General features: G+C 40.8%; 2 protein-coding genes across 6 annotated transcripts in view; both read right to left on the bottom strand.

The window, feature by feature from the left end:
* Positions 1-9,070: 9,070 nt before the first annotated feature.
* Positions 9,071-88,387, bottom strand: tle2b (TLE family member 2, transcriptional corepressor b). 4 transcript variants are annotated; one of them, XM_041039887.1, is made up of 22 exons: positions 88,362-88,376; positions 87,624-87,714; positions 82,577-83,299; positions 73,250-73,347; positions 71,247-71,310; positions 55,426-55,470; positions 37,320-37,382; positions 34,876-34,950; positions 32,749-32,929; positions 31,297-31,313; positions 28,497-28,637; positions 26,984-27,037; positions 23,047-23,214; positions 22,469-22,619; positions 21,677-21,846; positions 20,816-20,892; positions 19,444-19,693; positions 17,856-18,103; positions 17,168-17,315; positions 16,114-16,264; positions 15,847-15,923; positions 9,071-12,411 (listed from the first exon to the last, which is right to left on the bottom strand). In XM_041039887.1, the coding sequence occupies exons 3-22, from the start codon at positions 82,598-82,600 to the stop codon at positions 12,304-12,306; spliced, it is 2,310 nt and encodes a 769-aa protein (XP_040895821.1). In that variant the 5' UTR covers positions 82,601-83,299; positions 87,624-87,714; positions 88,362-88,376; the 3' UTR covers positions 9,071-12,303. The 4 variants fall into 4 exon arrangements, with proteins under 4 accessions (XP_040895821.1, XP_040895823.1, XP_040895822.1 ...); XM_041039889.1 differs by lacking the exon at positions 82,577-83,299 and having other exon boundaries at positions 88,362-88,387; XM_041039888.1 differs by lacking the exons at positions 87,624-87,714; positions 88,362-88,376 and having other exon boundaries at positions 32,749-32,926; positions 82,577-83,480.
* A 24,833-nt stretch (positions 88,388-113,220) lies between these two features.
* The window catches only part of tle5 (TLE family member 5, transcriptional modulator), a 41,295-nt gene continuing 13,269 nt past the window's right edge, over positions 113,221-141,246 (bottom strand). The window contains exons 2-7 of one of the 2 annotated variants that reach the window (XM_041040797.1): positions 137,261-137,349; positions 132,710-132,773; positions 127,731-127,775; positions 120,694-120,756; positions 119,779-119,853; positions 113,221-117,572 (exon numbers count right to left, since the gene is read on the bottom strand). In XM_041040797.1, coding sequence (XP_040896731.1) covers positions 117,348-117,572; positions 119,779-119,853; positions 120,694-120,756; positions 127,731-127,775; positions 132,710-132,773; positions 137,261-137,349 — 561 coding nt within the window. In that variant the 3' untranslated portion in view covers positions 113,221-117,347. Of the gene's footprint in view, positions 117,576-119,778; positions 119,854-120,693; positions 120,757-127,730; positions 127,776-132,709; positions 132,774-137,260; positions 137,350-141,246 lie in introns of both variants that reach the window. The other variant, XM_041040796.1, reaches the window with a different exon arrangement.

The raw sequence follows: 141,246 nt of genomic DNA on the forward strand, positions 1-141,246 counted from the left end.
TACTATACTATGACGTTTTTTATGACATTTTGAGGTCGAAAAAAATTTTGACTTTTTTCGTCCGATTTTGACGCCTTACTATACTATGACGTTTTTTATGACATTTTGAGGTCGAAAAAATTTTTGACTTTTTTTGCCCGAAAAAAACGCCTTACTATACTATGACGTTTTTTATGACATTTTGAGGTCGAAAAAAATTTTGACTTTTTTTGTCCGATTTTGACGCCTTACTATACTATGACGTTTTTTATGACATTTTGAGGTCGAAAAAAATTTTGACTTTTTTCGTCCGATTTTGACGCCTTACTATACTATGACGTTTTTTATGACATTTTGAGGTCGAAAAAATTTTTGACTTTTTTTGCCCGAAAAAAACGCCTTACTATACTATGACGTTTTTTATGACATTTTGAGGTAAAAAATTTTTTTGACTTTTTTTGTCCGAAAAAAACGCCTTACTATACTATGACGTTTTTTATGACATTTTGAGGTCGAAAAAATTTTTGACTTTTTTTGCCCGAAATGACGTTTTTTATGACATTTTGAGGTCGAAAAAAATTTTGCCTTTTTTCGTCCGATTTTGACGCCTTACTATACTATGATGTTTTTTATGACATTTTGAGGTCGAAAAAATTTTTGACTTTTTTTGCCCGAAAAAAACGCCTTACTATACTATGACGTTTTTTATGACTTTTGGAGGTCGAAAAAAATTTTTGACTTTTTTTGTCCGATTTTGACGCCTTACTATACTATGACGTTTTTTGTGACATTTTGAGGTCGAAAAAAATTTTGACTTTTTTTGTCCGATTTTGACGCCTTACTATACTATGACGTTTTTTATGACTTTTGGAGGTCGAAAAAATTTTTTGACTTTTTTTGTCCGATTTTGACGCCTTACTATACTATGACGTTTTTTATGACTTTTTGAGGTCCAAAAAATTTTTGACTTTTTTTGTCCGATTTTGACGCCTTACTATACTATGATGTTTTTTATGACATTTTGAGGTAAAAAAAATTTTTGACTTTTTTTGTCCGATTTTGTCGCCTTACTATACTATGACGTTTTTTATGACATTTTGAGGTCGAAAAAAATTTTGACTTTTTTTGCCCGAAAAAAACGCCTTACTATACTATGACGTTTTTTATGACATTTTGAGGTCGAAAAAAATTTTGACTTTTTTTGTCCGATTTTGACGCCTTACTATACTATGACTTTTTTTATGACATTTTGAGGTCGAAAAAAATTTTGACTTTTTTCGTCCGATTTTGACGCCTTACTATACTATGATGTTTTTTATGACATTTTGAGGTCGAAAAAATTTTTGACTTTTTTTGCCCGAAAAAAACGCCTTACTATACTATGACGTTTTTTATGACTTTTGGAGGTCGAAAAAATTTTTTGACTTTTTTTGTCCGATTTTGACGCCTTACTATACTATGACGTTTTTTGACATTTTGAGGTCGAAAAAAATTTTGACTTTTTTTGTCCGATTTTGACGCCTTACTATACTATGACGTTTTTTATGACTTTTGGAGGTCGAAAAAACTTTTTGACTTTTTTTGTCCGATTTTGACGCCTTACTATACTATGACGTTTTTTATGACTTTTTGAGGTCCAAAAAATTTTTGACTTTTTTTGTCCGATTTTGACGCCTTACTATACTATGATGTTTTTTATGACATTTTGAGGTAAAAAAAATTTTTGACTTTTTTTGTCCGATTTTGTCGCCTTACTATACTATGACGTTTTTTATGACATTTTGAGGTCGAAAAAAATTTTGACTTTTTTTGCCCGAAAAAAACGCCTTACTATACTATGACGTTTTTTATGACATTTTGAGGTCGAAAAAAATTTTGACTTTTTTTGTCCGATTTTGACGCCTTACTATACTATGACGTTTTTTATGACATTTTGAGGTCGAAAAATTTTTTGACTTTTTTTGTCCGATTTTGACGCCTTACTATACTATGACGTTTTTTATGACATTTTGAGGTAAAAAAAATTTTTGACTTTTTTTGTCCGATTTTGACACCTTACTATACTATGACGTTTTTTATGACATTTTGAGGTTGAAAAAAATTTTGACTTTTTTTGCCTGAAAAAAACGCCTTACTATACTATGACATTTTTTATGACATTCTGAGGTAAAAATTTTTTTTGACTTTTTTTGTCTGAAAAAAACGCCTTACTATACTATGACCTTTTTTATGACTTTTGGAGGTCGAAAATTTTTTTGACTTTTTTTGTCCGATTTTGACGCCTTACTATACTATGACGTTTTTTATGACATTTTGAGGTAAAAAATTTTTTTGACTTTTTTTGTCCGATTTTGACGCCTTACTATACTATGACGTTTTTTATGACATTTTGAGGTAAAAAAAAATTTGACTTTTTTTGTCCGATTTTGACGCCTTACTATACTATGACGTTTTTTGACATTTTGAGGTCGAAAAAAATTTTGACTTTTTTTGCCCGAAAAAAACGCCTTACTATACTATGACGTTTTTTATGACTTTTGGAGGTCCAAAAAATTTTTGACTTTTTTTGTCCGATTTTGACGCCTTACTATACTATGACGTTTTTTGTGACATTTTGAGGTCGAAAAAAATGTTGACTTTTTTTGCCCGAAAAAAACACCATACTATACTATGACGTTTTTTATGACATTTTGAGGTCGAAAAAAATTTTGACTTTTTTTGTCCGATTTTGACGCCTTATGATACTATGACGTTTTTTATGACATTTTGAGGTAAAAAATTTTTTTGACTTTTTTTGTCCGATTTTGACGCCTTACTATACTATGACGTTTTTTATGACTTTTGGAGGTCGAAAAAAATTTTGACTTTTTTTGCCCGAAAAAAACACCATACTATACTATGACGTTTTTTATGACATTTTGAGGTCGAAAAATTTTTTTGACTTTTTTTGTCCGATTTTGACGCCTTACTATACTATGACGTTTTTTGTGACATTTTGAGGTCGAAAAAAATGTTGACTTTTTTTGCCCGAAAAAAACACCATACTATACTATGACGTTTTTTATGACATTTTGAGGTCGAAAAAAATTTTGACTTTTTTTGTCCGATTTTGACGCCTTACTATACTATGACGTTTTTTATGACATTTTGAGGTCGAAAAAATTTTTGACTTTTTTTGCCCGAAAAAAACGCCTTACTATACTATGACGTTTTTTATGACTTTTGGAGGTCGAAAAAAATTTTTGACTTTTTTTGTCCGATTTTGACGCCTTACTATACTATGACGTTTTTTGACATTTTGAGGTCGAAAAAAATTTTGACTTTTTTTGCCCGAAATGACGTTTTTTATGACATTTTGAGGTCGAAAAAAATTTTGACTTTTTTTGTCCGATTTTGACGCCTTACTATACTATGACGTTTTTACTGACTTTTGGAGGTCGAAAAAAATTTTTGACTTTTTTTGTCCGATTTTGACGCCTTACTATACTATGACGTTTTTACTGACTTTTGGAGGTCGAAAAAAATTTTGACTTTTTTTGCCCGAAAAAAACACCATACTATACTATGACGTTTTTTATGACATTTTGAGGTCGAAAAAAATTTTGACTTTTTTTGTCCGATTTTGACGCCTTACTATACTATGACGTTTTTTATGACTTTTGGAGGTCGAAAAATTTTTTTGACTTTTTTTGTCCGATTTTGTCGCCTTACTATACTATGACGTTTTTTATGACATTTTGAGGTCAAAAAAATTTTTGACTTTTTTTGTCCGATTTTGACGCCTTACTATACTATGACGTTTTTTATGACATTTTGAGGTCGAAAAAATTTTTGACTTTTTTTGCCCGAAAAAAGCACCATACTATACTATGACGTTTTTTATGACATTTTGAGGTCGAAAAAATTTTTGACTTTTTTTGCCCGAAAAAAACGCCTTACTATACTATGACGTTTTTTATGACATTTTGAGGTCGAAAAAATTTTTTGACTTTTTTTTGTCCGATTTTGACGCCTTACTATACTATGACGTTTTTTATGACTTTTGGAGGTCCAAAAAAATTTTGACTTTTTTTGCCCGAAAAAAACGCCTTATTATACTATGACGTTTTTTATGACATTTTGAGGTAAAAAATTTTTTGACTTTTTTTGTCCGATTTTGTCGCCTTACTATACTATGACGTTTTTTATGACATTTTGAGGTCGAAAAAAATTTTGACTTTTTTCGTCCGATTTTGACGCCTTACTATACTATGATGTTTTTTATGACATTTTGAGGTCGAAAAAATTTTTGACTTTTTTTGCCCGAAAAAAACGCCTTACTATACTATGACGTTTTTTATGACATTTTGAGGTCGAAAAAATTTTTTGACTTTTTTTGTCCGATTTTGACGCCTTACTATACTATGACGTTTTTTATGACTTTTGGAGGTCGAAAAAATTTTTTGACTTTTTTTGTCCGATTTTGACGCCTTACTATACTATGACGTTTTTTATGACTTTTGGAGGTCGAAAAAATTTTTTGACTTTTTTTGCCCGAAAAAAACGCCTTACTATACTATGACGTTTTTTATGACATTTTGAGGTCGAAAAAATTATTGACTTTTTTTGCCCGAAATGACGTTTTTTATGACATTTTGAGGTCGAAAAAATTTTTGACTTTTTTTGTCCGATTTTGACGCCTTACTATACTATGACGTTTTTACTGACTTTTGGAGGTCGAAAAAAATTTTTGACTTTTTTTTGTCCGATTTTGACGCCTTACTATACTATGACGTTTTTTATGACTTTTGGAGGTCCAAAAAATTTTTGACTTTTTTTGTCCGATTTTGACGCCTTACTATACTATGACGTTTTTTATGACATTTTGAGGTAAAAAAAATTTTTGACTTTTTTTGTCCGATTTTGACGCCTTACTATACTATGACGTTTTTTATGACATTTTGAGGTAAAAAAAATTTTTGACTTTTTTTGTCCGATTTTGACGCCTTACTATACTATGACGTTTTTTATGACATTTTGAGGTCGAAATTTTTTTTTGACTTTTTTTGTCAGATTTTGACGCCTTACTATACTATGACGTTTTTTATGACTTTTGGAGGTCGAAAAAATTTTTGACTTTTTTTGTCCGATTTTGACGCCTTACTATACTATGACGTTTTTTTATGACATTTTGAGGTCGAAAAAAATTTTGACTTTTTTTGTCCGAAAAAAACGCCTTACTATACTATGACGTTTTTTATGACATTTTGAGGTCGAAAAAAATTTTGACTTTTTTTGCCCGAAAAAAACGCCTTACTATACTATGACGTTTTTTATGACATTTTGAGGTCGAAAAAAATTTTTACTTTTTTTGTCCGATTTTGACGCCTTACTATACTATGACGTTTTTTATGACATTTTGAGGTAAAAAATTTTTTTGACTTTTTTTGCCCGAAAAAAACGCCTTACTATACTATGACGTTTTTTATGACATTTTGAGGTAAAAATTTTTTTGACTTTTTTTGCCTGAAAAAAACGCCTTACTATACTATGACGTTTTTTATGACATTTTGAGGTGGAAAAAAATTTTGACTTTTTTTGTCCGATTTTGACGCCTTACTATACTATGACGTTTTTTATGACATTTTGAGGTAAAAAATTTTTTTGACTTTTTTTGCCCGAAAAAAACGCTTTACTATACTATGACGTTTTTTATGACATTTTGAGGTCGAAAAAAATTTTGACTTTTTTTGTCCGATTTTGACGCCTTACTATACTATGACGTTTTTTATGACATTTTGAGGTAAAAAATTTTTTTGACTTTTTTTGCCCGAAAAAAACGCCTTACTATACTATGACGTTTTTTATGACATTTTGAGGTAAAAATTTTTTTGACTTTTTTTGCCTGAAAAAAACGCCTTACTATACTATGACGTTTTTTATGACATTTTGAGGTGGAAAAAAATTTTGACTTTTTTTGTCCGATTTTGACGCCTTACTATACTATGACGTTTTTTATGACATTTTGAGGTAAAAAATTTTTTTGACTTTTTTTGCCCGAAAAAAACGCTTTACTATACTATGACGTTTTTTATGACATTTTGAGGTCGAAAAAAATTTTGACTTTTTTTGTCCGATTTTGACGCCTTACTATACTATGACGTTTTTTATGACTTTTGGAGGTGGAAAATTTTTTTGACTTTTTTTGTCCGATTTTGACGCCTTACTATACTATGACGTTTTTTATGACATTTTGAGGTAAAAAAATTTTTTGACTTTTTTTGTCCAATTTCGACGCCTTACTATACTATGACGTTTTTTATGACATTTTGAGGTCGAAAAAAATTTTGACTTTTTTTGTCCGATTTTGACGCTTTACTATATTATGACGTTTTTTATGACTTTTGGAGGTCGAAAAAAATTTTGACTTTTTTTGTCCAATTTTGACGCCTTACTATACTATGACGTTTTTTATGACTTTTGGAGGTCGAAAAAATTTTTGACTTTTTTTGTCCGATTTTGACGCCTTACTATACTATGACGTTTTTTTATGACATTTTGAGGTCGAAAAAAATTTTGACTTTTTTTGTCCGAAAAAAACGCCTTACTATACTATGACGTTTTTTATGACATTTTGAGGTCGAAAAAAATTTTGACTTTTTTTGCCCGAAAAAAACGCCTTACTATACTATGACGTTTTTTATGACATTTTGAGGTCGAAAAAAATTTTTACTTTTTTTGTCCGATTTTGACGCCTTACTATACTATGACGTTTTTTATGACATTTTGAGGTAAAAAATTTTTTTGACTTTTTTTGCCCGAAAAAAACGCCTTACTATACTATGACGTTTTTTATGACATTTTGAGGTAAAAATTTTTTTGACTTTTTTTGCCTGAAAAAAACGCCTTACTATACTATGACGTTTTTTATGACATTTTGAGGTGGAAAAAAATTTTGACTTTTTTTGTCCGATTTTGACGCCTTACTATACTATGACGTTTTTTATGACATTTTGAGGTAAAAAATTTTTTTGACTTTTTTTGCCCGAAAAAAACGCTTTACTATACTATGACGTTTTTTATGACATTTTGAGGTCGAAAAAAATTTTGACTTTTTTTGTCCGATTTTGACGCCTTACTATACTATGACGTTTTTTATGACATTTTGAGGTAAAAAATTTTTTTGACTTTTTTTGCCCGAAAAAAACGCCTTACTATACTATGACGTTTTTTATGACATTTTGAGGTAAAAATTTTTTTGACTTTTTTTGCCTGAAAAAAACGCCTTACTATACTATGACGTTTTTTATGACATTTTGAGGTGGAAAAAAATTTTGACTTTTTTTGTCCGATTTTGACGCCTTACTATACTATGACGTTTTTTATGACATTTTGAGGTAAAAAATTTTTTTGACTTTTTTTGCCCGAAAAAAACGCTTTACTATACTATGACGTTTTTTATGACATTTTGAGGTCGAAAAAAATTTTGACTTTTTTTGTCCGATTTTGACGCCTTACTATACTATGACGTTTTTTATGACTTTTGGAGGTGGAAAATTTTTTTGACTTTTTTTGTCCGATTTTGACGCCTTACTATACTATGACGTTTTTTATGACATTTTGAGGTAAAAAAATTTTTTGACTTTTTTTGTCCAATTTCGACGCCTTACTATACTATGACGTTTTTTATGACATTTTGAGGTCGAAAAAAATTTTGACTTTTTTTGTCCGATTTTGACGCTTTACTATATTATGACGTTTTTTATGACTTTTGGAGGTCGAAAAAAATTTTGACTTTTTTTGTCCAATTTTGACGCCTTACTATACTATGACGTTTTTTTATGACATTTTGAGGTCGAAAAAAATTTTGACTTTTTTTGGCCGATTTTGACGCCTTACTATGCTATGGCGTTTTTTATGACATTTTGAGGTCAAAAAAAATGTTGACTTTTTTTGGCCGATTTTGACGCCTTACTATACTATGATGTTTTTTTATGACTTTTTGAGGTCAAAAAAACTTCCAGCTTTTTCCTTTAAAACAAATTTTAAACAAACAATTCTCAGGTGCCGTTGCAGGTTGTTTGTGGAGCCGGCTTTATATGAAATTCTTTTCTTCCAGACTCTACACTCTTCCTTTGTATTATCATTATAATTAAAATGGTTCCAGATTTTGCTTCTTTTCCTGGTGTCACTCATTTTCTTAATTATACCTTTCTAATGCGTCGCTGTTACACTCGCTACTGCGTAACTACCGCCCCTCCCCCCTCTACTCAGCGCAAACACAGGCCGCAAACAAATATTGACCAATCACGTGCAGCTTGAAGAAAAAAGAGAAAATGAAAAAAAAAAAAAAAAACTAAACAGCTCCTAATCAGGAGCCGGCTCGCGTCGTTCAAAGACCCGGCTCCAAGAGCCGTTTCATTCGTGACCGACACATCACTAGTTAACAGTTAATGCATGAAAACTGTCTTCTTTGTTGTAACGTGGGGAAACGGTACATAAGGGCACACAACAATTTAGTGCAGCCATTGGTGAGCGGTTGCGCTACTTGTCTGTAGTTTTCTGAACCAATACATTACAGCACAAACCAAAAGAAATACTCAAACAAGTATTTGGTAGGCCCGCCTCTGACAATCTCATACTACTCCTAACTTAGGGATAGGTTATGCTTTCTCTGCGCCACATTGAATCATTTCTTCTGGTTGAGAAAAGTTAGCGCTTTTTTCAGGGTGCCATGTTTTTTTGTTTTGTTCATATGAACCTCAACTAAAAAGCATCAAACGCTGAAAAAAACAACTGATAATTCTAAAATATCTACAGGTCAACTGACCTAAATGTTAGCTACATAGCTACTGCTATGTAAATAAAATATCTCTCTGTTAATGTAACTCGATCGCTGTTGTCTCTCACTCGCTGTCTTCCGCTGTCACTGTTAGATCACCAGAAGTTTTACTGGAAGTACTGGCCCACACGCTCAAGTTCTAATGTCGGCGGTCGCCATACTGTGCAAGGAGCGAATAGTTGTTATATTTGAGCCTAAACCAAAGTGGTGGCCAAACCGATGTCACCATACCATTAGCATGACCAAAAAGATCGATGCAGGAGACACCTGAAAGGATGAACAGAAGTTTGGTTTATTTATCACACATAGTATTTCTTGTACAGCACATGGGAAATGCATCAGGAGGGAAGACACAGTGCATTAAAAAAAAAGTTCCTTGGCTTTTTAAAAGAGAAACTAAACATGAGCTTGTAAAACAAAAACGGAGGGAAAAAAGTTTTTATATTGTTGAAACATACAAAGCACAGGCAGGGGAGAGGCATTACTGACAGTTAAAGAAGAGTATCAAATACAATGTCCCCAGATATTCACGCTATACCACCAAATGCATAGCCATTATACAGCATCATTCTGAGTAGTATACAAGCTTGTGTATGAGAATATCATTTAGGTTTGCCTGTGGCTGACAGGCAGAAAGGGAAAGAGACAGGCAAAGGCATTAAACTGTACAGATGATCTCTGACTCCTCGCTGGTACAGTAGCCATTGTAGAAGTCCCTCATAATTCTATCCTGCATTAGCACTGCAGCGAGAAACATGGACACATCTTGACTTTTTAAAGCTGAACTTAACTGCATACTGTAATGTAAGATTCATCCTTCTGTAAAACTATGAAAGTGAGACCATTAATTGTACCTATGGAATAAAATCTGATTTATCTCGTTCTCTCAGCATGAGTGGAGTTTCAGTTCAGCAAGCATGCAGTATAAGGTGGGACCTCTTTGATGGCTAAATCTGTATCGTCATGTTGCAGCCGATGCCTGCTGTACATTGACAACAGACTCAACAGAAATGTAGAATAATTACACAATAAGGACAGAAAACAGACTCAAGTACGTTCACTACCACTTTTGTAAAAGGGGAATAAAACAAAAACAACAAACAGTAGACAGAGGAACTTTTCTCCCAAATGGAGGTTCTGATTTTTTTCTCATCACATGGGTTTGCTGATGTTGTATGCCCTCTGCCTGTCACCACCACCAAGGATAAAAATAGAAAAAAATTTTTTTTTTTTGTATGTCTCCATGTGTGAGTGCATCCCTCTCTGTTTGCTTTCCCAAACCCGGAACGCAGTCATAGGCAACCCCAATACATAAACATATCATAAGACGAGCAATCACTATTCATAAAAAATACTGAAATAAATGAGTAATAAAAGAAAAGCTTGAAATGTGCCTTTTTTTTTTAAGTCTACACACTGGTGATGCATGTTCTACAAAAGCAGAGAGCTCTGATATACAGTTTGCCTGCCAGTTTGGAGTATGATACAGGGAGAAATGAAAAGAATCAGGTTTAGAGAAAAGGGTTTTGGGAAATATGTGTATTCACTTTCGTGCCTAGAATTAGTGTGATGAGAAGATACCACCCACATACCTGTATGCTAAACATGAAGCTCGCCAGCAGCTGGTTCACTAAGCTTAGCATGCAGATTGAAAACAGCTAAACTGGCTCCATCTGAAAGTGAAAAAAAAAGAAAATCCACCAACCAGCACCTCTAAAGCACACAGATTAAAATGTTATATTTTGTTGGTTGAATGACCCCACAAAAAGTAAACCCTAAAAAAGGCAAATCACAGTTTTACGGGGGGACTGTTTCTTGGTTAGAACCAGTAACTTTGTGGAGTCTCCTACGGTTGCCAGGCAACTGGTCCCAACCAAAATATGATTGGTTAATTTTACACTTAGGCATTTGTATGGAATAAACAAACAACCTATAATGTTGTGAGCTCAGATGAGCTGATAGGTGGAATTTATTACATTCATTTACCACTAGGCTAGCTCTTTCCCAGTCCTTATGCTAAACTAAATAAGCAGGCTGCTGGTGTTGCCTTTAGTCTTAGCATACACACATGTGAGTGGTATCAATCTTTTCATCTAAATCTCAGTAAGAAAGTGAATAAACATATTTCACAAAATGTGAAACTTTTCCTTTAAGGTGTTTAGCATCTCAATTAATAGCAATCAATAGCTTATCAAAGAAGATTTAGCCAGAACACTTTGAACACTAACGCATCAGCAGGCAGGCAGAGATGGCTCCGATAAACATGTAATCTCATCTGGTTTGTAAATGAAAACAGCAACTAGTTGCATAAAATTTGACAGGAATAGGATTAGTCGCTGCTTAGTTGGCTGCTGATGATAGCGTAATCGGGTGGTGTTAATTTGCCCTCTTGTCTGCCTTACAGTGAAGTTGCCATGCTGCTACTTCATCTAGCTGACAGTGCCTTTAATGAGAGTGAGTGCAGCGCCCGGTGTCAGGAGAACAATCCAGAGGAATTAGAGGGAACAGCTTGCCTGATGTTCTCTGTTTGTGTCTCTCGGCCCTGGGAGAATCCCATTGACTCCGCTGCTCATTAGATGCTGCCTTTGTCAGACCAAAATAAAATAGATATTAAGCAGTAAGATGGGGAGAGAGGCGATGAATGTTTAATTGGGTGCTCTGTGTGTTGTGTGTGTATTTCTTTCTTCCTACGATTACCTCAAGGGGGTGTATCCAAGTGTGTGTGTGTGTATTCTGGCTCAATGACGTGCACCTTGTATGTGTGTGAGCAGGTCTCCGTTTCATGTCAGTGTATGTGGATATCTGAAGCGCCCCCTCCCTCCATCTCAGAGCGTCATCGTTCCCTAGCTCCTGACACCTCTCGCTGGGGAGAGTGAGCTGCGGCGTCAGCCTCATTAAGGCTTCCACTGTCTGGCTAATGAATCGATTGTGTGGTATCAGTGCTCCTGGCTGGCGCTCCCACAGCGCTGCTCCGCGCCTCCTCTGGGGGCCTCCCTTCCACTGAGCTCTTAATCAGGAAACAGCCCTAATTACCCTGCCTCCCTCCTCCTCCTCCTTCTTCTCCTCTACCTCCTCTTCCTCCCTTTCATTTCTCTTCCTTCTCTTGCTCACACTCCTCCTTCTCGTCTTTCCCCTCCCGACTTTATCTTTATGCTCCACCGCCCTTTTCCTTTGTCCTTCTTATCTTGCTGTTTCTTTTCTGCCTCTCTCTCTCTCTCTATGCTATCATGCCTCATCCTTGGGCTAAAAGTGGAAGGCGGAGGAGGGGAAGGGGCATTTGGGAGCTTCCACAGTAGCTTATATCACAGCAAAAAGGGGGAGAGGGGTGATGTATTAGGGGTGAGGGTCAGGAGGACTCAAGAGGACTGAGACGGAGGTGCTGCTGCTGCTGCTGATGTAATGAGGACTGGGAGCAACTGGCAGGGCAACTGGATGTGCCTCCACCACCCCCCAAAATCCACCCCAATGTCTCCGTCCTGTCCCTTGCCATCTCGTCCCGGCCCTCAGTACACCACCTCATACACCGTGGCCTTCTTGTCCCCGGAGCCCGTCACTATGTACTTGTCGTCTGGGGAGACATCACAGCTCAGCACAGACGAGGACTCCTTGGACTGGGAGAAGGAGAGGGACATGGGCACAGACCCAGGAGAGCGAGGGAGACAGAGATATGTGATGATAGATGGATGGAGACAGATGGAGAGAAACAAACACAAAGAGAGAGACATTAGAAAAGATATGACTCATCACTTAATACTCAATCATACAAGACATATTTGCATTTCAAAACAGTTGGCAATTATTTCCAAAGAGACAACTCCACAGCTCAAGGATGCTGACTCATTCGTCTGCCTCAACGTGAGACACACTGCTCTCATTCTCTTTTTTCCTCTCTCTCTTTCTCTGGAGAGATGCAGCCTCATTAACTGCAGGTTTAAGCATCACTAGCATCACAGGTCTGATGGTCTGCATGAACTGGCAAAATGCTCAATCCTTCCTTTTTTCCTGGGTCTGAAAGTCAGACCTGGGCACCTAGCTTTAGATGATCTAAAGCGCCCTCTACTCCCCCTCCGCCTCCTCCTCCTCCTCCCCCACCTCTCCCTCTCACTGCTCCATCATCATTTATCTTCCTTTCTTCCCAGACTCTCCTCCTCCTCCTCCTCCTCTTAGGCTCTGCTTTCACTGTCCCCCTCTCATGTCAACTCCTCCTCCTCCTCCTTCTCTCTAAACTCCTCTCCCCTTCCCTCCCTCCTCCTGTGCTACAGGCACAGCAGGGCTGTCAATCATCAAGCCACTGGTGAGAGGCCATTTCACACCGGATCCCTCATACTACACCAAGATAGCAGGAGGGGGAGATGGGGGTGTTCAGGAGGGAGGGATGCAATGACAAGTCAAAAGATGAGTTTGGAAGGAAGGAAAGTAAAGCTTCAGAGACAGAGATGGAGAGGGAATAAGAGATAAAACAGAAACAGAGAAGAAAACTTGTCCTGAAACTCAGAGACTTAACACCCTCTAGCATTATGGTGTTTATGATGTGATTTCTTTTTTGTGTGTCTATGATATTTGCACTGTTTGCTTTGCTGAAAAAAAAAACTGTGCTTTTGTTTCAATTTTCAAGTTCTTCAATTCTCATTTTCCAATATATCTCAGTGTCAGACACTGAATGCCTGTCGCCGTTTTGCTAAAGTTTGGTGGACTCTGTAAACACCTGATGTATTTTTACAAATATTTTATAAATATTTGGTAGAACCACACCATCAAGACCAGTTAACACAAAAAAACTAATGTAACCAAATTATACACAACCAAATACTACTGGGGAGAAATTATTTATTTGTCCCTTAAAGGCACCTATACAATAACACCCTGTTTGGCAACAATAGCCAACAAAAGGATGAGGAAAACCTTGATGAAGTACAGATTTTGTGAACACAGCCTAGCTGTTGAAACAGGCAGATGAAGTCAAAACCTTTGTCTGGAGGCTTTCAAGACAGAGTTTCTATTCCTCATAACCAGCAATACATTATCAAAAAAGCTCTTCAGAATATGCACCTGTATGCCACAACCACAGGAAACTTATCAGACTACTTCTTTATTCTACTTTTTTATTTTCTGTCAATCTACAACAGTGTGCTCATATTGATTTACTATTACGTAGGACTAAGTAATAATTATTATTTAATTCTATTTAATTATTAATTAATCAATTAATCAAAAAATACCATTTTCAAACACCCAACAGATATAAACAAATTTCTTATTTTGTCTAACCAACATTCCAAAACCTAAAGACTTGTTTACTATCACATAAGACCAAAAAAGGAAGAAACTGAAATTTAAGATCTGGTGTTTTTGCTTGAATAATGACCAACAGGCAGAAGACAGAAGACACAGAAATGGCCAAAACAGAAACATGACCTCAGTTATTTGTTTTAGTTATTTGGTCCTATGTTGCACCTATACAACAGAAGCTGACAAAAAAAAAGTGGAAACGGCCTGATAATCGGCAAACGAGAGTAAACTTAATACATTTTGGAAATCAGAAACAGCTCTCTTGGCTGCTGAATATGTATCTGCATGACTCAACTGAAGAGAAAACCCATGAGAGAAACTCTGTTCTCCTTTGTCCTCGTGTTTTCTGTTCATCTATATATGTCTATATTATTTTGACTATTTAAGATATTTGTCATCTTGTGACTTTAATTGTTTCTTCTTATTAAAATACATTATATTGTATTCAGTAATATAAAACACCCATGCCAATAAAGCTTATTTGATAAAAATGACAAAGAAAAAGAGAAAGAGAGCAGCATGCTATGGACCAGTTAAAGGGTTGGAGAGAAGAAGACAAGAGAAGAACAAAGTGAAAGGGTAGTCTAAAAAAAAGGATTACAAAATATGAAAGGTCAGAAAGAGAGGACAGGGGAAAACATAAAGGCAAGGACAGAGAAAAAAGCAAGGGTAGAGGTACAGAAAGATTAGTATAGAAAGATAAAAATGAGTAAGTAGAGAGAGGCAGGGAGGACAACAATAAACAGAGGCAAGAAGAGAGAGAAAGATAAAATGAGAGTAGATGGAACAAGAGAGGAGCAGGGGGTTACAGAGAGGCAAGGAGACAGAAACTGGAAAGGACAGTGGCAAACCAGAAAAGAGGAAGAAGAAAGAGAGCAGCTCTGTATAACACAGTGACAGGAGGGAGCTGTTTGGCAGGACACACGTTCAGCATTTGGATAACAAAGCAGATAGCCAGCATTCTTCTTTTGGTCCACGGGGACAGACAGGAGCCGCCAACCCTGCTGCCCACTGTATCTTACAGAAGTATGACAGCCACACTGCCTCACACACGCACACACAGAACACTCATCTTAAATGCTCATCTTACACTCATCTTCATCTCCCCTCACTAGTTTCATTCACACCCAAACAAACTGGCTCAGCTAAAAATACTGCATCCCTGCATATTCATGTTTCAGCAGTTGCTCAAATGAAGCAATTGAACACGATGGAATTATTACATTTGTTCTGTTTTGTGTGCGTGTGTGTATCTGGCAGCCTGCACTCTGATAAACCTCCATAAGTCACCTTGGATCAACAAATCTGGAGTTCAGAAACCCCTCATCTTTTTCTATCTTTTGCCTTGAGGGGTCTGGGTGTATGTGTTTGTGTACTTGTACATCTATCTTTGTGAGGACCAAAAAGACAGACCTCACAGAGTGAGGACATTTTGGGAAAGTGAGGACATTTTGGTCGGTCCTCACAATTTTAAAGGGCTGTCTGAAGGTTAACCGGACCTACTTGGTTTTAGGGCTCAGATTAAAATTGGGTTTAGGTTAGGGTTTGGTATTCAGTTTTGATGGTTAAGGTTAGGGTAAAGGGCAAGGGAATGCATTATGTCAATGAATGTCCTCACAAATACAGATGTACAACGTGTGTGTGTGGTGTGTAGAGGAAGATAGGCTCTTCCTCTACACACCACACACACTCTATAAGATATATATGTATATATATATATATATATATATACACACACACACACACTTTTCTCTCACCTGAAAAATACTAGCTCCATATGGCGTCCTCCATGCATTCAACAGATTGTCTTTCCCTGTGCTCACAAACCACTTGCCTGAAATAACAGACACACAACACCACAGGTTAAACAAAGGAAAAGGGGAGAAGCAGGCACAATACGCTGCACATCAACTGCATAACAATAGCGTGAAGAGTACCGATAAGTGTGTGTCAATAATAGCAAGTATGTCAGAAACGTTTAGGAACCAGTCCAAGTTGGTCTGTGTGTGTTTGTGCTTCCATACCGCAGTAGGCAAACTTGAGTGAGAGAACGCAGCTCTCGTGGAGGTGCAGCTGGTACTTGTCGGGTTTGGAGACGTGCAGGACTTCCACGTTACTGCTCTCCATTCCCACAGCCAGCCACTCGCCTGTCGGACAGTAGCCCAGAGAGAAGATCTGGAGACGGAAAGGGAAGGAAGAAGGGAATCAAAGTAGGGAGGAAGAAGGTAGAAAGTGAAATGAGAGAAGAAAAAAAACACAGGAGTAGGAGGAATGGTGGACAGAACATAAAGAAGCAGGGGTGTGGAAATGAAAACAAAGGTGGAGTGAGAGATGATGTGAGGAAATGGGGGATGAGGGAGGAAAGAAGATAAGGGCGATGAAAGAAGGAGAACAATGGACAGACATAGGGAGGATAGATGAAGGAATTAAGTAGGAATGATGGAATGTAAGATAAGGAAAAGATAGATATAAAAGATGAAATATGGTAAAAAAAAAAAGGGAGTAAGGAAAGAGTGGAATGACATAATAGAGGTAAATATAGAGTGAATTAATAAACAGAGACATTGGGAAAGAACGAGAGAGAACAGCAAGAGAGAGAGGAGAGAGAGAGAGGGAAAGTGGTAGATGGAAAGAGACGGCAAGCGAGAGAGAAAGTCATTACACGGTGGATCGAAACTCATCTGACAACAGTGGTCAACTCCATAGCTCTGTTGTGACAGTGAAGAGTGAATGAGAGACAGTGTGTGTGTGTATATGTGTGTGCCTGTAAATCTATAAAGTGAAATCATGCTGGTGTTTGTATATGTCTTTCTGCTGGTGTGTACTAGTGCCAATACCTGCAAGGTGAAGTCATGGCAACTGTGTTTGTACATGAGCGCAAGTTTACTTGTGAGGTGAACCCTGTCTCAGATTTTGTGTGTATGTGTTGTGAGTCGATGATCCTGTAATGTGCTGAGCCTGCATGTACCTTTAAAAAAAACAAACTAAATTCATATCTGCATGTGTTTATGTGTATATATAGTGTTAGATGTTGATGTGTTGATGTACGTCGGACAGTGCGTGCACTGCTGTGTGTACCTGAGAGGTGAAGTCATGTTGCTGGAGTTGGCGTCCCTCTCGGAGGTCCCAACAGCGGACTGTGTTGTCCAGCCCTCCCGTCCACAGCTTGGTGCCATCGTTGGAGATGTCGATGCAGCTCGCTCCATCTGTGTGGCCCTGGAACTGTCTGCAGGGAGGAGACACATGACAGATTCAGAGATAAACGCACACACCTGCACACAGACTCACTGTGTGTTTCCTTACACACTTGGAGATGTCAGACCAAATATATTTTAATCTTTCCCTCCCTGTGGCCCCTATTGCCCTCACCCCACCAACATCTAAGTCTTTTTTCCCCAACCTTCTGCCTTACCATAGTCTTCCCTCCACTTCTCTTTCTTTCTTTTAGTCCTACCTTGCTGCCAAAATCTGGCTCTTTTATCCCATCCATATCCCCTATGGCAAGCTCAGCCACCCCCTCTTGTTACCTAACCGAGGGGCTAGCTATGGAGGCCCGAGACTCCAAAGACTCCCCCCCGCCTCTTTCTTCTTCCATATTTTACTGCCTTTCCTCTATTTTCATCTCTTTCTGAAGTGTTTCCACATTCTCTAGCCTTTCTTCCGCTCTGTGGTCTCTCCCGAAAACAATCTATTTGTGTAGGGAGGATGCCAAATTTTTATGTTCTTTTTCTCCTTCCACTGTCCTCTCCTCTCTGTCCTCTCCTACCTGACCAGCGTCTGGTTGTGAAGGTCCCAGACGACGATGTTGCCGTCGCTGCAGCAGGAGAAGCAGACCTTGTTGTCAGGGGAGATGGCCAGAGCGTAGCAGGCGGGAGCAGACGATGTCAGCTCCGCCTTGATGCGAGGAGTGGGTGTGGCCAAATCCCAGATTGACAGCGTGCTGGCCTCTCCGCCCACGATCAAGGTTCGCCCGTCAGGGAGAATTTTACAGGAGCGGATGTAGTTATCCCTGTTCTGATTGAACAAGATAAGAGAGCCAGTTAGATTATAGCTGTTGTAAGTGTATTAAGGAAAAAAAACTGTATGAGGCTTCATGGGACAGATGATAGTATAATAGCTGGGTTTCAGTCACATGATCATGATGACGCACGTAGGCGGAGTGATTTCACACGGATGGCAGGAAGTTACATGTCAAAGCCAATGGAGGAAATATTAGCAGAGTGCGTATTGTACGGGTTTAGATCGAGACGGAGGTACACATAATTAATCAAACAATATGTTGGACATGACCCGTACCACATGAAGATGAGCGAGATTTCAACGGACGTTAAAGATTTGCCGACAATCGAGGCTGCTGAGATCACCAATTATCTCATACTTCAGATCTCTTATTATACAAAACAGGAAATGAAAGCCTACAAAAGCCTTGAGGCATATAACTTTTTAGTTAGCGAGTGGGTCCATGACCTTGTTACCAAACGGCTCCAAGGCGATTATCGTTTGGTCTTCGCCAGGGTGAGTGTTTATTCTTATACTTATGTATAGCTAGCAGCTAGCAATAGTGGCTATAATGTCATCAAACACATCTTACAGGGATACAAGGGGGTTTATTTGTCAATTACATAGAAATACTAATGTATGACATGACAGCGAAATAGCATTTGGACTACTGAGTCAACGTCCCCTAAAACGCTAGGGCAGCCTAAAAAGTCCCAATGAAGTCCATATTAGACTACCGGCAACTTCATAATTATTACTATGTAAATGAGCATTAAGCAACAACCTAATGATATAAACACAGCCACAAAAACCAAGTTAGCTAGCTAACATACCTTTGACAAAGTGGTCACTGCAGACACGGGCATTAGCAGACTGCTCCTCCCGACCGCAGACGTAGGTTTAAGATCCACCTTTTACGGCGTTGTTCTGTAAGTTTTTTATATTTCTCACCTTTGTGGGTGACTACTTTTGGTACCCTATAATAAGCTGTTTTCTTTTTCTCTATTGGGACTATTTGAGCACCGGTAAACTACACAAAACATAGGCATTTTCCACACGGTAGATTCTCAGTGTGTCAGTCAGCTAACGGCTGAAACACTTCCTGCCCTCCATCTGAATTTGGCGGCCTCACGCCGTTGTGTCGTGACATCACGTGAAACCCACCTATTGGGGACATTCCGGAAATTAATGTGATGAGATTGTTGATGATGCTGATGTTGTTATCAGAATTGAGGAGGAAAGACGTCACATTCAATAAAACCAAATGAGTTTAGTAAATATACTGTAGATACACGTTTGTTTGCCTGATATGTGAATGTCTGTCAGTGCTCCAATCTCTATTTTTCCTTCCTCACCAGGCAGTCCAGCTGGGCCATGGGGCTCTTGCTCCCCGGCTGGCTGATGTCCCACACCTTGACGCAGCCCTTTCCTCCAGTGTAGACGTGGCGCGTGGAGGTGCTGATGGTGACCGCACACACCACCTCTCCATGGCTCAGGGTGTGAATCTGACGGGCGTGGCGAGGAATTCCTGGGCCCAGCAGGGCGTCAGGGGGAAAGGGCACGGGCTGCATCTGGCCGTCTGCGCTGACATGGAACGAGTAGGCGCTGGAGAGAAGAGAGGTAGAAGGGAATAATAAAAATAAAAAAATAAAAAAATAAATCAATACTTCAGAACTATAGAGCCAAAGAAAAATAAATAACAAAAATAATAATAAATAATAAAAATAAAGACAGAAGTTTGACTAGTGGGTATTGTAAAGAGAGAATGAAGAACCGGAAAATGGGCTAAAGGCAAGTAGGACAAGAAATGAATCAATAAATATGTGAGTGAAGACCTACAGGTAAACACAAATAGCGCAGAAACAACCACACATGTCAAGTGTGCAAGTTGTGAAGTCTGGCATCACCATAACGGCCTTGAAACTTCAGCAATATTTGCCTGAATTCTCGTTATTACTTGGCTCACTGTAGCTGCGGGCAAAAATGCATAATGGCAGATTGTATTACAGGGCAGAGTCAGTGTGGCATTGCTAATGGCTGATCAATACTGTAGCGGTTGGAAGCCAAGGCTGTTTTATGATTTCAAATTAGCACTGTGAGAATGAATTGCTACTCTGCAACAAATGACAAAAACAACACTATTCTTCAGTCAGCAAAGGCCAGAGAATATGAGCAAGCGTGTTGGAGTATGTGCTCTGAACACTATCTACAGTATTCAGGGCTTTCATGTGTTAGACAGAGTTAATGTGGAACACTAAAAAGTCCTGAGTATATAAAAAAACAAAAAACACTAATTTGGATTCCTATCCAATCCAAAGATTTTTGAATTATCACTGAGATAGCTTTGACAAAAGTATGTGCAATCATTTGTATCTAACTATTTTCTTAGACTGGCATGATTATCCTGTACAGCTGTCACATATTTCTTTTTTAATCATTATTAAGATAAAAGATGATAAAATGTTTAACTGCCCTGTGTAACAGGGGAATATACTGCAAGCACCCACACTAGGTATATCCACAGTAATGGTAGTAAGAGGCTATTTAAAGATCCATCTACCAAAGATACATGTAGATATCCAATTTTCATTTCAGAACTGAATATGGACAGTGAGAAAATGGGTGCTTTACTTGGTATTTAAAGAATAGCAGGTCCCGCAAGCCCCCAGTAATAGAAAGTAGAACTTAATCTGTGTATATGTATGTGTTATATTGGTAAAAACTCACGGCTTTCCACCAGAGGAGCCAGGCAGAGAGGAGGGCAGCCCTGATGCTCTCAGGTGAGACCGAGAGTCATAAGCCACCTGGTGGTAACAAAAGAGTGGACAAACAATCAGCAGCTTGACAAGGACTAAGTAAAGCTAATTGCCATCAAAAACATTCTACTTCAAAGCAGGATTAAAACAGTGGAGTGAGCAAAATAAAGCAAAAGTCTGTAGTGTAGCGCAGGGTAGCTGTGCTGAAGTGTGCGAGTGTGTTGACACTGATATGTGATGTTGTGAGCATAGTGCCTTTCCCTAGACTGATGACAGGGTGGTGAACAGGCCACTGCGGAGAACATCCTGCCTTAAGGTTGAGTTATGTGGAAGTCTTGTGGGAGTTTACGTGCTGAGGCTACATACTGTAGCTACATTAACAGTCCCACTACAGCTGACAGGCACATCAACAAAACATGTAACTACATGTTGGAGCTATGTAGGCCACAGGTGAACATGAATACTGTGATTGGACTATTGGGGCTACTTTGCATTTGCATACATATTTCTGATGGTGGATGTGTGTACTGACACCAAAGAGCACGCAGAGGAAAAGGCTAGTAGTACTAGTTGTGCAGGCTAGCATTCTGTGGTCCAGATTAGCCATTTCAATTTCAAAACTTTCCTCTCTATGACTGTCACTCCTTATCAAAGTGAATCAGAGAATGTAAACACGATAACTTTGAGTGTATAATGAATGAACAACACTACCTGATAACACAGAACACATTCATCTAGTTTTGAGGCTGTGCTATGACAGTCAGAAGGTTAGTCCTGATACTGAACTATAAATCAAACCTTGACAGAGAAGAATAATTTGGCCTTCACTCACCATGGGGCTTCGGGAGTAGGCGCTGGCCGCTGCGCTGATTTGTGGGGAGAGAGTTAGAGCCCCACCAAAACCTCCTGGGCTGGCCAGCTCCCCATTCAGTCCTGCGTGGGACACCACGCCAAAATGAGCCGGGTATGACCCGGGGGGCACAGACATGGGACTGCGGAGAGCTGGGAAGGGAGGGAAAGAGGCAGGAGGGATTGAAGGATGGAAAGAAAGAGGGGGAACGATACATAGTACACAAGCACAAACACAGTCACAGGGGCCTGAGAACAATGGATAACTTTTTCTTTTATTAGACTCTATTTGTTTATACATGATCAAAGTGTCAGAACAGGGAGCTGTCAAGTACAACAATGGTCTTCAGCAGATAGAAGAGGAGATGGCAGTTAAGAGCCTTGCTCAAGAGTACAATATTAGGGGTGAGTTAGGGGGACCCCACTTTTTTCTTATGGTTTCAAATACATGAGGAAATGGAAAAACTGAGGGTCAGGAGGATATGTGGGATGAGGGGCAGAGGCCAACTGGGTGCAAATCCAACCAAAATCATGACAGTCTAATTCAAGGAGCTATTTGGCATAACTGTGCAGGTATCCTTTAGTGTAAAGTTATTTGTACTCTGGTCTGGAAGCAAAATTAGAAAGTAAATTTCAAGTAATGAGTAATATGACTGCTTTTTTTACTGCATGATGAGAAATCGTATTACAATTTTAGATAAATACTTTATCATTACTAATACAACATTCACGTTCTACTCTTAAAATTTCATCTAACTTGTGTAAACAGTCTCACCAAGGGGGTCTGCACTGGTTGGTGCTTTGCTGACCAGACGAAGGCAGGAGGTGCTGGGACCAGGAGCTCCTGGTCCTCCAGGGGTAAGGGCCTCACGGTGGGACGGGGACGGGGTGCCAGACTTAGACAGTGGAGACTGGGACTTATCCATCTGTGGAGAAGTCAAATAAGAAATATGACAAATCTAACATGTGGCTAATAGGTAATGATGCTCAAGCCTTCCCTTATTATATGAACCTCCAGAATCCCAGGTGGCCGCATTTTAACCAGTCTCATTGAAAAGAGAAAAAAAATATTGTTTACAGCATTGGTGCAGCTTTTGCAACAAATTTAAATGTTTTTATTCCCAGTTAAACATCATAAGCGATGGCATAATATCTAACAGGAATGGGGTTCCTATAGACAACCTAAGTGCATGAAATGGAAAAGAATTAAAACTTTAACAACAAAAAAGTCTAAAACTCTTCAGTCTTATATAAGATACTGAAAATAACAATATGTTAGCATAAAGGAAAATCAGGTACACATTCCCAGTCAGCAAGATGTTCTGCAGTTCCCTAAATTGCTATCTATCTTACCTGTGCAGGATCCTTGGCCTTGCCTGGGGTGGGACTGTGGGGGTTAGGGGTAGAAGGGGCCTCTCCTGTGCTTGAGGAGCCCGGGAGCTCTTTCCTTAGGGTAGGAGCCCGGTCTAACCCGTTGCCGTGGGGGGAGTGAGGAGGGCTGCCTGCAGGAGAGTTGGGCTCCTGAATGACAAAGACAGATGAACAAATGATTTAAAGTTCTACCCAGAGAGGAAAATAGTAGTAATTTTTATCTTTTCAGCCTCTGAAGGTCACACAATGCTTCAACTATTTTGTTGCTCTATTTGAGTCTTGGCCCTCAGGGCGCTGAATTCAGGGCCAAGCACATTTTACAGGTTTTCATCACTTTGATGTTTTTTCTCTATAAAGAAGCGATCCTCGTCCTTAAAGATGCATTCTGCAGCTTTTTTAGCGATATTTTTGATAATCAGCCATTTTACCTTTGTGTTTTTGCACTGCACCACACATTTCCAGTAGATTACTTTGTCAAATGAACACCATATTACTACTGTTTTCCTTGCAATCAATGCAACAAAAGATGAAATGACTGTTGCGATAACTTTCTGGAGTTGGAAAGTCTTTCCTGATAATATTACAACATGCAGTGTTGTAATATTATCAGTCATTGTCAGTGTTGCTGACGGATAAACCTTCACAGTTACTTCTCTATAATTCCAACTAAACTTCCTGGATTGTATTTGATCGTCTCACCGGTCCCTGAAACACCACACACCGACCAATGAAGGGCTGTTTTCTATCTTTTTTTCTGTATTTTTTTCTTTTATATTCTATTTTAAGCTAAAAAAAAAAAAAAAAAAAAACTGCCGTAGCTCCTGCGAGAAGCACAGACACATTGCTTCCTGTCTGCCAGCATGTATAAAAGCTTCCATAAGCTAGGCAAAGTTTGTTGGGTAAAAGCAGTTGGATGAAGAGTTTCAAAATACACTTACTTACAGGAAAATGCCGCAGATTCTTACTTAATGGATACAACATAACCTCTAGTGTCACAGTCTGTATTGTGATTTGTGAAAGGACTCATGGCTCAGATTTCAGGGAATATTACATGAAACAGCAGACTGTCACTGTTGCTGGTACAGTAGTGTATGGACCTGGAGATAATGTTGCTGTTACAGCCGCTTTCATCACTGGAGCCACAGCTTCCACTGTTGAGCCAGCGCTGCCTCCCCCAGAACGGAGTGCTGGAGTAAGCACTTCTCACTGGGTCACAGCGATCAGCACAGACATTTTAGTGCTTATATATACATACACACACACACACACACACACACACACACACACACACACACACACACACACACACACACACACACACACACACACACACACAACACAAACACAAACACACAAGAACATCCACTCACCCACACACGCAAAGAGAAACGCAGACATACACACACACAGGTTTGCAAGTGCATGTGCATTCCATTTCAAACACACATACACATGTGCACGCACACACACAAACCTCATTCACCAGAGAACTTCCCTCCCCTATTTCTGCCATTACCCACATTTGTCACATATTTTTCCTTTTCTGCTTTTGTACCAGTTTCCAAATCACACAAGAGACCGGTTCCGCTTTTGTGTGCAATATCAAAATACAGAAGGCTTAGATAAAACATATTTTGGTACACTGCGTGAAGTATTTAAAGAACTAAAATATTCCAGGGGCATAAACGGCTTTGCATATATTAAATGAAGCAGACTGCAGTTATCTAATGAGAGAAGGGAGGAGAAAAGGAGGAGGTGGAGTGGGGTGAGAGGAGTCGGAAAGAAGGGGTGAAAGGAAACAAACTGGCAGAGAGATGGAAGAACAGAGGCTTCAAGAGGTTCAAGAGAGAACAAAAATGTACACAGATGAGGCAGATGAGAAGAGACAGGTGAAGACCAAGTATTTGTGAGTGTGTGTGTGTGTGTGTTTGGACAGACACAGTTCACAAGAAGAGAACACAAACAGTGGCGCCTGATAATGAGCTTACACAGGAGCTCTTCCTATTTACAAGGAAACTGCTGCAGAAAGCTGAACTAGCTACATACCTGCTGACTCGTTTCACATCTCACAAATCCCCACAAACTACACACATACATGCACACGCACACACACACGCATACGCACATACACACACCAAGGTTATTATAGGTGGATGATATTAAAATAAGCAAGATAAACAAAAACTAAAACACAATGTGGTGTGTGTGTGTGTTTGTGCATGAGAGCAGAGATGAAATGATTACTCAATTATTTCATTTATAGACTGTGAGAAAATTAGGCTAATCTGCAACTATTATGATAATCAAGCATTTGCTTAAGCATTTTTTCAAGCAAAATGCCGAAGTTTCAGCTTCTCAAATATGAAATGTGTTTCTTTGTCTTTGATGTAAAAAAAAAAACACTTGGTAAATTCATCATTAATGCAAATAACTGTTAATTTCATTTTGTACATATAAACTAAAAGAGGAATCACGGCCTTCAAACTACCTAACATAAATAAATAATCAAGCATCAAATTATGATATATTCTATTATGTCTTCTAGTACAGTAAGACCATGCCTACTGCCAATTACATGTACTTGTAGCTTTCTCTAAAACACAGCCAGGTGAATAGTGAGGCATTTTCTTTAACTACAGCTGTTTTGTCGTTTTACCCATATTACCCATTTGTCTCTGTTGTTGTTTTTTTTTTTTTTGCTTTCATACCAGTTTCCAAATCCCACAAGAGACCAGTCCTGCCTTTGTGTGCAATGTCAAACTACTGAGTAAAAAAAAAAAAGAGCAAAAATATACCAAAAAGAGAGCCAATCTCTTCCAAAAAAATACCAAGGACACTAAAATGAAATATATTTGTGAAAAAAAAAATCAAACTAAATTCAATTAAAAACTTAAAACATTTGCACAGACAATGTAAAATTGAACTATCGACAGCCAGGGTTATGCAGAAGACACAGGGTGGTTCCAAGCTGTGCCAAGCACATCTATAGTTATTCCCGCAAGCAGCGCTGGTCCTCCCAATGTTGGATTCATGCTTTATTCATGTGGGGCTGCAGCATGGTGTCAGAGAGCTTCTGTTGGATAAAGGCTGCTTGTAACTTGTGGCTTTGTGAGGAAATCAAAGAATTTTTTGTAACAAGATGTACAGCTCTTGCACAAGCACGTAGCTGTGAGGAGATGTGGGGTGGAGAGAGAGTGAAGTGTGAGTTCTGTGAGTGAATTAGATATTTTCCATAGTGGAAATGGAAAATTGTTAGTAAACATTGGTAGCGAAGGTGGAATATTTTGAAGAGGTCAGAAAAAAAATATTTTTGTGATGAGGAATTTTTTTTCTGTGAGTTGTATGACACAAACTCTGCCATTAATCAACGATTAGACAGAAAGCAACTTTCTCTGTTGCTCCACTTTACTGACTGATCATGGGAAACCAGGATTATAACAAAATCTGGCTTAACTTTTACTAATAACAAACCATTTGTGGTTTTTATTTCAAGTGGTGTAGATTGACAGCTTTGCTTGATTAGAAATTGAAGAAAACAACCCCTGGCAGTTAAAAAATATACATGTTTAATTTTCATCTTTAAGGCAAATTTTTGTCATCCACAGTGAATTGTCAGTCATGACCAGACATCCATGTTATTCTTTAAATACTTCAAAGATGAAGATGTTCACCTAATACACCTTAGCGGCATATGCTAAGGTGTTAACAAGTTGCTTATTCACACATTGGCAGATATGGAGCAACACTGGCTCCAATTTGGAGTCATGTTTCTGATAATTCTCTGTGGGTTCATCACAATGAGCGTCTCCTTCCACATACATGTATTCATGTGATCCATTCTTAATATAAATTTATCGATTATAGCCACTTTAAGCATGAGGATGTCAAAGATCATTTAAATTATAGACAGGCAGGTTACCTCATTGGAGACATCCACCACAAGATTGTCTTCACTCTTGTCTCCATCACTGTCCTGAGGAGCGAATAAGACATAAGAAGGGTAAAATCTCAGTATTCATTATGATAAGGTAGCTGTTTTTCCTCCGTCACCCATACAGATGTATAGTCTACTGTATGTGTACATAAAGAACTTTAATAATAAAGGTGGAAACACAGACAGACACACAAGTACACACAGGTCGATATATCAATATCACTGGCTACTCTTTGCTTCCTTCCACTGTCTGTCCGCCATGCAACATTTAACACAGATATACTGTATACCATATGCAGGATTCTTACCAACCATCTCCCTCATACAGAAACTATTTCGATCTGTGTCTCTCTTGTTCACACGCACACACAAACACTTAGATACACACAGACACACACGGTTGCTCTTTCTTCATCCATGACACATTTTTTCTCTTCGTCTAGCCATCTCTCCGTATCTCCCTCTTTCTCTCTCTCCTTTTTTTTTTTTCTGGGGTGAGAACGATGGCACTTAGTCACCATGGCAACAGCGCTTTGATGTGATCATGGCCTGATATTCCTATTGACATCAGTGTGGAGTGACATCAGTACCTAATTATACAGAGCCAAAACAGGGCTATGTCTACAGCCTATTCCTAGAACAAAAATACAGAAACAGACAGCGAGGGAGACATAGTGAGAGAGGAATGTTAAGGGGAGAGAGAAAAAGGTATAAAAAGAGGAAGAGGAAGACATTTAGAACTGGGAAATGGACTAAAAATGAAAAGAAAACAGGGAGAAGACAGAGAGTGAGAGGGAGAAGTAGAGAAACTGAGAGACGGTGATAAAGAGACAGAGAGAGATATAGAAGAGCTAAAGGCAAACGGAGAGAAATGGGAGCTGTAATGTGGCTCGACAGACAGAAAAAGAGGAAAAAAACATTCAGAAAGGGGAAAGTATCTGTGCTTGTTCTTGCTGTGAACTAATGGGAAGATTTGGACTGTTGTTGTTGATGCCAAACTGATTTAGCTGGAGGCCGTCTTGCACAGACAGACTCCCAGTGTCAATCAATCCTCCAGACTGCAAACACAAAGCCATCTAATTCATTACAGCTATCTGCCTTGGCCGTCTCTCTTCTGGCATTACATTGCCTCTGGCTCCCTGCTCTTCTCCATTGGACCCATCCAAACCAAACAAGACTCTAATTGGCCACAGGTCCCTGACCCTCGTGTGGCCTATAATGTCACAGGCGATCTCACATGTACACAAGCACACACACGACCACATAGACACAAATGCACTATGTGACATCTTTAGTGTGTATATATGAATTTCTGTGAGCTGTCTTGTAAAAAGAATGCATGCATGTTTAAATTATTCTTAGTTATTCATTCATCATCTTTATGCTTATTTTTCTTTTGGTGTCATATACACGCTGCTGCATCTGCTCAGTTTTCTGACAGGAATCCTTTAAGGCTCAGCTTATCTCATCTTATTAGGACAAGGGCACAAACACATACATAGGAGTGTGGTGGCAGAGGATCTTTGTCATCACAGCGCCTCCTCTTGGCCTCGGCTCCTCCCTGCGAGGAGGAATAGCCTCCTGATGGGCCCTGGCGCTCCTCAGCGGGTTGACTGTCTGTTGATGACACTGACTTACTCTGGAGAAAGACAGGGACACAAATAAAAGTATGAACACACAATTCTCAAGCTATTGCAGCAAACACAGGAGACAAAAGTTTGGGATCTGAGTTTTACACAGAAATGTAAAAACAAATCATTAAACCCATGTTTTTATAATCCCAGCATTTCACTAACACATAAAACACACCCACTTCTGTCACTGCACAAGTCACGATGTGAAGAAACACACATACACAATCCCTCTGTAGAGAAGGAAAACGACACTGGACACAATCACATACATTTAACAAAAAGTCCCATAAAAACACACATGATAATACACACATACACACACACCAGCTTACGGTAAATATAGCAGACGTAAGCACAGGTTAAGACGTAGCCATAGAAGCACACAGGACAGCCTATAAAGTTAATTAGTGCGCTTCCCTCGACACACTGGTCCTCATGTAAAATATGACTCTCATTATTAGGCAATAAAGCTGTGCAGGCATGTTTACAGTACACCCTGGCCTGGTGCTCAGGACTCACAAAAGCCGATCAAAGCACTGTGTTGTTTTTGTGGTGGGGCCAGAGGTTTGGCAAGGGCCACTTGTCATTCTCTGTCCCCATGTGGGGAGAACAAGAACAGTGAGGGTTTAACACACCAATGAGTCACACAGGAAGGAGCCCACGGGGCCGAAAGGAAGGAGTGCTGGACAGAGGAGAGGAGAAGCCACACAATGGACCTCAGTGCAGCTCAACAAACTTCCCTCTCTTCTTTCTTCTTCTTCTCCTCCTCCTCCTCCTCCCCCTCCGCCTTCTTCTCGCTTCTCCTGACTTCCTCTCGCTGTCCCTTTCTTCCCCTCCATTTAAAATTCCAACATGTTTTAATGGTGCAGGCCTCTCTGACAAATGCCAATTGATATGCATCTCTCCCTTGCCTTCTCTCCCTCCCCTCCCAAACATCATAATGCTTGGCTAAGTTCAGCGCAAACCTCAACTCATGAGAAAACTATTTTCCTGGTGCTTAACAATCAGCATTGTGTTTGGCAATTAAATTATGCTAAGGGTTTCAGTGCGGATAGAGAAAGAGGGAGGGAAAGTAAATTCAGTAGCGCCTTTAAATCATTTTCATTTCACAATAAAAGCCACAACAAACCCTTGCTGGTATTTTCTTTAACAACCTTTCCCTCCCTATTTTTCTTGTTTTTTTTTTCTTCTTTAGTCTCCCTCTTCCTCCTTTTCCAATTTCACTCTCCATCTCTCTCTCTAACTCCCTCCTCCTCTCCCTTGCTCTCTCTCTGTCTCTGTTATTAACAGTTACACTGATGAAGGCCATCTGTACATTGCAGCCAGTACAGTAAGAAAGTGTTCACATGGCTTCCATAAAGCAGAGCAATCTGCAGTCAGAGAGAATAGGACAAGCCATAGACGTCCACTGAATTTCAATCAGCCTACTTGCACTGCAATAATTCTACCAGCGATTATTGGGGACTTTTAACTACAGTTTCAACTGTAGGCAGGATGAACATGTGTATACATTTCATGTTTCACTGCATGTTGCATTTACTCCATCTCAGGATGGATTTGTTTGTTTTTTTTAATCCCTCAATTATCGCAACCTGAGACACAATGCTCTCACATCTCACCTTTACACTTAATTAAAGCACTGCTTAATCTGCACTTCAAACAGTCCGGTTGGTATTATTGCACACTAAGTCAATCTTTTCAGCAGAAAGAACATAAGTGTGTTCTAATCTGAAAAGCCACACAGAGCAGTATTATAGCAAAATGCTGTCAAATAATTATCAAAATAAAGACAATAAAAAGAAAAACTGTTATTATGTCTTCCTGCTTCATCTTATTTCCCTTTTTATTGGCCCTAAGAGTGCACAGAAGGAGTTTTTAATAGGAAATAGTTTTGGAAAGATTTGTAAGTGCATACGAAGATTGTGAAAGCGTGTTCTTCTAGGGGTCAGGTATTTTTTGGTCTTTGAAGCTGCAGCACTAAAACAATATAAAGCTAAACACTGAAACATCACACTACATACTACAGGCTACAAGGTCAGTCACTCACAGACTATGCAGACTGTTCATTCATTCATGATACTACAGGTTCTGGTGGGATTGTCAAAATTGGTTTTTAGTGGCCTTATCTGGAAATATTTGGTGGCTCTTTTACCTCAAATATTTCAGAACTTCTGCCTTTGGTTATATTTTATACAAATAATCTATATTTCTCATTTTGAGCAAGTTTGAGTTGCTTTTTTTTCACAGACACTAACTGGAGTGTTTTGGGCAGCATTTGGCATTAACTGGGTTTTAATCCTTTCATTTGTTCTCTAAGTCTCGTAGATTACGAGAACATTTGTGTTGCTGATAAACAAACACTTGCTTGATCATCCATTCACTGTACTTTCTTCCAGATAACAGCGAAATGCTGTGAGCTCAGATGTTAGTGTGATGTAGAAAACCTTGGGAAGGTTGATAGTGCTGAGCAGCTATTGTGCTGGTGTTGAGCTGTGCTACTCCTGGCTGAGCTCCAGCAATACACAACCTTTTTTTAGAGGCCACTTTACGGTGTGTCTCCATTTCCTTGAGTTTATCATTGTCACACACACACACACACACACAGAATGAAATGTGGGTGTACACAACACTTATATCAATGCACACACATACACAACTACTCACCCTGCTGGGTGCTCCCTCTGGGATGGGGCAGAGAAAGGGAAGGAAAGAGAACAGGGAAGAGAAAAAAGACAGAGCAAGAGAGAGGAGAAAGGGGAAAAGAAAGAAAGTTTGACGTCAGTCCTGATAATAATAACAGTCCCCCCGTCACCCAAGGTTAGGCTGAACTATGACTGCTCTTCTCTAATAAAGATACAGACCCGCTATTGTGCTTGATTCCAGTCTCTTCTCCCCTCTCTATCTTTCTCTCTCTCTGTTCTCCAACCAGACAAAGCTTGCTGTCTTCCCCTGCTGCCTCTTTCAGCGCTGACTATCTTTTCACTCATTCCTCATCTCGTATGTAGGAACAGAAACACACACAGCTACAGACATGCATAAGCTCTCACACAGATGCTTAACACGCCAATATGAACACATTGATCTCTCTGTCTCTTTCCCTTTCTACTCTCACTCATTCCTTCTTTTTTTTTTCTTTCTAGCTCTCAGTTTATTCATGAGAAAGTTTCTCTTGGCTCAATGCCTGAAACAGAGCGCAAAGATAAGATACTCTATCGGGGTGAATGAAAGTTCATTGGGAGAAAGCATTTCGCCTGCATTTGCACAAGCACCATGAATACGTCCGTCCATATTATGACAGCAACCAAAGGAAGGAAGTTCAAATTCAGTCTAAAAGGTGAGTTGCTGTACAAATTACACAAAAGCTGCCTGTCACAAGTGATGTGTAGTGTTACTCTGATTTATCTGGTCTAAAATGATAAACTTTTTTTTTCTTATGTAGCTGTTGTTTCTGTTATTGCTGCTTTGCGCCCATTCTAGGATGAAAGAATTACATTGAAATAAACACACAAATGCACACATGTAAATGCAGAAATACAAACATTTTATGAAGGAAAAAGAATTACTGAATGCGTGATATATACAATGGTTTCATTATGGGTGATTTCCCAGAGTTTGTTACTCTACCTCACTTGTATTGAAACTTGCTAAACATCTTCTCAGAATGTTCAGTGGTGAAATTGATTTTCAATACTTGTGGACTGACGTGAAACAAAACACTGAGTTTCACTGCAGAACAACTCTCTCTCTCTGTCTCTCTCTCTATATCTATATATAGGAGCAGCTAAATATATATATAAATCTACGATTCTCCAATAACTTTCTGTGAACTTTGTGTTGCCTTTAAACCATGGCTCAACTGTCTTGTAGTTAATGACAGCAGGCTGCCAGTGACTGTAAGATCAGAAAAGTTGTTCTAGAGTCATAGTTTTCAGTCTTTTAACACATGTATTTGTTTTAATTAATTTGATTTTATTGGTAGGCTTGAGAGATTAAATGTTAGAGTTTCTCATCCTGTTCCTCATACTGATTTTGGCTCTTGTAGACTACCATGCCAGAACATTAAATCCTGTTTTTTAGGAATAAAATGAAGGATTAAAAGACTACAGAGTCCTTTACCTCGAAGATGTTCAGGATCGAGGTGGTTGCGCTCATCTTTGGACGCAAGGTGGGCTGAGACCCCCAGAGCTCCAGTCAGTGCCAGAAGCCCTGAGCCCCCTGCGCCCAGCGACAAGCCTGATGGGTGTGGTGTCAGGGGGATGCCAGGGGCATGGTGAGACAGGTGCTGGAGCTGCTGCTGCTGTGGCCACAGGGAAAGGAGGGAGCGGGGAGGGAGGGGTCAGGAGAGGGGGGCCATACAAAGAGGGTGGGTGGTTAGAAAAGAAATTTTAAAAGAGAGAGGGATGGAAAATGAGCAGAAGAAAGTGACAAAGAACAAAGCGGAACAGAGAAGGAAAAAGTTAATGGGAGTGGGGGTTGTGCTTGAAAAAGTGGAGGGGAGAGAGACAAGAGGAACAGAGAAGGTGAATATAATGAAATCCACATGGAGAGCTCAACAGTGAGAGATAGAGATAGATAGGATGTGAAAGAGATTAATGGATTAAAGAGGTGAGAGAGATGGACACCAAGGACAAGAAAGAGGAAAGGGAAAGAAGGGAAGAAGAAAATTTAATGTTCAGGATACACAGGGGAAGTAACAGGGGTGGGGATGGAAACCAAAAAGTAAGCGAAAGAAGCAGAGTGAGGGGATTTATTATGAAGTTAAGGCAGGAGGAGAAGAGAGAGAAAGAAGCCAAGTGAAAGCACAGAGAGTGTGAAAGAGAGGGATGAAAATGTTTGAGTTAGAGAGTAAATGATGGGGAGAGAGAAAATAAGGAGAGAGGGTAAATGAGTGCAGGAAGAGGGAAAGAAAGTGTGCAGCATAGACAGCAAAAGATAAGATATAGCAAAAACAATAGGAGCAAAGAAATGAGGACAGGGCCAAAGAAAGTGGTAGAAAATGATAAAAGATTGCAAACGGAGGGGTGAGAAAATCCAGACAGAAAATGAACACAGAGGAGAAAAAGGCAGAGAAACAGGAAAAAGAGAAAGATGAGGATAGAGAGAGCGGAGAGCAAAGAAGTAGCTACAGATAACGAAAGGCTATTATCCTGAGGGGAGCATTATGATGTGTTTTCGTGTGTTGTTTTGTCAAGCTGGTGTGTAAGACACACACACACAAACACACATATATGCACACAGACGCCTTAGTGACAGCAGTGTTTGTAGTGCTGGGAGGAACAAAGGGCTTTAAGTAGACAGTAATGTGATCAGGGCTCTGACAAGCTCTGGAAAGCCCCATCTACTACAGCACTCAGGAGCATCACGGCATCTGTATGTGTGTACATTTAAAGACATACGTGCAGACAAGCATGTATATAATATTGAGGTGGTCATGCACGATCAAATATGAGTGCATAGTAGGCATAATTTGAGTGTGTAAAATTGAGTCAGAGCAACACTATAGTTTATGTATATATTGAGCAAAACCTACTATATTTAAGATTTACCCATGTTATTCAGAAAGCTGGAATGGCGTCTCCAAACTGTTGATATAGTTCACTATATTCATAGTTACTTATGTTAACTACCAGTAGCCAGGAGCTTTATAAAATGTCAGTTATTTTACTTGCAGCAGTGATTCATTACATTTTGGCATGTTCAGTTACAGCCTCCAAAATTACAGGACACAACATCAAGGCGCTGTCGCTACAACATTTTCATGTGGCTTTATACAAACAGGAACATATCACACACACTCTGGATGAGATGCTTCTGAATATCTGATTCTAACAGGTTGGCTCACTCGGTGAACATAAATACTTAAAATGTGGATACATAAAAAAAATGATCCTTCAAAGACCAATTTTAATTCGGTAAAGAACTCTTTGAAATTGTCCATTAGCCATGTTAATTCAAAGCACACTATCAAAGGTACTAAAAAATACCTGCCTGACTGAATTTTGAGTTAGCACGATCAACATCACCATCTGGGGCGCAAACAGCAAACACTTCGTATGATGTTTACATTAATGTCTCACCTATTTGATAATCATTTTTTCTAATCTACATATTTATAGACCAGTGAAATAATGTAATCATCTGTCTCTCTTTCATGTCAGACTGGTCAGTACATGCTTATTTAATGTGTGTGTTTGTGTAGGTGTGTGCATGTTTGTGTTGCCATGACAAATAGAGGTCACTCACCCCGATAATGGCATTGAGTTCTGCCATGGTGACCTGCTTGGCTCTCTCCACTGCTTGGACCACTTGTTGCTGGTGCTACACACACACACACACACGCGCGCACGCACGCACACACACACACACACACACACACACACACACACGCACACACACACACGCACACACACACACGCACACACACAGACAAACAGCACATAAACATTCATTGTCACAGAAAGAAAGTCAGAAGAAAGGCAGGTTACACTGTGTAATTATCCATGTTATTGTATGTAGTGTAAACATAATGTATATTAGTACATAAACATAATGTATAATAGTATATTGCATCTACAGTTAGTAATTACACAGCAGGAACTTTTACACAAACTAGACTTGGAAAAAAGTGTTAAAACAACCAGACTCAGCTTGTACAGTGTCTGGATTGGGCAACCACACACACACACAATGCAAACACTGACATAAAAGTCACACAAGCAGAAACACACATACTCAACAGCATGTATAGCCAGACAAGTACACAGATGTGTGTACAGTCACACACACACACACACACACACAAATGCTCAATGCCAAACTAAGTAAAATCTCTGTTCTGTTTACGCAAAATCCCAATGTAAGCAGTCACACAAATGTAAATATGCATGAGTGCAACAGCGCTCACACACACTCACACACTCAGACTCACACACACACACACACACACACACACACACACACACACACACACACACACACACACACACACACACACACACACACACACACACACACACACACAGTCAATATTGATCAAACTGACAGAGCTCTGACCTTCCTGTCTCCAGGGAGCACACTCGTCAGTGCACACTCACATTCACAGACATAAAGAAGTGTGACTGCAGACTTGTACTCTAATCTACACATTCACACATACTACAGTCGCTGCACATATACATGTGCACACATGCTCAGTGGAATAATATAAGTAATATACCAAGGGTATACCCAAGTCTTTAATCTGTTTTCTCGTCATGGCCACAGCGCGAGCAACAGTCCCATCAGTATATTTAACTTCAATAATCCTGCTCTTCTTACTTACTTAGGTTGTACTAAGCAGATATAAATTAAAATATAGCTTTAAGTAGCAGTTAGTGGAAGCCAAGCCCACTTGCAGAAATGTTGATAATGTGTTGAATGATAAGAGGGCACAAAGCAATTTTTAAGGCTATATTTAATTTAAAGATAATGGGATCTAGGTGTTCTGAAAACAATATATTACTCTCAAAGTCTGGGAGCCCTTCTTTATGAAATCCTATATAGTAGAGCCTTAATAAGTACTTCTTTATTGTTTCTAGCAACATTGATAACTGTGTACTTTTTGACCTCATACAGATAATTTGTAACACAAATAAGCACATATGAAGAACCACATGAAGAGAGCTCACAACAGGAGACATAAAACTGTTAACGCCACAAAGATCAGATGATCCTCTCATAGCAGGAAAGGTGATTTGATTATAATGCAGTAATGTAAATTGTACTTGCCACATTAGTAAACTGTGATGAGAATGTTTATGACCGAAACATATACACATTTCACGGCCATGACATGTTGTTGCGTGAGAGTTTTTATTAATCTGACTGCACAAGACGCAAGTAATAATTTCATTCTGACACCTTTCTGCTCTTACTTTCATTGTGTGACAAATTTTGCCAACATTACCCAAGCAAGATAATTAAAAACAAATGCAGCTGAGCTCTATTTAGCTTCTTCTGCAGATTTCACTTTACTGGTTTCGCACATGTGCAATATTTAACTGAGTTTATGTGTTTGTTTTCATTTATCTATTTAAAATTAGCCAGATGCTGTTTAATAAAAATACAGTTCCTGAAATGGGGGGGCTTGAAAGGCTATCAATAGATTTGTTGATTGATTTGCTTTTCAAACAAAGGGGGGCGGGGGGGAGTGGACTTATTACAGCAGCTCCCAATAATTGGGATGAAATGCCCACAGAAGCAATTGACGAGAAAATACTGAAAGCTAATGAGCTGTGCTGTCATTAATGTACAGAATCCTATAAAATTCAAAAGATTTGTATCAATTAACAAGTCATTATGGTAAATCAGAACTAGTGCATGTTTGATATCAAAAGTTTAACACCACATATTGCAGCCTTAAAGCTGACCATGAAGAGGAATTAACTGAACACTTTTAACCACAGTAGCAATATTTGTTAGAATAATATTGTTTGGTTGTTACATTGCAACACCGTAAGCTGGCAAATGTGTCTGCTTCTGTGCACTTTAACATGCGGTGCTATATTTGATATATCCGGATCTAGTAATTACTCTGAATGCAAAGAAATTGTGATTTAAGCCTGATGTGTGAATAGTCCTCTGCTGAGCTTGTGTGTGTGCCTATTTTGTGTATATGTGTAAGTGTGTGTGGCAGCGGTGACACTTACCTCTTGAGAGAGGAAAGGGATGATCTGAGCACAGATGGCACTGAGACGCTTGACAATCTCCGCCTGTGATGGAAAGAGAGAGAAACGACAGGGAGAGACAGAAGGAGAGAGAAAGGGATATATGATTGTGTCGCATACTGTAAGGTAATAAGTACACAGTGAACACAGAGCATATGATGCACCTTTACAGCACATTAAGCCTTCGCTGCATTAAAACACCTTCTTAATGAGCGAGGAGATCTGTCAGTGACAACTCTGTGAGACTGAGAGAAGAAAAGATGCGGGGGAATGTGGGAGTGAACAGCAGCAGAGGAAGGAAGGATGGAGGCGGCATTAGAGCTCCAGTCATCATCTGGTCTTTTAGCACCACCACACTCTCATTTAGCTCGGGCCTCACACTCTCTCACCTCTTCAGTCTTCCTCTGTCGCTCTCAAACACACACAAACATATGAGCAAACAAACACACATTCATTAGAAGCATAAAACCTCAGAGAATTTCTCTCAGGCTCTCCACCTGTCACAGTCAGCTATCCAGTGCCATTACATTTGTTCATTTCCTAAAACTCATTAAAATCTGTAAAAACGCTTTATCTTGGACTGAGAATGGAGAATAACATCTTGCTCTCAGGTTACTTACCCCCACCCCTACCTATCCACATACTCGCACACACTCACATATATTCACACAACATGCACATGTGGCAAATCTAGTAACCATCCACAGAGTACAGCTGCCTGAACACAAAATACAAGAACACACGAACACATAAAGACATAAGCATACACTCTCTCTCTCTGTCCCTGTCTCTCTCTCTCACTCTCTCTCTCTTACACACACACACACACACACACACACACACACACACACACACACACACACACACACACACACACGTACACACATTTACACACTGAACCTCTGCGGTGTGTCTAATTCTATCTGTCTGAGTGCCCTCAGCCTCATTTTGTTCTCTTCTTCACTCAGCCGTTCTCTCTTTTTCTACAACAGCTCTCACACTGAGCCATTATTACCCTATTCATCCTCTTCCTCCCATCCCTCCCCCTCTCACTCATCTCCCTCCCCTCCCTTGTTCCCTTTGTCTTGTTTTCTCCCATCATTCTATTTTTCTATATTATTTTCTGTCTCTCTTTTAATTTATCCCCCTTCTTTTCCCTCAGCAGCCCCTTTTCTTCCTCTAACATCAGTCATTTTGTTCTGTTTTTTTCTCTGTTACTTTGCTGTCAAACATTACCATGGACACACTCGTGTTTCTTTCAGTGTTTCCTCCCTCCACCTGTCTTGCTTACTCCTTTTGTCTCTCTCTGTATCCCTCTATCCTCACTAACACATGTTTCTGGCACTTGAAGATACTGAAGACGATGAGAGAAAGACAGCAAAAGGGGGCGATGGAGGGCAATACAATGACTGACAGGGCTGTATGCACCATCATACCAAGGATTACACGCGTGTGCACATATACATACACACACACACACACACACACACACACACACACACACACACACACACACACACACACACACACACACACACACACACACACACACACACAGCCAGCCTGTCAGTTATAGCCAGTCTCATCATAACTTCACAAACTAGCTATGACCGGACACACAGTTCTGTTCAAGGACAGACACAGTGTCATCACATCGTACATGTGTCAGTCTATGCCTGTGCGTGTTTGGCGGTTGTGGCTAATACCCTGCAGTGTATTTGTGATATGCGTACACACGCGTCTGTAAGTGTATGCTGACCACAGAGAGGAAAGTGAGAGCCTGAGAGAGGAACATGGCAGAAAAGAATATGCCTTTTTTTTTTTATAATTGGAGATACATTATTGTGCCTGCAATGTACTGTTATCATTATGAAGCTTTCACTTGAAGTTTATACCATGTGAACCCGTGGCAATCATCTTCCTGTATTCAACTAATATCTCTTACTTGAAACCTCTATTAGTCTGCTTGACTATACCCTATGCTGCTCCAATCTGTCCTACTACATTACAGCTGGAAATAAAATGAGGCACAAGGCACTCATATGGTTGGCAGCCTGCATACAATCCATACTGTCATTCTTGGCATTCTTGCTAACAATGGGGCATGGAGCTGGCTGTGTTGGCTTTGTTCACAGGTAGCCTCAACAGCCTGCCTTCAAAAATAGATCTGTTTTTCTGTTTAAATTAACCAGAGTTTCAAGTTTTGGAAATGGGAAACGTTTCCTTATCTGCCAAACAAGTCACAATCTGGTAACAATTTAATCAGCAAACTCCCCAACCCAGATAGAGGCTTTCAGGATCAACTGACTTGCTGTACATAAACAGAAACTTATGAAATGGTTCAACATGGAAAAAAGAAGGTTCACAATCAATAACCACAAACCTACAATGCAAAATTTCTGATTCCAAGGACAAATGGTAAAACTTTGTACATACAGGGTATACAGACGCTTTACCTTTAATTCACTTTAATATACTGTATTATCTATTTTGAATCAAATGTCCTCCCTTCAGTTTAATCAGAGATTAAACTGAACAGCTACACCAGACTGGCTTCTACTCCACAACTGGTTGTCCTCATGCCATAGATCAATTCAGATGACCTGGCTCGGTTTTGGCTGGGTGAAAAATAATCAGTCACAACCGATGCTGAGACCATGAGTCAGAAGTGACCTGAACACAGTGTATCTATTAAGCTGCTTTCATTTGCCATTTCTAAGGAGTTTGATTTCAAGCTATACAAACAAAATTGAATAGAAGATGAAACAAACAGTATAAAGAGAAGAGACCTTGCACTCAAAAACGTGGATGCACTTTGAGCAACAGTCAGAGCACAAAATGCTTTCACTGAAAAAGGAATAGCTCCATTCTGTGTTACAACAGAGGAAAAATCAGCCATTTTACAGTCTTGACAGCTACAATAAGATCCAAAGAGAAAATTATTTTACTCCACAAAGTGTTGAAGTGATAAATTGGAATTGATTAATGGATCTCTAATTGACAAATTATAATTCTGATATTTATTTATTGATTAAATAATTAAACAATCATTTTAGCCACACACAGAAACCAGAAAAAAGAAAAAAAAAAGTTTGCGAGTTACATCTTAAGAAAGGTTAGGATTAGCTTCCACTTCTGTTTCCTTTTTTGGCTGCCAATTATACCGTGTAGGAAGGCACAATGGAAACCTGTGACGGGCTCCATGCAATCTACCTGAAGCTGCAAAGTTGGGTGTTAACTCTCAGTCTGTTTAGCACAATTAGCAACCCCCTAACATCATAGAGATTCCTGTGATCTACTGTTATTAACAGAAATATCAATTGATGTAAGTTGAACCATAGAAACAACAATCGTGTTAGATTTTTAAGGTATGCTTTATATTATGCTTCATAAATAATAATAATAATGTTATTGTTTTGTCAAGTTCTGCAATGCAGCAACATCCCACCAACTCCATGTTCTGGCTGTGAGGCAGTGGATGGTGTTATGAGTGCAAGATGCCAATCAGTCGATGGGTTTTACAATAGAGTGAAAGTGAGCTGGGCTAAAGCGATCTGAGCCGGGCCAGGTGTCAGAGACAACAGCACAGTCTCGTTCCACAGCCCTGCCAAAGTACAGCCACCAAGGAGTATTGGCAAAGACTGGCCGGATGAAGGGATGAACGGATGGAGGGATGAATGGATGGGTAGATTAAAAGGAAAAAGGGGGGGGTTGGTCAATAAACACTTGAGGGCAGATACGCTGCCAACTGGCATAAGGACAGTGTGAGGCAGAGAAAGAGAGAGGCTTTACGTGAAACAGAGATAAAATGTAGGCGAGACAGGAAGAAGAACACAACAGCTTTTTACACAGAAGAGCGAAAATTCCCAAAATTATTCTCCAAAACACAGACAAATAGATGGAGGAAGGAAAATTTTGAGAGGACAAAATGAAGAAGACAAGGAAGAAGGAGGAATAAACTGCAGGACAAGGACAGCCTGTTCCTGAGGCTGTCAGATCCTGAGGAACACACACATACAAGCACACACACACATACACACATGCACATACATGTGCATGCACACACACTCACACACTGACAGCATGCTCTGCATTGTCATCTCATTAGATCATTGACAGGATGATAATCTCAACCAGAACAACGTTTATATGATCATATTGCCTTGTTGCTGCATAATGACACAACCTGAGCTGCGGATCAGATTCACACATAAACTGTCTCTCAGCATGACACACATATCCACCATCTAAAAAGCCAATACCTATACCAATACAATACAAGACAATGTTTACATATTTTCTGTTTACTGAGTATCTTGGATGGCCGAGTCAAATAAAATCTACCTAAAAATTCCTTTAAAAAAAAGCTGAAATAAATACTGAAAACTCCAAAAAAAAAAAAGTCCACATGCTGATACCAGCACTTACAAATAACAAAGCAAACTGTATTTATTCATTTCAAGCAATTAGAGACAAGAAGCAACAGAGAACAGGAAGGAGGACGGACGATAACTAAGACTGTGTGGATCCCTTTGAGGTTTTTTTAATGAGTATGTTAGCAAGGAACATGGAATAACATTTTATATAACAATAAACACAGTCTAAAATAATGTCCCTATGCATTTATTAACAATTTAATGCATCTATAGTTAGAATATTTCCATTAAAAGCTTTGTACTGTTGACAGCGATTCCAACAAGTAACAAGAAGCACAGGAGACAGCTAGTGTGTGAACGAGTAATGAGAATACAGCCGGTGTGTGTGTGTGTGTGTGTGTGTTTGTGTGTGAGCATGGTGTGTGTGTTCCCAAACAGACAAGTAAATGGATATAAAAGCACTGGGTAATATCAAGGCAAAACACAAGAGCCGTATTTGAATTGCAGGGAACTAAACAAAGAAAGTGGCTTAAATACAGGGAGTTGCAGAAGGTTGTAGTCAGTGCTGAAAAAATAGGTACTGGATTTTCTGTGCCCAGGGTAATCTATGACTTTTACTATTTCTACAATTACTAGCCAGCCATGAATGATGCAATGTCATAAAAAATAAAACTAAAAAAAAACTCTGACAAAGTTTATTATTATGAAAATTTTAACATACAAAGTAAAGGTCATATGTGGTGTCACTGCAATAACATTTTCCTTGAGCAGCAGCACCCATGGCTACACCAACACTCTGATCAGTGGACCAGAATGAAGCGCAGAGACAAGAGTTGTGCATAATTCTCTATTTTTCTTGAATGGAAAAGACTCACACTTCCTTTGCAACTGCTTTTGCTACTGCACTCTCTCTCTCCACCCACATGCTTAACCCACAGCACAAATGCAACACGTTTCCTGCCTGTTGTGTGAAGGCCGGGGTGCATTAGAAAGGAAAATACAAACACTGGCTCACAGACTGATGGTGTAGAAGATACCCTGCGCATGGAATTTTTCCTCAAATAATGATCTATCATCTGATTGTTCTGACAAAGATTGTTTTAGAGGAAAGGGGGTCTTAATGCCCCCCAGCTGTTTTCTTTCAAATGCTTGGAATGACAAGGCGTCCTGCGCTGTGCAACTGCAGCCTGTTGGCAAGCTTGTTAGAGGTAAAAAGTGACATATGGAAGCTGATACAATGCAGACCAGGAACACAGACAAACTGAAAACGTGGGATGAATTGACAGAAAACAAGCTCACGTTTTCCTTGTACACGTTTCACTCCTGACACTAAAGTGAACTTGAACTGGAACAATGGGGAAACCACTTCCCTCTGAAAGATCAGCTTTGTATTTGGTCTCCCAGCATGACGACAAGCAACAGTGACCGCGTTCATCTTGCCAATAAAGCTTGGTGAATTTGAATGTGATGAGCGTGGGTTGAGATTGGCACGGGAGGAGGGAGACGGTGCCCAGTGTGCTCGGGCACTGCCAGCTGCGCCAGCCTCCGAGTCCCACTATGGCTGAGCGAGCCAGCTTTACGGGGGAGCTCTGTGGTGTGTGTATGTGTGCGTGTGTGTCAGTGTGAGTGTGAGTGATACCCCTCTACTCACTTTAATTGCTCTCAACAAAAATCTTTCGCCATCCTCCTATTTTGTTCCTAGGCCTAGCACCTCTCACTTGCTTGTTACTGCAGTAGTCGCTGGTTTGAATCCTTGAACGTAGGTTTGGAAAATGAATGAGCAACGGTTGAGCCAAGTATTTAACCTCCAAATGCAGAGGACTCCAGCTGTGTCAGACAACTTCAAAGTGAATGCATGCCACAGCGAGAATCTGATGCATGAAGTTAATGGAAAAAAGGATGCATGCCCAGTCAATTTTACCTTGACAGAAAAAGGTTATACAAAATAATTTTGTGGTGACAAGAGTGTTGCAGCTGCGGGTTTGTATGATTTCTTTTCTCACATAAAGTAGCGCACATGCTATGAAGTGATTCTGGACATCGCCATACTGTAGAGTGCCTCACAGTCTTTGTACTTACTGTGCATGGCTGCAGAATTCCCTCATTTAGAGGGTGTGTACAGATCACACACACACACGCACACACAAAATCCTGGAGTTTATCTCTGTCCCCTGCTTTCTAATTGGGCTGGTCTCCCCTCTGTGAACAGTTTAAGTTAAATATTTGTAGCCGATGACGTACTAATCACCCACTGATTGGGGTTGCAGGCTCGGAGCTGTTCAATGAAAACCGCCACTCCTGCTTCCTCTCTCTCAACACTCCACACCTCCAACCCCCAACCTTCTCCTCTCCTCTTTCCTCTCTCCCTCCATGCAATCAGCCTCCTTCTTTCTAAATTCTGTTGGCTCATTTTTCCACTTCCACAGTATCTCTCTCTCTCTCTCTCTCTCTCTCCCTCTCTGTCCTTTCGCTCTGTTTTCCCTCAGTGCACTTGGCCTTGCTCTTTTGCTCTCTCTCTGCCCTCCTTCTCATTCTCTCTCATTTCTTTCTCCTTCTTGCTCTATCTCTCTGCCCTGCTTCTCTCCCAGAGTCTCCCTCCACCCTCCCTCTCTTTTCTTTTCTTGCTCAGTCTTGTTTTTTCCTCTCTCCGCCCTCTCTCTCTCTCCTCTGGGCAGCATGCCAGCACCTCTTCCCTGGCGCTGAGCCAACTCCTCTCCTCCTCTTCGCCTCCTCCTCCCCTCCCTCCCGCCCTCTATCCCCCTTGCCTCTGATTGATGGCCCCTCTATTCTGGAAGGAGAGGAAGGGAAACAGAGAAAGAGAGAGGGAGAGAGAGAGAGAGAGAGAGAGAGAGGAAAGGGGAGCAGCAAAGCACACAGGAGGACCGAACGCACACTCACACACACAAAAACACTAAAAGGCACACACACTCACACACACAAATGCAACAAGGGCACACAGAAAACCAATGCAAACAGAGCAGAGGAGAGCACACACACAATGAGCTGTGTGCAGAGCAAGCAGAGCCTCCCAGCGTGAGACCAACAAGCACACACACACACACACGCACACTTCCTCAGACACATACACGCATATAAAGACACAGATTCAACCTTCAGTGCAGAACCAATACAAGATAGGCAGCGGACCAGACAGCAGAAACATTTAGAATGAAAAATACAGACAGACAGCTCACTTCTACTTCTCCAACACACACACACACACACACACTGGTGGATATTCAGTACAGTCATAGACATGTTCTAATAATGAGTTTACACAAACGCATGTATAAGCCAGTATGCAAGGACACAGATGCATGGTCCATAAACATGCCCCTTCAATATACAAATACACATGCCCTCTTAAAAAATACACATACACACAGGGAATCTTGCTAGAGCATGTGACTGTGAGACACAAAAATCTGTGCCTCACAGTTGGGGTTGCAGTTGTACAACCAACTAGATCTCGATCTCTCTCTTTCTCCCTCTCTCTTTCTCTCTGGCTATATTATACACTAAGCTATTAGTCATATTCACACTGTGCCAGCTCACCAGCTTGCATTGACAGACTGCATACGGCTTTAAACTCATGTCGTCCGCAATGCAATCAGACACAAAGTAGCCAGAGTAGCAAAGCCGACTGCACTGTACGCATGCATGCAAAAGCAAAGATGAGCACGTCGCACACAAACACCCACATACACAGACTAATGAATCTTGTTATTACACATCTCATTGTTTTTGTGTGTGAGAGGTGCTGGAGCATGCGCACACTATTGCACAGGACAACACAGTTTGCCATATTTGTTTTAATGTCACAGACAGTACTTGAATTAGACTGCACATTGAGTTTCTAGAGCATCTGATTTTTGCCCACATTGGTACTCATATTTCTTTTGTACCTCTAAGTCCTGGTGAATGCAGGTACAGTACGCACAACTCTCTGAGTAAAAACATAACCAAGTCAAAAGATCCTTGTTGGAAATAGAATAGAATAGGAATAGAATAGCCTTTATTGTCATTGAACAATGTCCATGAAATTACAGTGGCACTTCCTCTAAGGTGCTTGTGTGTAATAAATATAAAAAAGAAAAGAAAAAAAATATAAAGATAAAAATAGTAGAAAAATCAAAGAAGGTGTCTCTGAGTATATACATATGTACAAGAAGAATGGCAGCATGACCTTTGGATCAGACCTTTGACTGATACAAAGATTCAGAACGCCAAGAGGAAAGAGAAGACTCCAACTCTGAGGAACTCACATAGACTACGAAGATATCTTTGAATCACTGAATTGTTCCCTGTTGCTAACCTCAGTTGCTTGCTGCAGTGCAAATCATACCAAGGGCACAGGCGGTACAATCTGCTATAACACTGAGCAGCCACTCTTTATGGTTACCCACTATATTTCAAAATGAGATTTCATTTGCCTTCACTGTCGGAAACATGACCTACGCATCATGGCCTTGCCTACAGTGGCAATCATTATTATGATAACTAAGACCAAGAGATGAGAAATTTTCAACAGGTCTTACAAGCTTTTATCCTTTAACCATTAATTGTGTAAGTGGACTTTAATATATTTAATTATTTCAAAAATAGTTACTTGCACATATGCTCCTCATGAATTTATGTGTATCTTCATACAGGGATAGATTTCACATGGGGATGTACAACACACATACCTGCATATGTTATCTAAGAGAAAAACCACACGCTGCACAGCTGTTTGTTCCGAGTAATGGAACCTTATTTGTTCCAATTCAGGTACTGGTCACAGAACATGGTAGCACACGCAGCTGCTTTCACATCCATGTGCGTGCACACACACACACACAGGAACAGATAAGCCAATACAGTCTGTGTAGCTACTCAGAGCTCCTCTGCCAGAGTGACGAAGCTATTACGCTAAAAGGCTAGCTCCCTGGGAATTTAATCACTAGTTTTCTCATCTCATTTTTCTTTCTCTTTTTCACTGTTTTTCTTTCTCTCAACTCATTTTCGATTATTCCTAAAGGGTTATATCACACTCTATCCTGCTCTCTCTCTCTATGCCTCGTTATTCACAAATGAGCTCTGTTACACGTGTATGCACAGGCGTACACACATGGCACGAAGAGAGGAAGCGAGAGGAGGAAAGAGAGGGAGAGACATCAAAGCTGCACTCACAAACACACAGCACAGATGCTGCATGACCAAAGAGGGACTGCATACACCACTGATCAGAAGGAGTGCAAACATATACCATAAACACACACAAAGTCATTTCCAAAGTCTGTTCTAGTTGACCCACATATGCAGGCTCACCCTAATCCAGCCATTTAAACGAAACCGTTATATATATATTGAAAAAAAACCCAAAAAAACTCAAACCACAACCATGGGATTAAGGACTGACTGGGTGGTGGAAATGACAGAGAGAAAAAACATATGAGACAGAGGGGATGGAAAGAGTGAGACTGAGAAAGAAAAAGGGAGAGAAGCCCAATCCTATTATGAATCAAAGCGTTGAGTTGAAAATGAAGGCATCTCCCGCTCGCGCTCTCTGCTTCTGCCTCTGCTTCTCTTTCTCATTCTTGTTAACTCTCTCCCCTCTCCCAAATGAGATGAGGATTCAGGTCACAACTTCAGCCAAATATACCAACATATACACACTCACACACACCGCACACATGTGCACAAACACATGCATAAAAAGGCTAGACAGCTCGGGCTAATTAGGCGGGAGGATAAGCTCATGCACACACAGACACACACACACACACTTTTTTATGCAACGCAAACAGATAAACATTCTCTCATGTGATCTCGCTCTCCTGCTTGTACTCTGTCTTAATTTTCCTCAGTCCCTGTTCCTGTTTTATTCATTTTCTCAGTTTATTTCTTCGCTCTGTTCATTCTTTCCCATCTTTTTGTTTGAGGTTTGCTTTTATTTGTATGACTGCTAAGAAATGCCAAAATGCCAACATTGTTTGCAATATAACTACACTAAACAAAAAGAGCGCAAAAGAAAGAGTTCTCTTTTCTGCCACACAAAAACACACAGACACACACATACTCCTACACCATCGGCCTCATATGTGTGGTGGTGAAATGAAAGGAGGGAGCAGGAAGGAAGGACAGCCAGCTGCTTCATCTGTCCTCAGGAGTCCACAGGGGAAACAGTCTGGCTGCCGAGCATCCTGACTATCAAACATAGCTTCCTATAATATCCTGCCTAGCCTGTGAACCGCACAGTCTTTCCATCCAGCATTCCGATACAATATGTGAAGGCTATATACTAAGACTGACTCTTATAATATCCCATCTACAGTGTGTTAACCTGACATTCTCAGCTGTAGTAGTGTTTTTTGTATCATCATCATCAACGATATCCAGACCGGTATTAATTTCAGTGAAGTCTCATCCTCAACTTTAGCAAGCTAGCCTTTTTGAAGCTGACAAAAGAAACTCTGGTTTAAGTATGAACCATGGCTACCAAGCACTCTGCTTTATAATGTGTATTATCTAAGTCCTATGTTGGTGTTTTATGTTTGGCTTTACAAAATCCCAGCTGGTAATTTTCCGGCTTTTATGCTGTTATTATCCTAAATGGCTTAAAAATTAGTAACCAACAAGAGTTTCTATGTGCTACACTAAGGAAACTGGACTTGTTTGAGATTCTTGAAGACATTTCACCTCTCATCCGAAAGGCTCAGTTCAGTTCTGAACTGAAGAAGCAGTTGCCTTCGTATAGCACTTAGAAATACCATGACCTGGATGACCGAGAATCTTCACAGACAGAAGAGGCAAGAGGTTCACTATCCAGCTCAAGGACATGCTGACACACACTGTCACCTTTCAGTAATGGGATGCTCTCTTTCACCACTGGGCTTTTCTGCCTGTTAAATTATTATGGAGGATTTTTTTTTTTTTAAATGTCATTGAAAGGCACAAGAATTTCAACTCTGGGCCGTTTACACGCTAAACAAATTATTAACACTTTTCAGATGAAACTTTATTCTTTTATGAAATTTTATTTCTGATTAATAAAAAGAGCAAAAGAATAAAATTAGAACTTTTCCTTGCTCACAACAAGGGTGTGGAATATTTGTCGAAGCATTGATTCCATAATGAAGCTTAAAGACAATTAGTCAGTAGTTTTAAGATACATAAATGTGAGGCCTTACTATTTAGAACCTGGGTTAGAGTTCTGATATTTTTTGATTTGCTCTTTTATTTTTTTCCTGTTTCTTCTCTCATTTACTCTGGTTATTTCATCAGTCAGTTGTAATGGGACAGTGAGCACTTCTATATCTGTTAATTTGATTTTAATGATACTTTTACATTTCAAGCACTCCCATATTAGCGTTTGTTGCAAATATGTTTAAAAACTGTTGTACTTTTTTTTACATCCTTGAACTGGACATTGGGTTCTTGTTGCCACTGTGTATAGTATTTTCTTGAGTTTAACTGAAAGGTAAAATAAAAGTATTTAAAACAAATATACACTCTGCATATATAAATACATGGGTCCTAACCACATAGTGGCCTAGCATCTTGTACCATGAACTCAACTGTGACCCATCTTTCAACTACAGGGGCGTTTCCAGGTTCCTGTTGCTGTATCAGGCTACTAAAATGCAAACAAATGTGCAACAATCCTATCATCATAGCAGCTTCTTAACATCAAATTTTCCTGCAAAGCTAAATTGATGTCACAGCTCAATTTGTAACCTTATGTAAAAAGCACATCTTGTTTGAAGGATTTTAACCTTTGAGTCCACAGTATTTCAATCAGCCAACCACGCAGGCTTGACTCAGACAGCCTGCCACTTGGTTCCTTGGGATATCGATTTCTAAATAAATCAGGGCGACATTTATACACGTCTAAAAGCGGTAATCATTGTACACGCATAATCATACTGAATTAACAACACAGAGCCATCCAAATTGGAGTCAAAGACAGGATTTTCCTGTTTCCAGTGATAAGATTGTGGAATGACTGTTGTGGAGGAGAGTAACTGTATGATGCAACATGTGTTTTTCATGCACCGCTGTTTCCTTTCCATGTAAAATTAAGACACCAATGTGTGGTGGTTGTTTCTGATAGGAAGGTGGCATGTTTTATATACAGTGTAAGGATGAAGCCTTACAGTTATCTGTCAGGTCCCAACCCAGTCACTGAGAAACCCTTACCTAGGCAGTTATTGAAATGCAGCCACAGTAACTTCCCTGCTGGCCCCCAGGGGTCTACTGGGGACATTATCCCAGCAGAGAAATAATGGACCCTACTGCTGAATACACCCATTACCTCTGAAACTGTGAGGATGTACAGTATATGCACACATGCAAAAAGACACATTTCACTACAAGATAGAAAAAAGAAATATGTTACCATTTACAACTCCAAGGTTATTTCAGTTTTCTAGACCAGAAAATAGTGTGCATCATACCCGTACATACAAAACATAGGCAAACACTGCATAACATCATTCAGTGTCACTGTAAATGATGCAGTCCTTGAAGAAAGCAAGGCATTTCTCTCTTCCAAACAGCATTAGCTAGCTATGATCAACTGCCATTATAAAGTTATATGAGTGAACAAATATATTGGTATTTTGTAATAAAAAATGATAGGTCTGCTGTATGCACAGCTAACGGTATGTAACACTTTCCTCAACTATTAAAGCCTCTGAACACCCACACAAGAGTTTTAAATTACTCAGGCTGATTAGACCTCTAGTCAGGCTGAAGCAGGGTGGATCTATGCTTTATATTACGTGGTCCCAAAAAACATTATGTGCCCGTAAGGCTGATGTCGGAGTAAGTTGTCCCACACTAACAGGTTGAACAAAAAAAGCCAACATATTTGAACAGCTGCACAAATTCTTGTCACTAAAACTGTCAAGACAAATAATCAGGTTTCAATAGCCATCATCACAGCAAGCTTATTCAGACCATTTCTAATCTTTATCAACAAACTACAACAAACTCTGTTAGGGTCTGTTTGAGTATTCTCAGATCTATTCAGATCTATTCTGACTATCTCCATGTCCTTTTTTTTGTCAAGTTTCCTATTTTTTTCTTCAGAATTACCGTTTAGCTGCTGTTGAGTACTGCTGCGCTTGTCTTCTTACCAGCAAGCAGTTGTGGGCTCTGTGCCTTGCTTAATGGGCCTTTGAAGTTGAATTGCTGATGGAAGGAAAATCATATCTCTTCCGGCCTTACATATTTTTTTTAATTTTTCTTCCATATTTTCCCAGGCTGCACTCTAGTCAAAAAGTTTTTGGGCTGCCGCTGTGTCTTAGTGGACATAAGTCTTACAAAGCTTCTATTCTTCTTCACCTCCTGCCATTGTCCCATTATTCAACTGGCTACAATCAGCCATCAGTACAAATCAGCTTCAATCAATTCACCACACACCTTACAACAAAGCATACAGAACATCATCATATCTGCAAGCTGCCCTCTGCCAACCACTGCAGACCAGCAGTATATGTCTGAAACACAAAGTCACTGAATATACATGTTGTACCTCTGCACATAGTGGGGGATACAGGCAATAACTACCCAGGGCCCCAGAAGTGCTATATCAATGAATATAGAACAACCACAGAGAGCAATGTAAAGTCCTTACAGCTTCCCTCGCTCCTCCTGGGGATACAGGCAGTATATATATGATATTATATGATAATGGAAGTGAACCAAGTGAGATAATGTGGCATGTGCATGCATGTGTGTGTGTGTCTTTCAATGCATTCATACAGCTTAGAGAAGGAGGGGGAGAGATGTTATCTTTCTTCTGCTCTCATATAGTTCAGATACAATCATCTGAAACGGAGAAAGAAAGGCAGGAGGGAGAGAAGAAGGGAGAGAAATGGAAAGGAAATGAAGGAGATCAAGTGTGTGAAATTTAAAGAGTGAAAGAGAGAGGGAAAGAGAGAGCGAAAGAAAAACGCAGAAGAGGCTCAAAGGAAGGGTAGGAAGGTCTGAGATGACTGTTACGGCTCAATTAATGCCGGGACATGAGATGGCCCAGCCACTGATAATGACAGAGCGTGCGTTAGAGAAAGAGACGGAGAGGGGAGAAAGGCAATAGCAGTGATCTCGACAGGATGTTAGGAGGAAGCTGGAGGGGGGAGAAAGAGGAGGAGGAGGAGAAGGAGGAGGAGAGGAAATAAGAGCAGATACTGTTAAATCTATTCATGATTCATTATTTCTCACTGCGACTCAAAGCTCTCCTCCCTCCCTTGATGTCTCTCTCCCACTCTCTCTATCCCCCTCTTTCTCAGGCTGCCCTCCCCGTTCTTTCTCTCCTTTTCCCTCCATTGCTTTTCTTTTCTTGGCTCTCATTTTCATCTCCATTTCTTTTTCCCCCTCATCTGTTCTCTGAGGTCTTTATCTGTCTCTTCTGAGGCTCCATCCTTCCTGTTTACCCTCTTTTCTTTCATCCGTTCAATTAATCTCTATCCTCTCTTTTCCTCTCATCCCTGCTTTCACACTTTTTCCAACCTCTCCCCACCATCTCAGGTTTTTTTTTGATCTCTTAACTGCCTTTTTTTTTCTATCGTGGTCCTTTTTTTCTTGCGGCCTCTCATATCTTCAGAGTCCTTGTTTTTCTGAATGATCTTTCTCTCTTACTTCAAACTACCTCGCGTACTTCTCCATCTTCTCTGCCTTTGTAACATCCTCTTTTCTACAACCTCTCTTTTCGTGCTTTATTCTTGTCCACTCTTTTTCTCTCAAATTCCTTATGCCATCTATTTTTTCTATCCCTTTTTGATATCCTTTTTTATACCAGCTCCTTCATTTTATATTCTATCACACACTCTCCCTACCTTCTTCTTTTTATTCTATTTCTGTCAATTTCCGCTTCTCTGTTTCCTTTTCGATCTGTGATACTGTAAGTTCTCTTTTACTATCTACCTCATATGTCTCTCTCACTGACTCTCCTACCACCTCTTCTCTTATCCCTTTTTAACAACCTTCTTGTTTCTTTTTTTTCCCCACATATGCTCTTTTTTCCCCCGTTGCCCAAACATATGCTTTTTTCCTGCCCATCCTCTCTCTCATATTCCCTTGCTCGCTCTTCTCATAACCTCATTCACTGGTTCCTGACACCAGGCTTCTCCCTTTTCATTTATTTCTCCCTTTTTGCTCTCATTTTCCTGACTGTACCTCTTTGGTCTCCTGTCATCCTCACCCTTTCCTCCCCATCCCTCCTTCTTCCCTTCCTATTTTCCACACTCTCTCCTCCTTGGTCTCCCTTTGTCATCTTCCCCACCTACCCCCATCCTCCCCTTCCTCCTCTCTCCATCTCTCAGAGGTGCAGCCAGCACCCCAGTCCATTTCTTCTTTTTGGCGACAAGAGCTGACAGTCCAGTTCTGCCCGGCTTTGCTGCCAGCTATCTCTCTTGCTCTCTCTCTCTCTCTTTCTCTCTCTCTCTCTCATCTCTCTCTCGCTCTCATTTTCTGTTCTCTCCCTGTGTCTCTCTTTCTTTAGCTCTTTATCTCTGGTCCCTCTCTGTCTCCACGGCTGAGTAATAGTTTTTCTATTCAGAATTAAAGTACAACTTTAACACTGCATTTTGCTTGGTGGTTCCAACTACATTTAAAATGGATAGTGTTTTAGTACTATATTAGATTTCTTTTCTTTTTTTTTTTTTTTTAACTTAAATGGCTATTTCTAACTACTCTTTTTGGAAAGGAAAGTGATTACATTTATGTAGTTTGTGCTTCATTTATTTTAAGTATTATTAGTTCAATGTTAAATTTCCCTGATGGGGACCACTAAAGTGCAATCTTAGTTTAATTGTTATATGACATTATGAACAGTGAACATCAATGGCTTCAAAATACAGTGGCACTATTTCACACTAACTGAAATAGAGTGAAGGAACAGTTTAAATCCTAAGAGCATTTGTACCGTGGCTCAACTTTTTTCAGGATGAAATGATCATTACTTGTAAAACTATACTTTTAAAGTAGTTTTTCCAACAAATATTCTGGTCTCTTTATTTCCTTGTCTCTCTCTCATTTTTGTCCATCTGTCTCTCCCTCTCTTCCAATGTACAAATGCTCTGTTGCAACAATGTGAACTAAGAGCACATTCCAGTGGCTTCATAGAATGTAATGCTGCATTTCTGACATTGCTCCACCTTGAAAATAATAACACAATAACACTAGCATAACAAGGGATCCGCGCTGGGGTTTACTATAGCTGACACTGTCAATTAAAATGTGCTGTGATCGGCTGTTAAACTCATCTTGCATCATCCCTAACTTCAAGCACTCGACATAACTTCAGTCAGTACTGGAGACTGAAAGAAGTATGTACACTGCACTCTGTATTTGGACAGTAACCCACTGTTTGATGTGTCTGCGCTATAATTACCTTTATAGCTAAATGACACAATGATTATGAGGTTAAAGTGCAGAGTGCAGAGGCTTTCATTTGAAGGTGTTTTCAGAGATTGTTTCAAACAATGAGCTGTTTTCTGAATGGGTATCTCAGGCATGCTAGGAGCTCATTGTAAAATGTGGAAAATAAATCCCCTCTTGTCTTGCATGATAGTGTCTGAGTCAACTGCAGAGAGCGAGTTAGCATGACAGATAGATAGAAAGAGAGAGAGAACGAGGGAGACACAGGCAGCCACCTTAAAGCAAGATGCCTCTCAGCTGGATAATGATTCTGTCTATCTGCATGGAGGTCTGTCAACACAGCCGAACAGATCTCATGTCTGTCTGCCTTTTGTCTGTCTGTCTGGACATTTATCTGACTGTGTGCCTGTCTTTCTGCCTGCAGTTTGACTGCCTTCCTTTCCCGCAGTGTGACCCAGACAGCAAATTAGCAGCAAGTGTGGAGTCTGACAAGCAGACACCGGCACCTGAGAACATACACTGCTCCTCAGACACATGTCTTCATTCAAGAATATGGGATCTGAGTGAGAATAAATGGAAATGATGCACAATTTACACTGACCTTCTTTTACCACCTTGTAACTCATAGCTGGTCTTTACATTGTTTAGATGAACTGGTGGGTGATTTTACCATCCAGTCCTAACTATCCCATGTTGCAGATAATACTTGAGCCTTGCAGACATCTAGTGTCAGTTAACCTCAGTCTGTCACCATTAGTCCTCTAAAACCTGGTAAAACCTTTAACATTGCTATGGTTACCATCTGTACCAGCCACTTCAACATTATAACTGTTTATTTCTTTTCTCAGCTACAGCAGACATCACTTCTTTCTAATTAAGGGAAAGAGACTATCCAGACAAATAAACATTTAGTCGGGTTATGATAGTCCATAATCCTGCTTGTTTTTTTCTGACCTCGCTTTTCATGCCACAATACTTCCATTCAAAGGTGCACAAAGTAAAAGTAATAAAATCAATCATCCATTACTCATTACTTTTTCTTTCCCCCATTCTCAACATCTCAGCACAGAAATGTAAGTTGTACCAGATTCTGCTTTATTCTGTTAATATAGTGTACATTCATTAACCAGAAAAATAGAAACGTGTATTATGTGATAAAGTGCTCGACAGCAACCCTGCGCTAAATACTACTGTGCAAACACAAAACATAAAAGGGGGACAGCAACAAGGAAATTTAGTTCAAACCCATCTGCACATAATGACACACTGGAATCCAACATTTACCAGCATCAGTTTGTCAATGTGAAGAAAGATGCAAAAAAAATACAGAGCACAGTCTTTCTTACCTGTTTGTGCATCTCAATGTTGAGACCGTAGGACATTTCATAATACTGTGGAGATAAACACAAATGACAGAACTTCCTTAGCATTTTACACACGACACATATTAACATTCAGTCTTACACAATACCCCCCCCCCATTGAACATCTGTTGCTCAGTGTAGCTGCATATGCTGCTGTTTGTCACTGTGGTTTTAATGAAAGAAAGAACAGTGAGGGTGAGAGGATGGGAAAGAGAGAAAGTGACTGTGTTTGCATAGTAAAAAAAGTTTGTATGTCTGTGTATATATAATGAGGTATTTATGTCTTGGTGTGAGTTATGTGCAATCACTGTCTCAGGATATGTGTGTTTGTGTGTGTGTGTGTGTGTGTGTGTGAGACAACAGTTTGGCAACTGGTGTTTATGCAATGCTGCCAAATGAGCATGGCTTTGTGTATGTGTGTTTACTGCATTTTGTGTTTCTGCCTCTGTTTGTGTGTGTGTATATATGTATGTGTATTTGTGTGCCTATGAACACCTGTATATGGTGGTCATCGGAATAATGAGCCAAACTGTGGAAATGTTTGCTCAGAATGCGGTGAACGGTGTATCTGTATGTGTAAGTGTGTGTCTGCACAGGGGGTTGAATAATGTATAAGCTCCCTTTCATACCTGATACTAATTTACAATATATCAGGATATTTTAAGGAGAAAGGCATGGTAATGCAAGGCGAAAATGTACACAGAACAGATTGCAAGTGGAATGCTAACAAATCGGCCAGACCACATCCGGAGGTGATCCGACTCACGTTGAGACCAGACCTGAGCAAGGCGTAAATGCAATCTGCAAAGTGTGGCCACATTCGTAAGGAAATAAATCCATCTAACAGGTTAGATCAAAAAGTCATTTAACTCTGCCTCTTACGGCTAACGGCCAGATTCTGCAGACAACCCTTTTCCTGGCAGAGGAAAAATAATTAGACCACAGAAAGCAATTTTTTGCTTAACCTGAAACAAACACGTTCGGTGACCAGAGCTCCTGTGATCTGATGTCACTACAAAGATTAGAGTTGATGCAATTGGTAAAAATTATTACCAACAATTGTATATATCAGTTTATTGTTTAAGTCATTTTTTCCACCATTTTCTGACATTTTACAGACAAAATGATAAATCAATTAATCGAGAAAATAATCGACAGACCAATCGACAGATTAATTTGAAAATAATTGTTAGTTGTGGCACTAATACAGATAATTTACTCAGATCACATGTTGCCGCTGTAAAGAGGGTCTGCAACACAACATATCTATGCCAAGCATGTCCTGCTCCCATTTAAACATGTTTTGTGTGTCTGTATTTGTGACACCAGCACATTGAACATACCTCTGTGTGTGTGCTTGTTAAATGCCTTTATGCTACCACCTCTGCACATGTGCATTTGCTAAATGTGTTGCCCTGTCTCCTCTGTGTGTGTTTCCGTGTGTGTGTGTACATCAGTAATGTGCTGTAATGGTGTTGGTGGCGAGCGGCAAACAGACAGCGAGGATCCGTCATGCTGACAAAGGCAGCCTCTGCCGCCGGATGAGCAACGCTCTGACTGATGAGAGCGGGACACGACTCTCTCTTCCTCTCTGTATTCTCTTGCTCATTTTCACTCTATCGCTCTCTTCCCTCTCTCCATTTATTCCCCACCTCATTCAGTCCCTCCCTCTCACTCCAATCTCTATCTTTCAGATGCTGTCAGTCCGTCCGTTCCTCTCTGCCCTCCTTCTCTCTGGTTATTCCCTTCCTTCTTTTTCTCGCTGTCAGATGTTCTTTCACTCTCCATTTCAGTCTGTCTTTCTATTCCCTGTCTCCTTTTACTCACTTGCTATCTTTGTCTGTCTCTATCCATATATGTGCCTATCTATCTAAATTCAGATTCACCTTTTTGGCATGAACATTAGGTGCAGAACTGCCAGATCACATTGTACAAGGTTCACACTATAAGTATAATAATTCAGAATTTTTTTAAAAAGAAAGAAAGAAAAATGGTAGTCATATATTTGCAGGGTACAATAAAAGAAAGAAACACAACTTAGTGCAGACTAATTATTAAAAACAGAACACTTATGATGAGATTTTTTTTTACAATTAAATGTCAGAACTATAAACGAAAAAAGATCAAATAAAAATTCAAAAAAGGTTGCAGATTTTGAAGGAGGTGACAGTTTCGTGTGTTGTTTCGCTGGTTGTCCCTCGGGCTGCAACATGCTCTGACATATTTTGCTGCTTCAGTGGCGAGGTCAGTTTTTTTCCCCAAGTACTGTATGCATTAAAGTCTGGTCTGAGAAAGTGTGTCACATTCTTTGTGTTTAAGTTTAGAAAACTGAACAGAAGAAAAACAACAGAACTAATTTGTATTTTCTATCAGTTCCTTTCATTCAACTATGCTGGGCCACCAACTTCACACCCATCCTTGGCCTCCTCTTACCTTATATAAGAATGATTCCAATGAGTTCCACAGTGTGAATCATGCAGAATTCTTTGTTTCATATTGGGAAAAAGACAGCGCTTGTGCCTAATTGGTAATCCTAATTCATCAGACACCTTAAGTCAAGCTACTGGAATTGGTATCAGGAAACAAAAACTTGGATCGGCGCATCCCTACCATGCCATTAATGTAAGTCATGTCTTTAAACCAAGACCTTTCCGTAACCATAACCAAATTGTTTTTGTTCGGAATCTGGACCAAACATAATGCAACGGCAGATAAATACATACAACAAATCATTTTTGAAACAGAAAAAAAGTCAGCCTGCCAGTAGAGACTTCAGATCAGATTGATCGATCGATCTACCAATCTATCGATCTATTTGCTGTTTCTCTGTTGTTACCTTCTTTTCCTGCCTCTCCTTGGTCACCTCCTTCCTCTGGTGCATTCTCCCTTGCACTCTCCTGCCAACACCTTTTCTGTCCTTCTTGCCAATTGTCTTATCTTTCTTTGACTTTTTTTGACCTTCTTTCCCTCTCTCCTCTCCCTGTTACTTTCTCTCTCTTTCATCTCCTCGTTTTATCTGTCTGCTGTATCATTTTCATCTCTGTCCCTTACACTCTATTCTCTCATTCTTTCTCCTTTTAGTCATTTCTATCAATCATCCTTCTCCTTTATGATCTCTCTCTATTTCATGCTCTCTCTCTCTGTCTCTCTCTCTCTATCTCTCTCTCTCTCTCTATTGTCGTTTTCTACTTGGCTTACTAGCTTTGTATATTTGTTCGCTCTTGTCCTTGTCAAGTGCTATATCTATATTTTCTCCTTTTTCTCCCTGTCAAGCTCACGTCCACTGAGCACTTTTGCTCCTTTCTTTTTATTCCTGACACACGCACACACACACACACACACACACAAATATGTTTTCATACATACAAAAACGTACACAATCTTGGAATCTCTTCCACATGTATAAACGCACTCATACTTCACGCAAGTATACACACACCTGAAAACACACACATATATTAAAGCGCTCATTCACAAACATGCTTGAGCTAGCTCTTTGTGTTTCCATGTCTGCCTCTCCTCCAGCCCTCTCAACATGAAAGACATGTGACATCTCTCTTTGTTCTCCCTCTTCCTCTCTCCCTCTCATCAGCCTCTCTCTTCACCTCTCCATCATTACACCTCTCCTCAGCCCTCCCCATCTTTTTAACTCAATTCCTGTCTGTCTCTCCTTATTAATTCTCCCTCCATCTCTCCCATCAGCCTCTCCACCTCTCTATCATTACTCTCCATTTCTCTTTTTCGCTCGCTCCTCTTTCATTCCCTCCTCTCGAACATCCTCTTTTCATTTAGTATCTCACTTTTGCCCACTATGCTGACAGCTGAGTGCTAAAACTAGGGCCCTAGCATTTGAATACAATCTTGCAAGAACATAGCTCACCTCAGCAGCTCTCCGCTCTGGACTAAAATGAAGCGGCTGACTGTACATAACCAGCACGACACTGTGGACAGGAATGTAATAAAGGTATGATGGGAACGCTGCTCTGTGAAGCCAGAGGGAAAGCAAGTAGGTTTGGGTTAGCAACAGTAAAAGTTAAGGAGCCTTGATCGAGGTTGGTGTACAGCAGAGATGGTGCCTTTGCAGTTTTAGACCCCGAACTCTGGAACCAGTTGCCTCTGAATGTTGGCTGGCCCTGACACTGCCTGTTTTTAAATCCAATCTTAAACCACATCTTTACTCCTTGACTTTTAACTCGAGAGTAGTACGAGAGTTGTTTTCTTTTATTGTTTATGGTCCTACTGCTTTTATTCCTTTATTGTCTTTTAAACTGGTCATTGTGTTTTTATTGTGTTGTTTTATGGTTTTAGCTATTTTGATTGTACAACACTTTGGTCAAGTGTTGCTGTTTTTAAATGTGCTTTAAAAATAAATTTGACTCAACTCGACTTGTCTTAATGATGCTAGTGTGCATTTCAGAGAGTCAGGTGTTCTGACTGAGGTGTTCAGTTCACTACTGTCAAGTTTCACTGAGACATTTTCATTAAAAATGCCACTCACATCAGTGCATTCCACAGTCATTAAGGAAATTTTTCTTCAGCTAGGTATCTCTCTGGTTAAAGAAAAGAGCAAAGAGAAAATCTACCAGAAATTGTACACTGAACTCTAAAGACATTACGCATAAATGTTTGGAAAGTCTGTCAATGGTGGAGTGTCAACAAGTCCTCAAGTTTCAATCTCCATATAGGTCACTTGTCCCTGCCCTCAGATATGAACCACAGGAGAGTACCAGCAGCACGTGTATGAGACCTTTGTTGTCATGGTAACAAAAATAAACATGGTCAAGGTTACGAGACGGTCATGAATAAAAGAAACAGCACTGACTATCAGCTTCACACAGGAAATGATCAGCGGTTTTCTGTGTGAAAGTCCTGTGTTTAGTCGACCCATCCATCCAACTTAACATCCTCCTAACGCAGACTTTGTCCTTCTTAATGCTACGTCACCTAACTTCCTCCTTTGCTCCCGCCATAATTACTGCCAGCACTAGAGGTCACCCAACAATAAAACGTAATTATGGGTCGCAATAAGCTTTTTTACAGCAAGGTCTCTGTAATGTTACTATATGGTACTTGACTATTTCCAGTTTCCATTATACTTCCACTCCACAACATTTCAGAGGAAAATAGCTAACACTTCAACACCACTCACTATTTGCATTTATAAGCATAATATAAACATGTCATAAATGAGTAATAACACACTACAATGTAGTTGTCAACAGGTGTAAGTCTTTTTTTTTATGTATTTATCAACACATACAGTATAGCTCCAGCAGACACCCATAAATGGAGGCTATTGTCTAAACAGGTAATGACAATATAGTAGAATTTAATGATATGAAATATGTATTATAAGTTATCATTGTTGTTAAATACTCTACACTAATAAACACCATAAACACCATAAAATGTCCTTGTATTTAAAGTGTGTTGTTTATTAAGTATTTATATATATAAAATAAAATGATATAATATGATGTGCTGCTCAAGATAAAAATGACCCAACAGTAATAAAATAGTTAAACTTAGACTCACATCCACCAATAAAATACTTCTCATATATGAATGCAAAAAACAAAAAAATCAATCCATTATAATTTATATAACGACATAAGGCTGCATAATGAGTACTTTTACTTTGGATACTTTAAACTTTAAATACATTGGATGGACTGCATTTCCACATTTGGGGCCACATACAAGTGAAGGCAAAACCTAGCAGGAGGTTATTCACTGCATTATGTGCAAATGCAATACAATAAGGACATTGTACTGCTACTAGGGAACTGTGGCACTATTACTGATTACAGTATGCGATTGCAATAGTTTATTGGTCCCTGCAGGATAATTTCCTCTATGCTGATTTCCATGGCGTAAGGTCAGACACAGAACAGTGTCACCTTCAGGACAGCTCAAAACAATTTAGCACGTGTTTCATTTGCCAGGACTTAAACCTAAGTCATTCAGCCTGAAGAAGACAAAACAGTAATTGTCAGACAGAAAGCAGAGTTACATTATCGGGATTTGAAGCTGAAAGCTGACTGAGAGATCTGACCAAGAGCCACAAGCTGCTGAGTAAGTTGCAACAACACTCTGTCACAGTGTTGGAAAAGTTGCTCCAGCCAGACATTTGCTCTTTTCAACATACAAAGAATTCAGATTGGACCAGTAAATGTTTTCTTTGAAAAGGCAAAAAAGAGAAGACTAAGAGAGTAAAATGTAGTAGCAGTCGTCCTGTGGCTGTAGGCTAGACAGTAGTGAAGCAACCATTGTACATATACTATTTTTTGCAGTCTTTTACAGTACCCTAGTGACAACGCTCTATGGGAGTCTGGTCTGGACTGTAGTGTGGTAACAACTGTGCATTGGATTCTGTCAGTGTCTAACTGCAGTGCGTTAACAGTTACCACTGATGTCCACTGTATGCAGTTACAACTCAGGACTTATAAATGACACTTGCACAACTGCAGTAAAAACTACCACTACTGCTGTCTTGTTCAAATTAAGGGCAAACACTTGACAAACACGTTCAAGTATAGTGCTTACGCCCAAATAGAAAAATAAAATAAATAAATAACAGGATATACTGCTATATTGTATTGTGTGTGTGTGTCGCTCAGTAGTAACAGGTGTACTACATAGCCTGCATTTCAGCAAGCTGTATAACAGCTGCACTCTGCCTGTGGTCTACACTGCAGCAGAGTAATGACTGTACTGTGCGAGTCGTGTAAATTGCAGTGCTACACTATGTGTTTTGTCTGTTATACTCAGTTTTTTAATAGGTTCATCCTCTCTTAACTCTCTGGCCCCCCCCAACCTCCCATCACCCCACCCCCCCATGCCAACAGTTTGTCTTTATATAATCTCTCTGTTGTGTCTCATTCAACACTCTGTGTAAGATCTCTTGTCTATGTGGGTTGTATGTATGTGTGCATAGCTGATTTCAAGGAGCATGTGGTACATGTTTATGTGTACGTGTGTGTGTGTGTGTGTGTGTTACGTGTTAAGCCTGGCAGAGGGACGCTAAGCCAACTGGCTGACGTTGCTTACCAAGAACACCCAGCACTGCCCACCCAGAGAGCAGAGAAAGAGAACAGTGTGTGTGTGCGTATCCGTGTGTTCTATGTGTATTTTTGTTTTTCCGACCGAACTGTGAAGTAAGAAAGCAATGACGATGTGAAGCAAAGATAATTTTTTAAATGAATGCAAGTGTTCTTGGATTACACCTTATAAAAAAATATGTTGCTGTTCCAATAAAAGAAGATAGAGTATGGTGTCCAAATATCACGTATGTTTGCAAGCACTCAGGAAAATGAAAAAGCAATTTATTCCTATTACTGTTGTATATTTTTTATATTTGATATCAGCATCAGTACATATCTACAACAGCAAGTAGTGTGTATACAGGGCTGGGTGATCATTCAATATTATTGTTTATTTACGTTCAGTGGAATTGCAATGGCATCAAATTGTGTTATCTTTTTACCAAAATCTGTTTGAATCCATATTTCCAAGACAGAAAATGACTTATTAGTATGAAGAGATTGAATTTCAACCATACTGACCAGTACACATGAGCACAAATATGATTTTACTAATTATTATTATATTAATTATTTAATGACCCGTATAAGTTGAATGGTAGCAATCCTGTGTATGAAAGGAGTACATTTCTTGGTATAGATAATATTCTATCAAAAGTCTCTGATTAAGATGTTATTCTGCTCTGTAAATGTTGTACTCATATAATTTTAAAATGACCATATATTTGATTGCTTCAGCTGATTAACTGGACTTCCAGTTATCATTTCAAATCTGTTCAATCTTCAACAGCAAAGACACAAGTGAAAAGGCGTTTACTTGAAATTTCAAAATCGGCACATATTTTTGTCACGTCAAACTGATTATTGCAAAACTTAAAGACGTATGCTTTTTAAAACTTTGACAAGACTTACATGTGTAACTCTATTTGCAAGAAAAGTGTATATGTAATTGAGGGGAATAAAATCTCTGGAGCTTTAAACTGTTTCAATTTCCTAGTGTATCTAAAATAAAATAAAAAACAAAACTGTGTATAAACACATTGTGAGTCTACATCTCACTCACTTCCATTTTCATTGCTGCATTTTTTCCTGCTTTTTGGCTCGTCATGTCAGTTCAGCAGGCGGGTTACTTTAGATAAATGAGGTTGCAATGTAATTCTTGTTTATCTGATCGCACTGTAACGTTCCACTCCTCTGAAGATACCCCATATCTAATGTGTATCTGCCACTAATAACATACACACTGCACTGTCATCATCAGGGTACAACAGACAAAAAGCATTCCTGCATTTCTCTCAACGAGCTGCTCTCTCCCTCTCTTTCTCTGTCTCCTTCTGTTTCTTTCCTCCTTCACTCTCGTGTTTCCCTCCTCCTTTCCATTCTCTCATTCTTCAGGGAGTGTTTGCTCTTTCGTTCCCCCCTCCCTCCCTCCACCCCCCTGGTGTTGAGAGAGTGTCAGACAACGGTGCCAGACTCTCTCTCTCTCTCTCTCTCTATCTCTATCTCTCTCTATCGCTTCTATGCATTCTGCAAAGAATGCTGGCAGACTTTAAAATGAGCTTTAGGAAGTGGGTCTAATCCAAGGTGATTTATCTAAATGGGACAGTCATGCGTGTGTGCAACTCTACACTCAGGCATGTGTGGCTTTATAGCATGTTTATAGCACATTTATATGTGTGTGAGCTGTGTTACATGTGTGTACACAGCTTGTGTTTACTCCTGCATATTTTATTTGTCCATTTGTGTGTGTGTGTGTGTAAAAACCTTAACCAAAGCATTGTTCAACGGTGTCTCTTGAGTGAGCTTGTCCCTTTCATCTGCCCGCCCACACACACACACACACACTTACTTGCACACATACCACCAATGTTAAAACATTTATTAGCATGCTGTGCTAACCCACATCAGAGGTTAGGTTAGCGGGCTCTGACTTCTCCATTGTGTCCTGTCAGCGGGTGACGACTAAATCAGTCACGGCAGACATTCAGCCTCACTGCAGCTTCTCTTGCAGCCAGTTTCATCAGAGGGAGAACCAGAACAACTGGATAGTACTGACCTTGAATTTGAAAGGGTTTATGTCTACAAACGCATGTGTACAGTACGTACCATGGGGGGAGACCCCGTCCATCTTTATGAATACTCCTGTCCTGTTTGTTTCTCCTGATCCAGACAGTTCAGACAGGTTTAAGACTCTTAAAACAGACTCAATCCTTCCCTACATCTGGCCCCGCTTAAATCCCCTGGCCAACTCCCACTATCGGGGAGCAACGTTTAGCTTAGCAAGGAGCAATCCCTTCTCAGATTCTGCCCTCTCTCCTCCTGCCCTCTTACATCAGATTCCTTTCTCCTTCTCCCATTCCTTGGCATTTTTCCTTCATCTTCTGTGTTTATTCAATCCCTCCGACATCTCCTTTGCTCCATCATACTCATTTACAAAAATGAACCCTTTTTGTCTTTGCTGTCTCTTCTCCCTTTCTTTTCTGCTCCTCTGTCAGTGTCCTTGTTCTGTTTTTCTTTTTACTTTTTTCCTTGTCTCTCTGCCAATGCCCCTGTGCCCTCTCTCTCTCTCTCTCTCTCTCATATTTCTTTCATCTCTGTTTTGCTCACTCTCTTTTTCTCTCTCTATCTCAGTGTCCCCATCTCTCTCTTCACTTCCCTCATTACTTCTGTTCTCTATTCTCTCTTTTTCTCTCTCCTTCCTTTTTTCTAACCCCTCCTTCCCCCTTTTCTCGAGCAGTCTGTGACTGTAATGTTGCTGAAGAGAACACAGTGTGTCAGCCTGAATCAGACAGATGAGCTGGGAGTGGAGTAAGAGGCTGAGAGCACCGCATTAATCCACACACATACACACACACACACACACACACACACAGACACACACACACACACTTCATCTCTGCCTGAGGGGATGTACTGAATGGACGAAGCGCACAGATATATGTACACACACACACACACACACACACACACTCACAATGTTCCAACAAATGACCGCATGGCAGGCATGAGACAAAACACTGAAGCCATGATACAATCCTGATACAGAAATATTTTGTAATATGTCTTGATGATCTTAATGTTAAACTACCAATTTACTTTTGTAAAGTAAACTGATCAAGACAATCGTGTTGCCACAGCCCAAAGTTTTACATTACACTCACTGATCATAATATATTATTGTCTGCTTAGATTAGTTTCTAACTAAAGTTTTTACACATTAATGCATCAGTTTTACACACTGAACAGGTAAGTGAAGACCTGCAGGTGCTTACTGCAAGCTGAGCAAACATCAATTATCCAATATACACACAATGAGGGTAAGCAACCATTATCATGGCACTACTGTCCACTAAGACAGCTGCTTTTTCAAAAAAAAACAACTAACATTAGCATTGTTCAAATTAATTCAAAAACAACCCATGTTACCTAATCCTAAACTAAGTTTTAAAATTGACAGTACATCTGTGCTGCCTCTGCTGTCTCACTTGAATCCTCAGACCTCTAAATCACAGCTAACCTATTCAGAGATTTTAAGGGAAATGAAAAGGAAATTCTGTCTGATTATCAGACTACATGCAGGTAACTTCTAATATTTTTTTGTTGTGGTAATGCCACTTCAGGGCAGTAGTATTTGGTCTGGTGACATAATTACCCACTCAGCGCTTGATAGTCTATACAAAGTAAATTTTGAGTCAGATCATTACAGATTGAATATTATTTTTTTTCCATATGTTTGAACAGTAGCTCAAATTTCAAATTCTAATTGACAGTCATGTTGTCTGCCCTCCCCTTACACAAGAGGAAAAATGTGGTCATAAAATATGCAATTTAATATCACATGTTTCATTTCACTGGTATTTTGTATGCAACAATATTTTGTGTCTTGCCAACAGCATGGCCGTTCATTAACACCAGACCCCTGCGGCGCCTCTGTACCTCACTTAAACACACACATACACACCAACACAGCGATGGAGAAGCCACCTAATGTGACTCCCGACTGTGAGCTGTCACCCTCCAGTAGACATGTCTTTTTTATACTTTATATTAAAGGGGCCGGGCTGTCCACTCCCCCGTAAGAGTTTTGTCTTGTGTTTGACAGCAGGAATGAGAGGAGGGCTGCAGAACAGTCAAGACACTGGATAAAAAAAGGTTTCTGAAGGTATTAAATCAAAAAAAAAAAGAGAAAAGCAGAGCAGCAATTGAACTACAACATATATTTGATTGTAAAACCTCCAGTTATAAGACTATGAGCAGGGTTTTCCCATTTTAGGCCAGCAAGGCTTATAAAGTCCACTTCATCTAGGCAGTGGGGAAAAGAAGGAGAGGAAGGAGAGACTGACACAAAGGTCTGTTTCCATTAAAATGGTGACTTTGAGGGTTCTATGATGCAAGACAACTATTTTATCTCCTCTTCTTTCACATTCCAGTGAGCCTCCTGCTCATGTACTGGCTCTCAGCAAGACTCAACCTAAGGCCAGCAGGGGTGAATACAGCTCTCCAGACAGGAATCTTACTTGCACTCTGTGTAAGCATGTGACCGACACGTTTACGCCCCCTGATTAGCAAGGGCTACAATGCAACCTTATTTAAAAATACACAGTGGAATTCCAGAAGAGCAGTGAAATCTGAGAGCCATGAATTATAAATTCAACAGCCAGAGAAAAAGCAAGACGCCCACAGACACTCTCAATGTGTGTGACTTGATGTTTGTGTGCGTTTGCAGCTACCGCTAAAGTTACACATTGCCAGTGTCTCTCTACACATACAAAGAAAAGAGCCAGTCTAGCAGAGAAGCCAACATAAAACATATACTCCATCCAAAACGCTAAAGAGAGCAGGTCTGCCAAACATGCAAATACACTATATCCAAACCTGGCTCTGCTGTTCTACTGCAGCAACACCACACACACAGGAGCAATTTGAGAGGGTTATGGCATCATTTCTGCAAGCGTGAAATGTGTAACGCGTACCCATTGCCAGCTATAGAATTAAAGTAGTAAATGAGAGGAAAAACAAACTTCCCAACTTTGAAAAGTTTCATGCCATAAGGAGATTTCAAGCAGCAGAGAAAAACTAACACCTTCTGCTGGTTGAAAAGTACAGCTCTGTAGCAAATACAATATTACCGCAGTTATTGGCTCAGTTTTACTTTTTGCTTTTTGTTTTCTTTGTGTCACATCCTCTTAAATTAAAAATAAATTCTAAAAATTCAGTCTAATTTTTAGTCTATTTTAGTCTATTTCAGCACCTGTACCTCCATTTAGTGGTTACCATTAGCCACTAATGAGAAAATCTGACACACCAAAAAACGGAATTTCCCAGACACATAGTGATAAAACTGAACTCAAATAAATACAACAGGTTTTCACATTACATTCAACCACCTGTACTGTACTGTAGTAGGCAGGTTATCAAATAATCACCAAAGATCACATTACAGAAACACCTTAATGAAAAAAAATCTCAATCACTGCCACCTTACAGAGAAAAAAAAAGTGTGTTTGCTTAATTGTAGTGTATTCTCGGGTGTTAAAAGTGCACAAAAAATTCCACATGAATCAGTCGGGTATAACCCTGCATAACCACCTCCCTACTTTCCAACCCCTCACCCTAGTATTTAAAGAGCTTAAAACTGATGAATAGTAAAGGAAGGAGCAGTGCAGCGTGGTGAGCAGAGCCCCAGCCTGTGGAAACAGGCCTCAGTATGGATGACAGGCCTAACGAGCTAAATATAGCCTTCTGGGTTATCTCCTCTGTGGGCGCAGCGAGTCCGTTGTTGCTTCACATTATTTACGTGTCTGTGCGTGCATCCTCTCTCTCTTTTCCTCTCTATCTCTATTTTTCATTTCACGCCCCCCACACAAGCACATCACTATCTCTTTCTCTTTTCTCTTGCACTCTGCGTTGCGTACTCTTTTTTTCCCCACTCTCTCTCTCTCTCTCTCTCTCTCTCTCTCCATTTCATCCTTTCGCAGCATCTTTTTTTTTTCAACCTCCATCTCTCCTCTCTGCATTTCTGTCCCCTGGTACCTCTCTTTCTCATTCCTTTTCAGCATTTTTTCTCTCTCTCTCTCTCTCTTCCCCTCTGTATCTCTCTCGTGCCTCTATCACTCTCTCCCGCTCCTCTTTTATTCTCTTTATCTCTGCCTCCCTTTATATCCTTCCCTCCCTCCCTCAGCAGCTCACTGTGTGTCTGTGTGTGTGTTTTTTGTCTGACACACTCTGAGCCTTTTTTCCTCTCAAGCTATCTTTCCCTTTGAGCCTCTCTTTCACTTCCCTCCCTCTCATTTTCTCTCCCTCCCTCTCTCTCATTTCTGAGCTATGCCTATGAAGTAGCATAGCGCTGTGTTAGCCTTGCACTACGCCACAGTGAGCCCTAGTTCAAATAACATAGCCTGGAGTGCTAACCGTCTGCCATGCTAACCTATATGGGAATGTCATCTGCATCTGACCTCCTGCCACAGGGAACTGTTAAAGCCTAAACATATAGCAGAGGATACTCGCGTGTTATTCTTCCCCCTCCTTAGTTTACCTTTGGCGCAGTGGTCACAAAGGCCATGACATTTAATATGCACAATGTTCGATCAAATGTCATCTATTGCCCCCGTCTATGGAGAGACACAGAACTGCATCCACGCTGGCACAACACCACACCTTTTGTATCAGCTTGGGTGGTGAGGATTTGCGATGGAGAAGGTGGATGTTTGTCTGGGCCATTTGCTACACATAGTAATTCTGTCAAACCACAGCTAAAATAGGGAGTGCCTGAGATTAGGGAAGTGGATGTTGTTGTGAGAATTCTGTGGTTTTCAGAGGTTTTTCTATGTGTGTGTTCTGCACTGTACCAAATTTACATGTACATGTATCTTCTTGTATTTTTTTTCTCCCACTTTGAGAAGCACTTCGAGTTTCTGAACAGTGAGGATATTTTTATGAAATAAGGTCAGTTCGACAAGTCCTTCTGTTGAGGACCACTTGAGGGTTTGTGTTTGGGTAGATGAGTATTCTCAACAAAACCTCTACATGTTTTTGGTTGTGTAATTGTACAGATTTGTTGTTGTACAGTTGTTGTTGTCGTCGTTGTACATGACTATTTACAAGACAATGTAACTTTTGTCTTGTTTTACTTTTGTGAAAAAAAAAACCCAAATGTTTATCTGTGACACATTTAATATGATGTAAGAGAAGAACAAGCAGAGACAAGCCTTAAAGTCAACAAACTGATTCATTAATGTCAGTTACACACATAAAGCAATAAGGTTTGTTAGCTAATGTCAGCCACCACAAAAACTACTGGTCACGCCAAACCAAGTAAGGTTTTTAGCTGCAAAGCCCCAGAGAGTATTAAAGTGAACAAGGATTGGTTTTATTGCATATAAATTCTCTTTTTCATTTGTGCAAAAAAAAGAATTCTTTATTTTTTATTTTAAAAGTTGCATAGTCTGGCTTTAGCTAAAGTAAGTCATGCGAATAAGTTAGACAGTGTTATAAGTACTAAAAGAACAATTTGAAATGGTCATATGCTATAGCAACAGTTGTTTTATTACATAGATATCTTATTAGGATAATTAGCTGTGCGATATTTTGACAGGTTTTGACTTTATTTAGGACTTATTACATTATCAGTTATAAAAAGAAGCAGAATCAGGAAAAGCTGGGGCCTTAGAAGTGTTGTGTAGATGAATGAATGTGTATATGCTGTGAGAGTTTTTTTAATCTGTTTATCTCCTGCCTGCCTGTCTGTGTGCTTCTGTATCCATTTGTCTATCTGCCAGTTCGCCTGTCTGTCTGCTCACACTCAGTCTATTTGTCAGTCTGTCTGCCTGTCTGGTTGACTCTCTTTCTGTCTATCCATCTGTGTGTCTATCTAGCTTACGGCCCTGATCCTGCCTGCTCTCCCAGGTTTATGAAATGCGAGCAGCTTAGCAGATGGTGCATATCGTATTCTGGTCGGCTCTGTGTGGGTTTTGTACCACAGACGAAGGCTTACGATACATGTGAGCCTTTAGTCGCGCAGGCACAACGACACAGAGGCAGCTCAGGCTGTTAGCGCGCGAAAACACAGAGAGGCGAAGAAGAGACAGAGAAACAGCCTAAGCAAGATAGAGAGTCTGAGGGAGGAAAAATGCAGCGACGGCTACGGAAAAACAAAAAATACGAATCCAAGAGAGGCATGAGAGAGCAAGCACGAGACACAAAAACACGATACACCTTTACCGGTTTAGTAAAGGTTTGTACAACTACACTGTGGAACTGTTCAAACTGTGTTCCACTATTACAGATATTCACAATTATGTACCTCTACAAATTACACATTTTTAAAGTAAATAATTAACAGAGATTAGAGATATTCTCATACTGGACATTGTCATTTCAACATTTTGTAAATGTGTCAGCATTCTGTGAGTTTTGAAAATCTACAGTGTGTTTATTTCTTTAGCAGCGTTTTTCATTATCTAAACTACCTCTTCATGTAAATGAAATGAGAAAGTAAATTAAAACAGGATTGACGAAGAGAGAGAGAGAGAGAGAGAGAGAGAGAGATTTTGAGAGAAAGAAAAACACAGAACAGAGAAGTGGAGAGAGATTTGTACTCCTGAATGACAAAAACACTAAACAGCATCAATCCAGCTGATCAAAAGCACAGATACACCTCCCCTGATTGTAATTCCTAAGTAAGAACCCATCAGACTCTTTTCAGAGTATGAGTGGCCCAGTCAGTCTAACAAATCACAGTACAGCTCTGATTGGACTCACCATGATGTAGTGCCTTTGCATCTCAGTCTTCTCACTGGCCAGCTTCTCACACTCCAGCTTCAGGCTGCACAAGGATGAAAAAAGACACACACACACACAGAGTGAATGGTTTATTTGCATCTAGTGAAATGAATTATAATTCTAACAGGACTTAGGCACTGCAGATGTCAAATACAGTTTAAGGCAGTGTAAGGATACCAAAAAGTCCCTTCTAGTCATACGGTCAGGCTACCTATTACCACTGGGGGGGCAGGCCGAGGCACAGCAAGGCAGTAAGTAAGTCAAAGAAGAGTGGACTTTGGACAGGCCTGAGATCAGAGGGTTGCTGGTTCAATCCCTCGACTAACCACAGTGAAGGAGACGTGCCACCCTTCCCTCTGTGACCACGACTGTGGTGCCCTTGAGCAAGGCATCGATCCACCCCTGCTCCCCAGCGTCTCTAGTGCATGTGCATGCTTTGTGTGTTTTGTTCACTTGGTGTGGGTAACATGCAGAGAGTAAAATTTCCTGTATGTGTAAAAAAAAAAGAAGGAATAAAAAGGATTCTTCTTCATGAAAATGAAAAATATCACCTTAAAGGCAGCAACAGCCTGCAGGGTGTGTGTCTTATTGTATACTGCAATCACACCAACTGTGCATGTATGTGGGAGAGTGTATGGTTGTGTATGTCATGTGTACATCTGTGTATAGAGCTCTGAGACTGAGCCCATTAGGTCCCGACAAGTAGTGTATTTCAGGTCAGTTTGAGCCTTTTGGCTGGGTTGTGCTTTAGCCTCCGGTCAGGTTCAGGTTTGGTTATTTTCAGAGGCATTTTTAAATGCATTTCAAATGCATCACATTAGTCAATAATGGATGAAATAAAGCAAAAAAATTTGCAAATGCAAGCTTCTTAAAATCCTCCAGCTATTCAGGGAAGGCTTCACTGCATGTACATTATTAACATGTCTTCTGAACTATTTAAACTGTCAAACTGACATGGGAAAGAGTGTCTGAGTTTAGCAGACTCTCTTTATGAGGTCAATATTCTGAGGAGGTAAAGCTAAGCCAGATGATTTATTATTATGAAAAGCTTAATAATTGTGCATTGTGCTGGAAGATGGCCGCAGTCTGCATGGCTGTACTTGACACTAATTACATGAACATAAGCATGAAAATGTATTTGTCGCTGTTGTTGCATCTGTGTGTTACTGAGATCCACTAGTCCAGCTCCTAGCACTAAAGTAGTGTTGCTGTATCACAGCAGGCTGTGCCGCATGCCCACAGAGGTGTAAGCAAGAGGCCGGATGTTTTAACCTATGATGGTTTATCTCTTTTAGCCAAGGTCACCTCTGGTCAGCCATATGATAACGTGACCATTTTAAGATAAGATAAAAATATAGTTGTTTAATTTTGTTAACATCACAGGAGAAACTGGAAATCTCTATACTTAAAAATGCACTGAATGGAAAAAGGGCATTTCAGGTACGCTGATAAAGTGAATGTAGGTAAAAGCTATTATCTTCTATTGATTTCCCTAATTACTGTAAATGTATGCCTATTACAAATGAAGGTTATGCATAGATTTAGGCAAAGATGTTCATTTAGAGAAATGTCTAAAGCTCTGAGACAGAATTATGTATGAAGGGCTGCAACTCACTATCAGTCTCCAATATTTTGCACACTCAGTGAACTAATAAAGATTAAGGGACAGCACTCGCACGCTGTCATATTATCTTTATTGGTTCATATATTCAAGAATTCAGCCACTGTTACTGAACTGAAGTACAATGTGTTGTTTTTACAATTATTAGGAGTGGAGAATATATTGTATTGAAAGTGTGGAAGAGTATGATTCATCATAAGATTAAGAAGTTCTTGAATAGAAAGAATTCAAATACTGTATGTTGACCACTGATGTTTATGAAGTGACTTTTTAGTAATAAATACAATGTGGAAATCAGTGTATATGTATGTATGTATGTCTATGCATGAGTCACACGTGCAATGCAATATTGTGTGTGTACCTGTGATATTGAGCCTGAAGGAACTGGAATTCCTCCTTGATACGGTCCAGAGTTTCCAGGACTGTGAACTTGAAAGACTGGCCGGGCTGCAAGGGGACCTGCACGGGAAAGACAGAAAGAGACGGAGAGAAAGAAAGGATGAAAACCTGATACTGAGGAGCACATGTGTATGTGCCTGTTCACGATAAGATTGTATGCGTTATGTCTATATTGCATGTGTGTAGGAGCGTGTTCACCTGCATGAGTGTGTCTGCAAGCAAGCGTGTGTGTGTGCGTGTGTGTGTGAGTGAGTGAGTGAGTGAGTGAGTGAGTGTGTGAGTGTGCGTGTGTGTGTGTCAGAGAACAAGGTAAGGGGAGAAAAAAAAGAGCCAAGATGAAAGTGAGAGGGAAGGTCACTTCCCCTTCCCACACATTATAAAGCCTTGTCCTCTCTCTCTCTCTCCCTCACTCTCTGTTCTCCTCCTCCTCTAATGACTCTGCCTCCTTCCCTCCACTGCCCCCATCCTTTCTTCCTCTTCTCTGCTTCTCCCTCTCTTCCACATTAGCATCCTCTCCACTCTGCCAGGTTGCTAATGTATTCCAGCCTACAAAGAGCTGAGAAGGGAGGAAACGTCAAATGAATAACTTATAGGGAATCACGGCACCGTCTCTCACCTGCTAAAAGCTAAAGAAGGTCCAACAAAACAAGCACCTCCCGGGGGCCCCCCCACCACCCCCAGGCCTCTATGTCTGTCTAAAGCGCTTTCAACAGCTGCCCTCCTCCGCCATAATCTTCATGGAAGTTTGAGAAACAAGGGCACTGTGGATGTTTTTGATGCTGTGGTTGTTTATGTTTGGGAATGGGGCTGAAGTAAGCAAAAGTAGCTATGTTTTCTGTCGATTCTCAGAGGAGATTTTTGAGCAAAAAGATACCTTTTTTGCCTTCTTCTTCTCCCTTTCTCTCTCTATTTGGATTGGCTAATTTTCCCTGCACTGTGGGTCTTCCGCTGTTAGCCTGGCAAGGCAGCAGACTGCCAGGTGTCTCTGCCACTTCTTTACAGCCACTTCTTGTCATCTGTCAATGAGCAGTCTCACCAGGAGCGCATTGGAGGAGGCACCACTTCTTTTCACCTTTGTCTTTTTTCCCCCCATCTACATTAAAAGGTGATGAAGCACACAGCAACAAAAAAAGAACAAATTCAACCCTGTTGAAGTTTATGATGTCATAGTACAGGATTTTTGGCTACTGTGGTCCTCAAAATGAAGTTTCATTTGACTATGATTTGAGCACTGACAAACAACAAGGACACAAAGCTCAGCCTTGATCGGAGCTATGATAAAATAGGATATGTTTTAGCTGGAAAATGGATGCACTCAAACTTTCTTGATGTTACTGTAGACTTGTTCCTGTACCAAAAGTAACAAAACATATGTTTTTTTTTTTTAGTAATTTAACGACCAAAGACCACGATAAATCCACTGATCTGCTCCTTTGTTCATCTGTTCATCACATATCCATCCAAACTGAGGGGCATGTTGCTGTCACTACAGTGAAGCTGGGTGGCTATCGGTGAGCAGCTACGGCTAAAAGATTGGCGGTTTCAGTGGCGGGGCTTCATTAGTCTAGACAAGCACAATTCAATTAGATTTCAATTAGTCCGACGGTGGAGGTCAGAGACGCGGTGGGTTCCCCAGTAATTAATCCGTGGAGCCGAGTTGAGCTGAGCTAAACTGAGCCGACGCAGGCATAGTGGGGACATCTAGATGGCTGGATGGGCACAACACACATAAACCCTCTGGGTGTGTGTGGGAGGGAGTGGTGGAGGGGGAGGGTGGGATAGATAGATAGTTGGGGGGGGTGTCTGCCAACAGATCCCCACTGACCTTGATTCACACACACACTCAGTGGGGGAGGGAAGGAGGGAGATGACGGAGGGGTGAGGGACAGATAGCGATCTGGCTCACGCGGATACATACACAAACACCCACGTAGCCATGAGCGCACTGAAAAGCACACAAACAAACAAACGCACGCAACTGAACATGCAGATTCACACTTTTAAGTACACACACAGAACACACAACCCACAGTGGGAGGGAGAGTAGGGATGGAGGGAGAGTAGGGATGGAGGGATGGACTGACAAAGAAAAAAGGCAGAAGAGAGATAGATACTCATCTGACAGACAGAGGGATGGATGGTCTGAGGGATGGAGGGAGTGATAGACTAGTCTGACATTCTTACAGAGGAATGAAAGAACGAGCAGAGAGACAGATGATGAAAGAGCGGCGTGGCTGCTGACTGAGAGAGATAGCCAACCATTCATCCGCCTGACACCGAGGGGATGGGAGGAAGACGAAGAAAGAGAGAGAGAGAGAGAGAGAGAGAGAGAGAGAGAGAGAGAGAGAGCCATGCTGTCTTTGCTGTAGTCAACACTGCCTAGCTGCTCTACCCTGTGCACTGTCCATCGCTCTGTAGCAATACTGCTCCCACCATCTGCTACCATGAACACACAGACAAATGCTCATGCGAATGCACACAAACAAAGTGCTGCTGGCAGGTTACATCAGCAGCACTAAGTCATATAACAAAGCCCATAGTCACAGATCAGGATTATACAAGAGATCTGCGAGTGACAACCGTTAGTGTCAACATGGCGTCCTCTGTAGTGTGCTGATGAGAGAGATTTGAATTTCTTTCTTTCATCTGTTGGGACAAAAACTCCAAAATGTCTTTCTTTTGATTTGCCAGTTGCACCTTTCTGAATGAGTTTCCTAGACCCTGGAGCAATAAAACTTCTTATGAGCAAAAAGGAAATGAAAAATACAAAAAAAAAAGAGTTATAAGGTCCTCCAGCAAAAGGAGAAATATTCCCTGCCTACGCTGAGCTCCTCCTTTCAGGATAAAGAGACTAGCATGGAAAGCTGGTGTCCAATTAGTTCATGCTTATTAGTGGTAAGAAGAGACTTGGTGTCTTGCTCAAGGACACTCCAGCAGGTAAGAGTAACACTGAGCTATAGGTTATCTAAGGGGGATACATGCGCATACTTATGCAGTGTTTACAAAGATGGAGGCAGCAGCAAGTCATGCCGTAAGTACACCAGAACAAACATTTGTTGTTTGAGTGTGTGTGTTTGGTCTCTCCTGTATTGTGACAGATGGCAGCCCAGACTGTTAGGGGTCCAATAGCACGTCATGAAGGGCCAAAAACAGCCTACCGCCTCCTGTGTTTTCATGTGTGTTTATGTGTATGTGTGTGTGTGTGTGTGCAGTCAGCATAGGGGATCCTGAAACCCAAAACTGATCCGGTTAATCTAGGAGGTGGAGGTGGAGGAGGGGGGAGGGAAGGGCCACTTGTGCACAATCACACACACACATGCACACCATGTGGGACAACAGTCAATCACAATTTGGAGGAGCTGGCACGGGCAAGCATAGAATTAGGAAGGATTATCTATGGGGGAGGCAGGGAGGTGAGGCGAGGGGTGGCGGGTGAAGCCTATTTGACTGTATCACATAACAGAATGGAGGTGGGACCCAGTGGCCGTAACCATCACCTGTCTGTTAGTGTCTGTCTAACTGTCTGTCTGTCTGTCTGTAAGTTGACCAGCCTGTCAGTCTGTCTGTCATGAGTTTGACTGTAAGACTTGATTAACTGCCAGTTAAACTGATGTGATAACATAGAGGAGTATATAAGAACAGAATATTTATTGTATAGAGATTATTTGAAATTACGGTTGAGCACCACATTTAACATGTATCCTGTATGGCTCTCATTGTTTTTTATTTAGTTATTTATTTTCACTTTCTGTCTGAATATTAGGTCAGTCTGGTTCTGTCTGTTTTCTGTTCAAGCAGCTGCCTGTTTTTCCACCAGTGGCAGCGGCTGCATGAGAGACAGCGACTGTGAAACAGATGCAGGTCTGGGAGTGATTGGGAAAGAAATGATTCTATCTGTCTGCTTGTCTTCCCCGTCTATCCGTTTAGCCCCTGGCACACTGTCTACCAACACATGAGTATTCACACGGTATAAGCAGGCATGCCTATGCATGGATGCATTCATTCAAACAAAACATTTTCTCTTTCCTCTGCCCTTTCTCTTGCATCTGTGTGTCATTCCTCCCTCCTTTTTCTCTCCTTTCGGTTCTTTACTTCTCCTTTTTACCCTCTTTGTTCTTTCTTTTTTTCTGCGTGCATCTGAGACAAGCAGAGACACACTCAGATAGCACATGAAATAATAATTGGCTGGTGAAATATTTAGGAAAAAGTCATATGAATAGATGAGAAATACCAAGTGTGGCAGAGGAGTGTCTGGTGCCCTTGTGTACATGTTTCTGTGTGTGAGTGTGTCTGCTGATGTGAGCAGCAATGAATAACAGCTCATGGGTTTGGACTGTGTGTGGAATAAAGACTGAAGACAGGCGCCTGGGAAGAACAGAAATCTAGCATAAAACCTTAATTTTTTCCTCTTTCTGTCTGTCATACACAGTTTTGCCTGCCTTTCTCACCCCTTTTTTTGGCAGACCATGCAAAGGTCTTGATAACTTAGAAAGAGCCTTCCTGTCAGCCACCCAACAATAGAAGTTCGTTTACAGTTTGTGGCCTTCTCATTGTGCTGAGGGTCTGTGAATACTAAGCTACCCTGCCAGCTAGCCAGTCATTCAGTTTGACAGTCAATTAACAAGCCAACAGTCAGTAAGTCAATCAGACAGCCAGGCCACTAGTTAACCAGTCAGTCAGTCAGTCAGAGAGCTATTCAGTTAATGCTGCAGCTCACCAGTCAGCCACTAAGCCAGCGGTGGATTACAAATCAGGGAAAGATTGGCAGCCAAAAGAGTCTCTGGACTCCATCCAAGCCTCGCTCTGATCATTTCTTTTAATGACAAAGAAAAGAACACAGGATTTGGGGATAGAAAATGGCCTGTTTTTTTTAATCAGAGAGCAGACTTAATCTGGGTGGCTGCTGATGTCTGAACAGAAGTTGTTCGCTGCTTGAACAACTCTTTGCTTGTTCTGTGGGTCGTCTCAGCGCAGCTGTTTTGTTGTTACTTGACTTTTTGCCATTTTATGGGGTTGCCTTTGAAATGCAGAATGAAATTATAAGTAAACAAGACGAGGACAAAGGAAAGGAGAGGAGAATGTCATCTGCGGGAGGTGACAGCAATCCGCTGTGCTGTTTACCATACATGGCTTTCATTATAGCCACACATGTTGGGGAAAAACAAACTGCACAACACAACCGGATGCCAAAAAAAAAAAGACAGGTCTACTTTGTGCAAAAGCAAATAGCACACAGGACGCATGTCCAAAAAAATACAAATCAGCAAGCACATACACAGAATTTAAGCAGTTCATCGTGTCCTGCCACTGCAACTACAAAATTAACTCACAAATTCCATCTCCTGCACATAAATACCCAAACACATCAGAATCCAACTTTAAGACACACACAAAACACTCTTACAGTGGCTCTGCCCTCATTAATTGAGCATATGTGATTTCTGTGGCCACATATTTGGCATTAGTTTATTTACTTGGCCGTATAACTGACGTGTTACCCTACTCATGGCCAAAGGAGAAGGAAGCCCTCGGCATGCACACACACAGATGATTATACATCTTCGCTGCAACATTTTTCTAACAGTTTCTTAAACTGTGCCACACACACACAGAGGCACCCTTGCTTCTTTGGCTACAGGCACCACAACTCCTAGAGCAGGAGGAAAATCTGTAGTACAAACACACACACACAAACACACACAGTGACAGTTTTAAGTTTACAAAGGGCCAAACCTGAACAGAAACCTGTGAAAGAAGAGGTGCGTTTGTTTGCACTTACATGGATACGTTTTAAAATGTTGAACAAGTGTGTGCATGTGAGAGCTGGTCAGACTCAGTTATAGACATCTTTCTTAACCATGAAAACACTCAGTAAATCCTCTCTCTCTCTCTCTCTCTCTCTCTCTCTCTCTCTCTCGGGGTGTGGCAGCCAATCAAGGGCTTGTACATTCACAGCAACAGTCGAGGTCAGACTGGGACATTATTTATTGTTATTGTTGTTGGCACACAGCGAACACACACACATACACGTATATACAAACCACCGCCGCTCTCCTTTCCTCTTCTTCTCCCAGATCCAAGCATACACACGTTAACAGTTGCATGCACACACGCACAGACACTTATACAGGAACACAAGGACAAATACAGACACGTACACGGCACACACGCAACAATGCATACACGTACTTAAACACAAAGACACTTAACACTTAAGGGATTAATGCACACAAAAAAAAAAAAAACTGCACAAACACCTCACATAGAAGAATGTGTTCTTGCATGTGCACACACATTTACACACTAACTCAATAAACTAGGCAACATGCCCTGTTCATACAAACATGTATACACTCACAAAGCACTGAAGGAACAAGGACACATAAAAAGAAATCAGACTCATTAGACAAAAAACACACATTAACACACCTCACACAAATCCTAACACATGCACATGCATGAGCGTACACACACACATACACACACACACACACACACACACACACGCAGTTCTGATAATGCTTGCCACAAAAATCCAGTGGAACCAATTACAGCTCCGCTCGCCTGGCAAATCAGCCCTCGGTTTTAACCCTTTGCTATCAGTGAGCGAGGAGAACAAAGTCAGAGTTTTTCTCTGATAAAAAAAAATAACACTGCTCGAGCCTTGGATATTCATTTTATCTATTTATACAGCAGACACTGTCCTTATAACCTCCAAAAGGGACAGAGAGGAGTTAAAAGGAGCAGCATTCAGGGCAGCTCTGGACATCTGTGGCTAATAGGAAGTGGACCATGATGTTTGACTGACACCAGAAAGAACCCATCAAACCCTCTAAGTGAACAGGGTCAAGTTTACAGGGAAGCCACCTAAGTAATGTGATGTGCAGACAGTATTAGCAAACATTTTAACTTATAATATTTTACGTGTTAACCATTTTCCAGCACAAACGATAAACTTTTATGTTGAATCTCAAACCTTTAAAGTAGCCTCTAGTTTGAGATCATGTCACAGTGATATGAAAATTAACTTGGAGAAACTCAGAATTTGCTCCTGATTAATAATCCATTACTTTTTGATCAAAGTTTCTGCTATGACTTTGTGGTACTGCAGTAGCAAGTGGAGACTTCAATGAAGAATGATCTGATATCTGAGATTTGAAAGTTAGGAGCTGTATAACAACTTGTGGCTTTGGAGAATGGTTGGCAATAATGTGTGCAGTGGCTAAAAGGTGCATATATTTAAACCACATGAATTTAAACCCTGTATTACAAACAAAATTTAAAAAAAAAGATACAAATATCTACTATGACTACTTCTGTGAAATATGGGTAATTAAAGTACTTCAACAATAAAAAAGGGCAAGAGGAAATATATAACCCTGCTGTGCTTGGAGAAGCAGATAGACTGAAAAATGGGATGAAATGCATATTTTATGAGTAACCCTGATGTGAATTTATGGAGACAAACCCACACTTGCACATGCACGTGTGTGTACATTAAAATGCACAGACGGGCACCAACACAGACTCTGTAACCACAAACACGCGCAATCAACACACACATGCATGCATATACACACACACACACACACACAACTGTTCTTTGCACCCTCACACCTCTCCACAGATCACATTTCATAGCAACACCAGAAATAAAGTTCCACTGGCAGAGGAGGGCTGCAGAGGAAGAAGAAGAGAGAGAGAGAGAAAAAAGAGAGAGGGAGAAAAACAGAAGGGAGACAGAAGGAGAGCGAGAGGCTATCGATCGGTTGGAGTTGGCTCAATCTGAGATTGAACTTTATCACAAACGCAGAGCATCGCAGCAGGAAGCTCTCTGATACGCCTCTAAAGGAGAGAACAGAGGAATGTTCACACTCTATTCTTCCTTTGCATCTCTCATTCATTTTCATTTCTCTTTCCACCCCCGGCCGAGCCTTTTTAAAGAATTCTTTCTCTCTCTTTTTTCCTCTCTTGGCTCTTACATCTTTCACTTTCTCCCTTTGTTTTTCACTTCTCTCTTGTTTCTCTCAGCGTCTCTCTTCCAGCGGCTGGCTTATTAGCATTCTCTCTGTACGTATAATTGATTCCTCATGCCTTCCTCTTGTGAAAATGTCATTCATAATTCTGTGTGATAGCTAGCTGGCTGGCTTGCTGGCTAGTTGGCTGGCTGGCTGGCTGGCTGGCTGGCTGGCTGGCTGACTGAGTGGCTGGCTGGCTGACTGGGAGGCAAAGTGGCCACTGACCCATTTGTAGCAGATACAAAGAGACTGACAACCAAATGTGATTACAGAAACCGGACCGGGGCCCCTGTGAAACGAATGGCCTAAGCCAGACTGAGCCTACGCTGTCATTCATCCCTCTGTTCTTTAACCTTTATTTTACCCTGGCAGGTAAATTAACGGCAAATTCTCACTGCTGATGAAGGGTGAAACTGAAGGAGGGAAGGGAGTTTAAGGAGGTATTAGGGGGAAGTACTTGTGCACTCATGACCTTTCTTAGTGGTAATGGAAATGAATTAAGTGGAACTTAACTATCAATTAAACGGTCAGTGTGTGTGTGCGTGAGAGTGTGTGTGTGTGAAAACGTTTGCTTAGCAACAGAAATGAGCAAATGGACAGCTGACAGTCCGACAGACTCTTTAGCACACCTGCACACAAATATTAAAACAGACAGATCTACACTCACACACGTGCTGCCACGCACATAAACAGTCCTACACATACTGTGCGTGATTACAATGTCACACACAAGCTGAGAAGTGCAGATTCAGTTACATGCCACCTACACCCCGCACAGCTAACCATCAACAAGATTTCAAAGGCACCTGGTTGCCGCTGACAGAGAGAGAGAGAGAGAGAGAGAGAGAGAGAGAGAGAGAGAGAGAGAGAGAGAGAGAGAGAGAGAGAGAGGCTGTTTGTGTGTGTGTGTGTGTGTGGGTCTGTGTGTGTGTACATAACAGGGAATCTCTTAACCCAAACACCACCACCCCTCCCGTCACATCTCACTCCTCATGTTACAGTACAGTGCCTATAACTAAACAAGAGAAAAATGGACTGAAAAAGACAATGGGACAGAAAGACAAAGACATGGAGAGACTTAAGCTTTGACCAAGAAGCAGAGACTAATAGAAAGTTAAAAAAAAAAAAAAAGAAAAGACACAAGAGAAACAAAAAGGGGACAGAGGTAGACAGAAGTAACAAGGAGGACATAAAAAGCCAGAAAGAGAGATTGGATGTGAGAGACAGACAGAAGAAGAGTGAGACAGACAGAGACATAAGGAGGTACTAACCGGATGCCTGCCCTGAGGGTACATGATCCCAGGAGAGGAGAGGCTGCCAGTCCGTTTGATGGCCAGGTTAGTCCCCTGGCCCTCCACTCCTCTGCCCTCCACCGGTTACACAGCCACACACACACACACACAAACCCCCAAACACACACACTCTCACACACACTCAGTAAGTCCAGTCTTTGCTCCTTAGCTGGGCTGAACACAGCAGTCTTTACTCTTCCAGAGTCTCTTTCCTCCTTTTCTTCCCAGCTTTCCTTCTCTCTGTCTTCTAAGGCGAATTCCTGTTGACACACAACTGAAGAGTGCTCAGTCCGTTGGTTCGTTTATCCCACAATGTCATGATAAAACGGAGCACCAGACTTAACCTCCTCCTCCTGGATCCTTCTTCTTTTCCCAGTGAAACCAAAGTCTCAGTTTGTCCTCCGCTCTCTCTCTCCTCTTCCTCCTCCTCCTCGTCTTCCTCTCAATGTCTCTCTCTTTTCCTCACCCTGTGATCAGTCAAGGTCCACACGTAGTGACATGACAGAGAGAATTTCATCCAGGCAGGCTCCCCTGTTCTCCTGCTCCTCCTCCTCCTCTTCTCCTCGTGCCCCTTCACCCGGCCGTCCAATGGCGAAACATACAAACATAAACACACACTGTGCTCCGTCCAAACAGTCGTCTTCACTGCTTTTTCCTCCTCTTCAACCTCTCTATGACACGCTGAAGCCTCTACGTTGACTGCTGCCGCAGAAAAGAAGAAGGAGAAGAGGGAGAAGAAGAAGAAGAAGAAGAAGGAGGGAGGGGAGAAGGGAGAGAGAGAAAGAGAGAGAGTGAGGGCTTTGTTTTTAATCTAAATGTGGAAAAAACGCGAGAGGAAAGCAGGAAAGAACAGCAGGTCAGTGGAGGATCCAGCGGGCTTTTCAGCAGCAAGCCCTAGACTGTAATATATTGTGCCTGTTGGCTTCAACACAAACATGACAGGCTGCTAAAGCTCCTCTTAAGGTGGAACTGAGTAGATAGAGACACCCAGTCACAGACAGAGAGAGAGGCAGAGGGAGGAGAGAGAGGCACAGAGAGAGATGGATCCCTTTTCAATTGTGGTCAGACAGAGAAAGCAATCAGTCATGCACAAAGACTTACGCTCAAACTGATATGAATCGAGATTCACACGCACAAACACTCCGACACTCAAACACAAATTCATGACAACTATGTGAACACATTTCTTATGCAGCACACACACACATACACACACAAAGAGTTGCACATACACACATAATAGTTACTTAGAGTGATACGTTTATTACCCCGTTAACACCTTGCATTGAAATGCGTCTTGAATGATTGAGTAGCTATCCAATCATGCTTAATCACATATAAATCCAGGTGTAAACACGCTCGGGTTGCCGTGAAGGATGTCACAGATCTGATCTGTCTGCCAAACTTCCTGAGGAAGTGGTCTGAGAGCCATAGCATCCAGATGTCTGTCAACTGTGAATGCAGCATCATTTCAAACTACACGCTGTACATCCACTGCCCACATGAGAAGTGAAACACAGAGGCGCTCACTATCACTTCAGGTTAAGCAGGTTAAAGCAGGTTAAAACCAACAGAGCACATTAAAGAACAGGAAAACAGCAAACAGAGGCACTTCATTTGTGTTTATGGTTTTCAGCATTAATGAAATTACTTACCCACACATCTGTTTTTGTAGAAAACTATCACATTGTGTGACCTATGTGGTAAATGTACACAATCAAAACACTGAAACAAACTAGATACTCATAGCACAATTATTAGAAAGATTAACACGTAATCGGGGTCTGTTGATCAGGTAATTCTTACTCAGATTTTGACCTGAATTCAACTCATATAAATATGAGTAAGATGAGCAATAATTAGACTACGGCCATAGTTTGATTATTATCAAGTACTTAGCATGGATGCTGCTTGATTTTCCCTGCCTAAAGAGATCTCGTTTATGCATTTGCAGTTATACAAGTATGTGCAACGTGACTACGGCTAATCTATACGCTATCTGGATACAAGTCAAATGTCTTAAGTCACATGTTCCCGGGAAAAGAACCTATGCACCCATACAAAAGTATATAAGGTCTTTTATCTAAAATGATTAAGCAGATTTAAAATGATGTAACAGGCATTAAGCACCCTGCTCAGGAACACTGAACAGTGTCAGTCAACAGCACACACTTTGCAATTCAACATACACATCCTAAACATGAGATACGTCCCAATCTACTGAAGCACTTGATAGAAAGTTTTTTACTTTTCTCTTCATAGCAACAGCGACTTATTTGGAATAAACAGAAGAGCTGGGCACCTAACAAAAAACAAAAATCAACAACAGCTATCTGTGCCATCTATATAAACGTAATCAACAGAAAATCCAAGGAAATGCACATTACAGTCAGACCCACATACTGTGAAGTGATATCTAGCAAAGCTGCAGTGCAGAAACACAACAGCAACGTCCGCTTACCGCCAACGATGTCATCAAAATCAATATGTCGAGTATAAGGAGGATTACCACTGTAACCCCCCACAAATATCCCTGCTACAGCAAGATAAAAATGTCTGCCTGCCTACTTTTGACTGCTGGCTCCAATGCACATGTTATTTACAGGACTGCCCAGAATGGACCAGGACCAACTAAGAACTGATATTTAAAGCCTTTCCATGTACAGAACACCAGTCTGGCCCAGCCGTCTTTTGGCGCTGTCTATAATGAGTTCATCCAGGGCAGCTACGCCTTTGAACTTGATCAAACAGCCATTAATCCGACACTGTAGAATCGGACACAGTCAGTTTTGGCATCCATGGAGGGTTTCCACTAAGACAGAGACTGCATTTGATAACAAGTGGGTTAGCCAGAGGGCAGCCCAAAAGCTTCAATTAAGGACACATACAGACATCCTATTATCCATTGTCCTCTAATGCCGAACACTATAGATCCTTTTGGGAAAACCTAATGCTGTCTTATGTCAACCTCCCTTAAAAGTCAGCAAAGTTTGCTTGAATGTCGACTGTGACACATTTTTAGCATTTTTCCTCTAAAATCTAATCTGATGGTAAGTAACCATTGTGCTATTTTGAGTAAGAAACTATGTATGTAAGCGTTTGCCTGAGAGGAGAAGGCTGTGGAAGAGTGACTTTGTTTCATTTAGTACGTACATAAACAGAGCAGGTCTGCTCCATTTTAGGATATATATATTTTAGGATTCGTTGCAACGACAACAGTCAGGAAGGTTGGCGAACTTTTAAAATATACTGTATTGCTGTGTAAAACATGTTACAGAGTCAGCCTGCTGATTTTATGGCTCCACTTGTTCCACTGTCACACTACATTTTAACATGTCACAGATAAACATTTCAGTGGTTTTATCACGACAGTAAAACAGAAAGTAAACTCAATGCCCTTCATGTTCCTGCTTATGATCCCATTCCACTTGCTATTATTCAAGTCACCATATCATGGTGTCTATAAAGTAACCAACTCAGGCAAATCCTGGAAAAAAAGGAAAATTCATTGTACCATTATCTTAAAATTGCCACTCATCGCCAGAGTGGCTGCCGTTTAGCAAAAGTTATTCAGCGTCCCTTTAAAGACATCTCTGAAACTGATGCAGTCAATGTGCCACACTAAAAACATGAATAGATAAATAAACAACCCACAGGGTAGTACAGGAGTTCTCACTCGCCAGCAGTGAGTGGTCCATAACTTGAGCCTTGCAGCCTTTCCACACTTGGAAATCAAGTATGGAGTCAGAAGCCAACAGCTGCCAAAAACTGTGCAAAAATAGTACCAACATCTGGCTAAAATTTACTCTTGTAAACATTCAGCCATCCTTCATATTCAAATCATTTATTCTGTTAAGGGTCAAACAGTGCTGGAGCCTAACTTAGCATAAACTGGTCACAAGGCAGACCCTGAACATGCCACCAAAGAGCCTTCACACCCACAAGCAAGTGAGAGTTTCTAAGTTAACTGACCTGCCTGCCTTCACACTGTGGAAGGACATCTAGGACCAGGAGAAAGGATTCCCAGTAGATGAATTCATTCAATTTTTAAAACTCGCTTGCTCTACATATTTTCTCTTCGTCTCTCACTCATCCACGTTCTTGCTCTTCTTCCCATCTGCCTTCATTCAAAATCTCTATTTCAGCTCTCTTTTCCCAAACAGAGACACACTGTCATTCAGTGGCACAAGGCCCCCCACAACCCCTACCCACATCACTGCATCCAACACCACCATTGCCCCATGTAGCCCATTGTACTAATCAGCATTATCTAATTGTCTAGAATGGATTATGCAGGTAATTATTCCCCCGACTCCTCACAGTGGGTTTCACAGAGACAGATGGGCAGGCAGATAAACACACACAGAAAGGCACAGACACCAACACAGTTCAGAAGTTACATACGTTCAAAGATTGCAGTTGTATTCACCACTAGCACTCATAATATCGCACTGATATATAGCATGTTCCCACGGCAACGGTATGTGGTAAACGGGTCTGTCAGGTCGCACCAGCCCAAGTTGACAATGAGAACTTCATCACATCAGGAGATAATGTGTTCACAACCACATTACCTGGTCCATCAATTACGTTTTCATTTACATTTCATTTTCATGCCAACAGCAACAAGGCGAAGCCACTGCATGTTCAACACTTTTATCACCAGCTAAACCACTTTATCAGTGGTTTAGTCTGAAGGTGCAAAGCGAGACAGATTTCAGCTGTAAAGTTTAAGGCATACATTATTTAAGAGGTTTGGGGCTGGATACAGTATAGAGAAAACTTCAAACAAACAACAAAACAGTAACACTTACAATCAGAGTGTGTTTGCCATCAGCCACTTCCTTTGATCAGAGAAGGTTTAAATGCGAGTGTTTTCTAAGCAATCAAAAGAAAAACAACTGAAAAATGGTTATTTGTTATATGTTTTGACCCTTTTTTCCCCCAAGAGATGCTGAAAACTAGCAAACAAACTGCAGTTTCTCTATAAATTCTGAATGCATGGAAAAGGCTGCATTTGACGAACCTCTGCTTTGGTAAAACATGAGGAAACACAAGGATGCGGGCTGAGGGGATCCACAGAGGAGAGTCAGCACCTTCAGAGTGATGGTCAGCATCTGAAACACAGAGAAACAGTAAAGACACTATGATCTCAGCTCACAAAGACTTTAATATTAAACAGATAACAGATATTAACCATTGTAAAAGTTTCTACCAGTAGAAGCAAACTAACTGAGCACATTCGTGTCAGCACTCAGGTTGCATAAGAGGTAGGTTAAATAACCCCAACCTTTCAGGTTATCATGAAGACCTAATTAATTTAATATTAAAGAGATATGTAAAAAGATGGCTATTCTCTCTGCAGCACAGGGTTCAGTTCCGTCTCCAGATAATGTAGAGCATAACAATTTTAAATACGTGTTACCAAAGGGACTCTAGAGCTCTCATGGTTGAGGGTTTCCATAAATGAAAATTGGCAGCCCCTTTTGACACAACCTCATGATAGTTTTGTCAGTTTTTTTTTTTGTAGTAAACTCGTAGCAAACTCAACACAAACTCACGACAAAAACACTGCAGTGTTTTGTCTTTCGCTTCTTCCTACCTAGCCGACTTTTAAACAAGTTTACAGTCAAAAGAATAACAAAAACACAAGCCGTTAACGCATTTAGGAAATCAGAGCCGCAGTGTTTTCACATCAAGTCGAGACTGCTAACTAGAAAACGACAGGCGTTGGAGTCGATGTAACTTAGTTAGACCAGGTTACCTGTCAGTAAAGTAACTACTAGTGTCTTGTGCGCTCTCTTATATCAACAACGAGCTCTAAAGTCGAGAAAAACTCAACTTTCAAGCTTAAACATCTCAATTTAAACTGTAGAGAGAGATAACGCCCGCCTTTCGGTTCCACCTTAAAAGCTCTTCCTCGTCTGAGGGCTCTCTCTGCGCTCTGATTGGACAAAGGGATGTCTCGTTCTATCCAACCATCACCCAGGTACCCCACGTTGGGTCCTGATGTCATTAGGCAATCGAGCCAATCGCGAGCCGAGCCGGCCGCTGAATGGGTGTGGGCGGCGGCGGAGGGGGCGGAGGGGAGCTGAGGAGTCTGTGGGGATTGTGGGCATTGAAGTTCCAATTATTCTGCACACGCGCGCGCACACGCACGCACGCACGCTGTCAGTCACGCTACATAAACGCTCAGTAAATTCCACCGTTAATTTCAATCCCGCTATTTCTACTGCACACACACACACACACACACACACACACACAGTGGGTAAACACCTCCGTTGTGAGTGAAGTCCGATTCAAAAGTAAAGACTTTTTTTTTTTTTCTTTGTGCCAATTTTCTTTATTCCACTTCAAATACTGAAAAATCAAATAAGTAAATGGGTGGCCTTGACATGGCAAAATTAAAATAATGAGGCACACCAGAAAAACATAAATCTTAACCTACAGGGATACAAGAAGCCGGCTGTGACATACAACCCGCAGTGACTGGGTTTCTGACTTTGAAATACTGCACTCATCTTAAGATTTAGTGCTTTCTCTCTTGCTATAGTTTCAAACATACAAATACAAATTGCTCAAATATACAGCGTCAGAAACACAAACAACTGCTTGTTCTAATTCCTATACCTAATTGCCACCTATATCCCCATCTTTCTCTGTTTTTCTACATATAACACACACATACACAGACACGGACGCCGTCTCTAAGTCCTTTCCCTGTTGCATGCATCTCATTTCAGAGGGATATTGTGATATTTGGTGTGTCTCGACACGCTTCGCCACGATCGCTCCCTTCACAGACTGCATTTTACAACACTGCTGTGCCAGAGTAAAAATAAAAACCTGCTGACTCCCATTTTACTCACTGTCTAGTCTTTACTTGTGCAGAACACTGATGTAAACCTTTATGGACAGGGTACATGCATTTTTCTCTTAAAGAGGATACTGTCATATTTATGAATGTATGGCTGTGGAATGCAATATGCATGGTGGGGAAAAAGGTCCCGACTGTATCTACTGATCAAAGGAAACGTCCACGCTGAGGAACAGTGAGATTATCTCAGACTGTGATGTTCAGCGCACAAATCCGTAAATGGTATTTTCAGTATACCTGCTTCTCCTCAGCCTGCCTCACCTACAGTGCATCTTCTGCAGTTAGGGATTTTGAGTGCCCCTTCATGTTGGTGATAGCAAGCCCAAAGTGTTTTTGACCTCAGAAGAAGAGAGTCGTTCACTATGCTCAAACCTCATGCACAGGTGCATTACCCGCACAGTCTATCGAGTCTGCTATTAATGGAGAAACTAGCATCCCTTCTTCACGTGCAGCAGGTTTATCCATAATTGTTTGTTCTTTGACTGCAAAACCTGGCCACCAAAACCTGACATTTGACATTGTTCTTTTATATTATTATAATGAATCAAGCCTTTAATGCCCGAGCACTGAAACCCCTGTCTTTACTCATTTGAAAAGACCAACAGAAGCTTAATGGTTAGATCAACAAGGATACTTCTTCAGAAACCTGAACTCAATGTTCTGATTTTCAGTTGTATTATATGCATGTATCTTATGGTAAAAAAAATTATACTCTTGAATTCGGTCCTATTTTCTCCTGCCATCTTCTATTCTGTTCTATTTCACTGAGTGTTATAATTCATACTTCAGAGAAACTAGTCGCACCTCAAGGTCCATTTCTGGAGCTTTCAACTCACAGCTTCAACTTCAGCTCATGTCTTTGCTCAGCTGTAACAGTAATGGATCAGTTTTCATCTCTGATTAATTGTGAAGGGGTTAAAGGAAAGTTTAAGGAAGCCATTCACATGCGCTGAGGAAGATGATGAGATGTGGCTGAAAATGTGAAGGTAGGAAAAAACTAATAAGTGGTCCTTGACTTAAGACTTATTTGTTAAAATATTCAATTCTATTTTATTGTTGTGTTCTACTTCATTCTGTTCTGTAGTTTATATTAAAGAATATGAAGGTATTAAATGAAAGATGAGGACAGAAATCCATCACAGACTGACCTCCTCACTCACACATGCACACACACACACTCACATACAGTAAATGATCTGCAGATCTGCACAGACTAATCCATGCAGTAATGGGAAACGGCAGAAGGTGAAACACTATCCCTATGATGTGGGACTCTGGATAAACTCTGCTCTGGTTTGACTGGATAAATAGACGTCTATTCACACATCAGCAAACACAAACACACAAACAGAGAAATACAACTGTGCACACACATACAGGCAGACACACACACACGGGGCGAATAAAACTGCCATGCGTATGTACCTGTGGTGTGTTACAGGTCCCTGAGCGCCTGCAAACACATGTGCTCCCCTGACCTTGTAGTGCAAACATTTAGCTATACTGTGTATGGATAGGTGTGTGTGTGTGTGTGTATGTGTGTGTGTTTGCTTTTGTGTATGTATATGTTTCTGCTTGAGCATGCATTGACTTGTCTGGGTGTGACTGGGTATGTTTTTGCGAGATCAGTGTGACTTCCTGGCTGTGACTCTAGCAGGTTCTTATGAGTAGGACATGTGCAGCAACACTTTGTGCCATAATTAGCTCCATCCAACTTACTTCCTGCTCCTGGCTGCAGGAAAGAACTGTGTCACTTGTGTGCATGTTGTGTGTGGATGGCGACATATTTCTGTGTTGGCTCTGTATTCAGGTACTCTGGATTTGAAATTAAACTCTGAGGCTAAAGTGCTGGCTTTCAGCTGCATGATCATCCATGTTAGTAGAGCAGCGTGGGACTTACGCACACCAGCCAGGTTTTAGGATGAAGAAACAGGACGATGATCCTGAATACATACAAAGCCAAAGCCAAAGCAACCAAGGAGTTCTTCATTGACAAAGACAGTTATGATCTTGACTGATCAAGGCAGCCACCTGACCCAAGTCCAACAAATCAAGTTCTGCACTCAACTGGCCAGACAAGAATGCTGATGTTTAATGCTTCTGGATTACCTTCAATTACAATGATTTTTACACACAAAATATTCTCTTTTTGAATATTATCTTACAATGTAATAGTGGTTAAGGTAAGGGATTATAGTTATGGAAATTAAAGTATGGTTTGGGTTAGGCAACTAAAATGCTTGGTTAATGTTAGGGAATGCTTAGGAATCAGGGTTACGGTTACTAAAATAGTGAATGTTCTCAAGGTCTGTGACAGGATGCGGTTTACTGCATAAAAGTTAAGTGCTGCACTCCCATCCACCACTTGGACCACCACACTTTTACTTTCCACCTCGCTACTTCCTCTGAGGCACTGAACGCTGCAGAATTGTCCAACATAGACATATTTCATAAAGAGACTGGGCTGCTTGCACTTGCTGAAGATCAGACTGAGGGCAACAGTGAAACAGGCAAGAAATAAAGCAGTATGAAATTCAGACTTCACAGAATATCACCAAAAAAGATCACTAGAAAAGATTCCCTGTGTGTGTGTGGGTCACAGACATGTGACAAACTGTCAAAAAGATCTGGAACAAAATATTAAATGTGATCACTTTAAGCACACAAGCAACCCTACCGCTCTTAAAATCAGGAGAACTCCTATGAGAAGGGCTACAGTTCCTTGACTGTTCAACACACCCTCAGATTAAAGCTAAAAAAAAAACCCCCACATAGTCATGTGGTTTGAGTTCAAATCCAATGTGCTGGACAGAGCAAAAACAATTGAAAATGTGTTATTATCCTATTTTTATTGAGATCAAGATCAGATTGTCAGGACAGGAGGCAGGTGTCCGACAGAGCATGATGAAGACAGAGTCAGTCCCTGTTCTATTGTGACATATGTGACTGAAGAGAGACTCAGGGAGAGAGACTAAGAGAAAGGCAACTCCATGTTTGGTACATGTGCGCCCCAGTGCACTTTACTCTGTGAGTCAATTTAGCCCAATGGCATTTCTATGTACTTCATATGTATAAGTGTGTGTCTGTGCTGTATATATGTGAGTTATTTTCTATATGTGAAGCTGTGATCTTGCACATAAAGCCATGATTTCTTTCTTGTACAAAATATAGATTGTGTTTGTGTGTGTGTTTGCTTGAGTCAGTGTGTGACAATGTGGTGTATGTAAGTGTAAGTATATTATGAATAAGTAGATGTGTTTGAAGTACAAGTACGTAGTGTGTGTGAGTGTGAATCATGTATGTGCATATGGCACATGAGGAGGATCTGGACATGAGCTTGTGTCTGTATGTGTGTGTGTATTATTGTGTATAAATGTGTGTGTCCACATAACATATGCTTGTGTGAGTTGTTGTGTGGGTGTGTGTCTGAAAGTATGAGCTATTCTAAGAGTAGGTACATATGTACATGTGTATATGGAAAGTATACGTGTGTGTTTGTTGGTGTGTGTATTTTCATGTGCACAATTTATTTGTGTGTGTGTGTGTGTGTGTACAGTCCCTCCAGGCAGTAGTAGACTGTGCTGTAATCAGCCTGCTTGGCACAAGCCAATTCTGTGACTAATTGGGACTGAGGCAGACTGTAGTGAATAAAATACCTCCTCCTCTTCCATCATCACCATCATCCTCATCTCTCACTCGCTTTCTCTCTCTCTCCTTCTCTCTCTCTCTCTCTCTCTCTCTCTGCTTGTATCTCTCCTGAATGCATATAATAATATTTACTTCTTGCTTTTTTGTCATGTCACTCACACAAACTCAAACATTCACATTCATGAATCCCTTAAACACAAAGTACTTTTTCTTCATTCATTAATAGTGCAGTGCTTTCAAAATCAACAGCACAGAACCGAGCCCTACTGAGCTAATAGTTTCAGTAGGACAACCCCACTTAGTGTGTGTGTGTCTATGTGTGTCTGTGTGTGATTGAATGTGTGAGACCTCATGTGCTACTTCATTTATGCCTCCGCGTTTTTCTTTTCTTGATCATTTCCACTGACACCAGGCAAATAAATCCATGCAGCTCTTTACTTTGTGATAGCTGGTCATTTATCCAGCTGCAGCAGCACAACAAAAAGTCGCTGTGTTTTGTTTTTCATCTCTGCGTGTTGCTCTACACGTCCTGCATACCAAATGCTTTCACTTGATTTCTCAGGCTCTCAGTCTTCATCCAGCTCCCAGGTTTCTCCTGAATTCAGTATAGCTTACTAGACAGGAAAAAATGGTTTGTTGCTTTATCAATATTACTAATCAAACTGGAGTATCAATATCTTTCTCTGTCCATCTATCTCTCACTTCGTCTTTTCTTTTTCTCTCTTTCCCTCCTCCTCCTCTCTGCCTGTCTCTATTTTTAAACATTTTGACAGTAGAATGCATTATGTAAGTGTAAAATGTACTGGCAGGGGTTCTTGCGACCAGATGCAGAGTGTTCAAAAACACACAGAGAGGAAGAGAGAGAGGTGAGACAGACTGAAAGAGAGCAGATGCATGTATGCGTGTGAGGAATGCTGGATTGGTGTGTGTGTGTGTGTGTGTGTGTGTGTCTGTGTGTGTATCTGTGTGTTCATGTGTGCTGGCCAAGGTGCAGATGGCGGATGTCAGTGTTGAAAAATTCATGATGCCATGTTTGGAGATTCCTGGGGGATATCTTGTTGTTCAACTGGCCTTACAGAGCAGGCAAGCACTGTGCGAGCGTGCACGCACGCACACACGCACGCACGCACACACACACACACACACACACACACACACACGCACACGCACACACACACACACACACACACATAATACACACTGGACCTATGAGCCCTCTGTGTGTGTGTTAGAGAAAGATATGTAATCAAAGACAGAGTTAGATTTTAGAAACACGGAGAAACACTGATACAGAATAGAGAAATGAAACGTCTTTTTGTTATTTTGATTCTTTCTCTCTGTTTTCTTTTTGAGCTGAGATGCTTTCCTCAGCCTCTCGGGAATTTCTTTGTCTCACAAAGTTGCTCAATCCATCTAACTGTCAAGTGAATATTTCACAACATTTCCACAGTTGTGTTAGTTATGTACATTATACACTAACTTATTCAACTAGTGCCAGGATATTTGAGTGTTTTTTTCCCCTCGGTATATATTGAGTGTGGACATAGGAACAAGACATAGGAATAAGAAAGAGATGCTAAAAGTATTTAAATAAAAATGCAAAACAATTATTCACCCTAACAGGCAATAAAAGTTGTGAAACTTAACCAAATTGCAGCAGTGAGTCTAAGTCCACAGGCAGCAGGAATCAGGAGTGATATTCACAGACTAACAGGCTAACAAGCAGCACTGAGTCTACTGTGACTCTGATACATGATCGAATCTGCCAAGCCCCGAAGCACCTGGTCCGTCTCTTCAGCATTCTTCAGTGCACGGGTTGTAGTTCAGCACGTATGAGAAGTGCTGAGTGCAGAGTCAGTCAGTCACCACCTGCACTGCTTAATCACACAGTAGACAAATTAGTTTTTTTAACACTATTTAAAGTCATTAGTTTTGTAGATATGGCTGGCAGTTAGTTTGGTAACATATAAAGCTTTCAGCTTTCAAACAAATTCTTTTCCAACAAAAGAACAAAAAAGTGAGCTTGGGAGATGATTTTGGTCAGTGCTGGTTATATCTAATCCCATACATGAAAGTGACAGTAGATATATGTCCAAAGCCACTTTTGCAGGTGGAGGGGAATTAGTAGAGCAGTAGACATGTAGTATGTAATTTTTTATATATATAATTTGAGACAGAGGTGCTTTAACATGCATTAACATGCTCACAATGACAACATGCTGATTTTTAGCAGGTATAATGTTACAGTGTTTAACAATGTATGTTCAGCACGTTAACACACTAACATTTGCTAATTAGCACGCAACACAGTACAGCTGAGGCTGAACTGATTAGTTTTGCAGGTAAAATTTTGACCTGATGATGGCTCCATATGGAAAGTCCAGTAGGCACCAAAGTGATTTAATTTCATTCTGAAGGGGACTTGAATATGTACAACAAATCTTACACCAATCTATCCAGAAGTAGTTATTAAGAGGTTTCCCTCAAAAACCACATATGTCAACCCCATTGTGGCATTAGGGAGATCTCCAAAGTCATCAGTATTCATCCTCTGGGCACTTTGAATGTCTGTACCAAATTTCATGGCAATCCATCCAGTCACTGCTGAGATATTTTGGTCTGAACCACAGTGGTAGACAGACCAAGAGATGACACTGCCATCCATGGAGTCATGTCGCTAGCAAGGCTAAAAATCAGCAAACAAACAAAGAAGGTGCAGAGGAAGGGACTGAAATAGAAGGAAGGAAGAGGAAGACAGAGGTGCTTTTCTTGCATAATGCAGAAGCTCAGCAACTTTGAGCAATTCCTCATGACATATCATTGTTTATAACCACAACACGTTTTTTCCCCTCATGTGTGATGTTTATATTTATATGCATGTACAAGACAGAGAGCCACTGAGGAAGAAGAGTGAAGCTGCGAGAAAAGTATGCCTTCCTTGCGTATGAGCAAAGTGATCCTAACTCCCCATTACACACATTAGTTCATGGCTGCTCCCTTGACACAGTGTTTGTTGAGTGAGGTGTACTACGCATTAGCGTGCCAAGACCATTTGAGCGAACAGAGCACTCCAAGCCCAAGTGGAGCGGGTTCGGACTCTGCACTAGGTAATGGAAACTGGCAGCAACCGGCGTGACAAACCCAAAGCCTCACACGGAGCTGAATATGAGCCCGAGTTCTCATTACAGCCCCAAATTCTTATTTATTTGTACTTTTTTAGTGAGCCACTGCAGCTTTGTGTGTTTAGACAGAGTTGTTTACGGCAACACGGCTCAGTAGCACCTTATAGAAGTCAGCGTAATGTTATTTGCTTTGGATCTATTTGCCTGTCTTCTTGACTTCTCTATCTCAGTTTATCTTGGTTCTCAGTGCACAGATCAGCAGGATGTTTTCTTTGTGTAATGAATAGTAATAAATATATTAAAAGGCATTTACGTTTTGTCTTGGAAAATACAGGCTCAAATTCTTGCTCACTTGTTTGGTGCTGTTCTGGAAAAAGATTTTTTTTTAATGTGACATTTTCCTTCTTTCTGTTTTCTTTGTTGTAAAAGGAAGAATATAACTTAAAACAGTCTGTGCAGCGGAAAGGGGCTCAGTGTCCCACATTACCTTTTAGCATACGGTGATCTCTAACAATCAAATCCTTTCTAGGTTAAAGGCCCAATTCGCTGTTTCTGGCCCACTTATCAGAATCCACATGGTTTTCATTCTAGCTTTGAATGAGCTGTCCATCCTTCAGTGTTGGGTTGAGACAGGCATTACACACTAATCAAAAATCAGGCTTTTAACCAAGCTGCTACTCTTCATCTCAGAAAAATTCTGGTTTATTTCAACCTGGAGTATTTCCCATGAATGTGGCAAAAATTGACTCTCCAGGCGGCGACTTTCTTCATTTGTCGGATTCAGAGACAAGCGTTTGGAATGATTCATGTAAAAATCATCAACTTGGAAAAGCTGTAGGAGGCTTGCACAGCTTGCCCCAATATATGCTGTTCTGCATGAGTTCTCGTTTTCCCCGAATCTCCACAATGCCCATATTTATGGGAAAGACGGCAGGTTTAAATAAACTGAAATTATCCTTTAAAAAGGAGAACAAAACTGCTGCTGTGTGATACCTTCTTCTCTCTGATGGAGTTCATTCACGTTTTTAAGTGGTCAGTCAACCTCAGCGCATCACTGGCATCTTGAAAGCTGAATTTGACTGTTCAGCTGAATTCTGCAAAACTACGCACAAACATCTCTGTGGAGAAGCTTGTTTCAGCCTTTATGCAGTTCTGAAGATCTTGCACACGTGTTATCAGCTTCCCTTTACATTTACTTTACATACAGAAACGTTCACGCTTTGCTGCTGTCGCTCAGCTTTGAACTTAATGGAGGTGGAGATAAAGACATCAGATATTGTTTCTATGTCATGGCGCCTACCGCCTTGATATATCCTGTCATACATGTCTGCACACATGGAGTTAATGATCTACACATATACACATACAACGTTTGCACACATGTGAGTGTGCATACCTGTACACACACATAAAACACACTTTATACTGTACTGTACACAGAAATATATACACTGTAGAAGTAGCAGCAAAAACATGTACACACATGCAGACAGGAAAAGACTTCATGTCTGTGTCACTGAGGCAAATGTTCACACATAACATCACTTGTCTATGTACAAAAAGGTACACGCAACATTACACTACACACATGAACACACACATTGACACAGACACACAGAACTTGGTACAATGCCTGGGCCATGCCATGCCAATTAAGTTCAGACATTAAAAATGTTCCACCTGGGCTTTCCACCCCAACCCACGATATTAACCCTGTCCTGAACTGAGACCAAACACACACACACATACACATCCACATCCACCCACACTCTGCCTCACACTCACACACACACACACCTCAGCTCCGACATTCCTGTTCTCTGTGGCAACCGTATCTGTGACAGGGTGAAATGAAAGGAGGAAATGGTATCATCAGGAGCCGACAGATATGAAGTGAAAAGAACATGAATATGTGGGGGTAGAATGAGGTAGTCAGAGGTGAGGAGGGAGGAAAGGATGTAGAAGGGAAGGAGGGAAGCACAGAAGTCAAAGTGTCTAGGAGAACTGAAAGGAAACACTGAATTTTGCATGTCTTTGCAGTCTTATCAGAGCCTGAGCGCCACATAAGCGAACTAACGTGGCCACCAGAGGGCCCCTCAAAAACAAAACGTCCCACAAGAGAAATCAAGTCAGAGCCAGGTGGCCCTCACTCACTACGCAAGTTGCCCATGGCAAAGCAAGTATCACAGTATTTACAACTTTGATGAGAGGATGATGTGAAACTGTCCGTCTGGTTAAGAAAAGAAAACACCATGAGAGAGACCTGCGGCAGCAGCAATCTGGTAAACTTGGGTTCTCTCCTCTTTGAGTTTGATGTCAGCAAAAAACAGTAAAGTAACACTAAGTCACACTGTCACTGTTTCTTGGTCTGTCTGGGTCTTGCTTGCCAGACACTTTTTTTCTGTGCCTGACAAAAGTGAGAGTGAAGTACAACTATTTATTACATCTGATGAACACCACCAGGCAACGGTCTTTAACGGCAGCTGGGAAAAGATAACCGCGTTATTCTCATAGTCACACATAAAACAAGAATGATCATCTAGTCTCTCAGTCAAGGTTCAGTTACAACTCTGGACTACTGCAAGATGGAAAGCAACGAATTGACATTAACTATACACAAAATATTGAATTTAAAATGTTGATTAGCTGGGCTTACTGGGCAAAATGAATGCACATCTCTCAGTAAATAACCTTCAAGCATTCAGCCAAGCCATAGTATAAATAGTATTTGACATTTGAAAATGGTTTACATGGCTCACGGGTCATGTGGAGGGTTCACTTTCCATTTTCAGCGCTATGATATAGGCAGAGTAAACACCTGGTTGTATTAATAAGTTAATAAATTAATAAGTAGTAATGCCAGTTGAGTGAATGAATGCTCATCTGAGGTTCACTCGTTTTGCCTCATTTTCTACCACTCTGCCTCTTCGCCCTCTTTGTCTCCTCTGACAGCAGGGCTTCTCTCAGAGAACCAATCTAAATGCTGATGGTGTCATTATTCTATATTGTGCAATGAACATTTACTTCATCACTTCACTTCAGTAATTTGGGTGAAGTGACCCTTTAAGTAACTTGTTAGGACAGACATTTTTTGCTGACAAATGGAGCACAGCAACCTTGTCTGGCCAAATGACACCATCTGGCAGGACCCTGGGACATCATGGTCAGCCAGTGTATGTGTGTGTGTCGTGTGTGTGTGTGTAAGCTTCTGGGTGTGTCTGTATCATGGAGATTGTGTGGGAGAGGTGTGTTTGCAAGAGTGTCTAGAAAGAGAAAAAGGGTGAGAGTTGTATTAATATGTTAAAGATTTTTTTATGTATGTATGTATGTGTGTGTGTTTGTTTTTGTGCGTGGCTTTGATAGAAAGTGAGGCTGTGTGCGTGGCCGGATGAGTGTCTGGCAGCAGACATGGGACATGCGACTAAAAACGGTTGTGTAATATGTTCCACATCCTTCACTTTGAAGAGGGAAACTATTAACAGATCTTGAAAGAGACGTAAACTTTGGATTTTTCTTTCAGAAAAACAGACTGGAAATCATCCTCAAATGAAATACACAAAGTCGACAAATAAAAAAAAAAATGACCTAATTATTACAGGATCACTGTATGTGAATACTACTGAGTAACCCTGTAAAAAAGTGACAGCAGCGTTCCCTGGGAGAGTAAATGTCAAAGTGACATTGAGCGAGCATCATGCCAGTCTGGGCTCTATGTGTTTGTGTGAGTGTGAGAGTGTGTGTGTGTGTGTGTGTGTGTGTGTGTGTGTGTGTGTGTGTGTGTGTGTGTGTGTGACCTAGTCTGAGTGTCCCTTGGGACTGGAGCTGGCTGGCTGACTGTTCCCAAGCTGTCACCAGACATTGACTCAGAACGCTATACACTCACCATCGACACACTGACTCACCGAGCCCCATCCATCCATCCGTCAAATTCATAAACACATTCAGAAACTTTGAATCCCACACTCAGCTGAGTTAAATTGGTTTCAGCTCCCTCGACTGAATTATGTTAGAAAGAAATATTTTTCAAATATCTTACTCGTTACGCCCGGAACTGGATTTGTTTTCAGGAAATATTCGCTTATTGAACTCAGTACTAGGGAGCATTTGGTCTTATTAAGGCCAATAATGATTTCACTGGCAGACACTGTGCAATTCAGACCGCAAGCAAGAACACTGCAGCATTACTGTTCCCTCTGACTGCATCTGCTAAATTATTGGCTGTAGTAGTTTGTCACTGAGTTGCAAAGTAGAAGGGATGTTGTGTGACATTCACAAACTGACTGGCTGCTAACTGTACTGCTAACACTCATCATTAGCAGCTAATATGTCTTGGATTTTCAGCCTCCTGTTCTGCCTCCTGTTTGTGGGCACCGATACTGTGAGCGGTTGCAATGGCCTCAGTGTGCTTCAAATGAAGTGCTTGTTACATTGTCTAAAGCAGGGGTGTCAAACCTGTCCACAAAGGGCCGGTGTGGCTGCAGGTTTTTGTTCCAACCAAGCAGCAGCACACCAGACTTGACTCATTTAATCAACTGATCTCAGTCTTCAGACAGTTGATTGGTCAAACTGTGTGCTCTTCATTGGTTGGAACAAAAACCTGCAGCCACACCGGCCCTTTGTGGACAGGTTTGACACCCCTGGTCTAAAGGGTTCAGTAAGCCTGAAAAGAACCAGTTCATCCACTGTGAGTTCATAGCTGTTCCAAACCGCCACACACACAAAGGCAGGCCGAAAAGTTGGCCATGGTAGCCTCTACATGGCTGCATCACATGTTCTTGCTGATTTCTCTGGGGGTTTAAGAAAACAGACCTTCTCCCTCCCACACTCCTGGCCAAACGCTCTGGATGCATTAAACGTTTTGGAAATAGTGAGAAGCCCCCTCAATTACCAACGTCAGGGAGGTATTAGGGGAAGGGATTTCAGACACTGTTAGAGCCTCTTTATGGTTAAAGAAGTGCTCTTCAGACTAACAGTATACCATGAATTCCTCTGAGAAGAGGAATTCATGGTAGAGGAGGTCATAAGACAGCAGCCTTTTTGCCAAGCCTTCCAATATGGCCATTAAAACAACTACGAACTATGGCAGAGACCGTGAACATGACTTCTAGGTGCAGCAGGGTGAGCAACTGATCAGCTGAAGTGATGAGCAGAAGCAAGAGGATGCAACAGTAAGTGTGGCGGTGAGGGGATACTAAAAGAAAGGACAAGAGAATGGAGAAGCTGCTGTCAGACTATGCTGATTATACTATAGATGTGTGTATTATAAACACACAAATAATTTACAAAAACTTTGATTTGATTTGAATATTAGAATGTCAGAGTGGAAAGCAGAGATTCAGCATAACAGTCAATTGAAACCAGATCTTCTTGGCTTTACACGCTGATTTTGCTGGCAATATTCAACATCAAGAATCAGCTTTAAAAAAAAAAAATCAATCTGGATTGGAGCTGTAACAGTGGATTTCAGCAATCTGAGAAAACACCAACAAAATAAGATGAGTGCACTAACTCACATACACAGACACCCACCAGTCAGATTGAGCCAACAATCAGAGAAAGAGAAGAAAAAATTTGTCCTGTGACTTTTTAAAGTTATCAAGTAGAGGTGGAGTCCATGTAAACTGTAGATACAATTATCCAAGTTATTAGTAGTCCAATTATTTACAGGTATGCACTGTCAGTTTATACAGGTTAATGTTGATTCTACATCTCAGAAAAGGTACTCATCTGCATTCTTAACAACAGCAGGATTAGCATGAGCTGCTGTCAAGCTGAAGTGATTTCATGCTTTTGGTAGATCGTCATATGCATCCATACAAATTATCCAAATCGTCAGTGTGTTCTCAGAGGATCATATGCTCCAGAGCTCCATGCTAAGACCACAGCATAAATAGCGTGGACTGCGAGAAGGCAGGTTGTTACCTGTTACTAATTTTCCCCCGATTTCAGGTGAGCAGCAACACATTCCCCCTCTGCTTGCTGCTCTTACCTCCAATGGATGAAGGAGCCGTCCTTGGAATATGTGTTAGTTTTTGTCACTTTGTGTAAATTTAACTGGTATCTTAGTGCACACACAGCTGCTGAGCATTTATATTTAGCACTGCTTTATATACTTTATTTACAGTTTGTGAAAGTGCTAGTCATCTGTTCTTACATAGTGTATGTAAAAGTGTTCGTACCAAGCACAGGAGCAAACCAGGGACACGTGGATTAATTTGGTATCAGTAGCAATGGATAAACCATAAAACTGACAAATGGGGCTAATCTCCCCCTAAAAAACTTGGTGTATCCTTTTTAAAAGTGTATTTCAGAGTCTAATCCTAGGCCTTCCGTTCTCCCGGAGATCTGTGTTGGTGTTGTTAAAACTCAGCAGACAGCACTGTACAAATATAGCTGAGTAACTAGGCCTACTGCAAATAGAACAGAACTGAATTTAATCAAATCAACACAGCATGCTCTATGTTCCAACATTCACCCTCTGGCAGCACCCTCCTCCTGCTCCTTCTTCCTCTCTCCCTCTCTGTCTGCTCTCTGTCTGACTTGGTTTCTCTCTCTTGCCTCCTCACAGACAGTGAAACGCAGATAAAAAAAAACACACACACACATTTAGCGACAAAAAACATTACCTTATTACTACACCTTAACCCCGTCTCAACCAAAATCTCTTACCCAAACTTTTTTTCTTTCTGTCTGGATATTTCTGATCCCTTTCTTTGGTCCTCTCTCTCTCTTTCTGCCTCCTTTTCCTTATCATCTTTCTGTTTGCTCGTTAACCACTCTCCTGTACGGAGACCTACCTGTCCAATATCTGCATGCAGCTAAACACACTCTTCCACACATGCAGCCACAGACTGCGCCCTCTGCCTCCCACAAATATATCAGAGTTCCCATCAGCTGCACCAACACATAAAGTACAATGAGTCATCACGTTAATCATTTTCAGCTTTATCACTGACCAGCTTTCAGCAGGTTGCAATTATCTGATGATAAATGGTGTTCGGTGGTATTGTCAAAGTATTTAGACAACAGGGAGCATTAAGCTGGGAACAGAGCAGCATGCTGAAGGCTGGTCTGTGTCTCCAGTGACACACGAGGATAGTTTATGACAAGCTTGTGGTAGTGGTAGTGTGTGTGTGTGTGTGTGTGTGTGTGTGTGATTGCATTTGCTCTACCGCCTCAATTACGCAGCAGTCAGTCAGTCAACCATCCGGCCGGCCTGCCGGGTCCAGACGGGGCGAAGCAGCAGGCTGGTAAGCAGAATGAACCGCAGTGGCAGTGCAAACAGACCACAGTCAGACCACATCACAACCACACAGCACCCTGCCATTTACAGAGCTGCATATGGCTGTCTGCAGGGAGGGAGAGGAAGGAGGGAGGGAAAGGGGTAAAGAGAAAGGAAGGGAGGAAGAGATTGCAGGATAGAAGGGTAGGAGTACTGGTCAGATGGTGGGGGCGAAGACTGAACAGTGAAAAAAAGAAGGGGATAAGCGAGGTCGGAAGGAAGGAAAAGTCAGGGGGAGAGTTGGCAAGAGGGATAAAGTGGTGAAGAGAAGGTAAGAACAGACTGTTGAGGGAGGGAAAAAAAGAAGAAAGACAAGCAGAAACGCAGATTCGAAGGAGACAGACATTTACACAGACCAAGAGCCCAATTTGAGCATTTCCTAAAAAAATGTAGCTTTCCATCTTCATCCCATCTGTCTAAAGCCTGCTATATTTACTACTGACAACTGAGAAATTCAGCTGACAGAGGATTCACTGTGGAGAAAAGATTTATTCTAATAGCCACCCACATGCAGTCCTTAATGTTACGTTGCACAGGTAACCAGAAAAAGCTAGCTGTCGTGCTACCAATACATAAATTTTAGCTTTCTGTTTAAGTCTCACATTGAACTATGTAACATATCTAAATACAAAACATGTGGTCTAGATTTAGTTTATCATAGATTTAAAATTATATGGTGCAGAGTTGCATGTACACATTTCTCTTCCTGTTTGCTTCAGAAGTCAGTTTGTCACTTCTAAAAAAAAGAAACACTTCACAATAACACTTGTAATAATGAAAAATGACTTAAAATGGAGCCTCAAGGCATAACCTTGTTATAATTTGGGCTACTTTTTGAACCGTTAAGGTGGTTTCGAGCCATAAAAAGTTTAGCCATTAAGTATAAAACTGTAAGGGAGGAGTGGTGGGAGAGACGTGAGGTAAAGATACTGTGTGAGGTGAAAGGGACAGGTGCATGCAGGTGTTCTAAAAACTACAGGAAGTTAATTACTGTAGTTTGGCCTGCTGATTTGGCAGCTTATCAACATGGTCAGCAGTTGCTTAGTGGCAGTGACACAGGAGGCTATTTAGACAGGCTACTTTAAAACTCTCAGAGCCCGATTGCAGCAGTTCCTATCAAAAATCAGTCATGTCAAATCTGAACACTCTGACATGATCCAGGTATTTTTTTTAGATGCAATGTGTCTTTCTGCCACTTAGAATCATGGGAAAAGAAAACTCCCTTTACAGGCAGAATTTGCCTGAGAATCATCAGATTCAAAGCTCACAACATTCAAAGGTCCTGCAGTTATTTTCTGCTCTTTTTGGCCTGATGATGGCACTTCAGGAACAGCCGGAGATCACCAGTTATTAAAATTCTTCCTGAGGGTGACGTGAACGGCTACACCACATTTCATGGCAACCCAATGTCAACCCTATGGTGGCAAATTAGAAGAAAATTCAGGGGATCATCAAATTCATTAGGATTCATCCTCTGAGCACCATGAATGCTTTCACAGAATTTCATGGCAATCTATCAAATCGCTGTTGAGATATTTCAGTCTTAACAAGGTGGTGGATTGACCTACTTCCAGACAGACATTTGACATCCACGGAGCCCTGGTGTTAGCGTGGATAAAAACCAGTGTGGACAGACACAAATGGATTTACAACTGTTGGGATGTGGGCTGGCAAGCTAATACTGGGTAGCATATCACAGACGACAGCTGAAAACACTTGTATCACCAAAGAATCAACATTCCAGCAATTGAGCAAACCTGCCTGACATCTATGTATTTATGAAGTCATACAAAAGACTCTGAATGGTTCCCACAGACCATTGCTAGAGAATAAAAAAACGACTCTTTCATAAAATCCTGAAAAATTCTCCTGATGTGAAAAAAAATCCAAACATGACTAAATGCCTTCTGCTGTGTGGGCAGCAATTCAGACTGTTTATAACGTTGATCCGTGTGCAACAGTGCCGGGCAGGAGTGGTATAAATTCTCAATATGAACAACAAGAGGGGAAAAAGACAACAAAATTAGAGTTCTGAAGTACATGTTGGCAGGAAGACATTTGTGAGGAAAATCTAACATTAGCATTACTGTGTTTAGGAAACTAACTAATAGCAGACCATTATCTCACTGCATGTTTGCTTTTAGGGGCAAGCACAGATAAAAATGAAATGAAAATCAGAGAGATGGACAAAAGAGAAAGAGTCAAAAGAACAGTTTAAACAGAGAACATAAGAGGCAGAAAACAAGAAAGGAGGCAGAAAGAGAAACAGAGATGTAGCTGAAGAGAGAAACCGAAGAAAAAAGTCAAAGTGAGATAGGGAGAAGGGTATTTTTCAGGTATATTAGAGAAAAAGAAAAGAAGCAGAGTTGATTTCATGGCATGAGGAGGAAGCCCGGCCACTATTGTAGTGAGGTAGCCTGAGGTGTTTTCATACTTGAGCTAGCGCTGATGGATGGAGGTCGTAAGCAGATGAATTAGTGATGAGGATCAGGATGAAAGTGCTTTCCAGAAACAACAGGGCCGACCAGACAGAGCCTGGGCACATGGGATATAGGTAGGCCTGGCATGTGAGGCTGGAGTGATACACCTGACAAGCCCGACCATGAACCCATGAACTGTCAACACATATCATACAAGCCAGCTACACTATGTAACAGTATGATCTGGAGACCTGTCAGTGCAAATACCAAGTCATTTTTGTGCAATTTGTGTTTCAGCTGAATTTTTTTTCACAGTTTTTCTTTTTCTCATACCTTATTATTCCCCAGTTTATGTTTTACGCCAAAGTTTTCAGCCTGATATTGGCCATTTGCTGTTACTGGTGCTGTAGAGTACAATTTACCAGACTCTAATGAATTAGTTGTAGTAGTCACAGTAGGACCATTAAAGGTTCAAAGCACTTACAGAGGAATAAATACAAAATTGACAACAGGAGGATAGAAAACAAGGAGAGGAATATACCAGCAATGCAAAAAGCCATAAAGGTCAGACATAAAAGTAAGGTCAAAAAGAATCAATGAAAGATATAAATGCAAACATCAAATCCTTTAAATGAGCGTTTCTGTAGTGATTTTAAAAAAAAAGGGGGTGGTGGGCACTGTCTTAGCCAGCTTAAGCTCCTCGATCAGGTTATTGCAAAGACTAAAGAAAGACGGCTGGCAACCTGACGCTACGAAAGATCTCCTGATCTGACCACCAATGACCAGTGTGGGATTTGTTGTTATTATTAAATGTGAACAGTTGATACATATCAATATATGTGCAATATGGATAATCTGAGCGTAAATATATTTACAAAAAAAAAAAAAAAAGCTTTCAATCACATCTCATGGTCTTCCTAAGTTGTCACTGTGGGCTGTGACCTAAGTAAACTACCTAAGTACACTCCATCTGCAGACAAAGATTATGAGATGCAGCTGTGGTTGTATCCTGTAAATTCAGTTCGTATTTGAATTGTTTCATAAAAGTTGTACAGACACAAGAGAAAGTGAAAAAAAAACTGAGACTGAGAGGGAGCTCGGGACAAATATGAAGGAAGAAGAAAAAAGATGAGAAAGAAAGGTAGACAGAGGATAGCAGAGGATAGAGGAAGAGAAAAAAAGGGAAACCTGGTTTCTCATCTGGCAGCCAGGAGATGAAGAGGAGGAGGAGGAGGAGGAAGAGGAGGAGGATGAGACGGAGGAGGAGGAGCAGTGAGGCAGGCTGCAAATAGAGGCAGAGAGAAAAAGAGAGGAGAGAAAGAGAGAGAGAGTGAGGGCACTTGCTAAATGAATTTGGCTTTCAGCAATGGGGAGTCTACTTCACTGCTGTGCCAGTGTTTGTGTGTGTGTGTGTGTGTGTGTGTGTGTGTGTGTGTGTGTGTGTGTGTGTGTGTGTGTGTGTGTGTGAGAGAGAGAGAGAGAGAGAGAGAGAGAGAGAGAGAGAGAAGTATATATATATATATGCACACACACACATCTATGTCACCTGTGACAGTGTATTTCCCAGCATGTGTGCAGCTGAGTGTGTGTCTATGTCTTTGTATGTCTATGTGTTTTTTGTGTAGCCTGATAAACAAATGGTTTGACAAGTATGCGTGTGAAAAACATTAGCTTTATGTGTTTATGCATACCTGTTGGGCAGGCAACTAAATAATGTTCCTAAATGATGGCGTGTCAGTAAAAGACAAGGCAAGGGTGTGTGTCTGTGTGAGTGCCTGTGTGTGTGTGTGTGTGTTTTTTTTAGGCGTGTTGTCACCAGGATTGGAAGTGACAGGCAGGAAGTATCAGAGGCAGCTGGGTAACAGCCCACTAACCACACAGGGGAGGGCTCTACACTGAAGAGAAAGAGGAGACAGAAAAGGAAAAAAAAATCACAGAAGAAAATCTAGAAGAAAAAAAGAAAGAAGAAAAAAGAGAACATGGGATTGCAAAGTTTTGCTGTTATTGAACCAAGAAAAATAACTTCAGAGCATCCTTGTGTATTCTTTATACAGAAGTGTTGGGGGTTAAAGGAATAATTCAACATTTTGGAAAATAAGTCTTATTTCCAAGAAGGAATTGATGCTTTCGTCAGGCCTCAAACTGCTTCCCACTGTTTTCCATCTTTACGCTATACTTAGCTATTGAGCTTTACGCTAAACATGTCCTGGCTCCGGTGCTGTATTTAAAGCACAAATATGAGAGTTGTATCAACCCCCCTCATCTTACTCTCAGAAAGAAAACAATCAACTGTATTCCTCCAAATATTTCAAACTATTCCTTCATGTGCTTTGCTCAAGGGTTCTTGGACAGCAGTTGGAAAGAGGGGAGAAAGTGCTGATAATTTCATCAGCTAAGATTTTCTGAAACATTGTCCAGGAAAGAAAGACTGAGAAAAATATGAAATATTGGTTTTAAAAAACACAGTCATTAGGCAGTAGAACAAGAAAGACTCAGAGACTGAACCGAGACACAGAGATAGACAGTGAGTAATAAAGATAAGGCAGAGCGGCTATGTGTCAAACATGAAGATGGGATAGGAGATGACAAAACTAAAAAGGAGGAGTGAGAGAAACAGGGTGAGCTGATGAGGAGAATAGAAAATGAGCAAGAAGAAGAGTAGAGAGGAAAGAGAGGAGAGAACGGAGAGGAGAGGCAAACGGCTGGAACAAAATTTCAAAAAAGATGAAAAACATTTGAGAGAGAGGAAGAGAAGGGGAGAAAGAGGGAGACGAGGAAGGTCGGTGAAGGAGAGAGGAGACTAGACAGAGTGGGTGACGAAGAGAGAGAGAGAGAGAGAGAGAGAGAGAGAGAGAGAGAGAGAGAGAGAGGGGCGAGAGGGACTGTTTGTATCTCATATGACTCCATTAAAGTTTGAATAGTTCTCATCTCTCTTTCTGTTTCCTGCTGCTGGAGAAAACCAGCTGCTTCATACACACACACACACACACACACACACACACACACACACACACACACACACACACACACACACACACACACACACACACACACACACACACACATCTGCATGCCCACACACAAACATTTAGATACTGTATAAACACAAGTTTTCACATGTACACAAACAAACATGTCTACATTTGTGCACACTTACACACATGCACATGCCTCACAAACACACTGAGAATAACATGTGTGCGTGTGTGTGCGTGTATGTGTACGTGTGTGCGCAATGGGGAACTTTACAGAGAGAAGACAAGATTAGAAAAGCAGGCCAAGAGACAGTTTCCCATGGTGCATCTCTGGAAGCATCTGTATTAGACGGGGCTGTGTCAACACTGACTGCTCCTCAAGCTGAGGCCGAGAGAAGGGGAGAGAGAGACAGAGACAGACAGTGAGAGAGAGAGAGAGAGAGAAAGGGAGAGAGGGAGAGAGGGAGAGAGTGACAGCAAGAATGGGAAGTAAAATTTGTGTTTGCTTTTTTCCATTTCTGTGTGTTTCTGACAGACGCAGGGAACGACAGATCACTGAATGCAGAAAAGGGGAAAAAAACAAGAAAAAAGGGGATGAAGATAAATAGGGGAAGCCTTTGAACAGAGAAGGAGAGAAAATTTATGAGTATCAAACTGATAGGAATGAGTGAGACAGAAAGAGAAAAAGAGGAAAGAGAGAGGAAAAAGAGTGACAGTGATGAATAGGAGAAGTAGATGGATGGATGGAGGGATGGATGAAGGGACGTGTGGCGGGTTAGAGGATGGAGAGGCGGCAGACGGAGATTGACAGCCTCCTTTCCCGGGGACGGATGAATAAACCGGCGCAGCAGGGGGAGGGGGGGGGGGGGGTGGATGGAGAGAGAGAAAAGAGGGAGAAAAGGAGTGAGGGATGGGGTTGGGGGGGGCGGGGGGGTAATGAGAGATAGAGTACATCTCCGTAATCAAGCCATAAAGGAGAGAGGGAGCGAGGGAGCGAGGGGGAAAAGACGAGTGGGCTCTGAATGAGTCAATCATGATTAATCAAGACGCTCCTCGCTCTCTGTCGCTCTCTCCCTCACTCTTCTTCCTCTCTCTTCTCCCTCTCTCTTTCTGTCTCTCTCTTTCTGCTCAGACTCATCATCGCACACATACACAACCACCCACACACAAAACCTGCAGCCCTCTGTGCATTTCTACCAGGACTGTGTACACAGTGTACATGCATTCATGTATTTTTCAGGCCAACAGTCAGTGTCTTTAAAGCAGTGGTTTCCAAACCTTTAGACTTGTGATCCTTTAAAATGAAGTTCAATCAGCCACCTCACATGGAGAAGACTATCATACAACAGTGGAATATGTACAACCCTGATATCTGTCGCTTTGATCTTGTCAGTCTCAACAAGGAAACATCAAGTTCAGCACAGCAGGGAGCGGGGAGTGATGATAATATTCAGAGCCTACACGTGGATGCCAGGGTGGAGATGAGGCTTTTGCAATGTTTCTGATTATAAACAGCAGCAGCAGAGTAGCTTTCAGGTGAGTGGTGTGAACTGGAAAAGAGTGACTTTGGATGTATGCTGAAGTGAGAAAAATATATGATGTGAATGTAGTGCTGGAGTGAGATTGATTCCTTTGTGTCAACTTTTAGCAGCAAAGAGGTAAAGGTGATGGCATTTCACAAGATAAAAATGGTAAAATCGTAGAAAAGTCCGAAAAAAAAATAAAAATCTGATTTATTTTTCCTTTCATTTCTTCAATAATCTAGTGACCTGTCAGATTGATCTTCGTATCACTCAGGAGTCCTGACCTACGAGTGGAGAACTGCTGTCTTGACAGATGATCATAAATAATACATAAAACTACTGTAGTTGACAGTGTTGTTGTTTGGAACAAATCCCACAAAGACACCTAAAGCAACCATACATCAAACCGTGTCTCAGATTTATTCCTAATGAAGACATGAATCTTTTAAAATGAGTCTCAAAGATACACATTCACTTTTAAAAAGATAAATAAGTAACTTTCTGAAACAGCTGGGCACCGCAGTTTTAAGCAAATCTTACTCTAACAGGATTAAACAATGCATTTGTTATTAAGGACTATTTTCAGTGGCGGATTAATACACATTTAGTGTCCTAGTGAGAATTTACAGCAGCAAGACAGTGAGAGTGCAATGATGCGGCTCACTAATGTGTTTTTTAATAGCTTCTGGACAACAAAGGCGCTCTATGACAAAGAAGAATAAGCTACATTAGGCAATAATTATTGGTAGGATCAATTCTTTGTCAGTTTTGGTCTTTTCATGGGATTTGTTGACAGTAAGAAAAATATAGAATATCCCCAGCGTTATCCTTTAAAGTGCCACTAATTAAACAACTGGAGTGTGATTGTGGCACTTTATCTTTTTTCCACAGGCTCTAATGTGCTCAATTCCCCCCACCCCAAAAAAAAAAAACAAAACTGGATGAGAGAAAAACCTCCCCTCTGCTGCTGCCTCTGTGTCACTGCTTGTGAGGAGTGTGTGAATCCTCAGACAGAAAGAGAAAAAATAGGGCACTTTCATATTTATTTAAGTGTCAGATCCAGAGCTGTCTGTAGGGAGCAAGAGGAAGGGAGGAAGGAGAGCTGCAACCACAGGAACTCTGAGGTTTCACAAGCTCTCCTCTTTCTCTTTTCTATCTCTGAACACACACACACACACATGCACACTCATCTGCCTGCATGGACACAGAGGGGAAAGGCAAACAGAGGGAGGGAGTGATGGGGAAGGAAGGAGAAATAAACTGAGAACTCTGATGACAGAGGAGGAAATGAGGAAGAAAAGTGAGGACCTGCTGTCACTGACACACAAACAGAAAAACTAACAAAACATCCACTACATGTGAATCTACCTGCTTCTCAGGGTGTGTGTGTGTGTGTGTGTGTGTGTGTGTGTGTGTGTGTGTGTGTGTGTGTGTGTGTGAGAACAAGGAGGAGCTGTGAATACAACAAACCGAGTTATGTCTCAGAACTAGTAGAAAGAACGTCTAAATGAAGATTATACGCAGGTGCCAAACAGGCCGTGATCCACCGTCTCTGAGATGTCACATCAATTGTGCGAACACATGGCACAGAATAGATAAACTTTCATCAAGGCAGCCAGAAAAAACAAACGAAAAAAACAGGAAGCTCCCCCTCCAAAGTGACACACAAACACTGGGGCACATGTAATAATATCTCAGAACAATTACCTGCTGGTTTCACCTCAGAGTACAGGTGCTGCTAAACGTAAATCAACACTTCCTCCTGGTGGATCTGCTGTGAATTACAGGAACCCTCAGGCATCAGACCCTCTTCCAATTCATCTTTCAGAGTTGTTCTTCTTGTATTTATCAGACAAAATCAGTAAACTCATTGATCCGAAAACACTCTTTAATCTAGACTTTAATGTTTCGTCTTAAAACAGAATTTCTGCTTCACCAAGCTAATCTTGTAAGCTAAGATTGTCCGACTTGAACATTTATGTGACAAAATTTTATTTTAGAAAATAACAGAATTGTTCAGGGTGTGTAGGACTTTTACATCAACAGCTATAATGTTAGGATGATTTCACATATAAAATATGTTCCTAATCTTTACAGTAACTTACAAAATGCCCTCGAAGCGTTTATCAATTTTAAATAATGACAATGAAGAAAACACCACTTGCAGCATTAAGCTGGTCGAGGGAGCCTTTTATAAGAATGAACAGAGTTTTAAAAAAAAACCCAAGGTAAATCCTTCCATCTAAGACCCATAACCTCTGTGATACTAATAACACAATATCACACAATAGTCCAAAATCTAACATGTTGGACTGTTCTTAACTTCACCTGCCGTTTCTGCTGGCAACTGCACTTTTACAAACACATAACTTCAACAAAAAATAAAGGCAGACGAATGTTTACTGTGTTGCATCAATAGATCACATACCTCAACCATGTTTTAGATCTCTGCAAGTTGAATGTCACACTGTGATGAGATGGACTGGAACCAATGCCTGCCTAAAAGGAGAGATATTAAACACAACATTATTTAATCTGATTAAAAATAATAATAATAATAAAGAAAGTCACTGTAATGAGTTGGAACATGCAAAGGCAGCAGTGCTCAGCTCTAATCTGGGCCACAGTTACCAGGGTGAGTTGACACGAGTGTCACAGGAAAGGCTTTTTAACTACAAAGTCATCCACCTCAGTCAGGAGAAAATCTGTAGCTTCTCATATTAAAGATTTACACTGAGAGACATTCAAAGGCAATCAAAGAAAAAGAGAAAACTTTATGATTTGATTGACTTTATTTGTAAGGCACCAGAAGTCCTTCCTTACTGCAGAACATTTCGTATTATTTATAGTAAATGTTTGTTGTACTTTTTTTTAAATAGTTTCTTTTTTTTGTTGTTGTTGTTGTTTACTTGTTTAAATGAAGCTATGATTTCAGACACAAAACATTTTTTTTTTTGCCAAAGTACACACTTTCAGGTTTTACATTATACACAAAATAAGTTTTTAAAAAAAGAACTTTACAAAGCTCAAAACGCTTACAATGCTTCACGCTATGGGGGCAATAAGTTGGGAAGGTGGGATGTGGCATGGGAGTAAAAGGGATGAGGCGGGGTAAGGAAGGGGGATATAGAAGAGGAAAGGGGTCAAAGGGCAAAAGGTCAACGTACTGCAGTTTCCCCCCTGGTGTCACATCAGTTTTGTAACACAATAGCACAAGAATCATCCAGGACAGATAAGAGAAGATGCAGCCATATACACATAAAGCTTTCTATGTATAACTGTATACAGAGGCGAACACCCTCCTACTACTTTAACAAATACATAGAATTTCATTTGTATGTTTATAGCGTCAGCTTTTTAATTCCGGTTCTAGTTCATATCGATTAATATTTAAGAACAAAGAGGAGAAAAAAAAACAAACAAAAAACAAACAAAAAAAAAACAACAAAAAAAACAAGTGCATTGATCACAGAAAATTTGGACTAAGCATTCTTTAAAAAAACCCCAAAAAACTCTCCACTAGAAAGAAATCAATCCCGGCTCCCCTGCAGACATGCACAGATGTATGTGTTTGTGTGTCGCTTTGTCTACATGCTCTGCATATCACTACAACGAGTACAGTATGTAGCTAGATACATACAGTATGTGGCTAGATGGGAGGATGATGTGCTGCGAGCTTAATTCACAAGCAGAATAGCATGTTAGCGTTTGTAGTAAGCAACAGCGACGCATTTCATCTCTATGGTTTATCACTGACGACCAAACCTGTACAACTGTTTATACACACCTTGTTCACATACATACACAACAATGGGCATCACTGAAGGAGTCATTCCACCAATTTCATCAAGTTTATCATCTAAACTTTGACACTTGAAGGGTTTCATTCTGAAATTCCTTTATGCACATTTTTTTTGGCTTCCTGAATTTCCACTGCCAAGCTTGCACATGAATCAGCAATTTTATGAGAAATCTGTGTCTCAAGGTGACTACAACAATAAAATGTGCTTCATCGTTATGCCAGAGATCATTTTAAGAAGTGTAAAAAGGATAGTTTATTTAAGAATGAAACTGCTTATATCTATTCACTCACACTGTGTAACCATTAAAACAGAAAGCAGGCTAAGAAAGGGTGTGAGTGAGTGTGTGTGTGTGTGTGGGGTTTGTATAATACACTTCATGCACAAGCTGTCTTCAAAATCAACCACCGTAGAAACACAGATCACCACTCGACTCCTTGTCAATGATGGAAATGTATGTGTTTGTAAAACACCCTAAAATTTTTCAAAGGGGGGGAAACACATTAAATTTCATCTTCTCTCAGCCTGTAGAAAGCAAACATTCAATGGAGCCATTCTGGCTGCTACTAGACCTGTTAAAGCCCTTACACAGGTGTTCACCCACACACGTGTTTTCACTTATGTTGCCTAATTAGACCTCTTCCCAGGACTCTGTGGGTGAGTATGAACTGCGCTTGGTTGACATCTCCCCTCATGTTTCTGGTAGTTTTGTTGCACCTGTGATGCTGTGTTCATGTCCTATAGGAATCACATCAATGAATCGTTACAAGTAATTAAACCCATCAAACAGCGCTCACACACAATTCCTCAGTCCTATGACCGTCTTGTTGTCTAATGACAGCTGGAGTTGTAAACATCTCTACAATCCATCCTGTCTGAACTCACATTCACTGTTCCCCATTTAGTAAACACTCATTAGGTTACTCCATTTTCAATTCAGAATTTGTAGGAATTTTCAAGTACTTTTGCTTTTATAATGATACGAAATGAAAAGTCAAGCTGGGGACATTGGAATTACGCTACATGGTATGCATTTTAACCAGTGCCCTGCTGAGGGCACTATGAAGTTTAAGTGTGTGCATCAGAAGTGAGTTCTGATACTCACATTAAATGGCAGAGGGTACATGTGGAGCCACAGGCAGCGAATGAAGAGAGATTATGGACAGAGCCACAGTTTAGTGACATCACATTACACTCAGCATAGTTTCGCCCAACTTCCACCTCATGAGAGGTCTAATCAGACTGAGAAACTGAGTAGCTGAGGACACCTGGGGGGGTGGGGGGGTGTGTACGGCCTGTATGGCTGAACGAGATTTGTTTTTTTTTTTTTTTTGTTTTTTTACTCATCAGAGCAGCAGCAAGCTTTCTGTGCTTCATCTGTCACATCTACACTGACAGAATTTTGTTAGATCATGCAGATTTCCTGCTCAGTGGTGTATGTAGATGTTAAATCACCTGTATAATGTTATGTTAGTTGAATATGTGACAGACCTGTGTGTGTGTGTGTGTGTGTGTGTGTGTGTGTGTGTGTGTGTGTGTGTGCAGTGAATCAAAATGTACAATATAATCTGAATTTACAGAGGGGGGGTTTCTGTCTTAATGCAGGTATAGAGATGTTCCTTAAAATAGACCAGAGACTATTCCTCAAGAACTGGATCATGACAGAGACTAGGACTGGCCGCATGCAGAGATTAATGTCACCAGTCTAGTCTCTGTATATTAAGTTTGTACACTCAGCATGGATAAATAAGCCATTTCCCTTGTGACACAGCCTGTACTCTGTCATTGTCCTGTCCTTGTTTGTGCTCAGGCCAGAACCCAGCGAGGACTGTTCTTCAAAGACACACGCTGCCCTCTGCTGTCAAACACACAACATGCACACTCTGTCCCCTCCCCTCTGCTCTAATATTAGTGCACATTAAAGATGAAAAAGGTGGTGGGAGGGTGCACGTGTCAAGTGGCATCTCTGTTCTCTTTGTTGCTACTTCAGCTCTGTTTAACTTCTGATGAAAATGTTGCCTTTCAGTTAAGGTGCTGGGCGGATTTATCTGACGCACCTCTCAGGGTCAGGCAAGGATCGTAAGTCGGGGGGGATTACTTACTAAGGTGGATTTGTTATCTCGTCTGACAGCTCTAAGCATGAAGTTTGCTCCAACAAGGTGCTTTTCCTTTCTCCATATAAATTTAGGATTATGCACAAAATCTCTAGTTTGTGTGGACGTGTCTTGTCATTACAACAATTCTGCTCTAAAAGCAGTTTTTGGTTAGGATGTGACTGTAGCTGTAGAAAGCAATACAAGAGGGGACATTTCTCTCTTTACTTTGAGCATTAGGGCAATATTTAAATACTTCTCTGATCCATAAAAATACACCATTTAAACCCACAGTTAACCTTTATCTTGGAATGAATGCATGCAACCTGAACTGCCCAGGAAAACCAAAATCAACACTACTCATCTCTTTGAGACCTTATCTTAGGAAAGTGAGTTTGTAGGAATCCTGTGCTGTGTGTGACAAGTTTTACAGCTGGCCAAAGAATCCCTTTGCTTAACATCTAGCCTGTTTTGACACCTACAGTAGGGTGCGTTCAGTCTCACAGATCAGTCCTGCCTAACAAAGACCCGCTTAGAACGCAGGCAAGAGGTGGGAGTAGAGTGAGAGGAAGAGAGGCATGGAGGGAAAAAAACAAAAACTAAACAGGAATAAGAACTGAGGGACATGGCAGGAAGCAACAGAAATAGAAAGCAATCTGGCTAAAAAAAAAAAAAAAAAAGAAAAACAGGAAAACAAAGCTCAATTGTATACAAAAAAGAGCGCTTGAAGAAAAGTTACAGGATACGTGAGAGAGAGAGACACTGATAGAGAGAAGGGAGGACAAAGAAACAATCCATTTATAGTAAATATGAAGGAATCAGAACTGTCTGACATGAAGGGCAGGTGCCATAACTGCAAATTATGGGAGCTGGTTAGGGGTCTGTAGCTGGAGCTGTGGTGATAGCGGTCAGATAGAGGGAGACCAGGGGAGAGGCTGTAGGCCAAGGGGGCTCAGATCAGGGGATTCAGGTCTCTGGATAAAAACAGAGCTGAATGGGAACACCATCTAATCAGACTTGTCTCCGTCCTCCTCGCGGTGGCTGTCGACTCCGTCACGTGACGCCTTCTCCTCCTTGGCCAGCTGGGCTTGGGAGGCCAGCAGGGAGGAGAGAGAGAAGAGACCGGAGGAGGTGGTGACAGCGGGGAGGGTTGGCTGGCTCAGGCCCAGCGGCAGGGGGGTCATGGGCAGGGCCAGGCCCTGGAGCTGAGACAGCTGGTGAGCCTGGAGCTGCTGCTACATGGAAGACAACCAGACTCAACTTAGACACAGCAGGATGGATACAGCACACAAATGACAGTAAAACATTGTCACTGTAGTATATGCAAAATCTCCAGTGCACAGACCTAATATACATCACCTACTCATGCTTAATATACAACACCTGAGGCACAGCACTAATAGCTCAAGTACAATAGGACAGATGGAATGCACATATTATAGCTAAAATACATGATTGGTAAAAGGTGGAAAATCTGAAGCACAAATATTTTTAAATAAAAGATCACATTTACAATATACAACCCCAAGAAGACAACTCAAACACCAAGACAAAGACAAAGCAAGCGCTGACGGATGAAGTGATACTTTATAAAAATGAAAGGATGTCCATAATCCAGCAGAGGACAGATCCAAAGGAAGTCAAACCAATCAAACATCTGAAAATACACAAAAAAAACCTACCATGGGAAATGTGTGTTTCCCATGGTAGTTTCATGGTGTTTTTCGTGGTGTTTCATTTTAATATTATGACAAATTGTTACTGCTGGGCCTCTGCCCTTTAATCACTCCCCACTGTGCTCACACACAACATGATGACACATCAGTGGGTTGATGTTTATGATAATCCTGACTGACTTCTCTTAAACAGCATCCAACTGCCCTAGCTTGCTCAGGCTACACCTACAAAGTCAACAGCTCTGCTTTACACGCACAAGTAGAGCTCAAATGCTCTATTTCCTTAAGTATATACTGTATGAAGTATATAAGACGATGTTAGCAGCTATCAAAAGAAGATACTATAATCAGAATAGATGAAATTGTGTGGCTCCCAGATGTGAGGTAAGCAAGTCCAGTCCTAAACACAGGCCTAAGGAGACCTATATCCTCTGTATCTAAAGCAGCAGACACAAAGACAAAGCCAAGGCGCCTCTGTGAATCATGAATCACAGTGATGGAGGGGCTAGGCTAGCTAACATTAGGCCCAAAGTAAAATGATGGAGTGGGTAGCCTAGCTAATACTAAACCTCTGGTAAAATGATGGAGTAGCTAAGCTAGCTAGCACAAGGCTGATAATGATTAAGTGTGAGTAGCTGGCTAACACTACAGCCACAGAGATGAAGGATTATGGCTAGCTGGCTAATGCACCATCCACAACCATTCAGTATTTTATTGAGCGGGCTAATTGTACATTTTTATTGATCAATGACTGTATACATGTATTGGACGGATGAGGACATCTATCCCTCCATCCCTTAGATCAGACTGTACCACACTAATGATACTCTGATATTAAAAGTAAAAAAAAATGTAGTCTTATGTGATAGTAAATTAAATCTTTTTATTTTGCACAGTTTTCCTGAAGAAAACAGGCAATGTGATGGCATCACCTTCTGCTTCAGGAAACGACTGCAAGACATTTGCCACTGTTTTCTGGCATTTTAGAAACAAAAAGATTAAGTGATAATGGGAATAATTTTTAGTTGCAGCACTAAGCTCCACCCAAAGAAGGAACTTAAATGTCAGGATCATTCAGCCTGAGCTGCATCAGTTTTGACCATTCCTCTTTTTGTCTTTTGCATGTCCCTCAACTTAATGAAAGCAGAACTTTGAGCCTCGTTTTGCATATGAAAGGTATAAATAAAGATTATCATTATTAGAATTATAATTAGAATACTAAATCACTTGAGTAGTCCTATAAAAAATTCCTTTGAACTTGACTAAAATCCCAAGAAATGTTATGTTTCACAAAACTAGTATTTATTTAAGGATTGTTGTTTTAAACTGCATTGTGCGTTCTTAAGGATGGACCATATTAAAAACTTTCATGCAATACTGACAAAAGTCTTCTTTTTTCCTAATTGCACTTGTTTGAAAAACCTGAAGCCTGTGGCCTGAGCATCATGGATTCTTTCATCACCACTGTCTGTTCTTTGGCACTAACGCGCTATTTAAGAACATAAATCAGAGAGGTGACAACAAAATAAGAAAATCTTTGTAATCCTTTTGAAAAAGTGAAGACACTATGAGTATAAAAGTTTCTAATTTGGCCATACTTTCATTAATGACCACATTAACAATTATAGCTAAAGAAGCATTTATTAGCCAATAAATAAAAGTCATTAAAAGTAAACAATAGACTTGGTGTTAATATTCAATAATTGTGCTTATCTGGACATCACAAAACCCTCAGGCGAGGCTGGGGGCTGGATCATCGTACCCTTATGATGGAGTTCATCTCTGGGGGGGTGACCTGCTTGGCCCTCTCTATGGCCGCCAGGACCTGCTGCTGGTGCTGTGGATGAGGGCAGGGGGTGAAGACAAGAGGAGGAAAGTGAGGGAGACAATAAAAGAGAGGCAGAAACAAGGGGAGGAGAGTTTGTGGGGAGAGAAGTGGAAAGGTTAGATCAATATCAATAGTCCCAACAGAGACCAAACAACCCTCACTGGTGATGCACCCCCTCTGGCTATTCAGCTATTCATCCACACACACACACACACACACACACACACACACACACACACACACACACACACACACACACACACACACACACACACACACACACACACACACATTCAAAAGCCTTGTGTGACACTAGTGAATGGATGGTCGGCTGGTGTGCTGTAATGGGTGGAGGTCAACCCCCTGTTGGACAGATAAGAGCATGGCTTATCTGAATCACAGAACCATTTATTACACTGACACACACAAACACACACATGTATAAAAGAAAAGAGGAGTGGGATGGAGGAGGGAGCAAGGGAAGGGGGAGCGGGGGACAAAGGGAAGGACTGGAGTGGAAGAGGTGGTCAAAAAGGGAGGGGGGAAGGGAAGACAGAGGACTGGGAGGAGGGGGCAGATTTAATATGGCAGAGATTCAAGGTGGGGGAGGGAGGAATAAAGTGAAAGTGAGAAAGAACACAGGAAGCAAGTGATGATGAATGACGGGAGGAGAGAAGTGGAGGGGGAGAGAAAAGGAGGGAGGGAAGCTGAGCGAAGGGTCACAGAGGTGGAGAGGTAATGAGGCGGGAATGAGGGTGATCTCATTCCAGGATGTAAGGAATAGGGCCGAGGGTCAGGAGGTTAGTGACGTCTTTGTGTCAGTGTTTCTGTGTGTGTGCATGTTCTTACCTCCTGAGACAGGTAGGGGAGAACTTGTGCACAGATCCCGTTCAATCTCTTCACAATCTCGGCCTGCGAAGGGGAGACTTATTAAATTAAAGGATAAAAGTAAAACTATTCAAACATTTCTTCCCATGAAGAATGTGTTTATTACTCTGTATTACTTTTTTTCATTCTTGCAATATTTTGTTTAGGTGTTGCACGGTGATACCTAAGATGTGTGTGTGGTGTTTCGTGTGCCAAATGGAAATGAAGTGGAAACCACACCGACTCGTGTTCTAAGACTGTGCCAAGCAGGTTTTGATGAGCATCCTAAGGCTTTTTTCACAAAATACATTTTGTGAAAATGTCACATAGGAAAAATCAATAGTATAAATAATAATATAATCAACAATTCCATTTAGCTGCTCTTTCAATCTCTTTATTTCCTACTACGTCAAGTCAAAATGGCTGCTGTGAAAAACGCCTGTTGAACACAGTATCTAGTTCAAACTTGACTAGTTGGTTTTGGTCTTTTCATAGGATTTGCTGAAAAAACAAACAAACAAACAAAAAAAAAAATATATATATATATAGAATATCACCAGACTTATCCTTTAAACCCTCGTTAAATGTAAATTGCCACTCAGCGATTCAAACCACACGCTCATTGGTATGGGAAACATCTGCTATGACCTTCCCAGACTGTGGCACACATATCTTGCATCATACACCCAAACACACACACACACACACACACACACACAATCATACTTACACACACATATCAGCCATATCAGAATCCCTTTATTCACCTCATTAATTAAGTTGCTTGTACCTAATACTCTTTCTCTAAACTCTTGGATGCAAACGCAATCACTCACACACTCACACTCACACACACACACACACACACACACACACACACACACACACACACACACACACACACACACAAAGTAACAATCATCCCAGCAAGCACGCACACACCCTTTCCTCTTTCTCGTCATGCACACTCCCTATCTTTCTCACATGCAGGTCTATTATCACATTTGGTTGGTAATCATCCAATCCGTCTGAGATATGCAAAGCAGCAGTAATTGTGTTAGAGCCTAATTCGTGGAGCGATGAGGAGAGAGGGGCCCTCCTAACAGTCATTAGGCATGCAGAGCACAACTCCCCATCAAGCGCTTCACTCCTACCCGCTCATCATTACACATACACACTCCCTGACATCTCTAAAATGTCTCTGTAAAATGTCTCTGCGGGACTCGCGCCACACTATGACTCTTTTTCAGTGCCCTTTATGCCGTCTATCTCTCTTTCCAACTCTGCGTCTGTCTCTTCTTTTATCAGTTCTCTCTATCATCTTCCTCAACAGACTGAATTCGTTGCTGTTGGAGGTTTTTGTCTGCTTTTGTTGCCAATTTAAATAAGCTTTATCTTGTGTAATTTGAAAATGTAGGCTCAAAAGGGAAAGCAAACACACAGGCAAAAATGTGTTCGATTTGATTTAAACTGTGTTTCAAGGAAGCATGGAAGGCAGCCTAAACAAACCTAACATTTCACAGACTTCCTCAGCGTGTCTTCGTTTTTTTTTTCACTATTTGAGTGTCTCGTGCTACTGCTTCCTGCCAGGCCTGCCAGCGCACCAGCACTTGGTACTTGTTCATAATTCCTTAAATATCTCAGAAAGATCCAAAAACTAAAATGCACCATACTTTCATATTTAAAAGCTACATTTGAAGTTTAAGTTTGAAGATTAGTCTGGAAATTTATCAAGTATGTGTAATGAAATCTGTTCTTAAAAGCTATGTTGAGACACTTGCAGACTTGAATATTTACATTTTATATATATAAATTTTGTACTTCCAGAGAGAAAAATTGTACTTTCCCATTGACTTACTTACTTACATAATATATATAATATATATAATATATATAATAATATATAATAATGTAAGACTTTGAAAGGGGTCATTCGGCAGGGCGTCTCAGTACTTTCACTTTTGTTATTAAGTACATAAAGCTGCTGTTTACTTCATCAAACAGCCTCATCTATAACATGTAAGAAAATTCTCATTAAAATCTCCTTAACTTCAAGATGTCATCTTTGAATCTCCTGACTAAAGCTGCTGTCTCACACACACTGGAACCCTAAACCTTTCTAGACGTTACCCAGAGGAACTGTATGTGTAAATGCAAATGTCTGAATCAGTTGAACCAGATATTAAACAGACTTTAATCTGTCAGCTCCCTAGTACAAAGCATCTGTAATGTCTGACTGAGCCAGTGTGTGAATAGAGGCCATCATTGTCTGGAGGATTCACAGCGAGCCAGTGGCCATGTTGGTGACTCTTCTGCCCTCTCTCGGTCTCCAGTCTACCCACCCCCACCCCTCACATAAACCAAACTGAGTATTCTTAGTGTGTATGAATGTAGCTCACACGGACAATCTCTGGTTGCGATTAGCTTGTTGTGCTGCAAGTGTGAAAGTACAACTCTGGCATTCATTTGTGAAAACAGCTGAGACCAAAACTGAAATATATTCAGTTTATAAACATGTAAGGCAAAAAAAATCCTCATAACTGAGAAGCTGTGAAAAGACTTTGCTTAAAAGTGAATAAACTACTCATCAGTTATCAAAATAGTTGCCGATTAATTTTCTGTCAAACTGTTATATTGATGAACATTATTTCCACTCAACCACCTTTACTGTCTTCTAAAGTTCAAACTATAGGCACAAGTCTCCTCAGTATACATGAATATGCCAGGAACTGGCTGTACTGTACTGAGAAGAGAATGAACACTAACACTACTCGGACACACAACGAAAGCACCTCCACCATATACGACACAATCAAAATACAGATGCAAGAGTGTGTTGTCAGGTTGGACACATGTACAGGAAGAAAAACATGATGAAAAGCAGAACAGTAGGAAGTCAAAGAGGATCCCGCAATAATACTGCTCCATTCAACATATTCCCAGTTCAATGCACAACTGAACCTTGCTTCTGCTCACCAAGACAAAACAGAGAGAGAGAGAAGAGACAAGAGAACAGAGAGAGAGGGAGTGAACAGACAGAGTGGAGAGACATTTTTTGAATTGAGTAGGACAGAGTGATCAAGAGGGAGCAATTGAATGTGTGAGAGTGTGAGAGAGAAAGAGAGAGGGAAATAGAGACAGAGGTGGAAAGAGGAGGAGGAGCAGAAGAGGAGGAGGAGGGCTCGGGGGTGGGGGGGCTGGCTCTGCACAATAGGCCTAGACATGAATGCTCCTCGACACTCGTTTCCACACATCCCCTTCAATTTCAACTCTCTAATGGAACTAGCGACTCTCCGCACCCACTCACACTGTGCACAAAGAAAGCAAGCACGTGCGCACACACACACACGCATGCACACACACACACACACACGCACACACAGACACACACAGACACACACACAGACACACACAGACACACACGGGTATGCAGGATAACAGGATCACACACGAACAATAACATGCAACCACTTATGAATATGTGCTAGGAACACGCACACAAATATATAAGCATATGGGCTAATAGAGATGTGCACACACATACACACGCACACCCACACACGAGCGCACACACACACACACACACACACACACAAAACCCATGCTTGTGCAGGCAGGCTCAACCCACTCACACAGACATACACACATATTTCAAAAAATTGCAATTGCAGACAGCCAGTAAGAAAGCATGAGCAAATACACACACACACACACACACACAAATGAAACAACACACACGCAAGCAGACAACCACACTGACTGTGAATTTCATCCCTGTCAGATAAAGAAAAAGGGGTGTGATGAATGGCACACATAAGGCTAAGCGTGTGCGTGTGTGTGTGTGGGCTTGCTGGCCTGCATGTAACAGTCTGTGTGTGTGCGCTTGTGTGCTCCGCACGCACCACAGTGTCTGCGTTGTGTTTCCTACCACACAGTTTGTGTGGGTGCATATATGTGAAGGTTTTTAAATCATAGAAGCTGCTACTTTTGTGTGTGTGTCCATTTGTCAAAGCACACTCCGTTCTTCCAATATGGCTGTCAGCATGCACCGTCAATCATAAGACAGCGTGTGTGTTTGTGTGTGTGTGTGTGGACGACAGCACCAGACGAGGTCACCGATAAGGGCTAGCCCTTCGGAGGCCCATCGCTCTCTACCTCCTACAGACTGAGCATAAATTACTCCCCCAGCTTCAGCCACACAAACTGATGTATGGACATATGCTTCTCACCCCTCCCGTCCCTGGGTGAAGGCTTCCTTTTCTTTTCAAAATGCTTTACGGGATCCAACTGAAGTGTCTTCACTGGATTTGAGCAACAGATAACTGATGTCAAATGACAGTCAGATAGACGTAACCTCTCCATAAATGAAAATTTGTTTCCAGCATCGACATCCGCATTGTAACAAATGTCTGTGTAGTCAAAACTACAATGGACGTTTTTGTGCAATTTGTTTTAGAATTTGAGTTAGAATACTACGTATAGAGTGAAATAAAACTGATCTGGCAAGAGCAAAAATGCTTAACCCCTTGGGGACGGTTTGCAACAGTTGATTGTAAAAAAGCTGGATGCAAGTCTTACGCCTGGCCTAGCTATGTCTGATCTTGTGATAAATATTTACACCTCTATTTACACATCTAAAACTACAGCTAAGCGCAGCTACAGCCAGAGTAGACAATGCGTGTCCACGCTGACACATTTTGCTGCATTGATAGTTGCCACTCCATTCACATTGCTATGGTTACAGATTTACATTTGCTGGCGCCAACAAACTGATTAAAAATGACTGCTGAGCCAAAGAAATGAAAATTAAATTACTCAGATAGTGAAACAAGGAAAATTATTGAACTCTACAGTAAGTATGTGCATTTTAGGCCACAGAAATGATATTCATCACATTAAGAACAAAACATTGAGCCAGCAATTGTTTTGCACAGCCTGACTTGGTTATTTACTTTGTCTATACTTTGCCACTTTTGACATTTTGACAATACAATAATGTGAAATGTTGATGTAACAAAATTATTTAGGGCGATATTTCTCTGGCATCAAACCAGCTACAATTATTGTTGTAGGCTGATCAGCTGATTTATATTTTTTCCTGATGAGATGAGCCGTCACATCCTCCTCGGTGGCTTGTTCTCTGACATGTTCCCCCTCTGCTTCCACTGGTCCCAAATCATCCACTGGGGCCACAGGCACCTTCTTGGTTATGCAAATGTTGTGCAGTACAGCTGCTACACACATGATGTTGCACGCCCTTTCTGGCGCAATCCTGATTATAGGCATTAGTATGCCTATACTGTCTGCAGTAGCTATGCATCATCTCATAACATTACTCTCTATTAACCAATACCAGTTTTATAATTAATCTGAACACAAGCCACACACACCTGTGCTTGAGCACGCCTACGCAGCGCTCAGTGATCGACCTTGTGTGTGAGTGCACTTAGTTGTATTGCCTTTCCTGCTCCATCTGTGGTACCATGACGAGTGTCATCAGTCCCACTTCTTTAGAGGGTAGCCACTGTCGCCAAGCATTAAGCCAGAGAGCCGCCCCTCCTCACACACACTGCCTCAAAATTTGTGCGGCATGAACAGACCCGTACCACCACACCACCACATCACTTCATCATTTCATGTAAGCATCGCACACATCCTGAACATGAAATGAGTCAAAGCCTTTCCCGTTCACAAAAAGATCCTTGTTTTTAGATGTTGCCTGGATGAGCACGAGCACCATCAGTACAGCCAAAAATACCAGGTATGCCGGAGTCCCTGTGAAATCTCACCTTGGGGTGAGTGGGCCCCTGCTGGGTAGGCAGACAAACATATTATGGTAATATGGGTAAGATTTAGTCTCAGATGTAGCACTAAGCCTAGATGGTGCGACAGGTATTAATTCTATGTAGAGCCTGAGGTAGATTTTACATCCAGCCCAGTCTTATGACCGAGTGTACGTATATCTGGTGCAACCGGCCCCTGATGCTTGCATTTTACACACAGCCTCAGGTGACATCATTCAAATGTCTCTGAACACTCTGAGATTACCTCCGCAATTCACACCTGCCAATCAGTGAGCTGCAGGTGTGCGGTGGGGGAACAGGGGTGGGAATGCACAGCTGTGTCGGCATCAACAGAGTATTTTGGATGTTCAAGGTTCTGCACGTAAAAGGCTTATTCAGGTTTTTTTTCTCTGCATCAATGATGTTAGATGACTGGCAGCTGGAGCACCTCCAAGGTTTTGATGGCCATGAAGCTCCCCCAGTTGAATCATCAGTACAAACAACAAGCAACTGTAATAATGATTGCAATGAAGGACTGGTAGTCCTTGAGACTTCAACCAATCACAAAGTTTAAAATGATGCTGTCCACACCACTAATGGCAAGCAGCAGTTTAAAAAGCTCTTGATGTGAATGCTAAGGCACACCTGGCAGACAGGTGCATATGAGAGTGGAGTCATGGAAAAGATAGTAGTGAATTCCTGCTCACTGTCAGCTGGTGAAAAAGCAACATTTCAATCACAGACTCTTCTTTGGCTTCTGCATAGCAACTGCGCCATGGGCACTGCAGCATTTACAGCCACTACCATCACCTGTAACTCTGATTACTTTACTAGTCTAATGGGAGGAAATTGTTTCCAGCTTCATCTTGTGGCGATTTGCCTACAAAACCTTATTAAAACCTTAACTTGCTTCATACAAAATGCTTGCAGATTTTTTCTGTGCCAAAAAACTGACTTTTTTTTGGCACAAAGTACATCAACAGACAAGACCAGACAACAGATCTGCCTTTACCAATTACATCAACACAAACACCTTTAGCACAATCCAATTTTTCTGGCCCAGCACATAAGCAAAAAATGTGTCCTACTGTGTTCCTGTATATATATATATTTTTTTTTTTTTTTATTTTTTTTTTGCACAAGCAATCTGTTATTCATGACATACAAACAACTGTTTTATATGTTATGTAATGGAAACAGAAGACTTTTTTGTTAAAGGATTAAATGTAGACTCACCTGTTTGTGCATCTCAATGTTGAGCCCGTAGGACATCTCATAGTACTGGAAAGGAAGAGCGAAACAGACAAAAACAGACAATGTTATAACAACACAGGCATCAAATTCTTGTAACTATTCCCAGAAAATCTTCTGCAGAGGAGCTCCATGCTAACACTTTATCATACACCATTTACTGAGTGTGACAAATCATGTGTTGTACAGTTCATGAGCAAATGGCTTTTACTGTAAAGAGAATTGAAACAGAAACTCTTTTTCAGCTCATTTAATAATTGCTCAGTGTTGTTAACTGAGACAACAAAATGTGTGATATAATTCACAATACCAAAATTAAACTGTAAGTATATATGTATATGTATTTATTTATATTTCCCAGGTCACCCTTCTGGATGTGTAGTAGGACAATGTGTAAGATTTTCAATCATGAAGCTGAAATCTAGGTAATAAAAGCACAGGCTGAAAATAAAGAAATTATCTTTTAACACAAAGTAGACCCCCAACCCAACGCGACACATCTTTGACATCTTAATGACTCCCAAGATCCCAGATTTTGACTCTACAAAGGTATTCTCATTCACAAACACGCCTGCATGCACACATACAAAGAGACGACACACAGCTACAAATAGGAAAAGGAACTGAAAGAGAAGAGGAGAGACAGCAACGAAAGAGCCTCTGTTGTGTGTGTGTGTGTATTCAGTGTTAATGAGAGGGCCACCCTCTAGGCGTCAACCCTGTTAATCACCCACTCTGTCTGCAGGGGGACTGGCTCTGTCACTGGAAAACAAACAGCACACAGATCTCTCACACATAAATGTGCACACGCACACACACACACCGTTCTGTCACTTGCTTGCTCTCTCTCACAGGCGCACACAACTGTTGTTTTCTGTTCAATCTCACACTGGCACTCACACACACACACACACACACTCTCTCTCTCTCTCTCTCTCTCTCTCTCGCTCTCTCTCTCTCTTCTTCTCTGTAGCTGCTTGGGCCCATGCGGAAGCTCCCTAAAGTAATTACAGCACTGGGGAAATGGAGGTGCTGCCGCTGGCCGGGGGAGTGGGGCAACCCGATATGCTATTAGAGGTAGTAGCGGGGGGGGGGTCGTTGTGGGGATACAAGGCTGGGCCTGCCACTGATGGAGTGGAAGTGCGATTAAAAAAGTGTGCGTATACGTGCATGGTGTGCCTGTGTGTGTTTATATGTACGGTGATTGTGTGTGTGTGTAAGACAGAGCTAGTGAAGAGGGAGCAATATTACATTCATAGATCAATTTTATAGAAACATTTTCAGCCAAATCTGAGGATGAAGGAAATCCTTTTGTACTTTTGAGGAAAATGTAAGTTGCAAATTTGGTGACTCAGGCTAAAGCACGACACAGGCAAGCAACAAAAAACACTTTGAATAAAGAGAAGCAAACACGTAATTTGTTCTAATATATTCCAAAAGCAGCGCACACAGTCTAACCATAAAACACGCTGCAGAAATGACTTGTTCCATCCATATGTAGTGCCCCAACTGACACTCACCTTCATCAACAATTATTTTAATTACTGATTAATCTGTTGACTATTTTCATGATTGACTGATTAATGGTTAAAAATATAAGAAAAGGTGAAAAATACTGGCTATAATTTCCCACAGCCCAAGGTGATGCATTCAGATTGTTTGTTTTATTCAACAAACATCCTAGAACCTAAATATATTCAGTTTACTTTCAGATATGACAAAGAGAAACAGCAAATGCTCTTATTTCAAAAATCTGAAACCATTAAATTTGTTTGAAAAATGACTATAATAATGAATCAATTATAAATAGGGCTGCCGACGGACAAAGCGTTGCAGCTTTAATCTGTGGTTTTGAATCCAAAATGGTTCCACACATTACTTCTCAGATGATTTGTGGTCATGATTATTTGTTTAACATGTCTCATTAGTTTCGTCTATTTTGTGTTAAGAAAAGAACTGGCCAGTTCACTCATTAAGGCGACAGGGCATGTCCCACTGGATGACACACACTTATTCAAGGTGAATTTTCCTTTCAGTCAGATTATTACTGATCAAATATTTTATTTATTCCCACATTTTAACAGTAGTTTGAATTCCAAATGAAAACTGACAGCACTAGGTGAGGTGGTGCTACAACATAGCAGCGATTAAATACTACACGGAAAAGAATAAGCAGAACTTCTCTTCAACCTTTAAAAATCTCTTTGCATATAAACAGCTTTGTCTGGTCTCTTTCAGTGTTTTGATTCGGCACATGCGGCCATTAGGAAATGGGGTGAACTGGAAAGCAAAGCAATGTTATTCATAAGCAAAAACACACACCAAGGCACCAAGGGCAAACTTATAACAGCTGCAAGGCGCAGTGCACTGCACAGTGCTTCCACAAACTGATCAATACAAATGAAAACTCCCCATTTTCTTTTTTTTTTTACTTTGTGATGATAATATCAGCCTGTAGGCTACCAAACATCCTGCTGGACATCTACCCAACCATCAAAGAAATCATGCAAACTAGGGTAGTTGAGGAAGCAGTGTTTCTGTGAACCATGTAAACGCTTAATTCTTTTACCTTAATCTAGATAAATCACAGCAATGAAGCACATTAAACACAAAGGAAAATATAATTGTGAATGTCAGATCTTAGATATTACAACACATCTTAAATTTGAGCTTTTGTGTCAGTATGTATGTGTGTTTATGTGTGTGAAAAGGCTGCTACTAGGCTGACAATGTCAGTGAATGAGTGTGAGAGTGCGTGCACCCACGCCTGCCTGAGACACACACAGAGGAAGTGTGTGTGTGTCTGTGAGTGTGTGCATATCTGTGTGTCTGCTGACTGGCTGATGGCAGAGAAAGCAGTGCGGCGGCACAGATTAGATGAGATTAAAGCCAGTCAGAGGATCAATTAGAGGCAAAACATCAGACGGCTACACAGCCACGGCCAGCAACAATGAGATTAGCCCCGAGGTGGAGCAGAGAGCGGGCACATATGTGAGTGCGTGTTTGTGTGTGAATGTGTGTGTGTGTGTGTGTGTGTGACACAAAGAGAGATAGGGGAAAGAGGAAATGAAGGGGGTTGGGGAAAGAAGAATCACATATACAGTAACTCCAGAAACAAAAAAGGAGGGAATAATAAAGGATCATACCAATTTATTTCAACTATGGCCTATTTTTTTGTAGAGGGTATGTTATGATATTAGTGATGATGAAACTATTCTAACACCAGGACATCGCTAAAAAGCAAATCCAAAACAGCAACACACAAGCAATCAAACATTCAGACTGGGAGTAAACAAGCTAACAGTTTAGCCATATTATCTATCTTTGTCTACAAATAAAACCAAATGTGAAAACGCCCAAAGTGGGCAATAATCTCTTATTCCACAGGACTGTGTGTGTACGGCAAGTACAACTGTTAAACTGTGATGGGTGTCCATAACAAATAATGTGGGTTCTAATTTTCTAGTTTTCTCTCCCGAATATGTTTGGCTAATAAGGGAAAAAATAAATTCACATAAGAATTGTGATTCTCATCTTCAACTGTTCTGAATCAATTCACACATTCCACACCTCGGTTCTTACTGGATGTTTATAACACTGTTTCACAGTTTCTTTTTGCTGTGTTGATGGAATGGAAAAAAACGCTGAAACAGGTCCTCAAACGACAATGTACATTATTTGCACCTGCCATCCTGATCGACACCCAGGTATGGATGAGGATATAGATGAGGTCTGGTTCGGTTTAGGCACAGAAACGACATGGTTCAGGGTGGGGACACTGACTGCAAGCAGGAAACGGGAAGCGGACTAAAGTCTCCTGTGGCAAAGTCCCATGTTTCATTTGCCCAGCCATCCACCCTGACCTCTTCCCTCTGCAGACTTTGTGGCTCTATACCAATGTCACCCAACTTCCTCCTTTGCTCCTGATGGGACAACAGTCATTATTCCTAAGGCCGCTAGAGGGCTTTGTCACTTGCACTTAAACAAATGTTGTTTTGGGGCATGTAAAACTGACTAATGCTGTTGTTGTTCTTGGGAGGACAGTCTCCACATAACTGTCAGAAGCGCACAATGCAGCTTTTAACACAAACTAGACCCATCTAGGCTTCATTTTCAATTGTAGCATTATATGTCTATTAACTTAATAACTAGCTTTGCTAGACAAAGGTGCGCTAACCAAACACCACACAGTGTATCACCTGGTGGTGGTGGTCAGTGAAGCACACTTTGATTTCATTATTCTCATACAGGCAGATGACTGTAACATACTTTCAAATTATTACTAATAATTTTCAAATAAAAAAGCTGCGTATTCCCACAAACTTCTCCCTGCTTTTTCAATTCACAGTGACAAGGACAGCTATGTTTCAGACTGACATTCAGCGAACTAAAAACATGAGTAAATGGTTTGGCACACAGTGATCAAAGCAAGAGCATGAAAATAGCGGCCCTTCTCTATTTGTTGAATCAATAATCTATTTCAAATTGAGAACTGATTGTGACTCAAATCACGACAACAATCAAAACTGAACTGTGAAATTTCCACCCCTTATTGGTTAACCAACTGGATTTGTTTAAAACATGTACAACTGCTCGTGTTTCTTGCCCAGTCTGACTTGTTTGGCTGTAATAAACCAGAATGCCCTTTTCAGAGAGAAATTTGAAAATAAACAGGAAGAAAACAGACATAAGAAAACAACTGAAAGTGGTGGAGGGGGGGAAGGAACAAGCAAAGAAAGAGTGAGAATAAACACAGAGGGTGAAAACACAACAAAAGAAATTTCTTCTTTTCCCCCCACATAAACATTAACATCTGTAGTGCTGTATCTGCAACAACCAAAAGGGAATTTACACAAGAATCAAATACAACATTGATAAAACATATGGTGACAAAATGACATTTAAGGACAACAAATCATCCCTGCTGGCGCACAACGCACACATACAAACACGGTTTCACTCACCATGATATAATGGCGCTGCATCTCTGACTTCTCACTGGCCAACTTGTCACACTCAAGCTTCAAACTGTGGAGAGAGGGAGAGGAGAGGAGCACAGAGTCAGACCTTGTTAGTCAGCTTGACAGTCTTTCTCCTAAAGTGCTGACACTGGGTGACCCCCCCCACAGCCCCCTTCTTTCATCATCATCATTACCTCCACTTTCACCAACAGCACTGTCATCACTTTCATCATCACTTCAACCCTCATCACTGCCTCTGCATTCATCATCATCATCATCATCAGCACCACCTCCGTTGTCATCATCTCAGCCACCATTACCATCTTTATCATCACCACCGCCTCCTTCATCATCATTGCCACCGCCATCATCCTCACCTTTACCAGTCAGCAGCAGCGTTTTCTCCGAGCTTGGCAAGGTGTCAACTGACAGTAGGAGGTCAAACTCATTCTGAACCCCAGAGACGTGCCTAGCCAAAATGTCTGCTTTCTAAATCAGAGAAGAGGCAGCGAAGTAAAAAGTCTAAATATAGTGTCGGAGCCTTTCCTGTGACCCAGTCCCTACGACAGCCATTAGCTGTAATCATGTCAGAGCTGATGTTATGCGAGGCGACAGGACAAAGGAGGACACGTCAACAAGTCAGCCTGATCGTCAAGTGAAAAAGACAGAGGTAAAAAAAAAAAAAAAATCCCCTTGATGCCTTTGATTGAAACAGCCAGTTACAACATGCCAGTCTCAGAAGGCATCATCTGATGTGAGGACTGGATAAGACTCAGATCAAATAAAGATATGCGCAGGCACACGGTGGATAGGTTCAGATTTAGGGTAAGTCGGAAACCTGTTTGATGGTGTGTGTATATTTATGCTGGGATGTTCTTCTCAGCCGTCTGCAGGAATGACAGCCCGATTACAGCGAGTGCTGGCTGAACCTTCATCGCTGTTAGTCTTATCTGGCAGACTGAGTACAGCATTACAAACGGCCAATAATGTGAGCTTATTCTTACACACAGCATTTTACTTCTTCTATAATTATCGCAGCAGCTGCAGCCTTGGCTGGAGTTAACTTCAGGTTTTGGTTCAGTGTTCATCCGTATCTGAGCTACAGTTTTGTTACTGATTTTGTTATGACACTGAAATATATATTTATTATATTATTATATTATTTATATTTTAATTTTATCTTATTTGATATCTAAAAGACAAGTCCAGCTTGACTTTGTGTTCATGTTTATGTTTTATATATCAGTCAATAATTTTTGGTGTTTTGATGATATTTTTGTGGTTTTTACTTTATCTTGATTAGGGGTGGAAAATAAGAACCGGTTCCGACTCAGAGATAATAATAGAGTTTACTGACGCTGAAAACCTGTGTAGTCCTACATTTTTTCCCACACAAAAGATTGATCAGAAATCACCAAAGGAACCAATGAAAAAAATTGGAACGATAAGCAGAACTGATAATAGCATTGGTATCAATAAAATCTTATCAATTCCCATCCTTAATCTTAATAGTTCTCTAGCACATAATGACATAGTTAATCCATCTCTTTTCTGGACTGGAAACTAACATAGCATGCACTGGGGAAAAGGTAGTTAAACACCCTTGAGGTTGCCAGTCCATCACAGGGCTAACACAACACACCAGGGGGCAAAAACGTGCAAACGCTGTAAAAAGAAGATGAGTACAAAGATTCAAACTTAGGACCTACTTGCGGCATGGCAAGACTGCAATTCTGCCCCCCAGTTTAGAAGCTGTTGGTTGAAATATTTATTTTGGAGCACACAGAAATTAGTCATGTAATGACCCAGAATCGTGTTTGTTGTTAGGCAGAAACATCCCTTCCTGTCTTATCTCAGCTCTCATGATGCTCCCAAATAAACTCAACACTCAATACACTGAAGCCTTTACCAAATGTAAAAGTTAATAATCTAATATCAGAATCCTGATGTGTCAGAAATCCCAGGATCTGAAACTGAATCAGTCTAAGTGATGGATTTGTGCGCCATTATCCTTATTTGAAATTATTGGAACAGTTGAAATTGTGGAACATTCAAGTTAAAAAAAAAAAGAAAAAAAAAAAGTTTTAACCAGCTCAAATAATTCTGGACTGAGCAGTAACACCCAAGGTACTTAAAACAGATGTTGTCACTGTTTTTAAGATGTAACTGGTGTGATGTGTCGGCAGTGCACCTTCCAGACATGACTTGGTAACACACAAATGTAACCGATGTGGGAATGTCTTGACATATTGTCATTCATTCATCAAGCTATCGCAGCTGATGCCAAATGCCTATTCATTTATTTCAATCACACTATTCTTGGATAAAGCATCTCATGGATTTTACTCTAAAGTAGTATGTCTGACATTTGAGTCAGTCATCGAGGCTAGAATCTAAAGGCCAACGCCTTTTTCAGTAGACTCTGGTCTGCATCTAGATTTGGATCAGCTTTTATTAAAGCAAAAATGTGATCAGTCCACTTTACAGGTTTAGAAGATCGCGATAGTTCATGCCCTGGCATGCAACAGATACCCAACCTGATCAACAGTCAGGGGTATGGGGCGCGAGGAGCAATTTTATTCTACCGCCTTCTTCCTGTGTGTAAATGAGCAGTTTCCACTTCTCCAAAACGCTCCCCTTCCCTCCTACATAAAACCCTTCCTGCTATCCCTGTGTTCATGCGTAGGCTGTGTGGTGGGTTGTCATGACGACAGGCCTCCCCGCTGCCAGCCTACCTGGGATTGGCTTTGTGCCTCCTCTGATTGGTGCTCAGCAGCCCCCGGGCGTGCACCGCTGCTCTCAAACGACACTTTGATGGAGTTTTATTGCCGATTCTTCCGTCTCTAAATCGCTCCTGCTGTCATCTTTATTTTGATTTATGTATTCCCTGATCTATTTATGCATGTGAACGAGGGGAGGGGAGGAGAGATGGGGGAAGAGGAGAGGGGGGTGGGGGGGTAGGAGGAGGAAGACAGCGACAGCTACAATGCTTGCTACTATACCCAAGGTAACGCCTGCGGTACATTTGCCTTTTAAAGGCTTCAGCACCAGACAAGCACAGCGCAGCAGCAGAGCGCTACAAAGCCCCGTCTGTGGTTCCCAAGCCCCCCACCCCATCCCAGCCCCCCTCCTGAGTCAATAGGCACTGTATGCATGTTCTGTATGCTCAGACAAAAAAGGTATTCTTTCAACTGCGCCCTGTCTCTCTGAAGAGGGTTAAACGGTGCTGCTCACCGTTGTGGGAATTACAAAAACCACAGGCGAGGAAAAAGACACACAGGGTGTTATTGCAGCTTCAGAATCCTCCGCAAACAAGAGCGATCAGACCAGGGATCATCAGGGATTTTGCACACAATATGCCAGGCTTTCATCTGCCTTCGCCTGTCTCGGCAGAGGCAAGCCTCTGGAAGGTTCTCGGCGAACAGGTACAGAGGAACAAACCAACCTCCTCAGGAAGGAAGGCGGGCTTCAAAGACTCCACTCTCACAAAGAGAGAATCTCTCGCTGAGATGCAGACCCTGTGGCGCCCCCCCCACCCCTTTATAACTGCTATCAAACAGATCAGTTAAGGTCGGACCAGGCACTTTGGAAGTGCCTCAGACTTCTGGCACTGTAGCGGTATTTAAGCAGTAAAGCGAGATCGATAGCCGAGGGTCAACGAGATTGATTCAGGTACAAGTCAATAAAGGATGTTTCAGTGTGCAGTGTTGTGGCAGAGTTCAGGAATAGAGGAATGAAGGCAGACATCTTTATTTTATCAAAGACAATCTGTGAACTCAAGTTCACAGATTGACTTTTGCACCGCTCTATTTTATGAGTCTGTTATTTCCAAATAATTGACAAATAATTTAAGTTTTGTTGGTGTTTTTTTTTTTTAGAAAGAACCAGTGCAATTAGGTACACAAATGTGGGAAACAGACTTTTGTTCTGAAACAGTTATTTAGTTGTGTTGAGCTGAAAAGCAACTTCTGATTACCAGAGGAAATTTCTTTAAATAACTTGCCCATTTAAAATTAAGTAAATATTTATCCACTATAAATTTATTATTGGAAAATGAATTATTATTCTTCACATATGTAGAATTGTGTGCTTGCCTGTAGACATTTTTGCATATTCATCCGAGAAGTTACAGTAGTTTAGCATTTAGTAGGAATTAATCAAGTAGAAGTCTACCAACTGAACTTCATTGGAAAGTCCTAGGAATTTCAAGACCTGTAAAATAAAAAACAGGCTTGTTTACAAATGTAACTGTATGTGACAAAAAGATGAGAAATTAAGTGTTGAAAAAGGACTATAAATCCAAATCAAAACTTATGTCTGGCTAAGATAGGGCAAGTTCTCGCAGCCGTACTGCAGTTCATTTCAGCAGTTCAACATTGTAGCTACTGTTGCAAAAAGTTGTTCAATAAAGAAAAACATTAAGTGACACATGTATAGCCTGGGGATATTCTCCTTATTACAAAGCGCCATGCTTATCAGGCTGCCGTATGTAACTGCTTCTGCTTGGTGTTTGCCTGTGTTTATGTGTCTGTGTGCAAGTGTTTCTGTTTGCACCTGTGATATTGTGCTTGGAGGAACTGGAACTCATCCTTGATCCTGTCACAGGAGTCAGAGGTTGTGAATTTCAGCTGCTGCGATGAAGCCTGCCAAAGAGAAAAAACAGGAGAGAAGAAAAAGTAAGAACCAAGCAGAAAGAGAAAGACTAAGAAAAATGAGGAGGAGTGAACGACAGAACAAGTCAGCAGAGTGAGAGAAATAATTAAAAACAGGAACATAAAATCAAGCAGTTTTCAATTTGACGCAGTCCAATGAGTAATGGCATTTGCTAAGAAATCGGCTGCCAAGTATGTTTCCACACACAAGGGGCCAAATTCATAAAACACTGTGAAGATTCAAGACTGAAACCATGCATGCACAAAGCAGGAACATGCACACCCATTGTTTCTGTCAAAAAACCTTGAATATACGCTGCTCTGTTATATATCTCAATTACTGTGAAATTATGTGCCTGCACACAGACCTAAACCACACACAGCCACAATTACCCATAAATGTACGTAGACCCTCCCATTTTTTAACCATCTATACACATAACCCAGAATCTTCTGTCTTCTTTTTGTCCTTGGCAGCGTCTTTACAGTGCCGAAGCAACCTTAAGAGTTATTACCCACGGCCATTATGCATGTTGTGAGCCTTTACAGCCAACTGATTGATGACACACGAGTGAATCAAACTTATAATCCAACGTGTGTTATTGTTTCAACATTCCTTATTGTTATTCCAACCTTCAGTTTGGGTGGCAATATGTAAACCTACTTACTCTAGATAGCATGAATCATGCTTGTATAAATAAGGATGGTTACACACATTACAAATATTATTAAAGGGAACCTGGTTGAGACTGCGTTAAGTCATTTGATGTGTTGAAAAGATTTAGCTCTAAATAAAATGTCTCTTAAATTCTTTGTTTGACGTCATTCTTCTCTTTGTCACATTGCGACATCACACAGGCAGTGTTTTTTTTTTGCTTGTAAAACGTGTGGAGCAAGAGTGGGTGATATGGTAAAATCTTCTACTATAGTATAAGTAAACAATTTATCTCAATAGTGATACATATTGTCATATAGCACATTTTCTTGAAAGTCATTCGAGAAACTTCTCATGAAACAACCAAATCAGAATGTGGCTAATGCAACAATTTTTAAAAATACCTGACAAACTGATGTACTAAAAATGCAGAGACACCATACCTCTGTATTAAAGATATAGGAAAATCTCTCTCCATTGTCTTATGGTATATATTACAGAATCACCCATTTAACAATAAAGAGTGTGACTTATCCATACCTGGTACTTAATAAGAAACAATGTAATATGTAGCCGTTTGTCCCAGGTTCTGCTTTTCTTCAGCTCTTCTCCACATGTTTTTGAAAACAAGTTTCTAGAACAAAATTTCTGCACTATTCAGGAGGTGATACTAAATGCTAGTTCCAGATACTCTGAGGGGCTGCCTGAAGTGCTGCTGAATGTGACTGGTCAAGCAGATGTTTTGTCACATCATAACAAGAACGCTGTGTCTGGCAGAACTGGAGATACAACAGAGCCAAAAAGTGTAGGGGGAAAAAAAAAAGATCTAACAGCAACATAATTAGGGATCCCAATGCGTGCCGGGGAGCAAACAAAAAAACTGGACACTATTTTGAGGCACCGCCAGCTTGTGCCAACCCCAGTGGTGCCCTGGATTCAGCTTAAATGTGAAGGAAAATTCTACCCTGTCAATGTCTGTCTATATATATGTCACTTACAAACAGCACACTAAAATGTTATGGTTGGTTGCACAGTTTTTTAATGACTTATATACAAAATGTGACTCGAGGTTCTGAAACGTTCAGCTTGTGGTAAGCCCTGAATAACACACTGTTAGCTTCCTGCAATGGATAAGGGTTTAAATGCTACCTATCTGCATTGACAATGTATGGTCTTTTCTCAAAGCATTGCTATGATGTCCTCCTGTGGTCTTCTGTAGCCTAGCACGAGCCTAGTCAGGGTTACTGGTTTCGCAGTGGACCCTGGACCCGGTGATAACTGTTCACCGAAAGGCATGCTGCATAAAACTCCACCCATGTCATTTCAGGAAAATTCTTCTGGGCCTTACACGGCCAGCTACATCATTGTTCTTTCAACTAGCCTGAATGTTGCTATTAGCCCTTATTGTAATTCTGTCCACACTACATTCCCCAGGCAGCGGTGGATGGCCTGGTCGTGTGTTAGAGCACAGCAAGCATCAAACCCAAATAGGGACAAAATCTCATTATTTCTCAGCAGGCTGCATAATGGGTCAGGTGGGGGAAAAAAATCGACATTTTCCCACTACGATTGAGCAGGCATAAAAAACCATCAGAAATCTGATTGCAGCACTTACAGGAAGCTAGCCCGCTGCTGTTAGGAATGACCTGTCGCTTTGTACCCTGCTCCCCACGGCATGTCGCTCAGCTTCATTTTTAACTACAAATAGGCTGCTTCGCATTCACAGAACCATGGCCAGAGAATATGCTAAGCAACAGTATTGCTTCAGGTTGTAGGAAAAGACCTCTTGCTTCAAAGGCTGAATTATTTTTTTGCTTTGCGGCTCAGTAGGCGGTGCTCAGCTCTTACATGCTTAGGGGTTGGGGATGAATTCTTACTAAAGCTTCCCGGGGTAGAAACATAATGGTGTTATAAATCACTTTGGACATTAAATCAAATGTTTTATGTTATCAACAAAAACACCTACATTTGGGAAATTCAGAAAATTTTAAGATTCAAGGAGAAAGGTGGACGTTTAGAAGGTCATTAAAAAAAACAAAAAAACAAAAAAAGAACGCACAGCCCTGCAAAACAGTGACGAGCACAGTGACCTCAGCCATTACACTTTCAAATGTCATGAGAAGTGCTGACATTATCATGCTGCCGCCACACACAGAAACCTCCAATCCGCACAAACCTAGCGGCTGCTTGGAGACACAGGCTCTGACTATAAAGCAGAATAACCTTTTCCATTATCTCTCCAGCCAGTATGTCATGGACCAAACTCAGCAAACAACAGCTTGGCTATATGGGTCTGTGCCACACAGAGCCTGTGTCAACACAAGGCACTTAGCTACAGGCAGCCATGCAACTCACCCTGCAGTAACCGTTCCCTGCACTGGCATGGTGTCTGAATACTTTGTGTGTGTGTGTGTGTTTGTGTGCATACAGGTTGCCCCCTGTGCCGGAGGGTAGCGTTGTTGCCCTAGATCCGATTTCCTCCCTGTGTAGTGCAGTATGCAAACGTTTAAAATACCAAAGTTTCTCTTAGTCAACAGCCCCAGGTCGGGCATCTTTTTCCACGGGGAATACAGAGGGAGGCAGGGAAGACAGACAGAAGAAGAAAACAGAGACAAGGGAAACGAGGGAAAGAAAAGGAGAGAAATAGCAGTTTAAAGCCAGAACATCATAAAAACGAAAGAAAGGCCAGGAGGGGCATATTAGGATTTTTATGACTTAGTACAATAAACTTTCTGAGTAATTCCCCCATCGCTGCATGAGTCTAGTTCAGTCTGTTAGCAATTCTGGAAGTGGCAGCAAAAAGTAAAATATTTCTAAATGATCAAATTCAAATTTTACAAAACAGTGTCTGAAGCATTTGTAAACTAAGTGATGGCTTAGTTTCTGAGGACCTTATCACAGATAACGTAATAGTCTCAACTCCTGAGCAACAATTTTTATTAAGTTATACTTTGTTCTGATCTTTACAGTCACCATTACGGTCGGTAACAAGCCTTTATATACTGCTGAGAAGCTGCAGAAACCAGGCTGAAATCAGCCATCAGCTTTCGGTTGCATAAAGTTGACTAAGTGGTCACAGCATTTAGTAATATGTAACTGGAGTGATGACAGATCCGTAGATCCGCATATATAATCAAACACGTTATTGTTGCAAAACTCCTTTTGATGATGTTTCTAAACATGTTTAAGTTGTCTTATTTTTTTATTCTTCTTTGTTTTTTTTTTACTATACT

The sequence above is a fragment of the Toxotes jaculatrix genome, chromosome 6 (genome assembly GCF_017976425.1).
Source record: "Toxotes jaculatrix isolate fToxJac2 chromosome 6, fToxJac2.pri, whole genome shotgun sequence".
Classification (NCBI taxonomy): domain Eukaryota; kingdom Metazoa; phylum Chordata; class Actinopteri; family Toxotidae; genus Toxotes; species Toxotes jaculatrix.

Excerpts from the sequence above, each read along its gene's own strand:
- tle2b (XM_041039887.1), bottom strand. The coding sequence starts at position 82,600 with ATGTACCCTCAGGGCAGGCATCCG. Across the intron at positions 73,348-82,576 it reads ACCCTCAGGGCAGGCATCCG|GTCCCCTTGCAGCCCGGCCA; the intron begins GTTAGTACCTCC and ends TTTCCCGTGCAG. Across the intron at positions 16,265-17,167 it reads AACATGACTTCACCTCTCAG|ATCTTCTCTCTGGGCTACTG; the intron begins GTACACACAGCA and ends TTCCGTCTCCAG.